At 42.4% G+C, this 121,896-nt stretch overlaps 5 protein-coding genes across 9 annotated transcripts in view; 3 read left to right on the top strand and 2 right to left on the bottom strand.

The window, feature by feature from the left end:
* The first annotated feature begins 4,851 nt into the window (after nucleotides 1–4,851).
* LOC311011464 (high affinity choline transporter 1-like) lies at nucleotides 4,852–27,073 on the top strand. The gene is made up of 9 exons (XM_084006410.1): nucleotides 4,852–5,152; nucleotides 15,434–15,642; nucleotides 15,792–15,905; nucleotides 17,232–17,387; nucleotides 21,700–21,848; nucleotides 23,196–23,339; nucleotides 23,479–23,632; nucleotides 24,073–24,290; nucleotides 25,178–27,073. Exons 2-9 carry the CDS (start codon nucleotides 15,459–15,461, stop codon nucleotides 25,718–25,720), a joined length of 1,662 nt encoding a protein of 553 aa, XP_083862536.1. The 5' UTR covers nucleotides 4,852–5,152; nucleotides 15,434–15,458; the 3' UTR covers nucleotides 25,721–27,073.
* A 5,876-nt stretch (nucleotides 27,074–32,949) lies between these two features.
* Nucleotides 32,950–36,595, bottom strand: exosc9 (exosome component 9). The gene is made up of 12 exons (XM_084005240.1): nucleotides 36,443–36,595; nucleotides 36,189–36,283; nucleotides 35,617–35,736; nucleotides 35,319–35,421; nucleotides 35,094–35,231; nucleotides 34,803–34,885; nucleotides 34,442–34,574; nucleotides 34,153–34,241; nucleotides 33,890–34,036; nucleotides 33,600–33,778; nucleotides 33,342–33,420; nucleotides 32,950–33,263 (listed from the first exon to the last, which is right to left on the bottom strand). The coding sequence occupies exons 1-12, from the start codon at nucleotides 36,506–36,508 to the stop codon at nucleotides 33,197–33,199; spliced, it is 1,299 nt and encodes a 432-aa protein (XP_083861366.1). The 5' UTR covers nucleotides 36,509–36,595; the 3' UTR covers nucleotides 32,950–33,196.
* A 712-nt stretch (nucleotides 36,596–37,307) lies between these two features.
* clgn (calmegin) lies at nucleotides 37,308–47,154 on the top strand. 2 transcript variants are annotated; one of them, XM_084005766.1, is made up of 15 exons: nucleotides 37,308–37,502; nucleotides 39,519–39,800; nucleotides 39,936–40,009; nucleotides 40,192–40,250; nucleotides 40,533–40,674; nucleotides 40,818–40,899; nucleotides 41,124–41,316; nucleotides 41,511–41,700; nucleotides 41,795–41,908; nucleotides 41,993–42,149; nucleotides 42,879–43,094; nucleotides 43,247–43,363; nucleotides 43,483–43,639; nucleotides 43,766–43,917; nucleotides 45,789–47,154. In XM_084005766.1, exons 2-15 carry the CDS (start codon nucleotides 39,519–39,521, stop codon nucleotides 45,861–45,863), a joined length of 2,010 nt encoding a protein of 669 aa, XP_083861892.1. In that variant the 5' UTR covers nucleotides 37,308–37,502; the 3' UTR covers nucleotides 45,864–47,154. The 2 variants fall into 2 exon arrangements, with proteins under 2 accessions (XP_083861892.1, XP_083861891.1); XM_084005765.1 differs by having other exon boundaries at nucleotides 37,309–37,502; nucleotides 43,760–43,917.
* Nucleotides 47,155–47,263: 109 nt separating this feature from the next.
* scoca (short coiled-coil protein a) lies at nucleotides 47,264–52,355 on the bottom strand. Of its 3 annotated transcripts, none has more exons than XM_084005768.1 (4): nucleotides 52,206–52,355; nucleotides 49,643–49,714; nucleotides 49,473–49,553; nucleotides 47,264–48,929 (listed from the first exon to the last, which is right to left on the bottom strand). In XM_084005768.1, the coding sequence occupies exons 1-4, from the start codon at nucleotides 52,297–52,299 to the stop codon at nucleotides 48,787–48,789; spliced, it is 390 nt and encodes a 129-aa protein (XP_083861894.1). In that variant the 5' UTR covers nucleotides 52,300–52,355; the 3' UTR covers nucleotides 47,264–48,786. The 3 variants fall into 3 exon arrangements, with proteins under 3 accessions (XP_083861894.1, XP_083861895.1, XP_083861896.1); XM_084005769.1 differs by lacking the exon at nucleotides 52,206–52,355 and adding an exon at nucleotides 50,983–51,068; XM_084005770.1 differs by lacking the exon at nucleotides 52,206–52,355 and adding an exon at nucleotides 50,987–51,009.
* Nucleotides 52,356–68,153: 15,798 nt separating this feature from the next.
* The window catches only part of maml3 (mastermind-like transcriptional coactivator 3), a 93,829-nt gene continuing 40,086 nt past the window's right edge, over nucleotides 68,154–121,896 (top strand). For both annotated transcript variants that reach the window (XM_084003267.1, XM_084003268.1), the window contains exons 1-3: nucleotides 68,154–69,414; nucleotides 114,510–115,232; nucleotides 116,135–117,076. In XM_084003267.1, coding sequence (XP_083859393.1) covers nucleotides 69,043–69,414; nucleotides 114,510–115,232; nucleotides 116,135–117,076 — 2,037 coding nt within the window. In that variant the 5' untranslated portion in view covers nucleotides 68,154–69,042. The remainder of the gene's footprint in view (nucleotides 69,415–114,509; nucleotides 115,233–116,134; nucleotides 117,077–121,896) is intronic.

Raw genomic sequence — 121,896 nt, 5'->3', positions numbered from 1 at the left:
AAGACATGGGTGAAAAAACGGGTGGAGTACAAGGGCCTGTAGAGTTACCACATAGAGAGATACTGTCGATTATCAAGCTGCTTCTCATATTTACTGTGACAAATGTGATTGTATAAGTGAGCCCTACATCATGGCCACCAAAAACGAAATAAATTCAAAATTGATCTCACTAGAAAAAAGTAGGTTGACGAGATCATCCGTGCTGCACTGAAAGCCACCTGATCTTTCACAGCTGACCTATTTTCAGTCATGTTATGACAAGACACATCACTATCCAACATTATTATATAACTATCTTGTTATATAAGGGTTTAAGTTGATTTCATGACTGATTAATGTTCAGGTACTTTTGTAAGATACGCCCAAAACCTGTTGTTCTAGTAACAGCGAAAACAAAAAATGTCACCTGATGTTGCAGCAGTTTTGGGCTGTGATAGCATTTGTTACGCAGATTTTGAGATACATGTAAAAATACATGAAAAAAAGGTATAGTTTGATGACGTTCTCTTTGCTGAACTGCAAGTCAACAGATAAAAAACAGCTAGTAGAAATGTCCTTCATAGGGATTTCAATTTATACTTTGAGTACATTTCCAAAGAAGTTTAATCAGTTTTTCTACTTTTACCAGTCTTTTTGAACACAAGTATCTGTACCTGTCTCAGTCTGACCATGTATTGCTCTGTAAGTGAGAGTGGGCATTTTGGAGTGGATCCTATATGCTGCAAGGAGCCAGTGAAGAGATTCGAGTATAGGGGTAATGTGAGACCGTCTGTTTGACCTAGACAGTAGTCTGGCAGCAGCATTCTAGGTCTTAAATTATTGAGAGCAGATAAGATAAGTGATGGAAACGGTGCATTACAGAAGTCAACACGAGACAAGATAAGGGCATGTACGAGCATCAGTTCAGCAGTTGATAATATACATATATGTTTACAAATTGTTTCTTATCTGGGGAAAAACTAGATCTTGACAGCTGCTTAAAATGGGTGCCAAACAACGAGGATTGAGCAAATAGTACTCAGCATGTTGGAGTGGCCAAATACTTTGCATTATCGTCAGGGCAACCTTTTCTGGCGCAATAACCAGAACCTATTGTGTTTAAAGTGTTCATCCTTGAAACCAACAGAGACACAGACTGTTGTTAAAGAGAGCTGAACTGGGGCAGGTTTATACAAGTATGATTCGATAAGTGCTAGTTGCATTTGTCATAACCTGCACATCTACGTTTCAATCAATTTTTGAATTCAAATTTAGTAATAAAAAGTCTGGTTCTTTTAAGTAACCCAGTTCACCTCTATGAGAGGATGATATGATGCAAGTCTGTATTGGCTATCAATGTGTGCATTGAGTGTGTCGGCTGCTGTTTTGCATTTGAAACTTTGGCTTGGTGTGTCTCAGCTCTGTGTCTTAATGGCTCTCTGGTAGGCTTTGTGCTACTAGTTTATTGCCATCACTTTCATTTCGTCTGAAAGAACGATTCCTGCACAGATCTAACATTAATACCAGATACAGATTTTTCAGACTGGCAAAGGCATGACCCCCCCTCTTGTTACTCTTTGCCTTCTTTGGTTGGACTGGCTAAGTAGGTAGGTTTTGGGTAACAATATCAAGGCCAACCAAAAAAAGATTACCCTGATACCCTGATAAAAGTAAATCGACTACGACGAATGGCTGTTTGTTTGATAAATAAGCTGTTGGACAAATGGCCGTTTGGCCCACTGGGACATGTTGGACTAATGTGGTTTCGGAATAATGGGCTGTCGGGACAGGATGGAGGATTAATTTACTGTGGACCATAAATGTACAAACCAGGTGGCAACCATCTGGTTCTGAAAAGTAAAGCCAATTGCCATCAGGTGACGACTCTTCTAGTTGCAAAAAGATGTCCACTTGCGTCGAAGTCTATGAGAAAATGCTGTCAGTTTCAAGTCTTCTTCAATACAGCACAATGTCCATTTAGTAAATTATGGTTCCATTTAGAGTAAAGTAGTGCGAGGTATGCTTAAGGTTGTGCAACTTTATGATTGACAGGTTGCTATCGCAAGATTACTTTTACACGTTGCTGTAAAGTTTACCTCAAATTTTGCAATCTATCTTCATGAACAGCTTCGCACCAGAAGCCAGATCGAGCCATTACACAATCACACACAAACCACAACCCATATGGAACTGATAATATCTGCATTCCTGGTGTTTATTTTCCCTCAAATGAAAATGTTACTGGTTACGCCTGTGTTTGCTTCTGAACACTTGGTGGTGTGTGAGTGCAAGAAGCCTTACAGATGAGCTCCCCAGGACAGGTGAAAGTGAGTGGGGTGATTGGTGATCAGGATGAGCACGCTGCTTTTGTGTAGCCAGCACATGCTGGAAGGTGTCCGTGTTGAGTTCACACATCCAACTAGTCTTGCACCAGGACCTGGTGAGTGATTTCAATGCAACTTTTACATGATGTTTCAGGTAGTATTTTAGGGTTATCCTAAAAGTTTTAGTAAGTTTTGCGATGTTTGGACAAACTTTCTGATTTTAACTTCCAGAGTGTGTTTCAAGTAGTGTTTTTTCTTGGGACATTTCCTGCAGGTTTGTGATGACTGGCCCAAGAGTTGTTGTTTATGGTGGAGTTATGTGCTGATCCATACCCATTGGAAGTTTATTGGCCATATTTTGAAAACTAGATAAGATATTAGACTTACTGGTCCAATTACTTCTTTTGGAAATCACATTATGTGTCAAATTTAACGTAAAAAAGACTCATGGTGTGAGAGTATAGCTGGGGGATTTAATGCGTTTTTGCTCTGGTTTTCCATTACTCATGATCAGATGGAGAAAAAACAGCAAAATGGTACATGCAGTGGTTCCAAATCTGACCAAAGGCAATGCCCTCATTTGCCAAATCACAAAAGTCTGACATTAATCAAACCTGTTGCTGTAATGCACTGCAGCCAGGAAGCAATTTGTTTTGTACAGAACAAGCTAAGACATGAAAAGAGAGAAGGGAACAAACATGCCAAGAGAGACTGGACTCTCTTTTGGCATGTGTGACCAGGCCGTAGCAACGGCCTAATTTAGCTAGTAACTTTGGACAAACATGCCCCTTTAATTTCACATGACCGTGGAACAACTACAACCCAGCTGAACCACACAGATTCAATTAACGATACAGTTGGCGATCACAAATGGCAGAGACAAAGAATGTCCCCCAAGAGTACAAGATTTATTTTCAATAAAATAATACAATATTTCAAATAAGCAGTAATTAAGCTAAAAGACAACACTTTATTTTAAACACATCAGTTATTAAAATACTACATGGTACGATAGCAATGAGGAAATGGCTAAATTAATCACATCAGTTAAGTTAATAAATAAGCGTCGGCCGTTGGCGGAGGGAAAGGTAATTGCTAGAGAAAGAGGGTTACAAACACACTGCAAACTGTGCAAAAATAACCACTCGCATGCAATTATGGGGCATTCAAGTGCAGGTGAGGGTCTAATCACCGCTGAATTCCCCACTCCTAGAACAGCCACTCGCGCCAGTTGCTCCCATGATCTCGTAAGAAAAAGAAAATATGATCGGTTCACGGAATCCATAAAATCACAAGCTACCATAACTTTAGGCAACACAACTCTTAGGAGAACTCTTTGCAACTCCACTATGTTTGGGCTGCAGTAACTCAGTGTCAGTAACACTGACATTTGGAGAAGAAACTTCAAAGGGTTATCTTTCAGGAATGCTCAGTTTTGTGCCTGAAGTCATAGGGGTTCAAAGACAGTAACCATTTTAGTTTGGGTATGTCGTTTTCAGCCTTTTCTTCAAAAATAGGACAGCCGTGGAACAGGTTAAGCTTGAATGATGAGTTGCCCAGAGAATGTTGTTCTCGTTAATATAGAAAGAATGCAAGAATTCACACGTGTCAGGTTTGTTGAATGTGGCATGGTTTCGTCTTTCCCCACTAGTCTGAAAATATGTGAGAACTGTCTGAAACTTTGAGAGTGTGCGACAAATAGCTGACGTCTGGCTTCAACTCGACCATAGGAACGTGCTTTTTACAGCAGTCTGTAAATCAAGGCTTTGATACAGTCATGTTCAAAATTAAATCATTTTATATTGGGAAGGAAGCTCCTGTGCAAACATGTGCACAAAACCTCCATTTTTCTGTCTATTTTTGAACAAACTCATGCCTATTTCTTCCCTGCAACTCCTGCTGCCGCTCACTTTCTCTTCAGTCCATCCCATGTGATTTACTAACTGCTCGATACACAAAACCATATGGACAGAACAAGCAAAGCTTTGTGGAAGTCCTGGGCAAAGCGGCGGTTGTGTGCGCCCACACTCGCATACTCCAATAAAACCGAAGAGGGAAAAAAACAGGGACAGCCTGAGATATTTTTTTCTCCGTGTATATGCGAGTGTGTGAGGGAACTTGTTAGTGAGTGTGAAACACGGCGGGTACGTGTGAGATAGACGGGTACAGAGATTAATTTCTCATTTTAGATAAAGCTTTGCTGAAGAGAGGAGCAGGTAGGGACATGAAAGGGAAAAAATAAATGAGAGATGCATGAGCAACAGAGAGGCATAGTTGAACAGAGAAAAGGGGGAGTTGAGCAGGAGCTGCTGGAGTTGCCAATGCCCCCCTGCATCCTCATGTGGACCAAAGCGAAGTAGGGGCTGGGTCTGCCCCCGCATTCTGAACACAGCTAATTGGCTGCACTCGGGAGCAGTCACCAATGAGGTCGCAGCAGTGGCAGCTTTCTCCGCTGTGTCTCGCCTGACACTCCCACCTCGTGATGTTTATAAGCAGGGGAAGGCTGATTGTTGATTCTAGAGAGTTCTGTCCTTCCTTGTTGACCCTGCTTCATGAGTTTTGAACATCAACTCTTGACTCCTCTCCCTCTTCACTCAAGAGAACTTTGTTAAAAGAAAACGGCTTTGAAATAGACTCTTTCTTAAGAGAAGAGGTTGATTTTTTTTTTTTTTTTTTGTGTTGCCCCCATCTCTTGGCAAACGTTTTCACTCCCCAACACTGTGGATGAGAGTGGCATCAATCTTGCTCCTCCTGGACTGAATTTATCACCCTGCCTGTTCTCTGTCCTGTGAGAACAGCCTCTGTTCCCTCTCCACATCATCACTAAGAGGCGTACTGTTAACCCCTAGGTATGTATCCAGTCATTGCATGTGTCTGCTCAGTTTGTTTTTTTTATTTTTTACTCTGTGTACATTTCCGCATTAGTGCATGCACAGTGTGCGTGCGTGTGTGTGTGTTTGTGTGTGATTCTCTGTTTGAGAAAGCAATTTAAGCTTGATCAAATTAGGACACGCTAAATGAGAGTGCATACCTCTCCTAGAAATAGCACTGAGTGGCACTGCTCCGGAGCCAAACAGGCTCTTCTCGTTTGTATTCTGTGAGCTGCCTATCTTTGTTTTCTGTATTCTCTCTATCTATGGTTTTGATAAGCTGTAATTTTCCACTGACTTGGTCTGAGAAGTAGCAGGGGTGGAGACAATAGTCAGACAGCACTGAGTACTACCACATTGACTTTCACTAATATCTTTTAATAACATTTAATGATCATGACTTGTTTTGTTGGGAAAAGAAATCATGTTTTAATTGAGACTTGTTGTCATCACCATGATTTTCCAGAGTGACTGCATAAAATAGAGTGAGCAGTTGTCATTCATTTTGTATGTCACTTTGGATGCAAAGTTGTTGTTTTTTTTTGTTTTTTTAGATGTCTTTTTTAAATTCTTACATGATATTTATTGTCATGTCATTGTTTCCTGGCAGTCCTCACCATGTGAAATAAAAACATGTTAATTTGACTTCCTCACTGTCACCACATATAAACTCCTCACCACTCCAATCATCACCGTCATTCTCAACCAGTCATCATCCCTTGGGCTGATTAATCATGCCTGATGAGTCCTCATTACATCGCCTCAAGTGAATTACCAATGCAAGCAGCACTAAAGACTAAAGAGATTAGTGTCCGTTTGTTTTGATATGCCCAACAGTACTTTTCAAAGTTCCCTTTGTTGCCCACCGAAGTTTGTTAGAAAGAAAGACGATAATCAGATCAACCACAAAGTACATTATGTACTCTGCCTGCGAACAAGAATGTGGGCAGTTTCTCAGTCCTTTTAAATGCATGTTACGTTTCCAGTTATTTGTCAACCCTGAAAGAGTGTGGTTATCGGCTGCTACTGTGTGTCTCTGATAATGTTATCTTCTTGTGAGTATGTGTGTGGCTTTGCCATCATGGTAAGTGTCTGTGCATGGAAAGATTTTTGTCACTATCATATCTTCACAGCCGTGCGAAAATGCAAAGTAGTAAAGGGGCCATTGGTCCCCCACTTTATGCCCTTAGGCATAAGATGGGGGCCCAATTGCCCTTTTTTCTATACCCCACCCCCCAGTTTAAGTGCTCTTGCCTGGAGTACTCTTTCTGGTATTTCACTTTCATCAGTTTCCAGTTAATGGGTGTCGGGCTATCGAGGGCAAAATCCACCGAAAACAACTCTATTGTCCATAAATATATAAAGTTCTCATGAAGTCCACAGTACGTATCTCCAGAATCACATTTTGCTGATGATGATTCATACACAGACTCACACAGTGAAAACAATAGACAGCATGGCAGCTGGTAGTGACAGGTATGTAAAAGACAATGATGGCAACATAAAGTACATTCTGTCCTCAACAGAGACTTTTGGCACTCGACCAGGACTGCAGATGAAAATTAGCTTCAAGCTAAATCCAGCATATTTACATAAAGCGATGTATTTGGACCAAGTGTTCATTAATATGCATTGTCCTCCCCAAATAAACAAATGCATAAATACATTACATAGGTAGGCTACACACGAGTTGGCGTCTCTGATGAGATGTGCCAACACTTGGTCCAGCGTTTGAAGACATCTTCCTATTTTTTTAAACAAAGGGGTGTAATTGAGATTGAAGAGCTCTGACAGGAGAGATATTGATGCCTAAATATTTTATTGCCAGTGTGAAAAGGGAGTGGTGGATCTTGGACTGTGTCTTCTTAAAAGTTTCCTGTCGTGACATGTAAGGGTTCTGTAAATATATTAACAAATCATCTGCATAAAGACTCATTTTATGTTGTGAATTTAATTTTGTTGTTTTCTGATGGAGTGTGAAGCTTTGTGAGGGGACCCCGTTGTGATTATTGCAGGGAAGTGAAGTGTACACTGTTCTTATCCAATTGATGAACGACTCTCCAAAACCAAACTTGCGTAGGGTGCTACAAAGAAATGTCCAATTTTATTTATCAAAAACTTTTACATCATCTGATGATACAATTATGGTTTGTTTTTGTAGTGATTTATTAATTCAATTTAAAAAGCTATAGAACTGGAAACCCATCTGGCCCAGGTGATTTTATTATTTTACATTTTATTCAGGGCTTTATTGAGTTCTTTAGAGGTAAGGGGTGCATCTTAAATGTTGTTCCATAGGTAGTGTCAGTAACGGTATTTGGTTTTTAGAAAGTTATGTATTTCTGACTGGTTGAAAGTTTCCATATTTGAGTAGTTTTTTTGTGTATGATAGTTTCCAGTTGGGCTTGAAGTTGGCTTAATTGCTTTTGTATTTTTTTCACTGGGGTTGTTGGTATATTGATTTGTTAGATGTTTGATCTTTTGCTCTTAGGAATTTTCCTTCCTTTCTTGTTCCTGTTTTTTTTCTTGTGCGATCAATATGATCACTCTCTTTTGATCAGTGAGTTAAAACCAGGATCTTCTAAAAGTGATTTGATGAAGCACTTTGGAGTTTATTGATAGGGAGACCGGAGCGTGATTGTTGATCATGATTGAATGAATTGTGTTTTCCATGGTATTTTGGGTGAGTGAGTTGCTTACAAATAAAAACAATTCTGGAGGAAGATTGATGGAGGAAGGAAAAAAAGGAATATTCTCTCAATGATGGGTTTTTCACTCTCCAACTATTGCTAAGCCCATAATCATCCATGTATTGCGTTATTTCAGTGGAGCGCAAGTTTTTTGAGCTACCATGGGTACTTGAGCTGTCAATTGTAGGGTTGATGACAGTATTGAAGTCTCCAGCTATTACAATATTTGTTAAGTTACACACTTCAGAGAAAAAGTTATGGAAGAAGGATGGATCATCATTATTGGGGCCATTAATGTTGGCGGGAGTAAATGTTGGTTAATGGATGCATTAATTATGATAAAACTTCTGTCTGGTTCAATAATAGATGTATTGTGAACAAAGTGAATGTTCTAATTTACTAAACAAGACTTTTAAATACTGGCTTTAAGAAGTAACAGTTGTTGTTCTGTATGGTGGCCCAGAGGCGTCAGGCCAAATACAAAAGCCACGACACAAATACAAAAGCCACATCCATCCTTCTTCCATAACTTTTTCTCCCAAGTGTGTAACTTAACAAATTGTAATAGCTGGAGACTCTTTGTTTACTGTTATATGTTGCTGAAAAAAATTATATAATACTCGTGATTATTGGACGTTCAGTCCCAATGTTGTGCCTTTAAGTTCCTATCCGTTGCTTTTGACCAGTAATTATTGGTGAAAGTTTTAGAATTTTGCAATGAAAGCTAGGTCCCATGCCTGATCCATTGATCTGGGCCTGGGAAGATAAGATTGTCATGCATGGAGCGGGTTTGTAGGTCCAGAATAGTTTCTTACATCAGTGTATTTTCTTTAGTGACAATATGCATTCGTTTGTCGAGTGTTTTGACAGAGATTTGTAATTCCTGGTTTGATTTTTGCAGTGTTATAATGCTGTTGTGGGCAAATTCCAGGCTATTGTGTATGTCCAGTTTTTTGTTAATGCTGTCTGGCAGACTAACTTCAATTTCCATGGATGTGTCGATCGTCAGTGTCATTACTTTTTGTGTTGGTAGTAGCAGATGGATTATAAATGTAATATGGTCCAAAATAGTATTTAAAGCTTAAAACTATACTTTGTTTGTTTTGGCTATTGATGTGCTTCTCAGCGATCAGGCCCCGAAGCAGAATACTTTGTTTCCCTCAGGAATTGTGCAGCTGCAATTGCTCCATAAGCGTTAGGAAGAAAGAGAGAGTCGTGTGCTCATAAATAAAGAGCCCGGCCTTATACAGCAACATGTATCCTTTTGGCATAGCTTTAAATGTGCAGATACTATATAGACACGTGAGTGAGAGTGACTTTAAACCTTAACTTTTTTTCACAGTCAACTTCTTAAAGCCAGTATTTAAAAGTCTTGTTAGTTCAGTGCCTTTTGAATGCCACAGGGCAGCAGAATTTAAATGTGCTATTGACGGTTGCTGCCGACTCTTCGTTGCTTTTGTATTTGTGTTGTGGCTTTTGTATTTGTGTTGCGGCTTTTGTATTTGGCCTGACACCTCAGGGCCACTGTACAGAACAACAACTGAGGCAATTGCAACGAAGAGTCGGCAGTAACGGTCAATAGCACATTTAAATTCTGCTGTCCTGTGGCATTCAAAAGGCACTGAACTAACGAGACTTTTAAATACTGGCTTTAAGAAGTAACAGTTGTTGTTCTGTATTGTGGCCCAGAAGCGTCAGGCCAAATACAAAAGTCGTAACACAAATACAAAAGCCGCAACACAAATACAAAAGCCACAACACAAATACAAAAGCCACATCCATCCTTCTTCCATAACTTTTTCTCCCAAGTGTGTAACTTAACAAATATTGTAATAGCTGGAGACTCTTTGTTTACTGTTATATGTTGCTGAAAAAAATTATATAATACTCGTGATTATTGGACGTTCAGTCCCAATGTTGTGCCTTTAAGTTCCTATCCGTTGCTTTTGACCAGTAATTATTGGTGAAAGTTTTAGAATTTTGCAATGAAAGCTAGGTCCCATGCCTGATCCATTGATCTGGGCCTGGGAAGATAAGATTGTCATGCATGGAGCGGGTTTGTAGGTCCAGAATAGTTTCTTACATCAGTGTATTTTCTTTAGTGACAATATGCATTCATTTGTCAAGTGTTTTGACAGACTTTTGTAATTCCTGGTTTGATTTTTGCAGTGTTATAATGCTGTTCCAGGCTATTGCGTATGTCCAGTTCAGTTTTTTGTTAATGCTGTCTGGCAGACTGACAATCGACATATCCATGGAAACTGAAGTTAGTGTCATTCCATTTTGTGTTGGTAGTAGCAGATGGATTATAAATGTAATATGGTCCAAAATAGGATTTTAAAACTACACTTTGTTTGTTTTGGCTATTGATGTGCTTCTCAGCGATCAGGCCCCGAAGCAGAATACTTTGTTTCCCTCAGGAATTGTGCAGCTGCAATTGCTCCATAAGCGTTAGGAAGAAAGAGAGAGTCGTGTGCTCATAAATACAGAGCCCGGCCTTATACAGCAACATGTATCATTTTGGCATAGCTTTAAATGTGCAGATACTATATAGACACTTGACTGAGAGTGACTTTAAACTTGACTTTTTTCACAGTCAACTTCTTAAAGCCAGTATTTAAAAGTCTTGTTAGTTCAGTGCCTTTTGAATGCCACAGGGCAGCAGAATTTAAATGTGCTGTTGACGGTTACTGCCGACTCTTCCTTGCAATTGCCTCAGTTGTTGTTCTGCTTGTTAAGCCACGCTAGACGAATTCCAAGGACCATTCTGAATCCAGGCTGGATCTGCTCCAGACAGCTAAACTCAGAACTGCTGTGGGATATTAGTCCAATTGTCCATATTGAGAGAGGGGATTTAACAAAGGAGAAGAAAGGAGGCAGTTGATACTTTTCTTTCATGAGCTCTCTGTTGGTCCTCTCACTTTCGCACTCCAGCCCCCCCCCCCCCCCCCCCCCCTCTCTCTCCCTCTCTCTGTGAAACACAAAATGCTTGTGTATCTGGAGCGAAGCAAGATCAGATTTCACTGTCGCTTCGCATCAACCTAAATCGTTGCAGCCCTATAGCATGTGTCCATGTGCACAAATGTATGAAAGGCTTATCCTGAAAGTTACCATTGATATTCAGTTCAGTGTTCCCCCACTAATAGCACATGATAACTCCCGTAAACACTCTCCACATTGCCAAATTGCAGGGGGTGGAGATGGTGAAGAGCGAGGCAGTTGGCACACAGTCAGGAGAGTCGCTCTGAATGGAAAAGTACTGAGAGGCAGGGAGATGAGGAAGTGTGTGTGTATGTGTGTGTGTGTGTGTGTGTGTGTGTGTCAGGGGGGGAGGTATTCATGAAGAGTAAGCTGGCCTGTGCCAAGACACACCTCTGCACCTGTATGAAAGAGAGAACCACATGGAATATTCCGACAGAGAGCACTCAGTCATAACTCATCACATACGTGCGTGTGTGTGCATGTGTGTGCGTGTATGTGCATGTGTGGTTCAGAAAAGTGTACACAGTTTGTATCTGTTCCATTCATGAGCGTTTAGTCATGCTCAGGCTGACGTGGAAGTGTTACGGAAAGATACCAGGTGCTGAGTAAACATAAATTGCAGAAGCAAAATTCACCAGAGGTTGGTTTGACACTGACTCATTAAAGTGGCAAAGCGGTGTTGAGTTTGGCGTTCTCCTCTGCCAGTCACACACATCACCTGGAGCGCTGCATGTAAGAGCGCTCCGAGCCATCCACAGTACACCTCATGGAGGTGTGGAAGATGTTTGTGGGTGACATGGTGGGCTGTGTTCATGGTATAATGTGCATCATTCCCATTCACAGAAACTCATACTTCTGTGTCGAATACTGACATGATATACGGTATGTAGTAAAAACAAAAGCACAATTTCATTTTTAGCTTGGTGGATATGAACATGGTACCAATTATATGGTGGAAAACCATCAGGCTGGCTAATAGGAGATCATTTGCTTGAACTTCACCACTTCTCGTGCAGTGAGAAAAGTCTGTTAAAAAGACACACATATCCTCACGGGGAAATCAGACCTTTTGCCATCGCATCATTCTAGGACACGAAAACCACATTGTAAATGCAAATGAATGACACAGACCTCTGGTATGGATCATAAAGAAATAACTATGATGTGACAGTGAAAGTCATGAGATGTCCTTATGGAGATCACATTGAAAGATGAGGGCAAGGATAGTGTGAGTTTACATTAGTGTATAGTGAGGGGGGGATATTTAATGGGACTTTTTTTTTTTCAACTCCAAAATAGGTCAATAGGCGTGTATATCCCTACAGAAGAGCTCCAGGCACTCTGCTCTGTGAAATATCTTGCATGCTGTTACAAACTGGAGAGGGGGCCCACTAAAATAGTCTGGATTGTGTCAATTCTTTCCTGAGGGGAAAGGCTGTTACGAAAGCATTCATTTAAATGTTCACAAAACAACATTTTACCTTATTAAAGAATCAATGACAATATATTATTATATTGACTTATAATGACTGCTTATTATTTGTAATCCACCTGTTGACATTGAGTCAGCAAGTTCAGTTCATCTGTCCATCTACACTTTTATCATAATGGTAAACCAGTACTAAACGGTAAATGGTCCTCATTTATATAGCACTTTTATCCAAAGCGCTTTACAGTAATGACTGACATTCACCCATCCACGCACACATTCACACACCGACGGCGGAGTCAACCACACAGGGCGACAGCCAGCTCAACAGGAGCAATTAGGGTGCGGTGTCTTGCTCAGGGACGCCAGACACTCGGCTAGGAGGAGCCCGGGATCGAACCGGTCTACCTCCTGAGCTAATACCCCTAGTACTGCAGAGAAATCTGCGTAAAGGACTTAACATGAAGTGACCGACTTCAGGTAATTTATAAATTATAGAAAAAACAGTGGTCCAAGTACACTCCCTTGTGGGACCCCGCAATTGATAGACCTTGAATGAGACATTGTCCCTTCAGTTTCAACCACCTGCTTCCTATTTTCCAGATAAGAGCTAAGTCAAGGAAAACCAATTGCTTTCAGTTTATTTCATAAAAAAAGCTTAATCAACTGTATCAAGTGTCTTCTGTAGCTTAACATTGCCAGACCACACAAATTTTCTCCTGATATAGTCAGTTAAATACAATAAACAGTGTCTGTGAAAAAGGAATCCAAAAAGTGAATTGTTTGTGAATCTATTTCTGAATGAACTATGATGTCTCCATGTCTGCTACATGTGTGAAGTAACTAAGTAACAAACAGAAATAGTTAAACACTTTGGGCTACTTAAGGGAAAGTTTCTCAGGAGAAACTCTCAGTAATTCATGGGGAAGAGACGCGGTGCCCTATATGATAACCTCTTCAAAAGGTTCCATTGTTTTACAAGATGACAGAAATACGAGCAGAGCCCAGGGACTACTGCCACCTCTGTGATTGCACAAGGCCCCATAAAAAAAGTTCCCTGGGATAGTTCATAACATTCATTGTTTTTCCAGAACCTAGAGGCTATTGTCGATTTGAGGGGTGGTAATCCCCAACAAGAGGGTAACTGGAAACTGGAGGCTACTGTCAAAAATAAACGTTTTTTGTTAATTACTACTTACTACTAGCCTGTCAAATCAACCCTAATTACGGACTATATTGGATGTATCCACAGTGTAAAATAACTTGAACTGTGTAGAAAATGTTTCTCAAAATGAAGACTGTGGTCCTGTAATGTGCTGCGGTAGTCCCACAGGGTGCCCTTCTTGGATCTTTAAACCAATATGACACCAGAAATATACACCATTGCTGAAATCTAACACAAAGACTCAGCTTGAACTCTGCAGTATGTAGATGTCGAAACTGCACAAAACACACACACACACACACACACACACACACACACACATAAGGAACCCAGAAAAACATATGAGCCACGTGAGTGAGGTTTTGAGGCTTTTTGTTGACTTTGGCACAGTCCCAACCAGCCGCTCTCTCCCTCACCCATTCCTTCCATGTCCTCCGATAAGACACACACACGCACACACATTTGCCTCCTAGTCCTACCCGTATTTTCACTCCATTGCTTTCACAAACATTTCCTTTTTTCCTCTCCCTATTCTCCCAAGTGGGTATGCATACATTCCTTTTCTCGAGTTTTTTATGATCCGTGCCAGAGCTTTGTACAGCAAATGTTTTTCTTCACGTTGGGTGGGGGCCATGTCTGCCATGTGTCTTTTACCATGAAAATAATGGCTGTGTTTATGAGTTTCTGTTTATAATAAAGAGAGTTTTCTAAGAAACTGCCTTACTGTGATATTTGACGTAGAAACCTTGTCTTGAGTCCTTCATTTTTTCTTCTCTGGACCAGATTAACACAGTTGGTGCAGTGTTGTCAACATAAGCCATGTCAATGTGCAGAGAAGTGCAAGTAGGTGCAAATCAGCAGTTAAAGATTAACGCTTTTTTTTATAGACGCAAAGGCTCTTCTCATCTTTTAATCCGTTTTTGAGATAACCATCTGTCCAGTGCACAGTTCCAGTAACCGCACACACACATAGACACACGTGTGTACACGCTAACGTGTTGTGTTCACTTCACAATGTTTGGGGTCGAAACGCGTGCTGACCAACCACTGAAGACGGGGGACAACATCTGTCCGCCATCTTTGTCAGTGCTGCCAAGTGTCATGGTGAGACCCCTTTTCGCCTCTCTGACCCTTTATTCTTCCATCCTTCACACCCTTGTATTCTTTATTTTTCTCCTCCCTCCACTCCGACCCTTCTCCTCACCCATCTCGCCCCATCTGCAAAGCAAGCAGGGTCAGGTCATCTGTGATACTGCTGCTCCTTCCTTTTTTTACATTTTTGTTTCGTTTCCACTGCAGTCTTTTCTTCATTCACTGCCTTTCTTTTTAAGAAGACATATAGAGTTCCTTTCCCACCTCATTCACCCTCCTCTGTGCATTGATTTGAATACAAGCTACTGTCTTCTATGCATTCATGTTCATGATTTGCGCTTAATAGCTTTTCTGCTCATGGTGAATGTACCATTTGTTTGTCAGAATCATAGATGACACTTCAATTTGTGCAAAACTTGCCTCCCCTGCCCCTCCCTGCCCTGCAGTCCTACAAATACTTTTTTACGCAAAAAGTAAATGGAATATATACTGTGATGTGATTTGTTTTTTTATTTTTTGTGCATTTTAAAGTCGAGCTGAACCTCTGTATTTCGAGAGTATCTGGCTTCCGTAAGGTGATTCATTTCTGAGGTCATGGTAAAAATGATTGAAGTTGGTTAGAACTAGCAGATGTAAGCACACATCATATTTTTTCCAGGGAGAATAAAACATCGGCTTTTTATAGAAATTACGAAAATAGTTTTTTGCATTTTTCCGGCATATATTGTTGTATAGGTTGAACAATATGACTGCCGGTGTGTAAGTGCTAAAAAGGCATTTTTCATATCAGCTCGACTTTAAGCTTTATATTATAGTGATTTAAGCATGCATTCTAAACAGTATTTGCATATTTATTTTGTCCAGCATTTAACCACTCAAGTCTTCATGCTGTCTCCCTACAGGAAACGAAGGCAGCAGTAATTCAGGATGGCTCTCAATGTGCCAGGTCTGGTGGTGATGGCGTTGTTCTACCTGCTGATCTTGGGCACAGGCATCTGGGCATCCATGCGTTCCAAGAGGGAGGAAAAGAAGTGTTCGGGAGATGGCATGGAAATAACGCTACTGGCCGGGCGCAACATTAACTTGCTAGTGGGCATCTTCACTCTTACTGGTAAAGCAGTCAGAGACAGTTCAATTTATACACTGACTGATTGTTTTCGGTCTTGCTGACAGGTTTCTGTTTCAGTCATTGGAATGTACAAGCTTGTGTGGTGTCTATGTCATTTCCTTTTTTTAATATGAGTGTCTGTGTCTTTGCAGCTACGTGGGTGGGTGGAGGCTTCATCCTCGGTATAGCTGAGGCAACATACAACCCAACGCTGGGCGCAGTGTGGGCTCTCATGCCTGTGCCTTATGTCCTGACCTTCTTCTTAGGTGAGTAACACCAGTTGACCAGCTTTGGACCCTGAATCATCAACACTGTCCCCACGTCCACTCGCCCCATGCCCCCTTCGCCTTGCCTTGCTTGCCCCACAAGCCAGTGACATTCAACACAGTTGAACAACAACACATTCTAGTTAGGATTTAACTAGAACCAGATGTTTCATGAGCGAAGGTGTAAGGAATGTTTAGGTTTAGGAGTAAGTTGAGAAGAGGCCCAGTTGTAAATGAAACTTGGCTATCTGATGAGGCCCAGAGACATAAATAAGTGTTGTCTCTCTTTGTGTGTGCGTTACACACTAGCTATAGGAAGTTAAGCATAAGGGAGTTAGTATCTTTTTGCCACTGAAATGGCTAAGCTACACATGACCTTGTAAGTACAAAATCTAGCATTAGGATGGAGTGTCTGGCAACCTCTCTCTTTCATTGGCGGAGAAGAGGATACATTTACTAAGGTGTCAGGATGAGCGAGAGGAAGGCCGATCAGGAAATAGAGCGCTTTAAAAGAGAGTCTTCTGGCAGGGAGAGTTGGGATTTCCTTAGATTCGAGGGAAGGAAAGGACTTCTCAGGTGGAAAAGGTGCAGAGGCTCTGTGAATTCGGTGAATGTGATCATTCTCATTCCACCTGCCTGACTCCCAAGATTCATTTATCACCAATCTATGCATCGCCATCTTTGGGGAGGCTGCCTAAGAAACCACAATATGTTGACAAAACACAACATTCAAATGAACTTGGATGTCCAGAGCTGAAACGCTGTTGACCAGTAAGGTAGCTGCCATGCCCCCAACTCCCATCTGACCGTATGCACTAATAAATGTGTCGCTCACGTTATAAATAGGACCATGAGAAATCAGTTCAGGATTGTAACTCGAGGCAACAGGTGCAAAGGGAGAGTTTACACAGAGACTTAGATTGCCCACTCCTGAATTCATCAAACTGCCTGACTCATTGGTCTGTAAACATTTAAACAGGATAGGATACCAGGAAATTGTCAGGTCTCTGGTTCATTGTCGCAATAGCCTGCATAGTGTGAGATTAATAGGAACCGGAAGCTCTAAAGTCGCTAAAGTCGGAAATATGACATTCCCCATTGTTGGCCAAGCTTTGGCCAGCTGTGTTGGCCAGCTGTAGGTGTTTATCGTGTTATCTGAAGGGACCACTTGTTGTTTTTATTGTTCACACACACTTGTTCTTTCACTCTTCCACTTTGTCCTTTCTCTTTGTCCTTGGGTTTTTAAATGATAGAAATATAGCCATGTTTGCCTTCATCACTTCAAGAGAGATTTTATTCTGCTTCTCCTTTCCCTTCCGGCTCTAGGTGGGTTTTTCTTTGCCAAGCCAATGCGAGAAAACAGGTATGTGACTATGATGGACCCCTTCCAACAGAAATATGGGAACGTTCTGAGCAGTGCACTGATCTTTCCCGCACTGGTGGCCGATGTCCTGTGGGTGGCACGCACACTTGTCAGCCTGGGTAAGTTACTTCACACTGTAAAACTGTCTGGCACTGTAACGTGTGTTCACACACACACTTAAGCAATCATGTTCTGGGTACACAATGTGCGCAAACATTAGACGAGTAGAAAAGCAGCTAGATGTTGATTGGTTGGTGCTTTTATTGTGTGTGGATGACTGCAAGTATAAAATATACTTTATAAAATCACTACCACAAACTACAGCTAAATTCACTGTCTCTAAAGATGTTTTCACTTCAATGGGCGAAACTGAACAGAGCAAAACGAAAATGCAGAATATTCCTCTACAAATGTTTGTGGTTCAGAAGTTGTTTTTACTAGGGGTCGACTGCTTATTGTTGCGTAAAATTTTCACTGTTTTGGTTATGTTATTGTAATAAGTGTAAATGCTTAACATTCATTGCACTGGTTTTCATCAACCATGACTGGACTGAATCATATGTTGCCTATTTTGTTTATTATTATGTGATACATGGCCTTTAATTCAAGGATTAATGTTCAGTTCTTCTTGGCTCCTTGGATTCATTAATCTATCAATTTTTAAATTCATCTGAGAAGAGAAGTATTTATTATTGATATTGTCCATTGTAACGGATAGGGTTTTTTCAGGTGTTTCTGTTATTTAAAAAAATAGTCCAAGGCCATTGTCTGGTTTTTGAACAGCATTTGTCCAATCATAGCTCAGCAAACATATTAGCACAGCTCGCCTGTCAAGCTTTGGATTTGCACACGCTCTAAATGTCAAATCCGGGTCTACAGGGCTGTAGGGACCAGATATACAGGATACTGTGTGCATAAAGAGTTAAGGGTGTGTTTCTTTTAAATTGCCTTGTCAAAGAGCAGAATTTAAAAAAACATTATTAAAAGATGTGTTTTCACTTAAGCTGCAATCATCAGCATGTCCATCTACTTACCATATCACCATATTAATACAGTAGTAATTGAATACATCTACTAATTACAGCTAACTCTTTGGACTTGCACTAGCAATGTTAACCAAGATAGCATTATATTTGGTTAGAGCGATCAGTTAGTTAGTAAATGCATTTTCTGATAATACAGAGAAGTCTGTAAGCTGAGCAAAAGGATACAAAGGACTAACAAGTTCTCAACTGCAGTGTGAACAATAATGCTTTTTATATCCATGTCTTCTACGTGGATCATCAGTAAATGAAGCTTCACGACACTGAAGCTTTTCCTCAGAGAAATAGAGCAAGTCAAGCTTCATCTGCCCAGCAAAATATATAATATAGCTTTATATAGGCCTTATAGAAATTATATTAAATGACAGCAAAATTACAGTGCAATCGTTAAAAAAAAGCATTGTAATGGGTGGTGGATGGTTTATCGATCCCGTCTTCTGTTAGGGTCTGACCCATCACCTAGTCCACATCACAAGCTTATCCCATCCCCTCTTCCTCCTACCGCCGCCATGTTGTAAAGCTCACCTGAGGTCTCTTTGTAGTGCTAAGTGGCGTTCAGTGTGAGTTTGTGTGGGTGTGATCATGGCCAGTTCCAGGTGTGCTTTCCATATTGAATAGAAGCAGTTGAGATTTTGTTCTTGTTCGCGTGTGTCTAATATAGGAAACCGTGTGCGGTGCTTTGTAGGAAGTGTGTTGTCGGAAGCACAAAATGTGTTTGTGTTTGTGGTATGGTTGCAAAAGTTAGTTTTGATGCTTTTGTGGAAGCATTCACTTTTAGCGTGCAAGCAATTGCAAAACACTGTATATTGCATAAGCGCCCTGTGAGGAAAGCTTGACAGGCGTAGCAACAGTGACTCAAGGGTACGCGGCTTAGACAATCATCAATTTACCCAATAAAAAAAACTTGGTGAAATAAATTAAAGACTTGTTGACCTCATGAGTACAATCAGGGTCTTTCTCTAAAAATTAACTGCACTGCATTTCAAATGAACTGCTATTATTTATATGGGTTTATTATTTGGTTGAGTGGAACATTATAAAAGTATCTAAATACCACTATGGTACCACTAAGTGGCATTATTGTGTTTGTTTGTTCCTCTTGTTTTTCTCTAATCTAAAAAAGTGTGCAAGTGCCCTGTAGTGACAGTGTGTGTGTGTGTGTGCGTGTGCGTGCGTGTGTGTGTATGTGTGTGTGTGTGTGTGTGTGTGTGCATAATGTTTTCTTCTGTGTGTTTTAATGCTGTTTTCTTTTCCAGTGTTATTTGAAAAACGGGGTTAAACACCGAGCAGCCTGTTGATTGTGAAAGGTGATCAATTATTCAAACCAGATTGTTGTCATTTGTCATTAGAGACCCTTTTTTTTTTAACCATTGTGCTACGGCTTTGACTTAAAGACAGAGGGTAAATGTTACATTCTGAATTATCATATCATATCTGTGTGTAAAAAGACTTAAAGATAAAGAGTGAAATCCACTGACAGTGTTCAAGTCACCAAGGTAGCACTGTACGCTGTGCTGACACTCCACAAAAGGACTGGTAGGGAGGCAGGAATGTTCCTGGGACGCTTTTGTCCAACCTATGAAACCAATAGTGAATCGGGGGACCCCTCACTCCTCAGTAAAACCTCCTGTCGTTGTTTCTGGGACAGTTCTGCTTTCATTGGCACACATACATGTAAACACTTGACACTCCAGAGAGTGCGCTGAGCATTTGACCCACGGGTACTTGTTGCTGGGCGACTGTTTGTTTACGTGTGAATGCGTAGTACAAACTTAGCCTCACGGTCTGAGCGAGTGTGTATGGGGTGGTTCCGTGCCAGAGGGGATTTCACTTGTAAAACACACTTCCTATGTTAATTTGCCGTGTGCGTGCAGTATCAACAGTACAAAGGCGTGGTCAAATTTCTGCTGGCATGAATCAGGGACAGAACAGAAATGCTGCAAAAGGGCATGTTTGGGGTTGTTGTGCACGTATGTGCATGCATAGGTTGCGTGAAAGCGGGACATGGATCTAAAAACAACACGGGGGGTGTTTAGGCAGCTCTTTTTCCTATTTCCATCCCTGTTACAGCCCATTGAGTCCCATGGGGCCCTACATCTCATTCCACCTTTTTGAATACTAAATTTAGCATGGAGGGGAACAGCACAGCTCAGCACAAGAAAGATCAGAGATAAAGTGCTCCACACATATCCAGGATCAGGTCCCCATGTAGTTGAGCGGGATTACAGTCGATTTCAGTCGTCCAATAGCATTTCAATTAACGCAAATGACAAAAATACATAGCAAAGCAAAAGTCCAACTTGTCATCAGGAAAAAGTGCACGAAAAATAAAAGTGCACTAAAGAAAAGTGCACGAAAAAAGAGTTTAAAGAGACGACAACAACAGCAAACGATTTTAGATGATATGATAAAGCAGCTGTGGGGGGGGGATATGTATACAAACAGATCCGATTTCCCAAATGACAAACACATGGTGGTGAAAGGACAAACTGAAAAACGGTGACGTATGCATTGTCAAGATGGTGCAAAGGCTGGGTGGTTTCGGGGGGTGAGGGGTCAGAGGGGGGTGGTGAGTGGCGATCGATGGTGCCGATTTGACACTTCTCTGTTTAAGGGCATTGTTGTGGTGTGGCTGCAGGCTGCGGCTGGGGAGACCCTGGCAATGTGGGAGAAGAGACGGTGAAGGTAGTGACGTTTTGCTTGCCTTGTTTGAGTAACAAGATGTCTTTTTTCTTTATTATTCACTTGTTTACATTTAATTATAGTTTTTTATTTTTTATTATTCTTTACACATTTGTTTCACTCCTCGAAGACACTTCTCTTTACCCTCTGCTTGATTTTGATTACTTAATTATCAGCAGAAGGGTGATAATTCATCCAAAGGGTGAAAAGGAATATTCCGGAGTCACAATCAATAGGCTGCTTCTGTTATGCGTTTCTGGACAGTTTTTTTTTTTTTTTATCATTTTTTTATCATTATCAATTTATGTTGGCTTGCTGCTTTATCTAATCTATGGGAGGCTTTTTAGCCATGATTAAATGTAACTTATATTTAATATTTTGCTTTTTGTTCATAGAAGTTTAATTTATTTGTCAATGTGATTTATTTTTGTGGAAAAACATGCATCATTCGTATAACAAGACAATGCCCAGCTTGTTAGTAAATCGTCAGTATAGTACATACGAGTGGATGCATGTATATGTGTGTGTCTGTGTGAGAGGGAAATACTATAAAGCAAAAGAGAGACTGAGAACCTAATGAAACACTCACCACAGTAAGCAGTTGCATGTATCTGTTGCCACCAGCATCTGTACTTTTAGAAAACTTGGAGTAAGACTTTTTATCCGACAGTCCTCCGATGCTCACCGCTGTGCTGTGTTGCTGCAGGTGGAACTATGAGTGTGATCCTGGACCTGTCCTACGTCTACTCCATCATCATCTCCTCAGTGGTGGCCATAATCTACACACTGCTGGGGGGGCTCTACTCTGTGGCCTACACAGACGTCATCCAGCTCATCCTCATCTTCGTCAGTCTGGTGCGTAACATCAACATTTTAAAAAAAGGACAAGAAATAGCTCTTATACAAAATTCCTAAACCTTCTCTGTAACTTACACAAATAACTAAATTAAGTCTTTATCTTATTAACTTTTGTGACTAGAAGCCTATATTCCTATTTGAATTCCAACCTTGGTAATCAAGAAATATTTGGGTTGTCCACGTTTAAGATAAGCCTTTATTAGTACCAAGGCGAGGACATTTTCAGGGTTACAGCAACAAAGGGGATAGTGCAATACCAAAAAACGTCAATTAAAAACAAAGCAAGATAGACCTTTAATAAATAACTATGGTAATAAAGGAAGACATAGCTGTACGGTTGGATTCACAATATTTCTCATAGGAAGTTTTGATACTGATATTGATAGTAGCTGTGCGGCCTTCTGGCAGAATTGTTGACAGCAGCTGGAAGGAGAACCTGCAGCAACTCTCCTTGTAGGCTGATTAATCTTACTATAACGACATACATGGTTTTGAAAGTTTGGTGAAGTAGGACTGCCCACAGACCTAGCAGTCAAGCTAACCACTATCACGGCAGCCAGCCAGGAACATGTTGTGCTGTTGTGACTAGTCAGTCACAACAGCTCTCTTAACGTCTTGCTTTGTCATGAAAACTGATTTTGTAGGTTCTTATAAGTGCTTGCAAAACCCTGCAGAACAGTTATACAGGGTAACAATATTCGGACGGACCTCAATTTTAGCGGCTTTCTACCTGGGAAACGTGTAAATTCAGGTTTGACCAGACAACACCCAACAACACCACGACCACCAAGTAAGGGACAATTTATGACTTGACATCGCCCATATGTTGCATGTAAATCACAGACTGGGGCTAGCCACAACCAAAGATAATTGAAAGAAGAGATGTCAGGTGTCATATCAATGGACTACAACACATAAACAATTAAAATCTGTTGTGGCATTGCTGGAATTCAACAAAAGACTTTCTGCTGGAAAAAAGGATCGTATTTCGTCTACCATCCGTTTTGAGCATGTATACACAAAACGTTTTGTCAGGCCGATACCATCCCTCTATTTCTAGCACTGTCTGCTGTAAGCCTCCGACATCACAGCTCCAGTTACCCTGACCATGTGTCATACCCCATCTTGGAGGGCCACATCCCAGCCTTTCTTCAATGGTCTTGGCCACAACAGGTAGCATTAGCATCAACTTCGGAGTTTTGGATCCTTGATGTGACATAAGGGTGCCGTCGGCTCTAGGGGCTTTAACCCCAACTCTCCTTTTCAGATTTCCAGTGATAGACTGAAAAATTCCCCAGTGAGCCCATAATCAGATTAGCTGTATCCTTGTGTTTGTGTATACAGTGGGTGTGTGTTCCTTTCCTGTTGACCAACCCTCACTCTCTGGACATCACACTAACGGCCTACAACCAGACCTTCCAGGCTCCCTGGGTCGGCACGGTGGAGCTTGATGAGGCCGGCAAGTGGTTTGATGACTTCATGCTGCTGGTGAGTCACTGGTATTGTTATTTCTTTAGGTGTGCAAACAGCCAAGCATCAACAGCACAGGCATGAGAGGACTTGTCCTTCTTGTCCTGCACTACTGTACAAACCTGTCATCAGGTCTCAACTGTGTGTTTTTTGCCAGGCTCTGGGTGGTTTGGCCTACCAGGCGTTCTACCAAAGAATTCTGTCCGCCTCATCTTACACCCAGGCTCAAGTGACCTGCTTCGCTTCTTCGGCCTTCTGCCTGGTTCTGGGTATCCCTTCTATTCTGGTGGGGGCCGTGGCCGCCTCCACAGGTACACACTCTTAACTTTGTTGTGTCAACTTTCCTTTTTTGAAGCTTCATGGTTAATTTATTGCCATTGTACACCACAGTGTTGCCTCCTGTCCAAGACCATGCACAGTCCCTGCCCTGTTTGCTCCTCTGTAAAAACAGTTACAGTTCTTATGTTTCCTCAAGAAACACAGCCTTTTTGTTTTGATATTTTTTAGCTATTTTGTTACTTGTGTGATGACAATATTAGGTTTTTTGTGATACTGATTTCCAGGAACTTAAAACTGTTCACTTCCTAAACAATCAGCTCCTTGTTTTTACTGAGCAGTAGTTTGTTGCAAGATTGTTGATTTCAAGTGTCAGGGTTCTTTGTAATCTGGTGTCGTTTGGCGCTAAAACCCCTTTTTCTTGCTTCAAACATTCCTTCGTTGGATCCAAACATTAATTTTTCATTCCTTCCAGACTGGAACTCAACTGACTATGGATTGCCGACCCCATATGAGCGTGACCAGGCAGGCTCCATCCTCCCCATCGCCTTGCAGTTCCTCACACCCCCCTACATCTCCATCGTTGGCATTGGAGCTGTAGCTGCTGCTGTCATGTCCTCCATGGACTCAGCTCTTCTGTCCTCCGCCTCGATGTTTTCCTCAAATATCTACAAGAACATAATCAGGAAGCAGGTGAGAATCTTGGAGAAAGTTATCGACGTTGTGCACGTCCATCGCTAAAATCTTAATATTATGCCTCATACTCTGATCCTATCATTGTCATGGACCGGACAACTAAAACCTAAAAATATCAATCATTCAATATGTTATAGGCTGCTCTATATTTGTTTCTTCCTCCGCTTTGTCCATTTGTATTAATGAGCTAGTATGCTAGTATCTTAATCTTTAATTTAACAAATTAAATCTAATTAGTATTCACTGGAATAGCCCTTTGATCAAATGCATTCACAACCCAGAGACTGTATCAATGAACTGTACTAGTAACACAAGCTGGAAACAGCAACAATGCAGCTATTGACTTTAAAATGCTGTACATTCTGGGCGTGTACTGTACACGCCCAGAATGTACAGCATTTTAAAGTCAATAGCTGCATTGTTGCTGTACTAATGTATGTACAGTATGCCCACTGTTTGACATTGAGGCTTGTATAAGATGTTTTCTTTCTTACAACAACGATGTCATTATGACATACCCATCGGAATGTCCTTGTACTGCTGTCATCTGTGTCTTCGTAAGGGGTTCTCTTGGCAAATGGACTTTTTATATAGCACTTTTTTACTGACACTGCGTGTCAGTATTCAGCCCATTCACTCACGCGCCCACACATATACACACACACACACACACACACACACTGATGGCAGAGTATGAGAAATGCCATACAAGGTGCCAAAATGCTCTTCAAGACCTAATTTAATGCTCAGTCACAGAGCAGTTGGGAAACATTTGGGATTCAGTATCTTGCCACGTTGACTTAGACTTCCAGACCAGATGATTACAATCACAAGGTGTAATGTACAACTCTCTCGCTGTCCTTCTCTGTCCTTCGCTCATTCAGGCGTCAGACCGTGAGATGCAGTGGGTGATCCGTATCTCAGTGGTGGTCGTGGGTCTGGCTGGCACCGCCCTCACTTTTCTGGACAGCAGCGTCTTGGTCTTTTGGCTTGTGGGTGTGGACATGTCCTACACCATCATGTTCCCTCAGCTGGTCTGCGTCCTCTTCTTCAAGGTGTCTAACGGCTACGGAGCCAGCGTGGGCTACCTGATTGGGATCATCATGAGGATCCTGAGCGGGGAGCCCCTCATTGGCCTCCCGCCTGCCATCCAGTTCCCCGGTTGCCGGCTGGACGACGAGGGAAAGCTAGTCCAGTACTTCCCCTTCCGCACTGCCATCATGGTCATCTCACTCATATCCATCCTGCTTTTCTCCTGGCTAGCATCCGTTATTTTCAACAAGGGTCTGCTGTCCGATAGGTGGGATGTTTTCAAGATCAAACGCAAGGAGAAGCCAACAGCCAGGGCGGCGGATGACAAGAGGACCAATGATGGAAACGAAGAAGTCCCCGCAGCCAAGCAGCTACTGGACACCACCAGCTGCTGAAGGGATTGACCATGAGAAGATGGGCTGGCTGGAGGCGGACATATTTGTTCGTCTGCTAAGCAGGAGGGGGAACAATGGCAAGGGCTCGACAGTGGTAGTATCACAGGGAATTTGTGGCAAAGATATTTACATTTGCAGAGAGTGATCTGAGCTCTCTGGCACGCGACTTCATCAGTTGCATCATTGTCTTCTACAGAGAATACAGTGAAATTAGGCGCCCTGGCTAGGTTATGTTAGCAAACCAGCCATGAGACCCAGCATGAAAAATCATCATACAACCACTGAAATGAAAGCACACAAAGTTTAACCATCAAGCCATTTAAATTAATTTCTATTTGGAATCAAAAAGATTTGACAGAACTGAAACATTCTGAATTATACACTTATACTTTTTAGCAAATTTGGACATTTTCGGCCTAAATTCACTTCACAAAGACAATCCAAATACACTCGCACAAGACCTTTATTTATTTTTTTGCATCTTGTTAGAGAAACTGCGTCACAAACAGGAATAAAGAAAGCCATCCTCTTCTCTCTGAATAATCATTGATCTGCTCGATCTGGGTATGGCCGGCACTGTGTTGTACTGTGCTGTGCTGTACTGCACGTAGCTCCTCTCTCATTGTGAACCCCTGTAAAGGATTTGCAGCATGTCCAGGATGTCTTTCATAACAGAACAAAGAAATAATATCCGAAGAATGCATGCTTATCTGCATTGTTCCTCGGTGCGTCAGTGAATTTATTTAATGTGATCTGATCTTTTCCTTTTCTCTAGTTCATCCGCTGCCTCAGGTTCGACTTAACAGGACCTGGCGATGATACTTCTCGGCTTGCTAGTTAATATAAGAAAAATTAACTTTAAGACCGCTTAGCTCTGCTTTATCAGACACGGATAGTGTTCTTCCATTTTTGTAAAAAAAAATAAAATAAAGCTAAAACAAAAGAACAACAAAATTGTATGTGTAAAGAGAGGATAAACTGTTTTTTGATCATCTAAAAATGTATTTAGATGCACATTTTAAGAGCAACATTTACCGTCAAATACTGCTCCGTAGACACCAGCAAGTTTGTTTGAGTCCGGTCGCAGTGCAATGATGGGTGGCTCGGCTTTGCACACAGTATGGAAAAATCACAACTGCAACCAAAAACTCTTGGAAGGATGCGACACAAACACTATTTAATATTATAAATTGTTTTGTTCGAATGTTTCATATGACCTGACATGACAAACAGTCGGGAGAAACAAAACTGAAAAGCTTGTTCTCCCATCATATTGTCCGCCCCGGTCTCCTCACCAGCAGTTTACTCCCATAACTAACCGAATGTAGCAGTTTCCTACAACTGCACTGAGAGACAACGCCAGACGTATCCCTCGATTTGCTCCTCCTCACTCATTCCTCATCCTCGATTTTCTTTCTCCATCCTTCCTTCAGTCCATGTGAGAGATGTGCCTTTAAGTTTGTCAGTGACTTTTTACTGTATCGATTTTGTTTTTTGTTTTTTTGTTTTTTTTGTTATATCCTGTATGCAGAGGTGTAGTTTACAAATATAATAGCCTGGGGTGGGGAAAGTGTTTGCAGCTAAAATCCCTTTTAACGATTTTAAGGATGTCATCAGAGAGCAGAACTTTCAATGAGTTTCTAATGTGTGTCTTTGTTTTACTGAGCCTAAATGCTTGTTGTGCAAACAGATTCCTGCTAATGAGTGATAGTCAGAAAGCCTTCCTTTACCATACTGTCACTCATGATATCGCTGGAATCTCTACGTTTTCGGGGTTATTAGCTGTATTGTAAAAGTAGTGTTTACTCTTATCACTGTTCATATACCTCATGGAGTGGTAATGTTGGCTTTAAGTATACATAATTTAACCTATGATTCTGACTTCTATCCAATGAAAACTTTATGAATGTAATTTTTCCAAAGACTGATTGCACAGAACAATCTGTTCTCAAAGCAGGATGCGTTCAGGCCACAATGCATCCATCTTTTTACGTGTGATTGTGATTTCTACCTGTATTATACTGTACAGTCTAATCATGATTTGTATATTTACACATTTTTTTTTATCTAAGCTGATCACTATGTATTGTGAGTTCTAGGAGAAAATTATAAGTCTATTTTAGCTCAAGTTAGCAATGTTAAAATGGGGAAAATAACTTCACCTTCAATTTAACAGAACATTAAATATAATATCATGGTCTTACGTTTAAATCATTGGGCGGCGGTTCATTTTGGTCAGTAGTGATTTTGAACGATGTTACATACGTCTGAGTGAAAATACTGGCCATTTAGAATGAACACTCCTGCCTGATAATGTCTCCACACAGGATTTGAATGAAGAAAAGTTGACCGTGGTCCTCAGAAAGCCATACACAATATAGTGAAGGATGACAATTCCTTAACTATGGAGTGTATGCATATTGTCATCTGTGCACTTTTGTCACTTTTTGATGAGGAATATTTTATTTTCCATGTGGTGTTAGTCAATTACCATCTACAACAGTAGTGAACAGTCAGTTTTATAATATATATAGGAGGTGGTATTTTATTTCCCCCTAGTATTTAGTATTATATTATCATATTATGCATGTTGATTTTAATTAACAGTGTTGTTTGTATATTGAACTTTTTTGAAGGCTGTTCTACTTTGTAATCGACGAATGGAAATTCCCATGGGGGTCATGTTTTGTTGGAATAAAGGCTGAAACCAAAATCACAGTTTCTTTGCTGTCTAAATCATCTTTGTGGTTCATGCAACACATGCGAAAGCTTCCAACAAATGTTTTCCGAAACCTTCCCAAGTTCAAAATATAAATTATTTTCCCAAGCATTCATACAGCTTTACTGGTTAGTGGTGGGCAAGCTGCTCCAATAATGCAGGCAGGAAAAGGAACACAGTAGCTGAAAAAGAAAAACCCCAAAAATGGTACAATAACTACATAATAGATAAATGCTTTGTATTTGGAGTTTGAGAAGCAATGGAAGGTCTTTCATTTGATCCTCCTCCCCAAAAAATGTTCTTTTTTCATTTCATAAATACTGTTGTTTGAACTTTAAATTTGTATTTGCTTATTTTGTGATGCTATACAAACGTTCTCCCAAACAATACAGGTCTGAATGAGGAAGTGGCCTCATTGTAATATCCTTTTCTTGAGAAACTGTATTTTGCTATGATCATAGTATTCATGGATCAACCAAGTTTATAAGAGACCATGCTCATCGTCATCAAAGTTTTGGGTAGTTGTAGTCTGAGATGCAGACTCGGTTTTAAACGGGACCATATTTGGAGCTTAGTCACTAATATTTAATCGCAGCAGTTGATTCTGCAGTCTCCTGTAATAACTGGGAGATCGGGTGCCTACTGAAATTTGTGTGAATATCAGCAATGTATTTAAAAATTGTATTAATGTATTTATTTATTTTCCAAGCTTATTCTAATCCCCAGGTTCTGGGGATGGAAATGTCAATGTTGGTCCATTGCTTTGGTCCAGACTAAAATACTAATAAATCATGGATGAATTCTGAAGGTGATATACAATGAATTTTGGTGATACTTTTCCTGTAGTGGGCGTAACGGGCATTTCTATTTGGTTAAAGTCCCAGTCGGCAATATTTCTTTGATCATATTCACTGAAGCCGAATTAATAGTCCGGTTTTAGAAAGAAAAAAAACGTGCCTCTACGTGCACCTAGAGCTTGTTGTTTGTTTTGCAAAAATCCACCGCGCCCGTATCATCCTGTCCACTCAGCGCAGTTCACAGTTCGTGCACACGCCACAAATCCCACCTCCCCCCTCACGCATGTTACAGTATCACAGGCGCACGCCACAAGCTAGGCATATGCTAAATGACGTTAGCAGTTGCTATCTACGAGTAAGTTAGCCAGCCTACCTCTGTGTAGCGTGTACTTCATGCCGTTTATCGATGAGAGAAGAAACGGGCACATTCACAGGAATCTGGTGCACGCGCACTGACATGCACTCGATGGGAGGGAGTGGAGGAGCTCGGGGGTAGAGGGGGAGGGGCGTGAGTGTTTCGAAATTTGACTTGATCTGCCAGACTTGCCGACTGCAAGCATGAAAAAAGCACCCCCCCCCCCCCCCCCCCTCTGTGCTCCTTAACCCCCCTCCGAGCTCGTATGTTCAACCCCACGCAGCCTCCCACCTCCCACTATGGGTTGCTGAATCTGTCTTTATTTTAGATCGACAACAGTCAGATGAAAAGATTTTCCAGAGCTTGAAACTCGCCGCGACGCGACAGCATTGAACGGCTTCTTTCATAGACAATAATTGGGAACATCAGACCGCATGACTACTATTGGCTAAATTTTGACAAATCTTTCAGATCGTACACTACAGCTTTAAGAATGGCAGCTGTAGGCTATAGTGCAAGCATTGAGAAAAGAGCAGTTTGGATAAGAGGTTTGCCACCATGCTCATGTTAAACAGCAACAGCCCCATCGTGTTTAAATAGAGCAGGAACTTCCAGTAAATCCATGTATCGTCCCTACCCAAACACAGAACAGCACTTTGACTGGCGGCCACCACCACCACAAACAGAACTATTAATATAGACTGCTTAAGTGCAAATTAGCTCATGTGACCAAGTTTCCTTTTAACACTTCTGATCCAACAGTTTGCCACTTGATGACATTTGAGCTCGGGGGGGGGAACAACTAACTGTTGAATGGCTTCAACATGCATCACTTAAATGAGACTCAGCCCTGTTCTCACTCTGTTTATGGTAGATGGCACTGATAGCTGGCTTGCCCAACACTGTTCACTGTAAACACTGTAAAAACCTGAAGGAAAAAGAGACCATGGTCCAGTTTTCAGACAAATAAAAGAAGTGAGCTAAAGTGAGGAATAAAATAGCCTCATTGGTTGAATGGTGAGATTTGTACTTACTTAACTTATTAAACAGAGGGTTCATGCAACTGGGCAACAACAAATACAGCTTGTGTGATGAATAAAATGTACTGTGATCCCTCGTCAAAACAAAAACACTTAAAGTGGCCAGAACTTCATTCTCCTATTTATAACCGGTGGATGCAATCAACGTACAATCATATTTCAAAACAGAGGATACTGTTGCTCTTAATTATAGCAGCACCAATGCTATTTGGTATATCATTGCAGTTTAGCTGAAAAACACATGTTACACCATATTCAAACATAATTTTAGGTAGAGTTTGAATAGAACTATTAATCATAAAAATAATGAACAGAACTTTTTTTGGAATTGTAACTTGTAATCCTGAAATTCTACACTTTTTTGAAATCCTCCCGAACCAGCCCCTGTTATTAGTCACAATACAACACAGGTCCTTCAGAATGACTGATCAGTACTCTATGCTCACGGAGATGCAGCAGCCCAAATCGAAATAATTTGCATTTTAATGTAAAGTAGCTTCTAACATATCTAAAGGCATGCATAACCCAGCCATCACTTCTCCCCAGTACAAATCTAGGTGCGTCATCTAGAGTCGCCCTCTTACAGCAGTTTAAATGATGCACTGTAATGGCTGTAATAGCGACACTGACTATGCATTGAGTGGTCAAACAATAATAGATGGAGTTTAGTCGTTTATAGTTAGTAAGCAGCCGTGGTTTTGTGTGTCGGACTGTTGATGGCAACGATGAGGGCTGGTGTGTAGTCTCCGTTTCGTCTAGTACTTTTCCACTGACTGAGCTACCAGGGTGTGTGTGTGTGTGTGTGTGTGTGCGTGCGCGCGCGTGTGTGTGTGCCTTTAAGTGCCTTGTTTGCTGGTGTGAAGAAAATACAGCTGCACTCAGCCAGGAGGAAAAGACAATAAAAAAAACAAAAACAAACCTTAATCCAGATCTCTCGGGAAGGAGAGGCATGCAGAGGAGGGATTTCACAATCACACAGCATGAGCACAAATTAGGCAATATGACATGGTAGTTAGGCATGTGTATTTGCTAAGAGGGGACAGCCCTGCCACCACAAGCAAAAGTGTGCTTGATATGGCTCCCAGAAAATCTGAAGTGAAAGCAGAGGCGTGGCTGAGCGAGGGTATATGTGGCTTCCTCACATATACCCTTATATTAGAGCTACTCTCACGTATTAAAACACGTAGACCAGCCACAGATCTGATTCATTCTAAACAAGCAGACACACCGGCCTAATAAGGGTCAAAGTGACAGGCACAGACTGACATGTTTTAGTTGGGGTGTGGGTTTGCAGCAGTCATGAAGTTTATTATCAGATCTGTCGAGGAACTTCACTTCCGTGACGAACAGGTTTAGCTTAGATGAGATCTAGATATGATATGCTCAGTATTTGTATCCCCATGTGTGCGTCACTACCCTACACAAACACACTGTCACACAAAGAGCTTGAAGGTTTCTTGAAAACCGCCCGGGCTTGTGTGCTTTTGTGTGTGTGCTCTTGTGTGCTTTTGTGTGTGAAATGACATTTAAAGGCCTTGACACACCAGGGCTGTTTTTTTCAATGGGATAAATTCTCAAATCAACTGTTGTTTTAGTAATGAATACGTGAACATTTTTTTTTCAGAATTAGGTTGATACTTCTGAACTTTCAACTCAGCTCAAATTCCCCTTAGTGTTGTTGCTTGCACAGACTTCCTGCGCTCCAGATTAAGCTCTTCTCCTCACACGGAGGGAAATTGCTCTCAGATTTCTCTTCTGCTCTTGGTTTTTTTGTGCACACTTCCCCAATAGAAAGCCATTAAAGACCATTAAAATGATTCTTGCCTTGTTGCAGGTAACTTAATCCCTGACGGGTAGTTACTATTTAAATGGATTCTTCTACTTCCACCCCATTGTTTAAATTGTACCATAAATTAGTTTCCAATTGTGTTCCTGTCAGATACAACCATCCATTCTGTTCAGCAACTTCCTGTTCAGAGCAGCAGCCTGGAGCTGATCACAGCCAACGTTGCGTAAAGGCATGCCGACACGCAGTCTGACAACCAGTCACACCTGCAGAAAAATTTTGAGTCAACAATTAACTTGCATGTCTTTGGGCCGTGGCGGAATTATTAAACAAGTCGGCCCTTTAAAAATAAAGAGCCACGATGTTGAGTGACAGAAGATGTTTATAAGAGGACGTGACTTTGTTCTGATATCATTATGTTTGTTTTTTTTGTGGTAACCTTCCTTTTGAATTCATGTCAATCAACATGGCATGTATTGCAATATTGCTCGTTCACTCCCTTAAAATGCCAACAGCATGACGGTTCAACAAGGTCAAACAATCAGATGTCCTTTTTATTGAATCCCATGGCCTTTGGTCCATCTGTGAAATTCTGTTAAAAAGAACTTTCGACACATTTGTAAGCGCAGTCTGTTTATAATCTGTACTGCATTTGATCCCAATTCTCAGCTTTAACGGGTGGGAATCATTTTAGCCAGGAGAGGGGTATTTGTTGGCATGGCTGTAGATATGCAGATCCTTGACTACAGGCAGTGAGTGAGCTCCAGTTGATTCCTCTTTCATTTTTTCTTTTGTCGTTTCTGGGATGTTGCTGGCCCCTTCTGGTGGGAACTGGTTCCTGCATTTCTGAGAGCAAGAAAAAGGACGTTAATTGAGGAACAACATGCGTCTGCTATGCATAGAAAGGACAACCGGCGGACCTACTTAGCAGCTTTGTCTGGTGTCTCTGCATGAAGTATGACCACTTCCTCCTCTTCACTGTCAGATATCTCAACTATGTCTCCTGTAAGTCAAAACAAATGTTTAAAATACAACGCAGGACATTTCTTTCTTTTTTTACCTAATGTTAGAAAAGGTTCAATACGTTTGGGCCCGACAGCTTGCCTGGTTATCATCTGATTCCGTCTTATTCACCGTCGCCAAGTTCCAGTCTCTCTCTTTACAACGAGACATTCAAATTACCTCCTCTGCTCTCCTTTTCATGCTGTTCCTCTTCCATCCTAAGTGTTCCCTCCTGTTCTTCACCGCTGTTGTCGTTTTCTTCTGCTTCCCCTTCATCATCTTCCTCTAGTCCCCAGGTGTTCTGCAGCCCCTGCCCTACAACACCCACACCTGGGACGGGCACCACCGGGGACGACACCCTAGTATGTAATGTTAAGTAGCCACAGTAGGTAAGTGACAGATAGAATTTTAAAAAAAAAGGTGAAGACACACTGTTTAAGATAATGTTGTTAAGGCTCAGTTAAGGATACGTCTGAGGTGTGGCCTCAGCGTTCTGGACGATGTCATTGGCTCTCTCCGTCACATCCGTCATCTCCACTGAGAGCTCGTCCATTTTCAGTGCTGTGATTCTCTCCTGCGGCATAGACTCTGCAAAACCACACCTGCCACCCGCCTTCCTGGAAAGTTAAACAATACAGAGTTCCTGTACGTCTTCTAATGGCGCCTGTTGAAATGCTGTTCGATACGTCCACTCCCACAGCTTCATACTGAAGCGTGGTTACGTAAAGCTCACCTTGCTTTCTTGTCATTCTCCAGGGCTTTGCTGAGGAGCTCTGTGATTTCTGACACTTTAACGCTGGCTATTTTACTGCATCGCATAACCTTCAACACACAAAACAAACGATTTGTCACGTGAATATTTGTTTCAGCTTCACCTGTGTTTATTTTTCTCTTTAGTGTCTTTCAAAGAGCATCTCTCCCAGTAAATATGGATGTTTGTGAAGCTCTCAAGTCAAGTAAGTGACATTATTTTTGAAGATTATTGATCTTTATGGCTCCAAAACTAAATAGACTCCATTTACCTGCTCTTTTAGCAACATGATGCCCCCGCTGGACTGGATGGAGCAGATTTCTCTGTGTTTGTTCATGGCTATCATCAGCAGGCCATCCATCACTCGCTCCTCCCGTTCACAGGGATCCACCAGCAAATAGGTTCTGCAGAGCGGATAGGAAGTACAGAAGTAGAACCTTTGGTATGAGGAGGAATAATGTAATGCACCTCGCTTACACGAACGCAGTCCAATGCAACAGCCCTGGATTAAGTTGGAACACAAGACACTACATCCTCCCTACGGGGGCGATCGCTCCTCAAATAAAAATCCTAAAATCTCATTACTTTGTAGAGAAAATGATTCAGTCTTGAATTCAAATGTGGTGCCTCACCCTTGTTGGAAGAAGGAGAAGCTGACACTGATGGGCATGTGGTAGATGCTCAGAGGAATAGGGTCTCTCTCCTCTGGACTGTACTGAGGGAGCACAGGAAAACACACAATTACAAACAACACAAAGTATCAAATACATTAAAACTGTTTCGACAGGATGTTTTGACCCGTGAGCATCATCAGAGAAATTCAAATGACAGAGAGCGTGTTGTTGTTTGGAACGTAAGGCTTTTCCCCTGTAGATTCGGAGAAAGCAGAGACGCCACCTGCTGCGTTCCTTTGCTCGACTCACCACCGTGACTTCATCTCCCTGGATGCCGACATCAGGACGTCTGAAGTGGCACAGCGCGGTGATGGCAGCAATGCTGGCGGCATCCATCAGGTTTCCGTCATGATTCAGTAAGTGAACATCCACTCTGATCTGCCACACCTGAACACAGGCACCCGCACAGACATCAGCACACTGGATAATACAGTTCTTATCTTTTCTTTTTTAACATGCACACGTGGGTTTCACCTTTTCTCCAGACACCACACACAGGGACTCGGTATCAATGCACTTGGAGTTCCTCAAGCATCTCTCCAGCTGTCTGTTTAGCTTCACTGACAACTCAGACTGTCTGGAGAGAAAGAAAAACCCTGCAGATTAGTTACAATCTCTGCACAACATTTGGACCAAATGAACCATGTCTCAGATACAGTCCTCGTCTAATACGTCCCTTATCTCCATTAAAAACAAATAATAATTACGCAACGCAAAATGTCAGATGTTTATTTTGAAAAGTACATAAAGATCTATTTTGCTCTTTTCTCACCTGCCTTGTTCAAATGCCGGCGAGGCCATCGGTGAGAGCTCAATGTTGAAGAACATGATTCCCTCGTTTGGACGACTCTCTTTAGGAGTCACCAGCTCACACGACACCTGGGCCATGACCCTGAAGAGTGCAGCACATTGAAATTCCACTATTACCAAAATTATGACTTCATGGTCTTAGTGAATGAAAAAAAAAATCATATGAATTGACATGCACTGCATGGGCAAGTGTTCTCTTTGACTTTGAACAATATTATTATTAAATATATCGCTCATCCCATCATCAAATTTGCATTATAGACTCTCATGATTTTGCTAAGATAGCAAATTTGTCATGGGAAATTCTGGGATACATGTTCATAGAATAATGCATGAAAGATCTTGAATTTCCAATTTGAAAGAATGGTGCAGGAATGCATGAAGATCTGAATATTTACAGAACATACAGTATATGAAAAAAAAAAAAGTTTTAGCTAACTTTTAAGGTAAATTAAGCAACATGTAGGGGAAGATTTATGAGGAAGTTAAACCATGTAGAAAATGCACTTGACGCTTATCTGCGCATAGTTTCACCTGGTTTTCCCCAGATCCACAAAGCAGCAACCATAATCGGTCCCAAATGTGATCTTCATCTTTCTGTAGTCGTAGGTCTGTCGTCCATCCAGGCGCTGCACGGAGAGGACATGGGGAAACTCAAACTTAGGACTTGGAACCAAACTAACTGAAGTCTTTCTATTTTAAATAACTGGAGACTGGCATAGTGAACTATCCTTTGGTAAAACATCTATTTTGGCATCAGTTTTCTAAGTCGCTGCAGACCAGCTCACCTTTTTCTCCTCGATCGCTTTGAGCAAGAAATCGCGCTCACAGTTAGACAGCGGTGTGTCCTTCATTCTGCGGGGTTTTCAGGGACTACAGTAAGATAACAACAATTTAAAACTGCCACTGACTTCACAAGCATGTGGCCACCATAGATATTTTCTGAACTCTACCCCGGAAGTGTATACGACATGTCAAAATAAAGGTGGAGGAAATAATTGGCTTTACTTTTTTTATATAATGATTGTGAAATTACTCTAACGTTATTCTACGTGTGCATGTGTATTACGAACCGGATCTTTTTTGGCAGTATATGCCCACGGAACAGTTTTAGTAAAATGTAAGCTTTTACTTTGAAATGCAGCTGCAGGGAGAATTTATGATGCCTTCAAGTGCTCCTGGTAAATATTGTCAGCGGGTACATTGTTACAACCTTTGCTTGAATTTGTAAATATAAATGCGTATCATTTGATGATTTTGTTGGAACACTAACATAATATATTCTGTTGCCAATGTACTTTTGGGTGAGTGAGTCTTGGAAGTTAATCATCAAACTGCCATTTTGTTCCGACCATCATGCATTATTTATTAAAAACTGCATTTCACGGAGGTTTTACAACTAAATCAAGCTTCATAATACGTGTAAGAATAACTCAGTTCATGTGAATCGTATCTCATGCGAAAGAATATCCATTTTGTAGCGAAATGACTCGGTATTTTCAACAGCTTCGGCATCGTTCTCGTCTCGGCTGATATTTGTTAAAACTATTAGCGGGTACATGAAGGCACCATTTACTCTCTCCATCTGCGCGATGTGCGCATGCGGAATGCCCCTTTGCAGGGAGTCGCTCGCGCTCAACCGCGCGCACCGTTATCCGGCCAAGCTGTCATCAACGTTCCATCTTCTGTAGGACGGCAACCGTGTTTTTCCCAAACCGTAGAAGGTCGGGCCTCCGTGATACTCTCAGCGGGCTAAAAACCCATGACATACTTCACCCGTTTTTTCTTCAAAGCGGGGGAAAAGCTTTTATAGAGACATTATCTCTGCGTTTAACAAGAAGGCGCAAGGTTTGTTTGTGTGCGCTCATTCATTTTCTCGACTGCTCTCTGTATCGACATCACTGCTAATTTAGCAAGCTAACCGTTGCTATCTAGTAATTTCAGCAGGCTAATAAGACATTTTCGGTCACCCTTTTCTTGAATTATTTTATTTTATGCCGTTTGTGTTTATAACGCCATGTTTAATCGGTGGACCCCTTTTGTAAGCCCGCTTGTTTACTAGCTAAGCTTGTGTTATGTTAACGTTTGTTGCTCATGATTGACGCGATGTCCAGTTAGCATAGCTAGCAGGCGGTTGGAGCAGGTGCTGCAGCCACAGCCATTCATCTATAAGAGTTTGGATATTGCAGTGATCGGAGGCAGCCATGTTAGCTCCGCAACCCTGTCCCGTGACCTTTTATGTGTAGTTCATATTATCTTTTCAGCAATAAGCTCTGTTTAATATTGATGACAATTAAACAAGTCCCCGCTGGCACTGTCCAACGTGAACCAGATGCTGGTAAGTTACCCAAGTAACGTTACACTTGGGCTATGACTGTTAAATAGGAGGACTGAAGTTTAATGGTACCACAGAACAGCTGGTTGATTCAATTAGAAATTTAAGATAGGGGTATGTCATATTTACGAGTACTTTTATTCATGAATGTGGAATGGTCTTCTATAGCTGTGTAAGATAACTGCTGCATGGCTCATCTTATAACTTTTTTGAAATCATGATCAATATTATGATTACCGTATATTGATGTCATATTGCTGCTCTACATACCAATATGGCTTGACTGTGGCTAGATAGTGGATATTGTTGCTGTATTATTGTACTTGCGTTTTGCTTTTTCTTGTTACAATGTAACAATGGCTTCCTTTTTTGTAAATTTAAACCACCATCCTTTTCATAATGGATGTGGGTTTGAGATGACTTGTCACAGACGGTGGAAACTGCTCAGAGACGCCTTGTTAGACTTAGGCCACAACTTGATTCATTCTCCAAAGGGAGACCTTACATATTACTGAAATTTACTGCAGGGAAGATGTTTTCAACATTTTCTAAGGGTTGCTGGTTGAGAACCACCTCATTTTTGTTGAATTCAAGAAGGCAGTTCATCAAATGTGACCACTTAATAACTGGATTCTCTGCAGCAAAACCAACAGCTCAAACAATATTTTTCATTAAATATTCTATTCCTACTTCTATTCTCGGACACTCTTATATTGTTATCAAGATAAGAAATCTCTTAATAGTGCTCCTGGTTCATCATCTCTCCCTTATGTTTATACTTTTGATCCTCCTGCACTCTCAACGACAGTATGGGAATTAAAGTTAATTAGAAATGAGGGGAAACGTGCTGCTGTGCTGTCTGCAGTGATGCCTTTCAATTACTGCTGCTCACAAGAAGCGTGAGCAGATGTGGTCGGATCAATAGGTCATTAAAGCTGTTCTTTGGTTTTACAGACCAAGAACATCTCAATTGCTCCAGTATTCAGTGGTGCCAAATGCACAAACGGATTCTAAACTGAAGCATTTACTGTTACAAATTAGGACTAGTATGTTTTTTTTGGTTATTTTCTTCTGGAAAGAGGACAAATTGTGAATCCAAAAAGGCTTATATGCTTTTTTTAGTAAAGTTAGAAGGAAGGAGTCTGTCTTTATGATTTATCTGATGGGCATTTTAGCAGACTAAGGTTTTGTGAGGAAAAATGTGAGATAAGGATGTAATCTGAGGACACAGGCCCTGCATCAAGCAGCACTGTGCACTAATGTGATCTCTCTTTTTTTTTCTCTCACCCTCCTGTCTCTCCAACCTTTTATGCACTTGTGATTTCTATTTATATCATTCATTCCCCCCTCCATACAAACACACGGTGTTGCTCTCCATAAATAACATCTCACACCTGCCCCATTCCCCTCTGTTATCCTCCCTAACCATACCCTCCACACTCTGCTCACACCATTCTCATCTCTGACATCCTTATCGTACACTCTCTTCACCCTCCTGTTTCACCACCTCCTCTGTCATCCCCATTCAGATGATGTCGGAAAGGGGTTGGATGTGGTGTGTGCTGCTCCTGTCCTCCCTGGCTGTGGCAGCTGTGGCATCCCAGGAGAAGCAGTTTGAGGTTGTTTCAGACATCGAAGAAGATATGGGATTGGACGAGGAAGAATTAAAGGTTCTGATGCCAGAGGAGGAGGACGAGGAGGGGGAGGAGGAGGAGGCAACTGTGATGGATGAAGACCATTCTGATGAGCCAGACGGCACAGCGAGTGGGAAGGCTGGCGAGGCTGGAATGGATGCAAATGTTTCCTTCCAGGTCAGGAATGGATCATAGGTTAATTTAAGGTCCTATGTGAAACTCAAGTATGTCAAAGATTTGCTGCTGTTGCAAAGCTTTGGATGAAGGTAACATGACTGTTGGATTAAGTTCTAATTTGTGTTGTTTCTCCAGGTAACATACAAGACTCCTGTTCCCACTGGAGATGTCTACTTTGCAGAGACATTCGATGACGGCTCACTGGAAAGGTATAGCCTGCCAATTAACCACAAAGAGCTGTTAAAAGTACAGCATAAATGTTTAATGCATGCTAGGACACATAAGCTGATGGTCTTGAGTGACCAGGATGAAGTTACACAATCAGTTGTTGTAGTGTGTTGGTGTGTTCACCTTTTCTTATATGAGAGTTTTGTGATGTTTATCTTCATAGTTGGCAGCTGTCAAAGACGGTGAAGGGGGATACGGAAGAAGACATCGCCAAATATGACGGTTTGTTGCTGTTTTTCCTCCCTCTTGCCTAATCCAGATGTGTGCATATGAGATCTTGTACAGAGGCACAACTTGCTGTTTTTATATTCACCTTGCACAGACTGGCTTTTCATTTGTATTATATAAATAAAGATATTTATTTGCTATTGATTATAATGACACTCTTCGAGACACTTAATCAATGCATTTTAAATTGTATTTAGACTACAATAAAGCTGTCTCAAGCAGGGGCCAGTGCACCATGACCAATGAAATAAATGTTGAATGTCTACTCGGCTGTAGGGAAGTGGTTTGTGGAGCAGCTGAAGGCGAACAAAGTTCCAGGAGACCAGGGTCTGGTGCTCAAGTCTCGGGCCAAACACCACGCCATCTCTGCAATGCTGAACAAACCCTTTGTCTTCCAGGATGAACCTCTGGTCATACAGTGAGTTCAAACACACACCATATGGACTTTTTCCATAAGCTACAGTGTTTAGTGGATGTAAAAGTGTTATTTGTATTTTACAGTTAACAAAACTGTGAATTCATGTGATCAAACGTGTTGTTTTGTTGTGTTCTGGTTTGCAGGTATGAGGTTAATTTCCAGGATGGTATTGACTGTGGTGGAGCATACATCAAACTGCTTTCAGACACTGGCGATCTCAATCTGGTGGGTTATACGTGTTGTCATTCTACCGTATTGGTATTTATTTGCAAGTTTTGATGTACGCAGGCTATTTGATGGGCATTTATATCCAAATCATCTCACTCCGGCGCAAGTCATTTAATTGTCTTTCGTGAGTGTTGGTGGAAACAGCATATGAAACCTTCAGAGTGTTTCTCATCTGTCTATTTACTCTTTACATTCAACTCTTGTTTCATGTGCATTTTTAGGAGCAATTCCATGACCGTACACCCTACACCCTCATGTTTGGACCAGACAAGTGTGGCGAGGACTACAAGCTGCACCTTATCTTCCGCCACCAGAATCCTCTCAACAAAGACTTGGAGGAGAAGCATGCCAAGAGGGCTGATGTTGACCTCAAAAAGTTCTACACTGACAAGAAGACTCACCTCTACACTTTAGGTAGAGAGACTATTAGGAAGGAGAATATATATATATATGCCTTGATATCTGACTGAAATGTGTCTTTTATATCTAATGCCTTACCTTTCACAACAGCTTCATTTTTACACGTAGCTGCATACATTTCAGTGCTTTTATAAACTGTACATTTCTCATATTGCTCATACATTCATTTGGCATTTTTCCTCCGTCAGTCCTGAACCCAGACAACAGCTACGAGATGTTCATAGACCAGTCCAGTGTGAGCCGTGGCAGCCTGCTGCATGACATGGTGCCTCCAGTCAACCCACCCAAAGAGATAGATGACTCAACTGACTCCAAGCCGGAGGACTGGGACGAGAGGGCAAAGATTCCTGACCCTGAGGCTACCAAGCCCGATGACTGGTGACTAGAACCTACATCCCAGTAGATTTAGTTGCAGATCACACACACGTGATGACCTGCTCTGTAATAACACACATGGCCGTCTGTGTCTCAGGGATGAAGATGCTCCAGCAAAGATTGAGGACCCTGATGCTTTGAAGCCAGAGGGCTGGCTGGATGATGAACCCGAGTTTGTCCCCGACCCTAATGCTGAGAAACCAGAAGACTGGTTAATAAACACATACACCGAACAAAGACCTTAACCAGCATGAGTGTTGTAACAGTAGGTTAATGACAGCTTTCCTCTGTGTAGGGACGAGGAGATGGATGGAGTGTGGGAAGCCCCACAGATTCCTAACCCAGCCTGTGAGACGGCCCCCGGTTGTGGGGAGTGGAAGCGTCCCAAGATCAACAACCCACAGTACAAGGGCAAGTGGAAAGCCCCTCTGGTGGACAATCCCAATTATCAGGTGACTAGAAGTAAACCAGGTTTTATCAGGCTGTTTGGGGCTTATTGATGTTAGGCTTATATTTACCGGAGGATAATAAATCGTCATTTTGCAACACAGGGTTTCACGCTGAAATACATTTTAAGATGTGTGCACAACAATCACCAAACTCATGTTGCTGGGTTAGCCTGTAATCTTATTTCTTCCATTTTGTATTCCTGCATCCAGACATTGGGCAGGAGTAGGCTGGGGAGTGGAATAGCCTTAGGGCCAAGCTGGGTTAGCTTAACTCCCATCTCAGCTCTCCTCTTGGGGAGGTCCACTCCACTTTCAGTGGCGTTTGGTCTGGTAGAACTGGCTGGATGGTCAGCCGTGGTTGGAGACCAACTGAGGGTCCCCTCCCCACAAATGAATCCAATCCCCACGCTTCCTTTTCCGATGTTGATGTGTATTCTTTCAAGGCTTAAGTGCTCCAGTAATAAAGATGAAAAGACAACAAATTAAGACTAAACTGTAGTGACATTCATGGGAGCTACTGACCACAACACCTACATGGGCCACCATTGCCATTTATGGTTCCAGACTTTTGGTTTGTAAAATAGGAATTAAGAGATGCACACTACCGCATTCTGCCAAGAAACAGTTTTCCGTAAGTTGCAACACCTCTAAACTGTTGGAAATGCTATGTATTTGTGTACCATTTGAACCTATCTGAACTGTTTTCCTCTACATTTCTTTTCACCTCCCAAGGGAGTCTGGAAGCCACGCAAGATTGATAACCCAGACTATTTTGAGGACCTGCAGCCATTCAGGATGACACCTTTCAAGGCTGTGGGCTTGGAGTTGTGGTCAATGACCTCAGATATCTACTTTGACAACTTCATCATCACCTCTCACAAGGAGGTGGCTGACCGCTGGGCCTCCGACAGTTGGGGGCTGAAGAAACTGGTGGCCAGCGCTAACGAGGTCAGTGTGATGTCTTGTAAGGGCAGCAATGTAGAGGAGCACCCTAGACATTTACATTGCTAATTTTATGCATGTAATGTACGCCAGAGCTGTCGGTTTATGTGAGGGAAAAGTTTACAATTTGCTCTTGCTATCTTTTCTTGTCCCAACAGCCGGGGGTCTTTGCTCAGCTGATGATGGCAGCAGAAGAACGACCGTGGCTCTGGGTGATCTACATACTGACAGTTGGCCTGCCTGTGGGACTGACTGTGCTCTTCTGCTGGCCCAAGGTACTGTGCACCTAATGAGTGATTTATTTATTTCATGTTTCTGATCCTCGGTTTATGCAGAAGCACACCAGCAAAACCCTCTAAACATAGTGTGATCCCATCGCCTGTATGTGTCACAGAAATCGGATGACGACTACGTGTACAAGAAGGTGGATCCTCCCCGGGCTGATGTTGTAGAAGAAGAAGAGGAGGAGGAGGAGGAGGAGGAAGAAGAAGAGGGTGCAGCAGATGAGGATGACAAAGCAGCTGAGGCTACAGAAGGAGCACCAGCTGCAGGTTAGAGGGTCAAACACAGGATATCACACACTCTTCTGTTGGTGCTTTGTTGATCAGAATATTGTTCTTTTGCTGCTAAACTGTTCTCGAGTCCTCACTGTCACTTCCCTCTATTAAAAGCAACAGAAGAGGCTGAGGTGGAGGAGGATGAAGCCGATGTGGGAGAAGACAATCTAGAAGGGGAAGATGATGAGGAGGAAGAAGAAGAAGAGGAGGAAGAGGAGGAGGAGGAGGAAGAAGAGGAGAGCAAAGCTCCTGGGAGAACATTAGAAGAGGAGGTTGGTGTCATTGCACGTTAATCTTATCTGCATAGCAGCATGAGCTGATCGTGTTTTGTCCTTTTTGGCCCAAAACTGAATTGGCAGCCACACTTGTTTTAACACACACACACACACACACACACACAAGCAAGCAGTTTTCTGAGTTCAGAGCTCGAACATCATGTTTTGGCATTTAACAACAAAGGTCACAGTCAGGCCCGGTGTCTACTGGTCTTTTTAAAGGACTGAAATGTTGCAATCAGGGTTGGTTGGATCACTACATAAAGCATGAATCCTCCGATACAAAGTTTTTGTGTCATTAGGATAGAGCCGAAAAAAAGGATCACAGACAGATCGCTCTGTGCTCCTATTGGTCAAAGTGATGTTTCCGGCTCTCGACTGCTATAAAAACAAAGCGACCAGGTGCCAGTTTATTAGCACGAACATGCAAGGACGAAATTTTGATTTCAGAGTTGGGGGGGACAAAAGTAATTTTAATAAAACTCTTTCAGTTCACTGTGTTTTCTAGTAGTTCTTCTAGTTTTCTATTGCTATGTTTAAGTTTATTGTTCCCTTTTTTGGTTTGACTGGTTGTAAATCATGTAGCAAAACATTATCACCCAATTCTAATCCAATAGTAATAATAACAACAACAATAATAATACATTTTATTGATCAGATTATTGCGAGCTTTGTAAATGATGAGGAGGATCTTGAAGTGGATATGCTGCTTTATTGGGAGCCAGTGAAGGTGTTGCAGGATGGGTGTAACGCATTTCTTTGAGTAACTTAGACTTTGACTTCTAAAGAAGTCTCAGGCTTCAGCTTGAGCGGCCGTTTTGGTTGCTGAGGTAGAAGTAAAACCGCGACCCGATCATCTCAACGGTGAATGCACGCTGGAAGAGAGTCACGTGGAAGCGCGAGAGGCCACAGGTGTTACACCAAATCCTATACTGTTGCATCCCTATCGACCAGTGGTAAAGAAAATGTATTCATAAGTAACCTATTATTGATGCATTCACCCCGTAAATAATAATGCATGGCTTGCCCCGCCGTGATAGCACATAAGTTCATCGGTATCCGTGCCAATATTGGTGATATTTTACCTGCTGGGAACCCCAAGTTATAATTCACAAGAATACATTATGTTTGAAAGGTTGCTAAAATGTCACTGTTTGGTGTATTGACATATCATACAAAGCACTCATGCACCCGTAAATGCCACACATTCTTTTATTCATATTCTGACACTCATGGTTCGCCTGTCTTTTGGGGCCATCAGGCATCACATTGAGCAGCATCATTCACCTCACTCACAAGACTAGGTCTCAACTCAGACACAGTGTCCTTGGCATAGTGAGAATTGTGGGTGGCCAGTGAGTGGCTATTTTTTTTTCACATTTCAGATATCACTTTTGGGACTGCACGGTGGTGTAGTGGGTAGCACTGTCGCCTCACAGCGAGAGGGTCTTGGGTTCGATTCCCGGGTAGGGTTCGGGTTCCTTCTGTGTGGAGTTTGCATGTTCTCCCTGTGTAAGCGTAGGTTCTCTCCGAGTTCTCTGGCTTCCTCCCACAGTCCAAAGACATGCAGGATGGGGATAGGTCCATTGATGACTCTAAATTGCCCGTAGGTGTGAATGGTTGTTTGTCATTCAGGATGACACCTTTCTAGGCTGTGGGCTTGGAGTTGTGGTCAATGAAGGCATTTAAATGCCTTTAATTTAATTACTTTAATTGGACTTGATAAAATGTCTATACATCCTGTAAATTGGGGCTAATTCTACACTTTAGTTAACATTCTGGCAATGTGGCAAAAAAAGTGTCACTCTTTTATGTCTCCTCCATACAATTAACCTTTTTCTTTCTTTCTATCCAATTGTGGCTTGCAGCCAAAGGAGGGAGGTGACGTCGCTGAAGAGAGCCACAAACAAGCTGTGCGAAAGAGGAGGGTACGAAAAGACTGAAGAGGTGAACCCCATGCCTGCTGTCTCCTTTCTCCCCCAATGCGGAGGAGGTGTGAGGGCCGTTTCTGCTGCTGCTCCACCCTCTCTGAGTGGGGCAGCATGTATTTCCTCCGAACCACCTGGTAGCCTGCAGTCACCCCGGCTGCCCCATCCCTCAGCTACACCCATCACAGAGCCGCACTCTCCCCAACCACACCCTGCATCCCTAGTCGTCGTCGCCCCCCGCCTGCTCATTGAAAGTTTAGGTGATTCCCTTGGAGATTCTGTGCATTTTAGATGTTTTCCTTCCTCCATCCTGAGCTTCCACGCTTTCTTCCATCCTTCTCTAAGTCATTGCTGTCAAAAATGTCTCCCAGCCTAAGAAGGCCAGCCTCTTCCACCACAGTTCCTGTTGCTCCCGTCTCTGCTGTCAGTCTTCTCTCTGAATATACACCACCTTAGATCTACCAGTATGTCTCCTCTGAGAATGATGGCAGCAGTCTGTCTGCGCTGCTGTCAGCTCCAGTTGTTCAAACCATTTACAGCATATCACAGGGGCCACGTCTCAGAAGTTAGACTTTATTCTTGTGTCTTTTGTTTTAAAGAACATGTTCGAGGACACAGTTTGACAAACTTCCTTGTTTGAAATTGTTTCAAGAACAAGGCAGGAGGAGAGCATGCCAGGCTGATGTTACTGCAGTGTCGGGACATTTCAGCTGACAAGTCGCCTCAGCTTAGGTTTAAAAGTTTACCTCCTTTAAGATTGATATTCTGTTTAGATTTTAGGATGGTTTGTAAGGAGCATCAATCACTTTTGTGTTTTTTAACTAAGTTATAGCAATTTAAGGATTGAGGATTAGTACAGATGACCCTAGTTATTGAGTTTCTTTAAGTTGTTTTTAATGCTATAAGGATAAAGATTTATTAATGCAGTGTTTTTGAGTGACTGGAGGCAGTTTTCTTAAAGACGATAAGGCAATGTTGTGCTTATTCTGAACCTGGGTGTATTTGACATGCTTTACCTGATCAAAACACTAAATGCCTCGGCCATCAGTATCAAGAGTAGTGGGTTTCTGCAGTAAACAGCTGGGAAAACATGTCTCATTCAGTCAGTACACCGCAGTATCTAGACCAGATGGAGTCCAGATCATAGATTATTGCCTGGCAAAATAATTGTTGCTTATTTATTTGTTTTATATAATTGTCTCAAGCTTTTGTAGTTCATGTTCTTGCCAGATTCTGGCAGATATCCCTGTTTACATTTGTTTGCCAATTGTACATTGCTCTTGAAAATAAAACTATTTAATACAAAGAAACTGATCAAATGAGCTACATTTTTGGGCAATTTAGATTGAATTTCTCTTGCTCTCCTGAAGATAATGTAGGGTTGCGTAGCTGACAAAAGACCCAGAGAAAGTGAGTGAGGTTGGGTTTTTATTAAAACAACAAATGGTTAAAAAGCAAAGGTGCAGGGTGTCCACACAAGACAGTCAGTTGGTACCAGGATGTGTGTAATGGCATACTCAACATGCCAGACAGAAATTAAATACTGTACAATTGTTAAAAAATATTAAAATAACCTCAATAAATTACAGCATATACAGTTTAAAGCATCCCATAATTAATAAGCCAGTCATCCCCTTTCAAACAGCACCACAGTTACTTGATGTTTAATTTAGACTAATCTGGATACTACGGTTTAAAGGGGATACTATTTTGTTCATATTACATTACTTTCCATCTCCTTCCACCCTCATTGTCTGTCTTGTTTGTATCCTTATGAAGCAGCAGAAGACACACCTTCCACTCTGCTGGACACTCAGCACATGTTACAGTCAAACCCCTCCTCTAGCAGGTGGTGTGTTCCAGCCCCGGCTAAATAGATCAATAGCACTCAAGTCCTGTTTACTGCTTGCAGTTAAAGGAGAAAGCCTCCCTTTCTTCCTGTCTCACCTCCTCATCCTTGTGTCATCTGGCCCATTTAGTCCCCCCCCCCCCCCCCCCCCCAAACAGGATATGGACACTAAATATAAAAACGCAGGGTTTGTCACCCATTCATGACATGATCAACTGAAAGGTTTACAAATACTTTTAAATACAGAACGTTACTCGTTATTTGAAAATGGAATTAATTGCAATAAAAACAATCATTGATTTTAATCAAGATCTACACTTGGACTTAACATAAAAAAAAATTCTCTGTAGCTTTTACAGTCTGTAAATTAGTGATTATTGATTTAATGACAGTTCATTATATATACACTACACTTTCAAACTAAAAGAAGTCACACATGCATTTTTACATTCTCAGTAATACTGTTCAGTTTGCCAGCTTTTAAATGGAGGAATACGGTCATGCTTTATTTGAGGATGACATCCAAGACCTCCCAAAAAAACTCAGATCCAGCTGACGTAGAAAATTCTCAAAAAAGAAATGATCAAATAAACCAGAAATTAAATTAGCTTCATGGTCAAACAGTATTTGTAATTGTTTTTTTTCCCACCCACTTACAGGTCAGTCTGAGACAGGAACACTATCGGAAAGCCACAGAAAATCTGTAATGTCCTTAAACACAGAACTAAGCAGGTAAAGCAGGGACAAGGATTGTTTTACAGATACTACTTTGACAGAGAGCTTTAAGAAGCAACTCAACATACAAATGACCCTTAACCAATTCAAATACATAGCCTGGTTCTGTTTTTGTCTTGGTGATTAAAGGGTGATATCTGCCTGGCTAACATTAAATTGATCTATTTCTTGGTCAGCGGGACATGCAACAAAGTCAGTTAAGTTTTTGATTGTTAAATTGTTACGTTTTGACTCAGGTAAATTACAGAAAATGCCCAGAACTGCAGAGAAAACAAACCCCTCACCATGTCTCAATGGTGGGTATCCTCTCCCAGGGTTTTTTTTTTTTTTTTTTTTTTTCCCCCGGAGGGTACCTCACTTTCGTTTGCTTTTGGTGTCGGTGGTCTGAAAGACGCTGGAGGCAGACATGAGATTCTCGATGTACTGACCGAGGACCTGGTTCTCAGACTTCAACTTCAGGTTCTCCTCCTTGACTGCATCGACACGCGCCGACAGGTCTGGAACAGATATAATGTCCATGGTCTAACTCAGTTCCAGTATTTAGTGGATAACCAGTATTTTTAAAGATAAGCTTAACATGACAGTATTGCAGGTGGTATTATATTATCGTTGCTCAACTGGCAAATTAAGTCTTCCTGCATTTTATAAAGGAACAGAAATATCTAAAATCATAAATAGTCCCAAAGCATTGGAGAATGTTTTCAAGTTCCCATCCATTGGACAATACCGTGAGTAAGTGTGCATAGTGGTAGTGAGTGTGGTATAGAGATGGAGGGAGTGCAGGAGAGGCAGAGTGAGTGCATTAGCAGGACTTCATCAAGGCAGCAGAAAGGCTGGGTTGAGTAACAACAGAGAGAAAAGAGCAGCAGCAAAGGGAGAAGAGTCTGTGTTTTAAAACTGTGCACATAAAAGAGCATGAAAGACATTATGCTTTGTGGTGAGGAGAGAGAGCAAAAGAGTGATTGGGGTTGTGTTTGATGTGGTTTGTATTAGAAAGGAAGACCACATCGATAAAGCTGTGCATGTGATGTGTGTGTTACCTTCCAGCGTGTGCTGAAGTTCCAAAACTTGATTTATTAACCTCGTCTTCTCCTCCATCTCCACCTGATTCTCCATGTCTCCTGCAACCGACACCGACGCTGATTTACATGCACTCGAGCACATGGTCAGACATAACATGTTTCACAAAGATATGTGTAAGTAGACTCACCATCTATATCGCAGTTCATGGCGAAAAGCTCGTTCTCCTGTTTAGTATACAGGGCTGCAGATCCACTGTTCACTGTAAAAGAACAAGAACACTGATCTCCATAAAGCAGTCGTACTACTGTTGATAGGATGTTGTAATATAGTCACAGTGGTAAGAGGAACCAAGTGTGCGCACATCCAGGTAAAGATACTCAGGTACAAGACAAAAAATTTTGGATTTCATGGGAATGAGGAGTTGGATGAAGTGGTCAGTAAAGGTCAAATAAAAATAATCTGGAATAAAGGAGGTAAATGAAGGTATCTTTAAAAAAATAATAATAATAAACCCTTGTTTGGGAGTGCAGGGTCTGGCGGATGAAATAGGGAAGAGGAGCGTGTTTTAACAACATTAAGGAATGATGATACTGGTCTTAACCGACCCCTCCATGTTGTTGGAAAGCACAATAATTGTAAGTGTGGATTATATTTGACAATATATTGTCAAAAATTGTGTTTAAGAAAACGAATTTGTTCAACAATTGTTCAATTTGATTCCTTTTATTTGTTTAATTATTTTTGTTTTGTTGGTGGATTACAGAGGGTAGAAGAAGAAGAACTGCTGCTGAGGGTGATGATGGTAACGTTCGCTGGGCTCACACCGCACCCAGGACCGGATGTGAAATGACGTGGTGATGCTGTCCGCTGTTGACCCGCTGTCACCGACATGCCGGCAGCTTGGGTTGCTTTCCAACACTCTTATAAACGCATTAATGCGACATAGACGCGTCATCGTTCATGTCAATCGGCAAATGCTGGTCCTTCATTAGCTTAGCTGGACACACACACACACACACACACACACAGATTGAGACCTCCGTAGCGGAGCCAGAAAACGGGTGGGCATCTTAACCTCCAAACTACGTTGTCACATCTAGTATAACACCGCGGGTTGGTCATTGTGGAGGCTGTAGGTGGGCAAAAACAGCCGGACGTGTCCGATAATGGACGCGTCTAGTTTAACTAGCTAAGTTGTTTAGCTAAGCTAACTAACGTTACCAGTACGGCTAACGGCACCAACGGAGGATGCTACTTCACCGCCACACGCGAAGTTAGTGTCTCACCAGAAGCAACACAAACATTAAACGGTCTAGTTGGTCCGATATTGAGAAGCTGACCAATACATTTCAGGAAGTGCCATCGGACATCGGCCGGAGTGATGCTCACGGAGCCGTTAACGACTACAAGCTAGCTGCTGCTAGCTGCAGCGTTTAGCTAGAAACAGAAATGCTACCTGTGATTTAGCTACCGCAAACATGTTACGCTAAACAACCCACGTTCGCACACGTCGGCGTTAAAACTCACCTACAGCAAGAAATGAGTTCTCTGTTTAGCGGGGTGACCCTGTAAACAGACTAGATAGGATCGGTGGTGATGATGACGAGGTGGAGGAGGAGGGTGGTAGTGACGTCACTGTGAATGCGCGACCACACCGACGGATGGGGAGGTCTTGCTTTCCATCTGTCTGTATGAATGGAGCTGTTTACAGCACTATAACTATAATAAATATATATATTTAGGCTAATGTAACAGTTGTACAGGAGGACTGGAATCATTAGCTCAGGAATCATTAGCTCAGGAACTAACTCAACATTGACACTTTTACAGCAGTAAGGCTGTCAATCTCAAGTTAGTTCACCTTAACTAAGATAAGCTTGTGGTCATACCAGCACATGTAAGGCTGTAGAGGCAAAATGAGTGTGAGTCTATGAAACTGATCAAGATTAGGATGTTTTAATGTTTACAAATTCACTTTTAGTTTGTTAGAGGAATATTGTTTTCTTCTTTTCAAAGTTACGTAGTCTCGCTTTAAACTGATCAATATTTTTTTTACATATGAGGTGAACACGATATGAGTGTGAAAGGAGTCGCTTGTAATGAACTACTGAACTACTGAATTCAAATCAGCAAGGGCAGCACTGAAGTTGAGCACGTGGAAGAATGTGTGCAAAAGAGTGTAAAGTATTTTGCACCAAGTTTAATCAAATTTACTTTAAGAAAAATGACTCTGCCTATTAGATATGCAGTGATTACCAAAAAGAAAGGCTTGCCGTTTGGGGGGAGCCACACCTCAGCACAACACAACAACAACCACTCTGGTTTTACAAGCTGGCCACATTCGTTCAGTCACATGCTTTTCACAACTGTCTTAACTACCTGTCATGTGCTTTGTCATTCACAACAATACATTAATAGCAAACTGACACGTTTGACTAAATGCACATATATTTTTGACAGTTTAGACAAGAGAAGAGTGCTCTGTATTTACAGCATATCTTCGATAAAGTAATGGTGTCTGTGGCAATTTCTTCAGAGAAAACATATTACATAGAATTGCACATTTCAAACAATTTAAGAAGAAGAAATGTAGAAAGAACTATCTCATCTAACATGTTAAAGAGTTTGCATCATGGTTTGGTTTCTCAGCTGCAGATAATCAGGAGCTGTACTGTTGTTTGTTTTGTGCTTGTAAAATGAAAAACGAAAAAAAAAAACGACAATTGCTGAAGAGTCCCTTGAGGCTTTACCTGTGTCATCTGCCAGAGAGATGTCAATGAACGTCCCGTCATCCTCCTCCTCCTGGGCTTCAATGCCGTGAGTGTCCTTTTCTTCCTCCAGCATGGTTTCCTCTTTGCTTTTAACTCACACACTCATTCATTAGGTGTCGGAGCTTTCTCTCTCTGTTTAAACTCGGCTCTCGTCTCTTCTCACTCACTCTTCCTGTCTTTAGGCCCTGCCTCCACACACCTGCCGCCTGAATCATTCACATCGTCACGCTTATCTGCCCTACCTGACTGGTGGTTCAGGTTACTGGGTTGGCTCGGGAGTGGGTCGCCATGGTGACCGCTGGACAAAAACATGGAGGCAGGGAAGCTATCAGGGGTGAAAGTTTAAGTCCCAGCATGTTCACGTGAAAGGGGACCATAAAGACCACACACACACACACACACACACACACACACACACACACACACACACACACACACACACACACACACACACAGATGTGGTCACACATTAACCAGAAAAGTAAGAGTGTGTGCTGTTAAAGAGAGCATGTCAATACAATCAGATGTTCTAGCTTTTGTGTCTGCTGTTCTTCTCCCATCGCTAATCTGCTGTGCTGTAACACGCATGGCAGTATAAATGAGCTATTTGCTATGATCATTTGTGAATTTTCACCTCATTAGATGAGGCCTCACACATGCGTTGACCTAAAATGACAGGAGGGGACATGAACAGGAGACCAGTTTCATCAGATGTGTGGGAGCAGCCTGCACTCTGCTGGTTAATGTTGAACACTGCAGATCAGTGACAAGGAACAGACGGTCCTTCATGCTCCATCTTAGAGCAGCCTGCAGCCACAGTGTAGTTTACACACGGCAATAAGGAAGACCTAAGGCTTTCATGGTCTTGAGCTTTATGTTCATGTTAAACTGTTATACGAATATTTTATAGGATTTTAGACAAACAAAAAATGTAGTAATCCCATGACCAATCTTAGAGGCATTTAGATCAGATATATCCACTACATTATGCAGAATGTGTTGGCAAAAATACGAACAAAAAAAAATCCCATAGTTGTACCATAAGAGCTAAAATAGGTCCTGCAACACAATGTAAAAGTTCAGTCAAGCTCCACTTATTAGCTTTTTTCCAGAGCTTGAAAGGTCTGGGAACAACTATTAAGTAGATCACGAGTTGAGTTGGTCTAATTACAAAAACTCACGACAGCATTATTTCTACAATTATTTGTGGAAAGAGAGGATTTTAATGGTTTGACTTTTGCTGCCTTCTAACCATTTTATCAAAAGGCCATTTACTTAATAGTAGTGATGAATGGTGATGCCAGAACATTTCTTGCTAATAATAGTGTGAAAGACTGAAAATACAATGTTATATAACATAACAACGCAAAAAAAGAGAAGGACACTCAAGCAGGCAAGTTGTTGAAATTGTTACATTTATTGGAACTAACCATTTATTGGAACCACACCTTCATTCTGTAGCCTGGCCGGCTCTCCCTGAGCCCTGCTGCTGATCACAGATCAGCTTTATCACTCAGGCAGTATAAAAAATGACACTGCCAAGTAAACTTGGCCTGGTGACACGAAAGCTACGCTTCCTCCCAAAACACTGGATTACACTCGAAGGCGAATAGCGAACAAAGGTTGAAGGTTTGCAGGCTGGTGGAGGATGATGTTTCACCGTTTAGACGCTTTGAGTGAAAGAGATGTGTGTATTTAGTACTGTAGTGTGTGTTTGTGTGTAATGGTTAGAGTGTTAGGTTAGTGCGACACTCTGAGCCCCGGAGACAGTTTGCCCCCGACACAGTCCACTGAAATACACACCACAGCTTGCTTCTGATGACCTGGTGTGTGTGACCTTTATTCTGACCCCTACGTGTATTTGTCTGCGTGTGTGTCTGTGTGTGTGTGTGTGTGTGTGTGTGTGTGTGTGTGTGTGTGTGTGTGTGTGTGTGTGTGTGTGTGTGTGTGTGTATTTGGATATTGAATTCTCTTCAATTCTGTTTGCTGTCGAAATCTGCAACATAGCAACAAGTGTGTTGGTTCATTTCTTTGTGTGTGTGTAGTTAATTATTGTTAAGCAGCGACATCCAAGAACCAGAACAAGATCTATAGTAGGATTAGCTGCATGAGAGAGAGAGAGAGAGAGAGAGAGAGAGAGAGAGAGAGAGAGAGAGAGAGAGAGAGAGAGAGAGAGAGAGAGAGAAGGTTTATATTGGTGTTACTGTTCTCTCTCCCCTGTGATAGTCCACAGACCAGATGCCTACTTTGGCTTGGCACCAACACTCTGCCAGTGTTATGCTAGGCATGGGGCACACACACACACACACACACACACACACACACACACACACACACACACACACACGCACACAGGGAGAAGAGGCTGTAAAAAGAGCACTCTTCCATCTGTCCATCTCCCAGCTAAACTGGTACTGAGCACATCAGCATGTTTGTATCTCCCTACAGTGTCCCCTCAGTGTGTGTGTGTGTGTGTGTGTGTGTGTGTGTGTGTGTGTGTGTGTGCACGCACGCCCATTGCAGTGTAGAAGCTAAATTCAGCCTTGTTGAAAAACAATAGTTTCATTGAGGTTTCTACAATCCAGTGATCGTGTATTTTATATATCCCACCCATACACGCACTCACATGCACTTTGTGTAAATTTAAACCACTAGTTGATGATGATGAAACCATAAACCTTGGTTACATTATTATTGTTTTATTTATGTGTTTTTTTAATGTTTGTTTCAAGTTAGTTTTTGTAGACTGGAGTAAAATGGACTGCATTAACTTTTGATGACAAAAGGCCAAAATCGATGGGACTAATACGTTTTTTTTTTTTTTTGGCAGTTTGATAAAATGAAGCTCAACATCTTAAGATGTGCGATCAAACAAAGACTCAAGCTGAGGCCCAAACCCAAACTGTTTTTTTTTTTTTAAAGTTGTCAAAAATCAAACAAATTTAGTATGCACAATGGCATCTTTGAATATGCAGATTTTTCATCCAGATTCTCTCAGTGTGATGCACTCCATGCAAAACCTTGGAGTAGTATGTAGAGTGTGGTAGGAGTGAAAAGTACGTTTCCCTCAAGGGTCCGTAAAGAATGGTTAATGAATGTCTTTGTTCGTCTACTGATTCAATTAGTAATGTTTTGAAACATCTTTTCTGTCACTGCTAAAGACGGTAGAAAGAGGAGTAGAACAGACACACAACGTAGCTCTGTGTGAAACTTTAGATCTGTGTTTTGAAGTGAATTTAAAGTTCTGCTTATTCTGGTGAGATGCACATAAGCAACATGGTTGGAAAGGCAATAATAAGGTTGATTTTGATATTTTTAATTGTAAAGTTAAGATGGATGAAGAGGTATAGATGTTTGGACTCCCATTGTGAGTGGAACAAGAAAATCATACATTTTTTTATATTCCTCCATTCATTTACTTGTGTTTGTGAAACAGTTGTTACCCTCTTTAATAGGATGGATAACGATGTGACTGTCAGTATTTTCATTCCTTTCTGTTCTGTTTCTTATTAGGAGTGAAGAGGGAAGCAAAGGAGTAATAACACTTTTCTCTGTCAGTCAGAGGAAACTTTAACTTGTCAAGCTGGGAATGTCTTATTGAGTATAGGATGAAAAGACACGGGAGAATCTGAAAAAATAAAAAGTAAAGTGGCACAAGCACACTCAATAACACTATATATCATAGACTATTGAGCACACCTCTATAGAGAGAGTGATGCTTAATATGTGTGTGTGTGTGTGTGTGTGTGTGTGTGTGTGTGTGTGTGTGTGTGTGTGTGTGTGTGTGTGTGTGTGTGTGTGTGTGTGTGTGTGTGTGTGTGTGTGTGTGTTGCATTGTAGCTTTATCCATTGACTAATTGAATTGATCTAAAATATTCAGCAGCTTGCAGGCAAACAAGGCATTTGAATGAGGATCAAGTTTGACTCATCCTCTCTCTCTCTCTCTCTCTCTCTCTCTCTCTCTCTCTCTCTCCTATCTATCTATCTATCTATCTATCTATCTATCTATCTATCTATCTATCTATCTATCTATCTATCCATCTATCCTTCCATCCATCCATCCTTCCATCCATCCTTCCATCCATCCATCCATCCTGTTCCAGTAGAGTCCACTCCGGTTCTTACAGGCAGCCATTGAAGGCTTCAGTGTTAGTTTATGATCTTCCCCTACATGTTTCCCCCCCTTAACCTCCCCTCCCTCCCCTTCTCCCTCACTCTATTCTTCCTACCTCAATCTCATCCCACTCACACATATTCTGCGGGGGGAGCACACACACACACACACACACACACACACACACACCCCTGCTAGAATACTTGAGCGAGTGAGTAGAGTAGTCGCCTGCACTCTTAACTGCCATTTCTTTTGACTCTGCCAGAAACCACAGGAGAGAACAGAGCTGTAGATTCACCAGCAGTAGAGACTGCAGGCATCGGCCTCACCTGCTCCACTACTAACACACTGACACGCCATCGTGTTAATGAAACAGCAAACTTAAAGTTGTATTGTTACATGGGATAAAAAAAAATAAAAAATAGGACATAGACATCATTTTAACTTATCTTAACACTGCTGCAGAGGCTTTATTCACTGGTCTACCAGTCATGGGTATACACACCATCTATGATCATATCCCTTGTATTTAACAATATCTTTCAACCACAGATGTTATCTTTTTGAGACTGCTCCCTTGTAATAATACTCGTTTGTTCACCAATGCACCTGCAACATGTTTATGTTATTTTGAAATGCCATATGTGAAATTGTCGGTTGCCAGTGTTTGTAAGTGGTATTGCATTGCATCAAGAGTTAATTAAAGGGCTCCAGCTATTTAGTATAGCACTTCCATGGAGTTGGGAGACTTGCAAAGGACAGAAGGAAAAACTGTGTAAATGCATGCTACAGCAGCCAGAATATTCAGACTTTCAGCCAACTTCTGACTATTTCATCTTTCACGATGATTGCAAAAGCTGCAGGAAAAAAATGTCCTCCGACAAAATGCAAGTGACAGCCAGGTGGGAGCCAATCACGGTCCTTTTTAATGCACGCAAAGTTGTTTACCACTCCACACCACCAGAGAAATCGCTTCCAGCGCAGTCGATCAGTCTATCAGTCAGCCATTGTTGTATTAAAAACAGTTTTAACACTGCAGCAAGGTAAACATTTCAAAATAAAGAGGGGAAAAAGTCCACAAACATAGCTTCTGTGACCTCAGGAAACAAAGTGTGGCCGGAGACTGGCTTCTACTTTATATCTGTATGAGTGAACGCAGAGTAAGATGTGAGAGAATAAACATTTTCTGTATACGCACACGGCACAAAACTTTAGGTTTTATTGTAACTAAGAGTGTAGTGAGACACATACAATACAGCACACACTCTTTTGGTCTAAACCTATTTTTAATAAAACTTTGGCTCATTGACCTCCCTCAGAAACCAGTGGGTGAACTTAATAAGATGCATTTGATGAGCTAAAAAACATGTCTATCACATTTCTAAAAGTAATTGAAACAGGGGCTTTTTAAAAGGACAGAGGTTTACAAAACACACGAGACAACAGAAGCATTTAGAGCCCCGTGTATGTCAGGGGCCGGTGGATTAATCCACCCACCACCATTAGCTGCATGGTGTCGACTGACTTCAAATAACAGTTTAGCTCCTGGCATGTCTGAGCCAATACGGCTCTGTCTATAATCCTATGTAGAAGTACCTTGTCTTTTATGCAAATGCACATGCACACCTATAATCTGCACAGAAAGACACTCCAAGAGAATCCTTAAACAAGTGACATTTCCTTCGTCTCTACAAACAAACAAATCCAACCACAGAGAATTTTTCAGATGCTCATACAACCTAAGTCATACTGAACAACGCTATCCAAATTATTTTCACCAAGGCTTTAAACCTTAATTTATTGATATGTTTGTCCACTTGGGGGCAATGAAAACAAGCTGTGAATGCAACATTGATATCATCACTTTTTAGCTTGATATGGTGAACTTGTGAGCAAACACAGACCAACATAGGCATTCATGTGTAGCGTTAAAACTAACGTACGTTCAATTATCATTGTCTTTTAGCTCTTTGTTTGGTCTCCATCAAGGAACTATCTGACACTTTAGCTGCTAAATGCTTCACTCTGCTCACTAGCTAGTTGCACACTTTGTCAAACTGCTGCAGGCATTGTGTGCACTGTAGTCTTTCCCGCTGTACACACCTGACCGCTGCAGCTGATAAACAAGCTGATGAGAGCCGTGAGAATGACGCTCCACAGATCTGGAGTGAACTGCTGAGCAGGGTGATCCCTTCGGAAAGCTATTTGATCCATTGATATTATAAATTAAATAGATATAAAAAATATTTAAATGTTTTTACCGGGCTAAAGGAATTACCTGCCTTTGCTGCATGCTAGCAACACTCCCATTAAAGTCAATGGCACAAAGATCTCCTCTTGGTGACGACCTTCCTTTACATTTTGCAGAACACCAGTTAGTTTGGTATTGTGTTGTTAAATATGAGCTACCACACTATGAATAATTTTCTTTCAACAAAAAATCTTGATAAATGATTAATTTCGGCTTCAGAGTTACGGAGTTGTGTCCTCCTTGTTTTTCTGTTTTTGCATCGACAAAACAGTCATATTTATTGTTCTTTTTGCCTTGCGTCACCATGACATGGCAAGAAAAGGCCAAATAACATTAATTAAGGGATATGATTCAGTGTGTGTGTGTGTGTGTGTGTGTGTGTGTGTGTGTGTGTGTGTGTCTGAGTTATTGACATCAGCCAGTTGTGGTTCTCATGCAGCTGAGCTGTTTGGACAAGGAGCGTCTCGATGGTGTCATGAAGTCAGAAATGTGCTCATGAAGTCATGAACACATGTTATGATCTAAGTTTAGAAGTGTGTCACATCATGTGTGTCAGTGTGTAACCTGTGTGTGTGTGTGTGTGTTAAATCTAAGTTGCTGTGATGCTGACATGAATGATTGTGTTAAAACAGGCTTGGTATGATCAAAGAATGGTCATTTCATTTTATCATCCAATTGTGATGGTGTGCTCCGCCTGTGTGTTGGACTTGTGCAGCAGGTTGTTCTCATTCATTGTTCCTAGGTATGTTTATGGTAAGTAAAACCCATGTAATCATGAGCCAGGAAGTCAGGCTACGTGGTATAAAGAGCGACAAAGTCGGAGGAGGTCGGGGTGGATTGAGGGATCAAACTAACACAGGACTGTCACCCAGAAGACAGCTGTCTGTGTCCCGTGTGTCTCCAAAAGTCAACATAGACTCGTTGAGCCTCACTTTTGTTTCATATCTTAAGAACTGAACTAATGCTATCTACGGAAGTTACGTAACTAACACAACTCATAGTTATTTTACGTGACAAACGCACAAAGGATACGTTGCATACAGTGTATGTACTCGGGCAGGTGTGATAGATCTGTGAGTGTCTATAGTGTGTGTGTGTGAGTGTGTGTGTGTGTGTGTGTGTGTGTGTGTGTGTGTGTGTGTGTGTGTGTGTGTGTGTGTGTGTGTGTGTGTGTGTGTGTGTGTGTGTGTGTGGCGTCACAGTATTGTTTATGGCAGCCATGTTAACCCAATGGTTTGTACAGGTCCATCAGTATATCAGTCTTATATGCAGATTCTGCCTGATGTTTATAACTGTGTGCGTGTGTTTGTATGCAGGTGTGTGTGTGTGTTTGTGTTTGTATACAGACTTAACATGTGTTAGTCATAATTTTGTGTGTATGTGTGCGTGCCTCTGTGTGTGTCCCAGTAGTGTGTGCACGGCACTTAAGAAATTAACATATTTTGAAAGGAAAGAAGATGTCGTTCCTTAATGAGAGAGGGCGTATGCATCTCATTATGGCGTCATTAGCATAATTACCCAGCATCCTTTGTGATCATCGACACGCACATGTGTGTACACGTGTGTGTCTGTTTGTGTGTGTGTGTGTGTGTGTGTGTGTGTGTGTGTGGTTATATTGTTTACAGTAGAGTCCACCCCTATTAGCTCTCTTACTTTTCTCACACTCATGTTTTCTCGTTGCCCTCTTTTTCTGTACAATAACTAACAGTAACAGTAACAAAAACAATCTTATTATATATCTAACCCTTATTTCTAAAAGGAAACTTTTTCAGAGGCTTCAAACTGTCCTTCTAATCTTTTCTGTTTTGCCTCTTTTCTCTTCTGAAACAGCTAATCAGCCAGAAAACCATACGATTCTCCTGTCAGGTGCCGTCACCAGCTCTCATCTTCCAGCCAGAGGTTTCAGACCGTCGCGGCACTGTGCACTGGGAGTAAACACTGTGGTAATGTGTGCATATGTGTGGGTAACAATAGCATTTATGTATGAAAAGCAGCAGTTATTGCAGCACAGAGTCTAATGCCAGGTCACGGATGCACTGTGGAGCGTCTATGCACGCACGTGGTCATTAAATGTCCATTGACTCAGCATATGTTCTAATGAGACATTTTCTTAGATGAGTTATTTTTTTTAAAGGGCTTGTCAAGTGAATCTCATACAATTGTAGCAGGATTTATTTCTGAGGGATACAGTTGTCTTTCTCCTCAAAATCTTTTTTGCTCCAATTCCCATGAGATCATGTGTAACATGAGGCGAGACACCAAACTTAAAATTAGACCTGCTCGCTCGCCATAATGGCACATACAGACAAAGAATAGTCGAGTCTGGGGGATGGATTGTACGTTTCATCTTCAATTTCGACAGCTACCTCGCTCTTGAGGTCAAAGTCAGAGTCACGAGCAAAGTTATTCCAGTGTCAGTGCAAAATTCATATGGTTGTATGATTTATGTTCGTCAAATCATTCATTATCACATTAGAATAAGACATTATGGCAAATGTGTAAGTTTAATATCATGTTTAACGACACTATATTTGTGCTCATAGAAAAAGACTAATAAAGGAGTAACATGCTCTTCCCTCCATGTTGAGTTGTGTGGCAGATTTTTTTCTATTTCTGAGCTGCCTTTTATTACTGGATAGTTACCTCAGAACCAACATGCCAGGCAAGGCACTAAGGTTACACATAGGTCAATAATACTGTCATCTCAAAAGTCAAGTCATTTTCGCACAATGACTAAGTTGGCTCTCTAGCTTGCCAAGTGCACTATTTCCTGTTATGCAAACGTTTCAATCAGCCATAATGCTCAAATGTTCATACTGAGACTTTCTCATATCATTATCAATCACATCAAGGGTTCCAGCATTTGTCGCTGTAACCGTTCAGCAGTATCAATATCCTCGTTCTGTGTAAAAGATGTATTCTGAAGTGAAACTCAAGTCAACACATTTGCTGCCGCAACTCCAGGCTAAACAGGATGTATTCAGGCACGGTATTGAGTGTAGGTCACATGTGTTTTGGCACAAAAAGCAGAATAAAATAGACTCGAAGGGTGGAAATACGCTCCGGGGTGTGATTACATTATATAGCCATTAATTGGCCTGTGTAGCTGTATTGATTAAAATAGAAGCGTATCTGTTCATGCTACATGAGGCTACAACAGTTAGACAAATTAAGTGAATGTCTTCTAAATTTGCAGTCTGCGGAGCACAAACTTCCCTCTTTGTGTTATACCCCTGTGGCTGCTCAGCGAGGAAACGGTGTCTGTGCAAACATGAGGGAATTTCATACTAAAAAAGACTGTGACTCTTGGAGGATAACAACTTAATTTGGGTCTCTCAGACTGCTGAGGCCTCAGAGTAGCTTCTGCTTTTCAATGGATCCACGGTAGCGACGTGGCTTTAGGGATGGTGATGTTGGTCGGTTGATCAGCCACTTTGGTCCGGACGGAAATATCCTGAGGAACATCGGGTGGATTTCCTTCGTCGTGAAGGGTCGAAAATCTGACTCTCGGGTTCAGACACACAGTTAAGCTTTCTTGTCTTAGCATGGGACATCTTGGAACGGGGTGGGAAAAAACATCAGCAAACAAGCAACTCCCTGCACTCCCTTACTATACCATCAGTGTGCCCTTGAGCAAGGTTGTCTCTCACATCCTTCTGTCCTCCTTCCTCTATATCACCTCCCTCCTCCGTCCTTCCATTCAATCCTGTGCCCTCCCTGTGGCTCATCAATATATCAACCACCCTGATTCTCTCTTTATCTCACTCTCGAAGGCAGTGCAGTGTACATTAAATATTTAGAGACAGGCGGTCTAGTGCAACAGCCCAGCAACCTCTCCTCTGAGAGAGAGAGAGAGAGAGAGAGAGAGAGAGAGAGAGGCAGGCAGAATACACAGGGTCCTTTCTCCCTCTCTCTTTCTCCCTGCCACTCCAGGGAGGGGAGTCTCCGGAAGAGCCCGAAGGGTGGGAGAGCCCCAATCCCCCTCCCCTCGGGTATCACTAAGCGTGTGTCGGGGGGTCATCACAGGGTGAACAGCGAAGTCTGAATGTCAAAACACTGTGAAAGTCGATGCAGCGAGCACAGAGGAAACAGCAAAAGGACACATAGGGGGGAAAAAAGAAGAGTATAGGAGATACGTGGTGTCAGTGTGGGAGGAAATCCTCATATAAGTTTAAACACAATATCTTGTTCCCTTTTGCGGATCTTTGTGTATTTGTCTGAATGCGTTTCGTTTGCTTCGTGATGTCACAAAAGAAGCGACAAACAGCCAAACAGATACACGCACACATTCTTGTTTGCCCTGTTAATTTTTTTAAACACTCAACACTTTGTTCAGGCGCTCGGTTCTCAACCCTGAGCGTGTTCGTGTGTGTGTGTGTGCCTTTTGTGTAAACTCATTCTTTGCCTCCCACACTTGAAGTCGTGAGCAGACAAACCGGCATGACAGTGAGAAGAGAAAAGGAATATGTCTCTCCCTTGTTTTCAAGAGAGAACAACAAATGATCTTTTGTGCTTTTGTTTAAGCGCACAACGCCAAGGCAGATCCATTGAAAACAGCCTTAATAATTACTTCAGCCTCTCGAAAAACAAGCCATTTCTTTAACAGGAATATGCCTACTAAGTGTTAAAAGCCGTTGGCAGCACTATTATACGTTTGCATGTTGTAGCACAAGCATTCTATCCTCATACATCAGTGAGAGAGCTCAGGCTGGAGCTTTTTCTCCTGGTGGGGAGCCCGTATTTTAACTTAACCATGGCTGTTTCAGAGTCACTACACTTGAACGCTCCTCCGCTCCAAAACTCTGCAAACATTAACTACCACCCTCTCTCATATTGTCAGCGCTGACGATCGAAATGGATGGAAAATCAGCTTAGAAAAAGGAAAATATGCCAGCATTAAGGCAGCATGAGGAGAAGAATCTCAGAAGACGGAGTAAAAACAGGTGAAAGCACGTAATTAAGTGCTGTGCGTGCGTGTGTGTGTGTTCGTGTGTGTTTGTGTAAAACAACATTCCATTCATTCTTGAAGCGCGAAGCCGTCCAGGCTGGGCAGAAGCACTAGAGCGCCATTAACAGCCACACACACACATATGCACACAGAAAAACCACACAGCTGAGTCTCTCTTATCAAACTGTGCTTGTAGAACTAGCTAGACGATGTGATGCAAAGTAGTAGTCATGCTTTGTGGGAGTAGAAGAGGAAGTTTCAGTGATAAGTCAGACCAAGGTTGACTGGGAACCAAATGAATCTGCAAGCTCATGTTTTATTTGCTCTGGCAGATGCGTCTGGTCCCCCCCTCTGCTTTGGACAGAGTTCCGGCAAATTGAGATCCGACGGGCCAATCGTAACCGTGGTGGCGTCACATGTTTCGTTGCTCTTGGCTGTAGGTCCAGAGGGATTTTTGGTCCACGTCCGTTGAAAAAACGCCCCGGAAATGAAAAGAGAGGGTCCAGACTAACTTCTGGTCTGGCAATGACTAAGACCAAAACCAAGACAGACCATGCCCAAATATTTGCGAATCATGTTTGTGGCCCTTGTCCAACCCAGCTCTGTCATTTTGATTTCATTCCCAATACCTATTGCCATGATAGTACGTGGCAATCAAATCCCATTGGTTGATAAGGTTGGAAACTACTTAAGAAAACGTGGCATTTGCTGCAGGAAAAGCATAGCCATGGCATCTCTTTTTGCCTAAAGCTGATTTTATCAAATGCAGAAATCAGAATAATGCAACAATGGTGAACCAATAAAAAATACAGAAAAGCTGCAATGTTCATTTTTAGCCAAGCTTGAGATGTGGTCGTAGGGATTGTAATGTTGGGCTGTTGGCTGGATGGTTGGTACGTCTGTTTGGTCCAGACTGAGATTTATCCACGATTGGGACTTTTGGATGGATTGCTATGCATTTAGATACAGACATTCATGGTCCTCCATGACTTTTCCCCTTTCCCAATACGTGGTTTACAACCAAATACAAACGAATCACATTCCCATGAGCCTCAGCTGTGGGCTACTGTCACTGCAAGCATGTTAGCATGCTGGGATTAGCATTGAGCTCAAATCTTTGTTGAAAACTTTAAAATCTGTATATTCATTAACTCTCTAAGTTGTTCATAGAACAAGATGAAACTAATACTGCTGCTTTGTTGTGCTTTCTGGTGTTTTATTACACTGATTTGCACTTCTTTTTTGTGGTATTTTCTTTTTAAAGAGAAGTAAGTACCACTGTGTATCATTTTTAAGATGTAAAGGATAAAGCGGATTGTATGTTTTTACTCAAAAAGACCCACGGAGTGATGACTTTTTTTTTTTTTTTTTAATCACACAGCTAATGCTATCAGCTAGCTTACTAGTAACCAAATGAATGATAACAGGCGGATCATTTTAACATTATCACTGTTTTTAGCTTATTAATACAAATGCTCTGAATCTGGTCCTCCGGGATTCAGAGCTGTGGAACTCATCCAGCTGGTCTGCAAAGCTAACATTAGCTTCAGCTGCTACACCAGGGAAGGCAAAGCAAGGCAAGGTTATTTATAGAGCACATTTCTGCAACAAGGCAAATCAAAGTGCTTTACATAAAACGTCAAAGCCAAAGGACAAAGTTCAAATGAAACACATTATAAAAGGAAAATGAAATACAATTAAGAAATGATCGGTCGTAAGCCAGAAATCAAAGCTTTTAGCTACGTTGTCAAGGGTAACATACCAGTAGCTTGTCAGTATGAACGCAAGTGGACAACTACGGAGCTGCAATCATTTGCACGGTTACCATGCCGATTTATTTGACATTTCATCAACATTATCTGGGTCTGGAGGAAATGTCTACGTAGATGTGTCCTAGTAGCTCAGTGGGCTGCAGTGTGTTTGTTACTGAAACAAGAATCAACTGTTTAATTTAAATTCCACAGTCACTGGCTGAAATTGATAAGGTGCTCCCTCAGTCAAGGGGTCATTCACTTCTAACGAGTAGCGCTCTATATAAGCACATAAAAGAATTACTTGCGAGAGTTATTTGAGCCAATATTTCGCCCAGGGCCAGTGGAGACGTCTCCTTGCTCAACCTCGAACAACAACAAGTGAACCAAAGCCTTTTCTCCGTCTATAAGGCAAAGAGAAAGCCAAGATGTTCCAAGAAAATCCTCACGGCTTCAGGTCTGGCAGATGGGGGATGATGAAACAGTCAGAAAGAGTGTAGCAATAATCATTTGCTTTTGCCACTGTTATTCTTCCCTTGCCATTGTCATGTCTTGATGGAATGTGATATCCTTGTTTTTGTATTTTGGTGATGCATGCTTTTTGCTGGGAAAAGTTGACAAAGTTTTCTTTACAATTTTTTTTCCTCCATTCAACTGCTCCTCATAACTTCATAATTGTTCTTCTGTTAGCTGATGCTGCTGTGCCATTCCTGCGCTCCAAGAGATTTCCCCTTGACCAGAACAAATGTAAAGGTTTCCCCCACATACTGATTACTAGAAGAGGAGTACAGTTCGGTTTCACCTGACTGTCCACCACGAAATGTCCGTAACTTGATGGTTTTCGGTGAGACAAGTTGTGGTATGTTGTTGTGAATTTAAAAGTGTGAGTGGAAATCATGTTTATTTATGTTGGGAAAAGTTGCTGTATCAATAAAATAATATATCCATAATAATTAGTCTTCCACAGTCTTTTTGTGGTTGCACAATGGTGAACAGTGTGATGCTCATGCAACATTTCTTTATAGACTTTTTTACTTCTTGTGACTGTATTTACACTTCAAAAATCATATACATGCTTTTCATTGGTGAACAAAATGTGTAAGTATGATAAACTTGTGCCACAGAGCTTATTTCCTACAATAATACAAAAAAATAATCCAATGGAAAAATCCCATTGGCTTTTTGTGGAGGGAACCAGGGCGATGCTGACTTCCGTGGTTGGCCTACAAAAACACGTCATCCCTGCAGCTCTCTACATTTCATCGGTTTCTCTGACCTTCTAATAAATACCCGGGTAGGTTAACATTGGAGTTAGTTTAAAGCCTTTTTTGAAAAATGTCTTTGAATACACAGCATTTGACGATCATGCAATCTGACTGTAGAAGTTCTGAAATACTACAAAAGGGAGAACGTTGTACACTTTGGGAAAGTGAAGCTAGGAACTATCCAGGCTATCCTACACACACATTTGTGCTAGACATTTTCATCACCTGTGCTCATACACGCCTCATTGATAATACTTTTAATATTGCAACTGTGCAAGTGTGTGGATGTGAGCGTGCAGGTCCATGTCTCTTTGGTTTACAGTGTCTGTGTGTGTGTGTGTGTGTGTGTGTGTGTGTGTGTGTGTGTGTGTGTGTGTGTGTGTGTGTGTGTGTGTGTGTGTGATGGGGAATGATTGTGTGTGTGTGTGTTGGTGGGATGGTTAGAAAGAAACAAGGGAGCACATATGGCTTGAACAGTCTGGGATGAAACTCACAACTCCCACATGACATGGTAGATAAAATATAAACGGGAGAGAGAGAGAGAGAGAGAGAGAGAGAGAGAGAGAGAGAGAGAGAGAGAGAGAGAGAGAGAGAATGCCCTGTACTGTGACATACAACACTGAAATAAACCACATACGTCTGTGAGGATGACATTCCCAACGTTGTTCGTTTGTGTGCGTGTGAATGTGTGCGTGTGAATATGTGCGATCCATCTCTGGAGTTGACTTGGTGACTGGGAAGAGGAGTCACCTTGCAATGTGTGTGTGTGTGTGTCAGTGATTCACGACATGACTTTATATTACAACATTTCCATTCTCAAATATTAGAATTGAGAGGAAGATGTGAATCACGTGGTTGTCAGAAAGAATAACCAAGACTTAATGGCTCTTATCTGAAATAGAAAAATGTCTTTTTTTTTTCTTGTGCTTCGTTGTGGCAGGAGTATTTTTAAAATATCATTAAAGCATATTGGCTCTTCTATTGGGGTCTTTAAATGGAAACGTGTCTTTGTCAGTCATGCTTGATAGAAAATTCACTTAAATTCCCCAAAGTGTAAAGAGTTTCTGTTCTAATTGGTGTCTATTTATCTGTTCACCATTATATATTAAGCTACAATTAGCTGAACCATTACTGATAATTTGATTGATTCATTCAACTGTGTTAAAAACAAAAAGTAAAGTTGTAGGTTTTCTGTGATGAATAGGTATAACCGAGGGATATAAACTGTTTGGTTTAAGCTGTAGGAAAGCTATAACCCTCAGCTTCCCTTTCATGTGTTACTAACCTCCTATATTCAGTGAGTATAGGCCTATTATTCACTGAGTCATAGACTACACTGATAATGAAACTATGCCATACACCCAAACAATGCATTACATGAGCAGGCCAACAGCCATCAGTTCCTACTTAAAATGGATTTCGTCATATAAATGTGTTTAAAAAAGTCTGACATCCTCTGTCACTCTTTTGTTATTTCACAATTCAGGGATTATGATCCGTATTGTAGGTGGGAGCAGTTCGGTCCTCTCCGCCACACACGCATGAATCCACTCCGGGTTTTCCTAGTTTCCGTCAGCGGGCTTCCTCACAGCCTCTAGCTGGTTTTTACTCAACTCCTGTCCTGATATCACTCCGCTGGCATGGTGGAGAAGCGGACCTGATTATTGTGATGGTGGCAGGCTGCAGCCAGTGACTACAGACTTCCGCCACCGCTTCCAATATCCGCGTTTTGCGCCGTCTGGGCGACTCTAGTTGCCTCACAACCGGACTACCGAGGGCGCTTGTACTGGTCCCCCCTACCCCCCCACTAACTCAACAACATCTTCACCGGGATTTCTTTCAAACCAAAACCATATGAGATGCAAGTTCACTGGGAAACTCCGGAGCCCGTTCGGTTCAGGCAGCAAAACTTTTTCTCTAAGGACAACACCGTAAATCGGCGAGTGGACTGTTGCTGCAGCCTCCGCCGCTGCTGCTCCACCGCGGGACGGTTTGTGTGTATATGACCGTAGAGAGTCTGCTAACGTTCATTCCTTCACCGTATTGTTGTGTTTTTTTTTGTTGTTGTTGTCGGCGGCGTGGCAGCGGGTTTATTGTTTAATTCTGTTCGGGGCTTGCCCTCGTCTCACCCAGGCTGGGTTTTATTTGTGATTTTGGGAGCCGTCTGTTTGGAAAACAGCGCCGAAGAGGGACGAAGAAAACGGCCACTCGCGAGCGTATGACTACTCGGCTCCAAGCCCTTTAAACCCCCCGGTTGTTGCTCGCTTCGGCGGCCGTTGTCGGTAGCACCTTTCCCCGTCCCCGCTGCCCGGCTGCTCGGGACCCTCCGCCGGGGGGAGGACAGAGAGGGAGAGAGGACACTAGGTGGTGGAGGTGGCCGGGAGGAGGTGGCCGGAGGTGGAGGTGGAGGAGGAGGTGGCGGTGGTGGCGGTGAGCTTGACGGGGAGAGGAAAAGTTCTTCCAAAATAGCCGCCACTCGGCCTAGCGATGGGGGACTTCGCCTCCCCCGCTGCCGGACCCAACGGCAGTATCTGCATCAACAACAGCATGAACCCGGGCGCCGGGAGCGTGGTGGCCGCCGGTACGGGGGGCATACCTAAGCACAGCACGGTGGTGGAGAGGCTGAGGCAGCGGATAGAGGGCTGCCGGAGACACCACGTCAACTGCGAGAACAGGTACCAGCAGGCGCACGCCGAGCAGCTGGAGATAGAGCGGAGGGAGACGGTCAGCCTGTACCAGCGGAGTCTGGAGCAGAGGGCCAAGAAGTCGGCCGGCGGCAGCAGCAAGCAGCCCCAGAGCAAGCAGCCCGACCCGGACTCTGCCTCGTCCACGGAACAGAGGAATAACACGCTCATAGCGGTAAGGACGAGCTCTCAATCACGACCAAGGCGCCCCACTGTAACACCCCAACACTATCTTACACAAACACGCTTCTCTGTCTTTCATTTCCTTTCTCTGTCAACCCCAACAACATCTTCATGACACCCTGCAAGCGTGTTCACCACTGCAAAACTTGTTGAAAACACGTTCACTGAGCGCTGGCAATTGCGTTGGAAACTCACACATCACTTTTTTTTTTGTTCAAGCCACAGTGCCAACTATCGCCTTTGTTTACAAAGAAATCCAGTCCTCGCTGAAAAAAAGGGGTTTACTCGGGTTGCACGATTTGGAAATGACAAACCTGACAGTGTGATAATTGCAAGATCAGTGGTGCTTTATGCTCAAAGGGAGGCTGAACGTTTGTAAAGCACTGCTAATTGTTAAGAGTTCAGATGTTTTTCCACCTCCAAACCTTCTAACTTCTCGGAGGGTTTTTTTCTCTCTCTCTATCGTTGTTGCATGAAAACAACTTCTCCTTTCTTGTTCTTTCCTATCGGGTGCACATTGTTGCTGCAAGACAGGCAGCATTGTACGTTGCAACATTGCTTCCTCGCACTCAGCAGTAGCACTTTATGCTCCAGCCTGTTCTGTAACCTTTGTAACATACTCTCACAGCTAGTCCCACACAGTGTTGCAAACACCCAATCACAGCCACCTCCTCACCGAAAGCATCCTGCCGTCAAACTTTTAGAAAATACTTGAGAATGTTGCCACATAGTTACCGAACAATGTGAGAAACTTTGTGAGATTCATTCATAATTGACTGTGGATTTTCACCATGGTGATCACATGACACATTTCACAAGGAGGCTCTTCTTTCTAAAACACCAAAACTTTTATAGGAATGCTCCAGTAATTTCCTATTGATAGGGGGCAGTGCTGACATGGCGGTCACATGAGGATCTTTGTTGGGAGTCTTTTTTTGTTATTGACAGATGCAGATCAGAACTTTATATAATTGGATTGTGTAATTTACAAAGAGAATATCCTAATATCCCCGAGATGGAGACAGACACCGGCAAACAGTGTAGTGCCCCCCAATCACACCGCATCTCTCGTGGGCAAGCTCCAGTTTCCTTTTTAGAAAAGCCCAAAGGATACATTCTAGGGATGTCAACATCATTGTCTCTTTTGTTGCTCCAATGAGTCCCAGTTCCTCCCCCTTTTTTTGAAATGCAAAATCAGAACATCTTTAATGTCGGTTGTCATTTAGGATCCACGCAAGCCTGACCAGCTAGCGCTTCAGAGAGCAGCAGTGATTGTAATAGTGCAGGACCTCCCAGCGGCCCTTGTGGACGTTAAACCGAACCACGCATTAGATGGCTGGCAAAAAACGCTCAGAGAACGGAGGGATTACTACTTAAAGACACAGTGGCATCCCTCTGCTCCTCTCACAGTCACTAATGGTGACACCTCGCATGCAAACACACAGCATTCGTTAGCCGACTTACAGAGAGAGAGAGCTCGGTGTTCGTACCCTTTTAATACGACATCGTAAGTTCTTGTTTAGGCATGACTTGTAAAGCAGATGAAAGGAAACGAGTGAAAAGTCTGCCATCCCTCTCCCGTTTTTTCCCTCTGAGGAACGGAGCTGCAGCTAGATGGCTGTATGTAGTCGCTACAGAAGCAGGCATTCTAGGAAAAAACCAAGCGTGCTGTTAATGTAGCTGCACACATCACATGCACGATGCACCCCACAATCTGTAAGGTGCACCCTTTTTGAAAAATACACTGTGTTGAGAAGGTGTGTTTAAAGGCAGTTTCACCTGCGCCTACAAGATTGTGCAAATGTGCTCACATGTCATGCTTTAGTTGTATATGAAGACTTTCACAACCGTGGGCTGAAATTACACAAATCACTCTTTGGTTGTGAAGTGTGTGTGTGTGCTGCTGTTCTTGTTTGGTTTGCAGTCTCAATATGGAAATTGTCAGTTTTGAAGAATGTCAGCGATGTCTATAATGTACTTAAAAGGTAAATAGATGAAAATCAATGTGTTTCTAGGGATAAAAGCAGCGACACAGTGTTCGACAGCAACAGTGGTTATTCAGATGTAAGATTATAGTTATACATAGTAAATAATAGACATGTAATTCCACGGTCCACACGCCGTCTTGGTGTGATATTCTTGAGCATTTGGTATTGTCACATGCATCCCACTGCGCTTTGGTCTAATGGTTCTCAGACACACCCACATCGTGGCGGGGGCAAGCCTATAATTATGGAAAGCGTGTGTTTGTGTTTATAGGCTAACTATTATTGAGAAAGGAAAAGAAGACACTGGGAGCTTGTTCTGGCTTTCCCACCATTTCCTTGACGTCATTCAAGCAGTATAGAAGCAAACAAAACATTCGAACCAGTAGCTACAGAAAAAGGGCTCCAGACTATGTGTGGTATTCCCAGTATAACCATATGAAGCCTGATTGTACGCTTGTACACAGTCATTGCTGATATTCACTTTCACAAGCTGGACCCTTCCAAACTTGTAATTCTGTGATAATGAGAGGGTTGCTTGCGAAACAACAGGCCACCTTTGGTTACGGTCAGTGGACCCCGTATCACAACATTGGCACCTGGATAGTCAGTGATTCCTTTACATATTAGGAACTTCTGCACTGCTGTTTATACTCTGGATTAGTTGCATAAATGCCGTAAGTTATGGTGATGGGCATGATGGGTGATATAATGGTTTAGAAGCAAACAGACGGTGTCCTACTTGCAGACACATTGTAAAAGCCAATAATTATAGTTCCTTGGGGGTTACTGAAGGCGTGTTGATAGCTTTGTCCACTGCAAGTGCAAACACACAAACCTCAGACTTATAAAGTGGTCTGCAGCTGTGGCTTCCACATCAACACAAGAGTCACATTCAGCTAACCGATAACGGTACATACACCTGAATGGGAACATGTCATAAAACTCACGATTTCAGGGCTTGTGCACATATATCTGGGCATCTGTACCAACCCACAAATAATAAAACCTGTCAGTTTTTTGTGTGAGCTGCATAGATCAGAAAACATGTCATTCAACAAGCCACTCAGATTTGACTCCCCATCCCATGTCATATGCAGGCTCATTAGAATATACCACCCCTGATCTGACTATCTCTTGAGAATCGCCTTTGTAAAGTTGTGCCATGTTTTTCGCAAAAGCAAACTGGGGTTTTTGGGGACGGGGGCTTGAAGAGAGAGATGTTAAAATGTGAGCATTGGACCTGAAAATAAGCATGATATGTCCCCTTTAAGGACCAAATAGGGCATATATGCACATGTCTGTTTAACTCCATCGGGTGTCTGCGTAAACGGGCATGTTTATGCCTGTGCACTTGGCATGTACATGCTGCAATACATCCACCTTTTGTTGCAGTGGTGTTATCAATAGGTGAAATCTGACGCTGAATTGCAGAGCAAAAACCAACGAATGATTGCATTATGGTGTTAAATGCAAGGTCATTTTATGCACCGATATCTCTGTTTGGCCGCATTTGAGTAGGGGACGTGAAATCGTCCTACGCTTAAAGTTTAACTGGTTGCTTTCTTTCTGCAGAGGAGAGAGCAGTACAACAGCTCAGATGGAGTTTCAATCACGACTCTTGTGGTTCGTGGTCCAGTCTCAAATGGTCTGGACCACTCAATCATTGGAACACCAGAAACAAAAGGAGAAATCATTCTTAATAACCTTGTTGACTGTTGCATGAGAGGTCAAAGTAAATGAGCATTCAGGCCTGGGAAGAGATTTCAGCGTGTTCTTCTTGTAATTTTTTGTCCTTTATCTGATTGATAAATGCCAGTACAAAATTATGAGTCTTAAAATGAAACCTGCAAGTTGATACTGAGCGAGTGACACCAAAATCTGACATTTGTTGACGTATTCTATCCCGTCAAACATCGCTGTGGTTGTATTCATTATCTTAGCGTGATGTGACATTGTCTACTTTTGGCTAGTTATCTAAGGGCAGAGACGAACTACAGTACATGTTCACCGTTAGTTGTAGTCATGTTTTACTGGGCTTTTTGTAAGCAGGCTTTTTTATGTTGACTGTTGGGAAGATCAATCTCGTGACCCTTCAGTTACCAGCACGTGTCAGTGGACCAACGGGCCACGATGTTGTGTAAAAAAAAAAAAAGACAGAATTCTGACCTGTACTTTCTGACAAAACATCCAGTCAGATCTGATTACCTAATCGCTAACAAGTTTACAGCTGTGAGGCCGAGGTGCACAGTGAGGGGCTTGTTAGTTTCACTAAAACACAGTAGCTCAGGACAGTATGTCTACAGCTCTGCTCGCTCCTTGGCGTCCACCTCGCAGAGGAATTTACACACACACACACACACACACACACACACACACACACACACACACACACACACACACACACACACACACACACACACACACTGTTGTGTCCTGCTCAACTCTTGGCAGCAGAGGCCGGAGTGTGGGCGGCTGAGTTTTCATGAATCCGAGGCCTACCCTCTCTCTCCCTTCCTCTCCTCCCTCCCTCCCTTCCTCTCCTCCCTCTGTTCACTACTTCTCCAGTTTCAGCGTTACAGTGTTAATATAGTGTAGATGGGTATTGGTGGCCATAGCATTAATATCAGCTGGGACTGTTTCCCGTGTGCTATATTTAAACCACTGAGCTGGCACGGAGCTGACACTCACTCAGTACGTACGAGCGCACGCAGAGAGTGACGTCGTCATACACCCATGACATCACAGACATGCCGTTTTTGACTCATTGCACGCCACTGACTCTGTCTTTTAAACTCTTCACATATGTGTTTTTTTTTCTGCTCCCATGTACAGTTTATACATTTTTTGTCACTTTTTTTAATTGTAAAGCTTCTTCTACCTCTGGACTCTCAGTCCCTACACACATGCCACAAACTCTGGATGTTTTGGATTTGGGGCATCTGTGACCACATTCGCTTCCACACCAGCTCGTTCACATGTTCTACATGAACACACACACATTTGGCACGAACAATTGAATAAGCAAGGGAGCGCTATTCCCTGTTTAGGCTGTTGACCCAACAACAAACTGCTGTCCAAACAGTTTTAGGCAAAAATCGAAAATGTCAGGAAAGTTTGTGAAAGTATGAATTAAAAATGTTATAATGGTAAATGTATTAATTTAGAAAATACATGCAGTCATCTGATGTCCCCTATACTTGAGTTTATGTGATTTCTTTGAGAGTTAACTTTGTCTTTTCAACCAAATAATACATAACACGCACAACAAAGTTTAATAAGACACTTTTTTGGTAAAACAGTGTTGTTGATACAGACGCCGGCTCAGAGCGGGACAGTGCAGCCTGCGAGTGGTTCATGGCCTGCTTTAATATTCTGTTCAACTTAATCTTTTGACTCCATCCTTCTAGTTAGTGCTAGCTTAATCCTGGGAGCTGCTATTTATGTTTTAACTGCTGCAAAGTTAAAACCGTCCTCTGGTAGGATCCCATTCCTGTCCTCTAACAGAGCCCTGCACACACATCATATATAAAAGTAAACTATACGTTTTTTTTAAAACTTATTTTTCATGAATGCATAGACCAAACAATTCATTGAATTATTATTATTATTTTTTTGAATGAAACATGAACAGACATGCTATTAAAGTGTTGCGACCCAGATATCTACTGAACAGGAGATTTTTGAGTTGAATAATAAACCGTACATTCCTTTGGAGAAACTATGAAACAAAGGCACTATTCGGTTATGATGTTTGGCATTTCGGTTGTGAAGTGTCTTTTCATTTATCAGCTGACATGTACTGATGTATCTGCAGTAACTTAATATTGGCCATTATAACAGCCTGGCCAATGTAGCTCTGGAAGAGATTACAATACAAAGCTGCTGGTTCACTAAGAGACGTAAAGTGCCTTATAAATGTTACATCCAATCGACCCCTGTAAGGACTCCTCCAGTGTCTTCAGTGCTGTTGTCAGTGGTGGTTTAGTGCTGGTGCTGTCCTTTTGTTTGGATTTTGTTGGGCTGCTAGCTTGCTTTACATACAATAGTTAGCATAGCATTCAAGAAGCACCTGAACGGCATTATTGATACTGGAACAATGGGAAACCCGCCTCTGTTCCTTTCAACCGCATGTCCTCACACATACACGCAAACCGTCAAATATAGATGAGGCTGTTATCGGAGACGCCTAGCTCCTGTGATCCACCACAAGTTGTAAGAGAGAGCGTACATGCTCATATGTGCATTGCATTCCTCATACATGTGAGAGTAGAGTGAATTAATTTGCATGCAGATATTTGAGCGGATGCGCGATGGCAAATATTTCTGCTTCTACAGTCATGACTTAATGTTCATCATCTAACTTGTAGCATATGAAATGTTTATTTCATCCGTACACACCACCATGTGTGGAATCAAAAACAGCCCCAGCTAAATGCCTCTTCATTTTGGCTTTTTTAGGAGACTATTCTACAACCAAGCAGCCATTCTTAACTAATGACCTTGGTAACAGAGTCCTGAAGTTGACCACCCACTGTTGTGTATATAAAAATTCTTCTTTTTTTACACTACTTTCTAGTAGGATAAATGTAGGGTAGAAAAAGAATGTTATGTGTGGATGCGTGCATAGACACTCAGCACAGTGTGTAACATAAAGTCTGGAACAGTTGTGCTTGGCTGGAACATGTGTGTCTACAGCAAAAGTGTGACCAGCGTATGTGTGTATTGTATCAGGCGGCAACATCTGGTTCTGAAGAGTGAAGCCAATGCGGAAGTGCTCCTCTTGTTGGAAAAAGTAGTCCGATTGCATGGAACTTCATGAGAAGATGACCCTAATTTTTGCTTGATTTAAACATGAGTTTAATCCTCTCAATCAAAAGTTTCAAGTCTTGGTCCCATTTAGAGTAAAGTAGGCAGGGTATGCGGTCCAAATAGGGTCACCTCCGTTCACTGGTTGCAAAATGCCGAACTCGAGACCTCATAACCGTAGTCCACCAACCACTTCTTATAGTCTATGGTTTGTATTTAAGCATGTTTGCTCAAAGTTGCAGTCAAGTGGTAACAAGCAACCCTAGCGCATACTTCTTTGCTATTAAAAGGTGTCAGAAAAAAATAGTTAATTATCATGAACCTTTGTGGAAAGTTATAGCATGCCCCAAGGAAGAACCCTTTACATTTTGGAGTGTGTCTGAATCACAGCGTGGATACAAGCACTATTTTTCACTAATGGAAACGGCCTTGGCGGAGGTCTGCGCTCTGCAAGTGACCTTTTTAGTAACCAAACATAGGCGTTGGATATAAAGTATTTAGTGTCCTTGCCTGTCAGTTTTTGAGCCAACATAAACAAGGTCCTGGTTTAATCATAAAAATCATACAACCTTTTGAGGACACCATATTGTAATTGCGTCCTTCCCTTACAAATGACATTTTTAGCTAATTACTTAAAGCTACTTTATTTAGCTACAGTTTGGTATAGTCTATTGGTTCCCAACCTTATTTTGACTATATACTATATACTATATACTTTATTGAATAGTTCTACCTCTTTAGGCATCTGACTGTTATGTAAACCACATTAGCAATGTCTCTTTGACAAGATGTGTTCGTTTGTGTTCTGTGTCACAAGCCAAAAACACTCTGGATCACTGATTTTAATCTGTGGCTCATCAGTTAGAGCATGTTGACCTTTTATCATGAGGTTGGGGGTTCAATCCATGGCTTGTACTGTCTTGTAAGTGTCTTTGAGCGCGACACTGAACCCCAAGTTCCTGCTTTGCAGTAGCCCACTAAATGTTAACAATTCAAATAGTTTACATTTTACAATGCAATAATCTTATTTTGTATGTTTTATGTAGAATCCTACATAATCCATTTTCCTATTCCCCTCTGAAATGTGTGGATTTGAAGTGTAATCTGCTAAGTATAGAAATATAGATTTTCTTTTGTGATCTATTTGAACAAAAAAACTGAAAAAAGAGCACTTATTCAGGGGTGACTACTGAGAAAATATCTCAGGACCGTTTTCAGCCCAGCAATGACGCGATGACCTTCTGGTTTTGTCCTTTTAAACTCAGTCCTTTAAACCGTCACCTACAAAAAAGATTTTCTTGAACTCAATCAATAGCCCCTTTTAGACAGAAAGACGATTCCGGCGTAATGGCGGAAAGGCGAGTCAAAATGTGCCGCGAACCGCGAAACGCCACAGCGGTGTCTGCGTTTAGATAGCACCCAGACGTTGCGGAACGAGTGAGATGTCCCACTGCGCAGCCGCAGTTTAGCTCGCTGCATCAAAACAACTATGAAAGGTGAACATTTGCTCGTCTCGCATATTTTAGCAAGTGAAGTTGCATCGCATCATGAACATGTCGATGCGTATAACGGCGGCCTCGTACGAGCAACTACCGGCGTTTTATCTTTTTCGGATCTACGATTTGAGCTCATTAAATCCGCCGGCGGCGTGTTGCCCTGGTACCTACATCCATTTGACCTTTTGTGTTTCCTCTTTTCTAACTTTCCCTTCCCACTTTCCTTTGGATCATTCACATCCCACCTGTGCTTTGCCGTCTCTTTCCCCTCTCCATCCCTCCCTACATCGCTTTGCCCCTTGTCTCCAGTGATCCCTGGTTCAGTCTCAGCTAGCAGGCTTAGCACTCTAAAGCTCTCTCAGCGCAGGTCGGTGGCGGGGAGAAATCCAGCGCTAAGAGGGAATTACTTTACCACACGGACTCCAGCAACACACACTGGCACATATACACAGGCTGCGACTTTATACCCACAGATCTGTGCACATACCCACATTTTCAAGTAACAGGTCTGAACTTTACCTGATGATTCTTTTTTTTTTTGGGTGAAATGTCCAGACTGCTATCATCTGCCTCTTCCCTCCTTTTGTTAAATGACATTTGTTGTTCTTTCTAGGGCTGATCAGAACCCCCGCACCTTCCTATTGAGCCAGTGTCATGAATTTTTTATGACTGTGTGTGTGTGTGTGTGTGTGTGTGTGTGTGTGTGTGTGTGTGTGTGTGTGTGTGTGTGTGTGTGTGTGTGTGTGTGTGTGTTGTGTGTGTGTGTGTGAGTGTGAGTGTGAGGCCCTCAGCTGCATCAATAGCCATTAGTGCAGCAGCCAGGGTAATTGTGCCACAGTGGCTGCAGTGCAGGAGTAGAAAGGGGGGGAAAAAAACACATTATCTGATAATACTGCAGAGGGCAATACGGAGGAAAAGATGGAGGGAGGACACAGTGGGGCAGAGCAGGACAGTGTGAGGGAGGATATTAACCGTGTGGTCAGACAGTTATGGTTGACATAGTTGCTATGCCACTGTCTCCTAACTGATTTATGCCGGCTGCTTTCAGACTGGAAGACTTATGCTACTGCAGCAGTGGGACCTAGAAATATGACACTGATTGTTTGATTACTTATTATTAAAAGAAGAAGAAGAAGAAGAGAGATCTGGGGTGGATGTTGTCGGTGTCTTCTGATTTATTTTTCCTCACACAGGCCTAAAGGAATGTGGCGATCATTAACTTGCCATTTTGGAAATACTGATGTTGAGGGTGTTTCTTAATTATTGGCCTCAAGACAAAAAAAAGTAGTTAACTCCGTCAACTTATTTTGACTTTGACTTACTTTTGGAGTGGACCTTGAATTAAATGAATAGTTTAGATTTTTTGTTGTTGTTGTTTTAGGTGCTCACTCATACCAATAGTAGTCAGCATTCCAGTTTCAAGAGGAATGAGAACAAGAGAACCGTCAAAGGAGTTAAGCAATGTGGACGGTTGCAAAACACATTTTAACCACGTAAAAAGACAGAAGTTGTAGTGGGGAGAAAAGGTGAAATCTGTGAAATTGAAACCATAACAGACACTCTAACTGAAACTGGATCATACAGTATATGGATTGTGTCTGTGGTAAGCAGCTAGTGCTGCTGCTCTGCTAAACGAATTACACAAATGTATAAAGGAAAATAGAACAAATGGAGATGTAAAATCTCCGTACAGATGTACAGCTTCCGCGTGGTTGCCGTCTTCTTTTCTCTTTGGGCGCCGTCTCCCTGTTCCATCCAGTTGTGCATGTTTTGGTTTGTGAAGAGCTGAGCTGTGTTTGGTTGAGCTGAATACTCTGTCAGCAGCCTGGCTGCATATCACTTCCTGAATGGTTCCTAAAATAGCAGCAACAGCGATCACAACCAAGGAAACATGCCAGCTGCTCTTTTCAAAACCACACTGACTTTCTGCCCTCTCTCTTTAGGCTTGTGTTATAAGGTTTTTACTAATACTAGTATTAAATACTTAAAGCAACATGTTATTGGACACTTTATATGTTTGCATTTTTGGTTTAATTGACCCAGATCTACTATTATTCTTAAGACTTGAAAATATATGTATGTATATGACACTTAGCTTAGCTTAGCTTCGCATAAAGACTGGAAGCAGCTAGCCTGTCCAAAGTGGAAACATCTTTGCGCCTCTAAATTCTAAATCTCCCACTGCAAAAAGGAAATGAAATGTTAGTTGGTGAGCTGTAGAGGTGCTGATAGGTTCATTTTATTACGTTTGTTTCCAGTCTTAATGCCAAGTTAACTTAACTTAACTGGCTGCTGGCAGTAGCTTCATATTTACATTTAAGAACACGAGAACGGTATCTATTTAAGAGAAGCTCATGGGAAAGCATGTTCATCCAAGTTATTGCTTTCATTTAACATCCACCACAATGTGTCTCTTCTTTTTTCTTTCATTTAATTTATTAATACTTTTAAATTATCTACATAATTTGTCGTGACGGCATTGGAGAGAATGTAAACAGAGCACTGGCTGTTGCGTCGCTGCGTTCCTGCTAGAAATAGTGACCATGCTGGACTGTAGTGGAGATGCCTATGACATTGTGTGGTTTGATAATAATAACGTATATGATACTTGTGATAGATTGTAGTCGTGTTTCATATTGGTTTGAACCAATTAAGAATCGTTATGTCACTGAGAACATTTATTCTGTCTCCGCGTCTCCTAGTCTGTCTGTTATCACTTTGTGTCCTGACTTCACTCCGCTTCTTGTTCTTCTGTCTTGACACTAAGTGCCATTTTCCCTTCACCTTTCAGTCTCACTTTTTCATCCCCTCTCCTCCGCTCAGCCTTTCTCCCTGCCAGCCTTTGCATATCACAATATCCTCTCAACCCCTGCATTCTGTATCACTCGTTTTCCTTTCCCGTCTCTGTCTGCCTCCCCTTCTCCTCCTGCAAAGACTGTGGACTCTAAGGAGACAAGATCGGCAGACCTTTACCATGCTCTCTGCTGTCACAAACGTCTCCCTTCATCACACAGAGCACAGGAACTCACAAGAGGAGTGCGGAGTAGCAAAAATAGCCAATAAAAACTACATTTCCCTAAAGAATTTGAGCAGATTTAGGTCAGATACAGTATGAGGCTTGCCAAGTGCGCTTTGTGGAGTTAGCAGCTTAAAGCTCGGCTGAACCCCTCCTAGTGATAATGCCCTAAAAGTCGAAGTTGTAACAGTTTGAAAATGCGGCACTTCCACCGAGGCAGGTAAGAGCAGCGATTACGCTCCTTTCAAGCTCTGTAATTGTCACTTTTCCCTGTTCATGAAAATGGCAAGCGCGGGATTCTTGTTTTATTTTTGGCTTGTTGACGGTTAAGGAGCCGTTGAGTTTTTTAATGGATACTTAATGACTGCTGCACAAAACATAACAAAGAGAGCCCCTTGAGGATCCTAACTGTCAGCCAACGGAGGTCTCTGGAGAGACGGAAAAGTCCTAATCTTACTTATGCACATACACTAAATATTTTGGAACATTAACAGTGTGTTTTCCTCACCATTTCATTTCCAGTTCATTACACCCGTGTGCCAGCCAAGGGGGTTTGAGAAAAACAATATGGTCTTTGCAAATGTAAGCTGCTTTCAGCATGCAGACAGACACAGACAAAGAGATATTCTTTCACTTCAAATGTCTCAAGCTGTGCTGGAATCAGTCTCTGGGAATGGACCCTGTGGGTTTAGGTGAGAGGCCTGTTCAACCCCATATCGGAGACTAAATGCTACATTTCTGTAGTTTCAGACACAGCAATGACAACGAGTCACATGTAATCACAGCTGATGAAGAGCAGGATTGGATTTGTGTGCCGAGTGTCTTAAAGTAACTAATAGCATCTTATTCCTTGTCTTTGTCTGCAGCAGGTCAATATTTTCACCCATCCAGTGAAATCCACAATGACCAGATGGACTGGCAAAGCATTTTGTGCAACACTTGGTTTATAAGCAAATACATGCTAAACTAATGACATTCCCATCAGCCTCAGCTGCACAATGCATTTAGTGCTAAATACCGGTTTTGATGAATAACCTCTCAAAATGACCATTTTTAAGGCACGGAAAAAATTGGGAAAAATAAATAACCCAGAAAGTTTTGGAAAAAGTCATGGAAATATGCTTCACAAATACCTGAAATAAGAGTATATGTGGTTCAGTTATGATCGACAAAAAGTCTGTATTGATTAGACAATACCTTAATATTCGGGGGCAGATCGGTTACGTTTTTTGGCTTGGGCAACATCAGACTTGGACCTTTTTATGCTAATTATTCATTTATTATTTTCAACAGCCGTTTCAGGGATTGTATGGTCATCAAGCTCAACAACGGGCAGACTAGTGCCGACTGGGCAATATGCACTTTAAAAAAACGAGTTGACAGATTCTCACCGATCGCCGATGACCTGGTATTCAGGGGCTTTTATTCTTGTTTCATCCAACAGGTTCCCAATATATTTCCCGAAATGTGCCCAGACGTTCTGTAACAATAAGTCTCTTCTGCTTTGACTACTTTGAACCCGAGTGTTCAAGCAACCAGTCACTGATCTGGAGCCTTTTCCTTCTGCAGCACTGGTTATTGGACTTGAATACCCGAGGACCAAAATGATCTGGTTGAATTTTGTACTGGTAGAAAAATGGTATCAAGCCTCTGGCGTGTAATAAGGAGGAATTTAAGTGGAGAGGCAAGGTTAGTTTTTTTGTGTGATCATGTTTATTTGTGAATCTCTTGTCATGGAAAAAACACAAGGAAAAGGCAGATGTTCTGGAAATTAAATGTGACTCTGAGCAGAGGCCAGGTAAAGGAAACAGATTTGGGAATCCGGCAAAGAAATGGCAAAGGGCCTGAGTTGGTACAGCTGCACGTACACATGAGCTTCACATTAGCACCCCCCCCCCCCCTTTCTCTCCCTTTGTCTCTCTCTCGCTCCTTCTTTGTCTGTCTGTCTCTCTGTCTCTCTCCCCCTCTCTTTGTCTGTCTGACTGTCTCTCTCTCTCTCTCTCTCTCTTTGTCTGTCTGTCTGTCTCTCTTTCTCCCCCCCCCCCTGCTCCCGAGTGGCTGTTTTTGTGGATTGTTCTCCCGCCGTTGTCATAGCGACTGTGATGCAGACCGCCCGAACAGGCTGCCTGTCTGCTTGGATATGTCAAGTGTGTGTGTGTGTGTGTGTCTGTGTGTGTGTGTGTGTGTGTGTGTGTGTGTGTGTGTGATAAAACGCCAGAGTGCTCTCGGCTTAGAGAGGAAGTGTTTGGAGAATTATGTAATGTCCTCTTTTAAGGGGGGAAAAAGTTGGGAAGAAGAAAAAGAAGAAGAAGAAGAAAAAAAACTCCAATCTGTCCATATGAATGTTTCTCTGTCTGCATATTTCTCAGTATAGCAGGGGAGCGTAGTGTTTATGAATGCCATGCCGTTTGAGGAATGGTTATTTTAGTATGTCTAGGTAGTTCAGTAGAGATATTTTGTCTTTACAGATTCTTTTTGTAAGTACATTTTTTTTAAACACATGCTGTCAGGCCGTGGCGGGTTGTCATGTGGCTCTTTCCTGTGTGTAAAGTTTCCACTGAAGCTGTGGGCTCTATGCCAGTAGCCACCCTGTATAGTTGAGGGGGGCGGCGGGTATGGAGAGGGAGGAGACAGGGGCAGAAAGGAGGAGGAGAACAGTCGGATGGGAGGAGGAGGCAAAAGAGGGAGAGGGTAGTATGGACTGTATGGGGGAGAGAGAGAGAGGGAGGGAGGGAGGTTGGGCTTGGTGCCAAGTGGGAAGTGTGTGAATCCTTGTGACGCTGCCATTCTCCCACAGAGAGCCCTCTTATTGGACAACATAAGAGGGGCTATAAATAGGCCCCTAATCTGCGAAAGAGTGCTAAAAATAGAGAGACAGAGACAGACAGAGAGAGAGAAGTGGCATCAAGATAGGTAGTGATGAACAGTTTGTTGTAGATGGCTGTAAAGTTGGAAAGAAAGTTTTGAAAAGTCTTGCAAATTGTCAGGGGGGCCAAATAAGAAGGAATAATCAAGGACTGGACTTTGAGGGATCGGACCAGTAGTTTTGCAACTTTTAACCTTTTCAAAATAAGTGGGCTAGCTTGCAGCAGTCATATATTTGGCTTCATATCAGTTACAATTAACGCTGTTGTTAATCCATCACGTGATATTTTAGTTTCCTTTTATTTTTAAAGTTATGTTATTGCCATCTGATAATGCAGCTACAAGGAGAGACGGTGCGTTCAAGGAAGCTCCGATATCTGATTGACAGTCAGCTGCTGAAAATGCATCCTAATCCTCCGAGGTTTAACAATTTAATACATTTTATTATTAATATTAATATTCAGTGTGACCTAGTTTTACAGAAAAGGTAACTGCTAACAATAATTAGATTGGGTAACCAATAGGTCAAATTTACGTCTAAATGACAGCCACTCAGTTTTAATATGTTATAAGTTTTAGTGTTTCTCTACAACATTCGATATACAGTACATGACTAAATGAGCCACAATCCTGTATATGTTTGTGTCATGTCTCCTCATCGCTCTGTGTACATCATGATGCGTCTGTTGCCATAGCACTTATTGATAGTGCTCGGGGCAACATAAGCAAAGAACCCCTACAACTGTCATCACATTTTCTTTTTGAGTCAGACAAACTAAACCTTTAATACAAAACAACCAAAAACTGTGTTCATGTTAAAGCCTCATGTCGCTCTAAGAATCCGAAAGAAACTATGTTTTCAGCTGCCGTATATTTCTCTTGAAAGTTTTGTTGAGCTTTAGTTTTCTGAACAGACTTGTACCAGAGTCTGTTGACAAGTAACATACCATATGGCTCGTGTATTGTTATATTACCTCCATTCGTGCCTTTGCGCCGCTGTAGTCAACAAGCTTTAATTTATGTTTTGTGTGCGTGAAGCTTGAAAGCTCAAATTGAATTTAACCATTGCAGAGCTGTGTACTTCTTACTGGGCTGAATTGCCACGGTGACTTGTTTGAGATCAGAGATCAATTTGTACACAAGCACCGCCTGCTGACCAATCACAGCTCGCTGCACGGATTATGAGATAATATTAGACAAATAAGAAGAAGTTAACGTCATAAGCCAGACTTAAAGAAACAGTGTAAACTGCCAAATACAGAAAGGACAGCTTGCTTTAAAACTGTGTAGATGTGTAAATCAAAAGACTTATAATATAATTAGTAGATCTGACTATAATTAGCTGTGTGTGTATTATAGGAAGTGAATGTGTTGCTTGGATGTATTCTTATGGTTTGAATGACAATATTTTAGCCTTATTCTTTCATCTGCAGCCCTGGTAATGTAAATCCGTATTCTCTCATCAAATCTTATTATTTTGAATTGTGTGTTTTTTCATGTTATTTGCTCCAAGTTTGTTTCACACTGCCGGGGTTGCAACTGTAACTATGATTTGCCCTACATGCAATATTTTTCCCAAAGGGAATGAAGAAAGTACCTTCTATTCTATGAGAATACATATAAGCAACACCTTAATTCAATAGAATGCACAAATGTAATTATTGTCAGATAGATCCTGCTTTAGATATTATAAGCCTATTATTCAATGAATAGGCTTTCACACAGTAAGTGATTTATTTCCAGCTGTCCTTCCTGCATTTGTCAGTTTAAACTGTGTAGCTTTTATCCTGGATGATGTGTTTAACTTCTTTGCCATTTGTCTTATATTATAGTTCGTAAATTATACTGCTGTGCTGACAGTAGACCTGTCCATATTTGTGACAGCGCCCCTTTCATGTGAATGTGTGACGGCCAGATTGATAAACCTTGGGATGACTTGATGAGTTGATAGCCACCGTTGTAGTGGGATTGCAGTTGTTAGGGTTAGTTCAACCAGATAACCTTAAGATACCCTGGGTATGTTGAACTGGCTTCGTAGTACAGGCCCCAGGTGTTACCTGAAATTGTGTCCTCACTGGCGTACCATCATCGTCCTCCGTGTTTGTTTTTGCTTTATTTCCATGTGTGTGTGTGTGTGTGTGTGCGCCCGCTGCTCATAAATAAAGGAGGTGTGTGTGATTTGCTGTGAAATATCTGTATCTGTAATCATCTCTCCTCTTAATGCACTCGGCTCCACCTACTTCTTCTCTCATCCTGTCTTTTCTCCTGGCTGAACATTTTTTTTCCCCACACCGCATTGACCGAATTTTGTACCTTGTACGTGCACGTCAAGTGAAGTCTTTAAGAAGTCGGTGTGAAGTTGCTCCATGATCTTCGACTCCCAAGATAAACTTTTTCATGTCTTCTAATCTCCTCTCTTCCAACCTCCCCTTCTCCCCACTCATTCATAGCTTTCTCAAGTCTCTAATTATGTCGGTGAGTTGGGAGGGTGGGAGTGCATATATGTGTGTGTGTGTGTGTACTCTACAGTTGCCCACATGTTTTAAGCCTGTAATTAGTGCTCTTAAAGATGACAAAAAATCCAGGGAAAATGGTGAAAAGAGTAGAGCGAGGCATGTGAATGAACGTGTGCCCTGGGCCACAGAGAGAAGTGAAAAGGAGTTGGGGAGTAATCTTTCTCTTCTTTGCTCTCAGAGCTTTGGGAGAAAGGTCATGGAAATGTTGCAGCAGAGAAAAAAAAGGGTAATAATTTGTGATGAATTAGTACATGTCTATGTGTTGGTCAGGACTTAAAAGGGAATGGCTGGCTGGTTACAGAGAGTATAATGAATCTATATTTAAGTGTGTGTGTGTGTGTGTGTGTGTGTGTGTGTGTGTGTGTGTGTGTGTGTGTGTGTGTGTGTGTGTGTGTGTGTGTGTGTGTGTGTGTGTGTGTGTGTGTGTGTGTGTGTGTGTGTGTGTGTGTGTGTGTGTGTGTATAGAAAGTGACTCATCATTTGTATTTGTGCACATACAGTAACCCAACACTCTACCCAGCAAAGGACAGGAGCAACACTTATTCCCTCTACCTCACCTCCCTGCCTTTTTATCATTGCTTATGAATGTTAATGTCTTGTTTTTGGCTCTTTTTTTTGTATCTCTCTTTTTTCCCCTCTTAATTTGTATCTGCTTCTTTCCCCTTTTACTTGCTTTGTGAATTATTGTGGGCTTTCATTCATACCGCTAACATGTCTTTTCATACATTCTTGACATTTTCTTTCGCTTCTCTCTGTTACAACGGTGTCATGTGCTCTAAACACCAAGAGGATCATGTGTGTTTCAGTGAAACCACTTCGTCACTTCCTCCTGTGCTCCAGGTCATGCAAGGTCGCTCCTGCCTCCATTGTGGCTCCAATACTGTGTTCAGCTGCAATGAGTGTGAGGTTGCAGCCTGCAGCCTGCAGCCGACTGCACTCTTTAGGCAACGGCTTGTTTGTGAAGTCAGCGACCTTGAGGTTTTTCTTCTTCGATTTTCTCTTATTCGAATCATTTTGCTTTTTATAAGCAGGTGGATGTAATTACTCTCAAGCAAGGTTTTTATTTAATACATCACCATTCACCACATGTATGCACATTCATTTGATTTGTGCACAGAAAACAAAACAAGAACAGAAAAAGGGTTAAAAAATATAGGAATGCTTTGAACTATAAGAGAAATGAGTAAAATGAGCACACATTGTCTTTGACGACTCTTCATTGTCCAACATGGATATGTTGTAGTGGATCTCAGGTTGTAGCAGTGTCAACTAGGCATGAGAAAATGTAATCAAAATATGTTTAAAACTTTTTGATAAAAGCACTTAAACATACCGGTATCACTTTACATTTTGGTCATTAATAAATAAATAACTTTATTGTGTCACTGATAACGCTCTTTGGTGAAAAACAACATAATAATCAAAATAGGATGATCATAAATCATGAGGATTTAAATGTTTTAATTTTATTTTGTAATATTCAATTTCATGAGCTACAATAAAGGGTTGAATGATACTCGGCCCTAATCAGAGAAGAGCAGGTTGATGAGTTTGGTACAAACGTCACAAAGTGGTAATGGCAAGACGAGATCACCCATCCTGCTTTTTATTCAGTCACTGAACCCGTAGAGGTGATTTGTGCATCTTTCCCTCTCTTTCTGGTCTCCCTTCTCTTCCTTCCACTCTCTATCTTGTTCTGTGTCTCACCCTCGCCGCTTCCCCTCTCCGACTGTCATTCCACATTTATGACCGGCCAGTGATGTGTACCCAAGACAGATGGGGCACGGCAAGATGGCCACTGTTGCCCTGGCAACAGGATGGAGAGCTGGAGAGAGTGAAAGATTGTTTTTTTTTTTTTTCTTTTTGGTTGAATGTTCAGGTTCTTGGGGTGATACAGAGAATATGTGAAGAGGGCAGCAGGGATACACAAAAAAGACTGTCAGTAGTTCAGTTTCTCTGCAGCTTCTCTCTGGACACCAGCACTAAAAGCTCAAACTAGTGCCGATGATCAATATCTTCCTGTCCAGGAGACATCTCACTGTTTAGTCTGTTTGTACATTAGAGGTTTGACACAGACCCTGAGCTTTAACGCCGTGTGTGTGCGTGTGCGTGTGTGTGAGCACGGTTTGTGGTCTTTTGCTGTCTGTCTTGATGCGGTGCTGGATTAGTGGGGTTACATAATGCGCTCTGAGCTTCGAGCAGCATACGTTAAGAGGATTACCACAAGTCTGCTAAAGACACTAGTCTGCAGACACACTTGTGCACACAAACACACAGCGCCACTCAAATTCAGTCCATCTGCATGTACACACACGTGTGTTGTACACAACATTAAGTCATTTCTTTGGGTGCACACAGACTAACTGGACAGATACGAATGATGACAAACACAGAGAGAGAGAGAGAGAGAATACCTCTGACTGGTGTTATGTTACAGTGGTCTTCCTATCTCGCTCATCTGTTCTTCAGAGGGCAAGCAACTTGGGATTTTATCCACCCGCCGCAACGACTGGTGGTTTTTCAGAAATCGCTCAAACTAAAAAACACAATTTTGTCATCCACATGGGAGGGAGGAGATGGTTTACGGTGAAAGCGGAACAGTAAAATAATGGTTGGTTACCCAAAAATGAAGAGCACAAACGAACCAGCCCCACTTAAAGCAGACTAGCATGTGGCTAGTGCTACATGTAAATGTGGGGTTTTCATTACAAACACACGTGGTGGTGTTGTTCCTCCTAAATGCATTTCCTCTCCTAACCCTATAACGTAATGAATCCATTTATGATAACGACACAAACTCTTCCTCTTCTCCTCAAACTTTCTGATGCATTTCAATTGTGTTATTGTTCACATAACTGTGTGTATATATAAAAAAAAAAAAAAGGCAAATGCCAAATTATTCCAAGAAACATAGATGAGAGGATCTGAAACCAGACTGAGAGCTCTACAGCACCACTAGTGGTCAAATTTGAACAAGGACATGTCTGTATTGTCTCCCTCTCTTCGTCTAATCGTCCTCACCTTCACACACACACACACACACACACACACACACACACACACACACACACACACACACAAACTTGTATTGTTTCAGGTCTCTTATATTTCTTTTGTATGCTAATACGATGAGATATTGTACTTCTTTGCACACATTGACATTTGTGCATGCTCACACATTTATATGCACACAGGTGTGCTGTACTTTAGTCTCACCATTGCTGTGGATGTTGTCACCATGGCTACCAGACCTCTGAACTTGTTTAATTGGAGTCATCCTTCTCCCCTCATCCCCCGGTCTTTGGGGAACAGGTTGAGGTCTTGTAAGAAGGCTGTGTGTGTGTGTGTGTGTGTGTGTGTGTGTGTGTGTGTGTGTGTGTGTGTGTGTGTGTGTGTGTGTGTGTGTGTGTGTGTGTGTGTGTGTGTGTGTGTGTGTGTGTGTGTGTGTGTGTGTGTGTGTGTGTGTGTGTGTGTGTAGTCTTGTTGTGAGTGGACATGTGGCACCCACTTCCCTATTACTGAGCCATCATTGCAGCTACAAAACATTTTTTTTAATAAAAAAAAAAGACATAAAAGGTTTACAGTTGCATATTTGCTTTCTTGTCAAGACTTAAATGGAAAGTTTGAGTATTTTTTGCAGTGTAAAGATAAAAGAAATGCAAGCAGCTTAGCTTTCATTTTAATGGTCACATTCATACATGAACATTGCATTTATCCCACCCTTAGCATTAGGAGCAGGGAGGGGACTAACTTCAGTATGTCGCTCAAGGACGCTTCGACATGAACAGTAGGAGCCAGAGATTGAACTGCCAACCTTGTGGTTAAAGGAAGTCTCACTCTATGCACTGAGCCGCATCCGCCTGTCGATAATCACACTTAACTTGAAAAGAAAGCGTCCCGGGGTATTTCCCAAACCGATCTCAAGAAAATAGTGATGAAGCATTGCACATTCTACAGCTGATATGAGCTGTTATGTATGTTTATTTCTCCACACCAGCAGTGATGTTATGAATGGGGAACTGAAAGTGAGGTTGTCACAAACTGCTTGTGTGTACGCGAAGGTTTGCTGTACAGCTTTTGTCCTTTTGTTGAGCTGAAAATCTACTTGTTGAATGGACTCCAGTTCGTGGATGGGAATTTGTCCAGCCATCGCGTGTCAGTAATGGGTGAGAGGTTAGTAGGAGTGCACGAACCTCACTAATAGCAGCTCACACGGAGCTTGTGCATGTGTGTGTGGTTGGGGGGGGTTAAAAGGAGGTAGCTTGGGGGTGGGACAGAGATTTGCTCAGCGGCTCAGGCGTTTTATTGATGTGTAAAAAGGGACCCTGAAGGAAGGAAGTAACGACGGACCAAACCCTCCCCCAACTCCCTGCGTGTACACACACATACGCTCCCTCCGTTTCTTGCAGTAATTGACCCGTCTTTCTCTACTTTCCTTCATCCCCTCAATTAGACCGTCTTTACCCACTGCCACGCATGCAGGCTCACACGCACAGACGCAACGATTGGCCACGTTTTGACACATCAGATGTGAACAAGAGAGTCATCATGTGAGTGGAAAGAGAGGGAGGGCGAGTACAGAGGAATGAGGAGAGATGACTTGAGGAGGAGAGGTGTGTTTAGGGAGGGAGCAGTGACATTCATTCATTGTTTGTGTCTTCACTACGTTCACACCTTGTCACATATTATGCATATCTCACCAGGACGGAGACTCTGATCGACTAAAGTTGACGATTTCAGAACAAAACCCTTAAAATTGAGTTTGAAACGGTCTCAATTTAATACGGTTGTCTCTATTTGACCTGAATAAGCAAAGCAGACCATCAGAGGGAATATTGGCTAGTTCTATATAGTTGGTCTTAATTCCTGCAATGATGCTACCGGGTCTGATTCTCTACACAAAAACAAAATATTCTTGTACTAACTGAAATAGCTGGAAAATTGTGCATTGCTGCCACCATCTGCTTAGCAGCTTGGTTCAGTGATGATCACTAGTAACAAAATATGACCAATGACACCTTCTGCTGTCCAAAACGCACCCATATACAAACATACATATATAGGCTTCAGCTAATCGCTTTTTCTTTCAGTGCAGTCACTTATCAACAAACCCACAAGACTCGCGTGTTATTGTATTCTTGATTGCTTCATCTCTCCCAGCTGAACTGTAGAGGTGTACTGTAAAATAGTTCTTGGTGAGCGTAACCTCGGAGACAGCTGCAGCTCTCTATGGGCACCTGCAGGCCCGGCTGTCGGATCAAAGCTTCCAGTCACCTCACCTTGGCTCAAGGAACACGGTTTTCCTCTGTAATGGGGTAACATTTCAGGCACACTCACTTTTGAAATAATCTCCAAAAAAAGTGGTTTAGTTTTTTTTTTTTTTTTTTTTTACAATAGGGTTGGACCATCAGCCCAAAAACTGGCAGCAACCAGTTCGTGCAGGTTTTTCATTTTGTGGGTTTGTGCAGTGCGGCAACATACTGAATCATCTTAGCCATATCTGATGAGACCAGATGCCAACATCAGAGAACAGAATCACCTTTATGATTACTTTATCACAAGTATGTGTGCTCCTACAAGAGACCGCGGGTAGAAACTATGAGCAAGAGTTTGCCACAAACACTATGAAAAAAAAATGGTACCATTAGTTGGTTTTCTGTGACAGTCAGTTTAGCACAAAGTAAGCGCTGTGAGTAAAGCGGAAAGAATCAGGGGATTTTAGAAGATCTTTTGAAGAAAGACAACACCCAATTATTATACAAATATAACTGCGTATTCTATCTAGAAACAGCATGAAAAGAAAAAGAAAGAAAAACAGTGTCATTATGTTTAGAGCCATTGGGAACATGCTTAGTAGGATTGCTTCAGCCCTTTGGGTTAAATGTTTCCTGTAGAGGTTGAAACCGTGGCACCGCCTACAGGCAGGAACCATCACCTCTGTGATTGGGTGGCCTAATGATTAACAAATGCAATTGAGCTCGATTTTGAGATGCCAGACAATCCCATGTAATACCTGACTTCCATTGATTAATGGCAGGATGTTGCTGTTCTGAACTCGTCTAAAGAAAATAGGCTTTAGATTTCTTCTTCTACTTTAATTTGTTTTGTTGACAGAACTCATGAATCGTTCCTCTCTGGGTTTCCATTACTTCTCATACTGTCGGTCTTGTGGGCTGTGTGTCTGTAAAAGTCTGAGGTATGCTTTTCTCTCACACTCACATCTGCTCTTGGTTGCTTGTGTCGTGGATTTATTTCAGTGACTTTAAATGTGACAAAACCTTCCTCTCCCCCCCGTTCAGGGTTTCGTGTTGTCTTTTTATTTCTTGGCTGCTTGACTGTAGGATTCGGGCTTCTGGTGGTGAGAAGACAAAAAAAATCAAACGGAGGGTGGGTTGGAGGGTTGAACTTTTTGTAGCAGGTAACATTTGGCTCTTGGAGAACTTTTGCTGCACCGTCTCTCTCTTGAGTACATGTCCTCTCTCGGGTTCTCTCTCTCGCTCGTTGATCCTTTGCTTTCCTTGTCTTTAATTTCCTTGAGTTGATACTCTTTTCCCAAATTACCTACAAGCTTCTCTCTCAATCTCTGCTGTTCTCGGCTTTAGTATCTCTCTCTCTCTCTCTCTCTCTCTCTCTGTTCCTGTCTCTCTCTCTCACTATCTCTCTCTGTCTCTCTCTCACTCTGCGCCCAGTCAGCCACAGGAATGTATCTCGAGGAACGCCTGGCGAGACGAACTGGATCAAACGAGTTCAGAGCAGCGCTGGAGCCCGGCTGTCTGTGGCTCCCTCCCAGCTTCCATCTCTTCACCCGCTCTCTCCTTGTCTTCCTCTACGCTCCCCCTCCCATTCCTCTGTCTCTCGCTCCATGTTTTCTCTCTATCCCCCCCCCCCCCCCCCTTCCTTCATGTATTCCTCTATCCTCCTTGCTTTCCTGCTAACCCTTTCGCTGCTCTTTTTTCTCCTCTTTGCTCTCTCTTTTTTCCCTCTCCCCTATCCCTCAATTTGCTTCTCCCTTTCTCTCGTCTTTCTCCTCTATTTCTCTGGCACGAAAGAGAGACAAAGAGATCTTTTGAATGCCTTCGCGTGTAGGAGGTGGACCTCAAGGGAGGGGATCGTGTGGATGTTTGCCGTGTGTGTGTGTGTGTGTGTCGCTCGTGTTTGTGTGCACATATTAGAGCCCTTTAGCCCAAAGCTTTAGTTATAAGAGAGGGGAATGCAATTTGATACAAAGAGACACACACACACCTTCTTAACATCAGACAGCAAGCCGCGTTGCACTCTCCACCCTGTCTGTCAGTCACTCAGGCAGCACTCCTAATTGGCTCATAATGCCCTTGTTACCATAGTGGGACCTTTTTGCCCCACCCCCCACTTCTGTCTGCCTGTTTGTTACTCTTCAATATAGGCCGTCAAGCATGGGGGTGGGTTAATATCTGTGTATTTGTGTGCATTCATGGGGGTTAAGGGGTGTGTGCAGAATCGGGTCTCCCCCAGGGGCACTTGCACAGGGATGCACTCCCTTCTTTGTCTGGGGGACAGTAGAGAGCATGTTCGTAGACATCTATGCAATCATGGTTTGGATGCCTGTGTGCTTAAGCGTGTGTGTGTTTGTGTATGTGTGTGTGTTTGTGTGTGCATGCATGTGGGCACACAGATAATTAGTGTCTCATTTGTGCATTAGACTGTTGACTCCTCACAGGTTCCAAGGTCAAAGATCCTCCTGTCTTGACTTTACTCCAGCTGGTTATTTATCGGAGAATAGCTTATTTGTTAGCTAGATGCTAGCTGATCTATGGAATTCTAATTGTTGTTGCTTAAGTGTCATTTAAAGTGGTTACTGAAACCTTATATAAGAGAGTGACAAGAACATTTAATAACAAACAATGTGACATTTTTTGTTATTCCAACTGCAAAAATAATGTTAAATGATAAGTTGATTGATTTGTAGGTTAAGCAATTCAAAAACAAATCTACACATTAATTGACAATGAAAGTAAATGTTAACTGCAGCCCTACTTTTCCTTGGTGTCACCAATAAAGAGAGAGAAAGTTTTTTTCTACTAACAAGTATTGTCTTCGTACACAGCCTGATATAGCATATTCATCGACGTCGACTACTGTCCAAAAACATTATTTGCTGGGTGACATGTTCCTTTTTACTATGAACACATCCGCTGTAATTTATTCTGAGTAAATCTGACCTTACGTTTCCCAGAAATACTCACGAGAGCAGAGCAGAAAATAGTTCCCCCAAAAAGCACGATTTACTACTGTTTGAGTGACAATCTCTAAAAAGTACAAGGTCCTGCAAGAATTTTCTGATTCTACTTTACATATAAAACTAAATATTAGTTTTGGGTTTGCAGCAGGAATTAATGGGCTTGTGACGTTGGGAATATATAGAGATGCACTAAAGCATTGTTGGGTTTGGACTCTCCAGTCTTTGGTCTTTTCTTATAACTGACCTACTTTAACCGAAATGGTGACAACAATTAAGGAGACTAACCAGAGAGTGTTTTATAACCACAAGCTACCACTTTCACATTACATATTTGATACTTCGTTAATATTGAAATATTGATGAGTGCATCTTTAACAATATATTTGTAATAATAAAGGTCTTCTGGAAATGGTCGAGAGTTTGCAGGATCTCCTTTATCAGTTACCTCATGAAAAGTTAACGCAGCAAGTTAACAATCCTCAGCCATTATCCCTCTGATTAACAAGAGCAGAAGTTGTGGTTTGAAATAACTAGCAAATTACTTCCCTTTTAGATTATTTTTTGCCATTTTTGCTTGGGTGGTAGATACAGCTGAAGATAGCCAGGAAGGGCAGCTAAGGACCATATTCAAAACCAGGCTGCTACAATAAGGATCCAGCCATAGTTTATGGGACTACAAGGAGAACTACCTGGACACCGTGCTGCACCCTCCAGTTCTGAAAAGTAAAGCCAAATCAGAATTGCCTTAAAGTTGCATTCTCTCTACTGATCATCAGGGGGCGACTCCTCTGGTTGAATTGCATGAAAGTCGATGACAAAACAACCCTTCTTCTCAGTTAGCATTGTAAACATGAGTTTGGTCTCAATCGCTAGTTTCAAGTCTTCTTCAATATAGCAGGATGTTCATTGAGTAACACATGGGCCCATTAAGAGTAAAACAAACAATGAAGCAAAACCGTAGTCTTCAATCCAGTGGGTGAAGTCACGATGACCCCTAAAAACTTCTAATTTGTGCTGAAATGACTATAGTAACTAGTTATACCTTATATAGTGTGGCATTGGTTTTCTGTAGTAACGTGTTCAACTTTTGAGAGTTATACCTGAGCTAAAGCTTGGTCATTAGCACAGTTACAGAGCTTAGTAACACTAACTCATGCTGAACCAATCAAAGCAATAGTAAACCTGGTTTTCCCTTCGTAGTGAAAGCTGTATCTATAAACTAGGAATTACCATCTCTTTGTCTCTGTCTCTCTCCGTTTTCCTCTCTCTCTCTCTCCATCTCTCCATCTCTCTCTCTCTAATTGTCCAGTGCCCCTTTAAACCGCATGCCGTTTGAAATAAGGAAGTGGGCTGCTATCTTCTCATTGGCTGCCTAAGTCGTTTGTGGGCGGGCTACAGTCATTGCGACTGAGCAGGGGATAAAAGCCAAGGCGGCTTCTGAAACGAGGCAGGCTGTGCATTTCCAGATGATCTTCCAACGGCAGACACACACACACACACACAAAACACACAGTTCAACAGAGATGATTGAGATGTGTCTGTGAAGAGATTAATTAAATGTAGAATAGAGATGGAGGCGGGGGCAGAATGCTAACTCGGATGGAGAGCGATAGTTATGACGGCGGAGAAAACGAGGTAAAAATGATGAGAGATGAGGACAAGATAGAAGAGATGAACATTGACGATGTGGGGAGCGCGGGGTGGAAATTAGACTAAAAAGGGTGAGGTGGAGGACAGGCGGTGCTAGAGGAAAGCAAAAAAAAAAGAAATTGTGAAAATGAGTGAGGTAGGAGGAAAAGATGTGCATGTCACAGCCGGAATGAATGAGAGGGAGGACGGAGAGCGAAGGGAGGAGAGGAAAGGCACATGTGACAGGGAGAGAAGGATAGATGAGGGGGGAGGAGAGGTGGGAGGGGAGGAGAAGAGCGGCGTATGTCACCTCGAGAACCATAAGAGGCGTTCATGACACGTCTCCCAGGGTATCGACATGACGCGCTCCTCCTAATGGGACCTAAAATAATTAATAACTTCCTCTGACGCTTCTCTTTTTCTTCCTCCTTATTTCTCTTTCTCTCCGTCACTCACACACACTCTTTCTCTCTTAACATACAGCGAACCATTCATACACTACACACACACACACACACACACACACACACACACACAGTGAGTAAACGGCGAGTAAAGAGCGAACTGGTTGTCTGGCATTCTGTCGTTTCCTGTAGATATAAATGTCCTAAATTCACACCACACACACACACACACACACACACACACAGACGAGCACACATGCTATAATATGACCCATGTAATCATGTAGCACTAACAAAACCCCTCTTCTGAAAAACACACACGCGCACACACACACGTACTGTAGTGAGATGGAGAGACGGATACAGAGAGGGAGTCCTGTTCTAATGTTCACTCACATGAATAAGTGATGGTGTTAAGAAGCGACAGTCTGGGTGGGAGGGCGCTCGGACGGGTGGGGGTTAAGGGTGTGTGTGTGTGTGTGTGCGTGCATGCAGACACGTACGCGCTTATTTTATTTTTTTTATTTTTTTTGCATGAGCGGTTCCTCGGGACCCCAGAACCAGCGCTCTGGAACAAAGCCTAATGCTGGTATTCCTCGGTGTTGGTGGTGTGTGTGTGTGTGTGTGTGTGTGTGTGTGTGTGTGCGTGTTCATTGTGTTTCATGGCATGTGTGCGACAGGCGGATGTTTATGGCCTGGGGGTATGAGGGGATAGAGAGCGAGTAGGAGGAGAAAAAGGCAGAATTACAGATAGGAAGGGAGGGGAGGACCAGTGAGGAGAACAGGGTGAAAAAGAGAGAGGGAGAGGCGAGTGTATGTAGTCATTGAGATGTTGAAAGCAAGCCGCAGGCAGTCTGTGTGCTCTCTCTCTTTATCCCCCCTCACTCCCCTCCACCCCTCTCTTTCTCTCTCTCTCACTCCTCTTTGTGAGCCTGGAGAGCAGATAAAAGCCGTCCTAGTCTTGAGGACAATAATGGCCATCACAGCTTTGCTGCAGTCAGCGTCGCCTACCTGCCTCCTCTTGTCTTTGTAGCATGAGAATGTGTCTCCGGTGCCGGCTTTATGTTAGCACCCCCCCCCCGACACAAAGCCGGTGACCGTCTGTATAGATTCTGTAGCACTTCAATCCGAGCTCAGTCTTGTGTCGCACCAAACCCTTCCACTCCTTTATACTCGCCACATGAGCGTATATATATGTCTCACCCGTGCAGCTGCAACGTTGCAGGCGACTGTATCTCCGTACAGTAGCACTTTTCTTTGTTCACACCACCTGTAAATCTCCCGTACGGAAAGACATTTCATCCGACATGTCTGTTCACCCTTTACACTAATGTTCTCGACGGATGAGGCTTTTTCAAATATTCACCATGGGGGGCAGCACAGCAGGGAAATAGCAGCAAGCTGGAAAAATAAGTGTACCACAGAAGAAGAGCATTGTGAATTTTCATGTATGCTGTTCAAATGCCTAACGCTGTCTTGTGTCTAACTCAAGATACATGTGGTGGAGTTGTATGACATTTCAGTAGAGAAACAGATAAATCCTGCAGTATGAAGTCTATCTTGGGTCGGATACAAGAGTAAAACTCCATTTTGTGTCTTTTGCCAAAAAAAAAAAGAAGAAAACATGGAGCGTGTATTAATGCTCTAAGAAGCTGCTGGCATGTTTCTCTGAGTACCCTGTTTGTGAGGATGGGTCTAATCGCTGGTGTTTGAGACAGACTGTGCTTCATTGGATGGAAATGCTTTAGGTGATAAAGTTAGTTTGTGGTATTTCAAGACGATGTTGGCACAAGCATTAGGCAGAATGTATATCACAAAATTAAGGTTTTCTGACCACTATACTATGGAGCAATGTTTTGTATATATTTTTTTATTGCATGCATGTGCATGACAGTCACAATTATGTCCAAAGAAATACAGTAGTTTAAAAACAAAGGAAAGTTAGAAGAATCCTGCAAGCTGTAGGTAAATGTAAACGATGCAAATTTAGAATATTAAAATAAATAAGTTACGCAATGGTTTTATGAGGAAGGAAATGCATTAAATACCTTTGCACAGCCTCACAATGGAAACTCACAATGGATTTTGGAAATAAACACTCGGTGTAAATATAACTTTTGTGTGTTTACATTCCGTCTCATTTGCCACGCCACCGTCTCATTGCGTCACTTTTTGACAATATTTTATTATTCATATTTTGAAATAATACAATTTGGTGTAGTGCTGCCTCCTCTTAGCTCGATAAGTTGACTAAAAACTCTTTAGTCCATTATTTGTTCTTTATGCTTTTGTCCAAGAAACTAACTATAAGCATATCTGTGGTAAAGGCAAGATTAAGGGAGTGTTTTTTAACCAACTAACCCTGGTATGCCTTCCTTTGGAAGTGGGTTGTCCATTCCTTTCTAGGACTGCCATATGATTGTTCAGGGAATGTTTCAGTCACTCATCCCTTATACTAACCTTTCTGTGTTTACCTTGGAATACCTCGGAGTTTGTTCTCACTACATCTATGCTCACGATATATAGATATGTTATGGCCTTCCTTTCATCCTGCGGGCATTAAAGCCCTTTTTTTTTTTATATGTGCGATGTGTGTGTGTGTGTATTTATGATGTGTGTGGTTTTTGATTTTTAGTGTCTTGAGTGTGCACATGATGTGAAAGTCTGCACTAAACTGTGTAACCCACAGCATAATATTTGTGTGTGTGTGTGTGTGTGTCTGTGTTTGTAGCAACATTAGCAGATGTGTTTGGCTGGAAGTCATTTATATGGTAATGATGTCATTTACCTCTGAAATGCATCTTCCTCAACACTGCCAAATAGGGCTTATCCGCACTGGCAAAGGTGTGTGTGTGTGTGTGTGTGTCTGTGTGTGTCTGTGTGTGTCTGTGTGTGTCTGTGTGTGTCTGTGTGTCTGTGTGTGTGTGTGTGTGTGTGTGTGTGTGTGTGTGTGTGTGTGTGAATATGGATTTTCTTTTGTAAGGATAGTGTGGCGGTGTAACACCTGTATCCTGTAATGTATCAAGATTAATTTTATCTGCCTGTGTGTGTTGGTGTGTGCATGAAGGCATATGGGTGACGTGTGTGTGTGTGTGTGCGCGTGTGTGTGTGTGCGCGTGTGTGTGTGTGTGTGTGTGTAGCATAGCGGTGAGGTTACCTTATATTGATAGGAATGTGAAATTGCCATGTTTCGGGGACATGCAGAAGTTTTTGGTCCAGAGTGAGTCAAACCCCCGCAGCTATATAGCCTCACCTCCCTTTTGTTGAAGGGCAGCAGCGTACACACATGCAGGGCCAAAACACACACACACACACACACACACACGCCACATACATCACTTATTTATGTCTTTGATCTAAACAGGCAACATGCAATCCCAGATCCTCCTTTAATATCTTCATCATTCAACCACAAAGCTCACAGATGACATCACCTTTCTCAGATATGGCAGCTGCCACAGATCCCTGTTTTGTAGACACATACTGTACACAGGCACACTGTGGAGAAAATGTGTGTGTGAACCCTCATTTTTATGATGGACAGACGGCCGCAATTGATCCTCACTGCAGATTTGACCCAATGAGCCCTAGAGCAGCACTCACCCTCATTAGAACACCGGCACGCCTCCGCTCGCCCTCGTAACGTGTTCTTACACGTGTGTTTGTGTCGTACGTGTGTTCAGGCTGCCAGCCGCACGCTGGTATCCACAGGCCTGGGATAACCACACAGAGCTTGTCGCTTTGGCGATAACTATCATTAACACTCTGATTAAAGGTCTGAACATCTTAAAATAACACATACACTCCGGGGCCGTGGATCAATACTTGCATGCTGGGGTAATGATGGGGCTGCCTGCTCCGCACAGATGAGAGTGATGATGCATGCAACACGGGACGGGATAGATGGAGGGGGATGTAGTGAGAGAAACAGAGAGGTGAGTTTAGATACTGAAAAAGAGAGAAGACTGGGATTTTACAGGGAGAGTAGAAGTCTGCTAGGTTGCAATGACAATGGCCACACACATATGAACACAGCTAACGCAGAAACAAACACCAGTAGTTGTTGTTCATCTTCAAATGAAGATCACTCTGCCATGAGATGGGATCAACAGGATGAAAGAAGGAGAGGCAGAGATGGATAGCGAGGTGTATTGTAAAGGTCTTTACAGATTACTCTTTCTATCTTCTGGCTCCCCTCATGATTTCCAGAGCCAGAGTGGTGAACAAACGCACTCGGATACCTGTCAGGCAACGACACAGAGATCCGCTCCCAGTTTACACCAGCAGATCAACTAGTTAGGTCCTTTACTGACTAAAAGGAGGTGTTGGAAATATGTCTTAATGCAAAATATGGAGCATACGCACTGGTGTTTTCTATGGTTTTGGTGATTGGCTATACATTTACACTGTGTCCCAAAATTTCACCAGGCTTTGGAGCAAATTTTCATCGTAGCCAAACCGTGATTACAATTGCCAGGTCCGTCGTGTGTCTTTTCCCATACAAAGTATAAATGCGCTTGAGGCCAGCACATCTGTTGTGAGGGGTGAGAGTCAGTCTGAGCCAGAGGTCTTGTCAGGAGGGGCTCGCCATAGTGCCACTTCCATCAGAACCTTCCGAAGGCAATTAAGAGAGAGGAAAAGGGAAAAAATGTGAGCCCAGGATATCTGAAAGGAAGGAGACGGCAGAAATAATTTGTTTATTCATTTATACAGATTTGGAAAATGACATGTAGGGGAGCTTTAGTCATCGATTTTTTTATGACACAACTGTCATTGCATCCTGTCACTGCATCCCAAAGTAAATGAGTTTGAGCGAACACCCTTTTTATGAATGCATTCCAGTTGCCACCAGCTCCCTGAAGTCGCTAATAATTTCTCTGTGGCTGCGTGTGGATATTAGCGCTGATATTGGGGAATTGGACTGCTTCTGAAATGAGGCACATTTGCATAATAAGGCACAGATTTTGTGCTAAATATCTGCATATTACCTCATTAAATATGTGCAGATATCACAGGAGCACAGAGACGCTATATGCTTGTCAGTGTGGTTATGGGTGCGCTTCACCCCTTGCGGGTGCTTTGGGAATTACACATTTTCTTTTCTTTTCTTTTTGTTTTCTTTGTGCAGGTTTAGCAGTGGCAGAAGCTACAGTCCCAAGAAAACAATGTATGAATGAGGGAGTGATTTTAAACATGACTACTTGTGGGGCTAGTTGACAAGCTGCTGTAAGGTAGAAAGCTAACTGGCTACATGCTAGCACAGGCCAGCAACGATAACCTGCTAGCTGGCTTGTTAACTGCCAGTTAGAAAGCTGGCTTGCTCAATCACTAACCTGTTATGAGTTAACAAGTATAAACGCAGATACATTAACCAAGTTGATACCATTGACTCTTTTCTCACTCCTGAGGCTATGGTGCTCTCTGTAATGGAGCAATTTATACTTCAGCACCAATAAAATGTGTGCAGCAGAGTTTCCCATTCTGGAGGTTCTCTATTCTCTCAAATAGCAACAGTCAATACTGTTTTGTTGTATTTGTGTGTCGAAAACGACAACAAGAAGTTTTGCAAAAATGTCTAGCGAGAGCTCTGTGTGGATTTGCCTTGTCTGAACGAAAAGTATCCACTGTTCCACATCAGTTCAATTGCATTTAATACACAAAACATAAGGTGTCCCTCTGAAATTTCATTCCAAAATCTCATCTAATCAGGCTCTGATAAAAGAGGAAGTTAACCCAGTAAATATGTGAAATCAGCGGTATGGGTGCACCAAGGGTGTGTAGTGGCTGTATGATGCATTAACCTGTAAGAAAATGTTGATGTTCTTCTGCTCTAACTATGTTATTTCTCACAAACAAAACACAACCTGTCTCCCTGAAATGCAATGCAAACTCTCAGGCAGTGCGTCAGTACTTCAAATGTACCTACGTCAATGTAACTATCTATGTGTGTTAGCTCAGTATCAAATACACACACAGGGACACAAACACACCATCTGACAGGTATACTACCTTTATCAAATGCCATCCCAGTTTAAAGGACATACATTATCTGTGTGTGTGTGTGTGTGTGTGTGTGTGTGTATGTGTATGTGTATGTGTATGTGTATGTGTATGTGTGTGTGTGTGTGTGTGTGTGTGTGTGTGTGCGTGCGCCTACTTGGATCTTGCATTTGTTTCCTGAATGTACGCATACTAGGTTGGACTTTGTTCTCTGCATCTAGTTGATCTGTGTGTTTAAGCTGTGTAAACACATACACACATTTGTGCGCACACGCACACACACAAATCAAAGAATTGCAGAGTGGCGAGGCAACAGCAGTCTACCTCTGCATGACCTAATTATGCACAGAAAATTAGAGAGAGGAGCGAGTGAAGGCAGCCAGGAAGAGAGAGCTGGAATCACATTATTTTCTTCTTATTATTATTGACAACATCCTGCTGCTGTCTGGTAAAATGATTTATCATGGCTGAAATGATAATACTAGCGGATCAACTGATTGGTCAATCCACAGGAAATGTTTAAAACATCTTTAACAGAGGGAGAAGTGGAGGAGCCCTTCAGCCTGGATATAAAACGAGAGGAATAAGGGGAAAGGGTGTCGTGACTCGAGTTGGTGGGATGTGCTCTCGTGTGGCCATCGATCTGCACGACTAAGGACATCTGGAGCACAGAGCGCGCACACACACACCAGCTCAATGGGTTCATTCCTCCCAGAAAGGATCGCACACACTTCCCCATTCAGCATGTCTTCTGGTCAACACACATTTAACACACACTCATTGACACTGACGCGTGTGTGCAGCCAGTGAGATTATGGCGTTGCTGCCAAGTAGCCATCAGGGCCCCCTCCACTCACCGCCACAGTGATCTGTTACCATGGCAGCATCTCTCCCTCACTGTAGCGCTCGCTCTCTTCCCCCTCAGCTCAGAGGCAACAGTGTAGAAAGGGAAAACTGGTGAAAAAGACGGCGGGGGGGGGGGGGCTTGTCGTTCCTGCTACTGAGCATCCATAAACCTGTGTGTGTGTGTGTGTGTGTGTGTGTGTGTGTGTGTGTGTGTGTGTGTGTGTGTGTGTGTGTGTGTGTGTGTGTGTGTGTGTGTGTGTGTGTGTGTGTGTGGTAGCAGTCTGCCCTCACGACAGAGGCAGCAGCCGACTGGGTTTCGACGCAGCCAATCGTACGTTGGCGTTGGGTGGCACATTGCCCAACAAAGCCAATCACAGAAGCCCCTCTGGAACACACTCGGATAGAGTCGTTGACTCACAAACGTACAATACTAATATTACACACAAACAGACTTTGTTCTGTTGGCTGCAGATGCTATCCTCCACAAGTACGGTGATTCCACCTGTCTCTGGCATAATTTGTAATTCTTTCTCTGGTGCACTTTCACTCAGTCTTCTCTCTCTCTCTCTCTCTCTCTCTCTCTCTCTCTCTCTCTCTCTCTCTCTCTCTCTCTCTCTCCTGCCTCGCTCTGTGTTTGATGTTGCCCATGTTGAGTTTAGCTTGGCCTTTCTTGCTTTCTCTTTTGTTGTGGTGTCCAGGGAGGACAGGTGTTGGACACAATCTGTCCCTATCTCTAACTCTTATATACACACACACACTTGCACAGGAAGCCTCACATACACAACCACACAGCTGTCAGACCCCTCCTGGTGACCATCTGGCCTTGAAGCCAGCACCCCCCCTCCCTTCTCTGTTGCTTTTCATCTCTTGTACTATTATTTTTCCATATCTACAGTCAAGACTGAAAACCTCTTTTCTTTTGATTGGTCTCAGCTGCATTGTAACATTTTACGATGTATATGTATGTCATTGCTTTCCTCTGATATTGACACTATAATAGTTATACCTGACTGGCTAACTAATCGTTTTCTTTTTTCGAGCAGAAGTATGATTCCTTTGCCTAGCGTTAAATACTATTCAGACTATTTTCATATGTCGCCCTCCCAGTCACTAATAGCATTTGGATGTGTTTCTGTAAAACCATCTGATCACCTGCTGAATATTCCCAAATACCATTCATTGTTTGCAATGAAAATAGCAGCAGGTATTTTCAAATACAATTAATGCGCCTTTGACAAATTAACAAAGGTATGCCTAAAAATCCTTTAGGGATATTTTTCCCTGTTTCCTCAATTTGAAATGTCCTCGTCGATGCTAAATCCAAAGTTAGCTTAGATCCTGGTACAAATGATCGGAAGATGTAGTTTATTGGAAAATGTACTTTGACTACAGTTGTTCACTAAACTCATTGATTTGATAACATCAACAGTAATTAATTTCACAGAAATTGCAATTGCACGCTAGCATAAATAGATCCTCTGAATAAGGATGCATTCACACTGTACATGTCCATTGACGGATCTCATTGACTTTGAATGGGCTTTGACAAAATGAATTAATCGTGCCTTCCCTCGTCCTTCAACGGACATGTACAGTGTGAATGCGTCCTTAGTCGCTGAATCCATGTATGCACTGTTAGCTTTTTAATATTTTCAAATATGTGATCTGACTGGAGCCAACCTCTTTACAAAATGTGCCCATATTTCGTGCTATAGCCAGATAAAAGTATCAAACCACATGTTAAAATGCATCAGAATACAGGAAATGACATCTAGTTTGTTAAATATGTTCTGGACCCCCAGACCCCCCAGTTAAATTGGCCCACCCACATTTCTTTTTGTTCTGACGCCCATGATTTAATCCCATGTCACAATATGAATTTAAATGTACGTACATTTGTAATGCACATGTGATTACGTTCATAATTAGCTGTAGGTATGTTGTGCAATGTCACCAAATATTTCAGTTACTTGATATTCATATGTAATGTCTTCTCCATAATGAATGCAAACAAGGGAAAAGGTTAAAGCAATCCAAATTAGGTCACAAAAACCTGCAAATTGAGCATAATTATTGCTGAATATACATTGTGAAATATGATTGTGAATCTTGCCGTCACCAAACAGTAGACTCTCATCTGCTGTAACAAGGACACAATCCTTCACTGGCTTCCCACAAATGAACAATGCCATTTGTTTTACCAAATAATTCCAACTTGAGGTCTACTTGTTATCCATTTCTATTTGTTTGGACACAATGGCACCTCAGGAAGACCAGGGAAACCTCCCATTATTGTGATTTGGGAGTGTTCATGCAGTATTCCAGTATGTCAGGCTTGAAGTCACACCTTTTGTACAGTCTAAATTTACTGCTCCGTCTCACATAAAGGAGTAGCAATTGAACTCAGCAACCAGAGGAGCCGTCTTATTTTTTTTTTCTTTATTTTTTTTTTACATCTTCTGTCAATTGATGGAATTACCTTGTATCACTTAGCTTCACACAATCTATGTGAATGAACTGTGTTCGAGTGGAGCTGAAATGGTGACACATTTAATTCGGCTTTGAAAAGAGCACAAAGCCAGTGCAATCAAAAGCATTCTATGATCTTTTTTTTTTTTTTTTAGCCCTATACATTTCTCAAAGCCCTACCCAATACTCTCACACTCATCTTAACGGGAATGTGCTTAGAGGAAACAAAATGATATTAATGACAAATAATTCCCTCTTTCTTTGGAAATGTCACCACGCAGACTGTTTCAACGAGTCATTCAGTGTGATTTAATCTCGTTCTGTGTTGTGATGTCTGGAGGGACACACTTTGAAACCCAGTCATACTACCAACAAACCAGGAAGACCACTGGAGAGGCTTCAATCACACAGATGACACGTGCTGATAGGTCAACATTTGTTGCCGTTTGCCGTCACATGTCTACAATCATCTCTTGACATTTGTTTTAAATCTTCAGTCTCGTTGGCCAACAGAACTCTCCGATGTCACCGTCGGATGCAGAAATGTCCCACCCATCTGTACTTTAGCACGGTTTAGTTTTGTCTTTCTCTTCCCCCTGTTTCTCCTTCTTCCTTTCTGGTGTGAAGTTATAGTGTAGCTGCTGGCAGAGCCCATGCTATTGAGTAAGAGAGGGAGGGGGAGGAAGAAGGGATGGGGTAGGAGGGGGAGAAAGAGGGAGAGAGTGATAGAGAGAAAGAGAGGGGGTGGATCTGTTGATTTACTAAAGACTCAAACACGACCAGTCTCCCCTCCCACACACCCACTCACACTTCCCTCTCCTCATCTCTCTCTCTCTCTCTCTCTCTCTCTCCCCCCTCCCCCTCCTGGCGTGATGGTACAGCTCCAGAAACAGGAAGGAGCCGCAACTCTATAAATAGAGGAGCTGCTCAGCCAGGAACCACACACAAACACACACACACACACACACACACACACACACACACACACACACAAGCAGACATACACACAGTTTCCCCTCTCTCGTCCCCTCACTATCTCTCTCTCTCTCTTTATGTTGCTTCTCTGCTCGCCCTCTTTCTTACATACACTTTATCTTGAGAACATAAACACACGCGTACACACATGCAGAGATGTATAGACTCAACACACACACACACACACACACACACACACACACACACACACACACACACACACACACACACAGACACACACACAGAGAGACCTTGTCTTGGAAGATAATTAGTTGTGCATTTAATGCTAATGATTTGTAGATGTGTCTGTTAATACACACTGCTGCTTCCTCTACTGCCTTTTTCTTTTTCTCTCTCTGCCTCCCTCACACACACACACACACACACACACACACACACACACGCACACACACACTCCCTCACTCTGTCATTGAGTAGGGGGGTTGGAGATGAATGGGGGTAGATGGGGAAGAAAAAAGTGATGGTTTTCCGTGGCCACTAGGTTTTTATGTCAGGTCAGCAGGTTTTGAAACTGCTGATGACACATGTACATGTGCACACTCACACTCTTCCTTTCATAGTGTGTGTACACACACACACACACACACACACACACATAATACATATGAGAAAGAGCTGTAATTTACTCAACCATAATAGTGTTTACTCTGTGTGTGTGTGTGTGTGTGTGTGTGTGTGTGTGTGTGTGTGTGTGTGTGTGTGTGTGTGTGTGTGTGTGTGTGTGTGTGTGTGTGTGTGTGTGTGTGTGTGTGTGTGTGTGTGTGTCACTTACATTGTTTGGGACAGGACAGTGCATTGTTTTTGCCTTAAGAAAACAGAGCAGTATTTTCCAACTCAGAGCCACGGGATAAGAATGCTAGTATGTTGTTGAATATAGTTTTTATTTTGACTGAAAGATAAAGAAGCAAAAGTAAACATTTAAGACATTATTGTTTAGAAGTTGTATGTGTGTGTATGCAAATCATGGGTGTATTAGGCCCTTACAGGAGGCAGACTGGCAGGCGCTTTCTCTCTCTCTCTCTCTCTCTCTCTCTCTCTCACACACGCACACACACACACACACGCACGCACACACACACCAACCATTCTCTGGGATGGTGGCCAAATAGTTCTTTTGTTTGTACCTTCCTCTTGTCACTTGGTGCTTTCTGTCCTTCACTCCCATAGACTCTTTGTTTTTGTGTTCTGTCTATCGCCCAATGTTCAGGCATGTGGTCATGAAAACTAAACACTGTGTGTGCGTGTGTACGTGTGTTTTGAAAGGTTAGCTTTCATAAATAAAACATTACAATCTTACAATAATCAAAATAATATAAATGTGCTAAGCTGTAGTAAGAAGCCCTCAACCAAAACTGACTCACCTCATTGCTTTGATATGAGAAGAAACCAAAGGCACAGGCTAACTGGCTCCAGCTACATATATACCATGCAGACATGAGAATGGTGTTAATCTCCTCACTCTGTGTAAGAAAGCAAATTTACAATTACTTTAACCTCACCAGCGCGGCCCAGAACTTGTTGGTCCTTTTGGATTCGGAGCAGTTGTACAACCTTTGCGTGAGGGTCATTCACAGAAAGGCTTTTCTGGTGAGTTTCAGTGACTTGCTCAAGGACACTTCAGGAGGACGGGTGCTTGCCGATGCGCGCTTGAACCAGTGCCCTTGAGATGAAGGACAGACTCTTTGACACTTTTGCCTGTTTTCCTTCCTGACTTCCTCCCAGTTCTGTTAGCTGAAAGGACTTGAGTTGTATTGAAAAAGAAAATTAATAAAAAAAAAAAAAATATTCATTAAATCAAACTGACGAGTTGGAGAGATTTTGAAATTCGCTGTAAGCTGAGATCAAATACTTTTTTTTTTCACTTCACCTCCGGTCACATAGAAAAAGCTTAAAGCGATTGTGAGATATCGTAATAAACACTGGCTCCTCATTGGCAACTGCTCCTGTTTCTTTTTAAAGATAAGCCAGACAAGCCATACAGTGTCACACTTTTACTATAGAGAAAATGAGGTTCATGTAATATGCATGTGAATGAAACCATTGGTGCATTTTATTTTTGGTGCATTTTGGGCAATTAGCTCAGTGTTGTGCAGCGGTGACGCTTAAATGGCCTCGAGTTAAACTGATTTGATCGACCCATTTGTTTCAAACAACCTTTTGAATGACGGCTTACCTGATTGGCCACCACATAGTTTCTCCAAAAAGTTCATTCTTTTTCCAGGAGGCCAACCTCTTATGGCCTTCCCTACGGTCCTCGCTGCTGCAGATCAAGCGTTCGACCTGCATTCAAATGAATAGCAGCGCTGGTGTTTTCGCCTGATTATGAATGCAGCCTCACACGTCTCCTTGACATTATGTCTGGTGAAATAATCTCTCAAAACAAATAAATTCAAATACGTTTTCCAAATAAGTTTCCGATAAATCTCAACAGTTTTTTTTCTGCAAACCTGCAGTCATTTCCTGAACACACCCTTCTGCTATGTTCACGCTACAAGTGACCAAAGCGTCATAACGGTCAAGTGTGACCTGCCACATTGTCGGCGAGTCGCCGTCAAAGTGTTGCTCCAGCGCTTGTTGACGTGGTTATTTCATTTAATATTACTGGGAATTTTTATTTTAGATGGAATAAAACAGGGTGAAACAAAAACATATGACTGAAACTTCACTGCCTTATTGGAGTGCTGGAAAAAGTTGAGAGTAAACTCAACTTTGTTGCTGTGTCCCTCGTAGTGCGAACGAACCATGTGTCAGTTGGTAAGGACTTACTTGTTAGAGAGCCTACAACTAAACTGCAGCATTTACTGACAGCTTATGGTTTAAAATGATACAGGCGGATACATGCCAGAGCTTTTTTGCCGTAACGTCCACCCATCAACACCACTCACACACACGTCCACCCTCAGTGGCGCACACACTTACTTATTAAAGACCTGTGTGATTTAATTGACTCATTTCACAGTCTAGTGGGCCAGCCCATGAAAAAGCACACACACACACACACACACACACACACACACACACACAAAGTAAGGTACACACAAGACTGTAGCAGGGGAACGTAATAGAATTTGGATGATAATGATTAATACATTAATAATAATGTTTTTATTCACTCCGCATTATTCATCTTTGCAAAAACAAATGCATGTCGTGATTTGTTTACAAATGTAGATAATAATGAATTCCCATAGCTTCTGTTTTGGGAATGAAATTGGAATCGCAGATACTGATAATAACCGGTGGCCACTATTGTCTGATAGGTTCATTTAAATGAGCGGATGGCGCCCTTAATAGGTTTAGCTGTTAGAGCAAAAAAAGTGATGTTTCCTCAGTTGTGATGCTGAGATCAGGATCTACCTGGACTTTGCTGGTAAAATCTAGTAAATGTTTTTTTGGTTTGTTTGTTTTTGATGGACCAATCAGGAGAGGGAGAGAGGGAGGGAGAGAGAGAGAGAACAAGCGCGTGTCACAAAAAAGACATTTGTGTGTGTATATATATATATATAAATATATATATAGCATGTATATTGGTGACCTGTTTGGGTTTTGGTTAACAAATTAGTCTTGCACAGTGGTCATCATCGTGTAGCCACTCAGTGTGTTTGCGTGAGTCATGATAATCAGGACTGTCCCCTGCAGTGTAGAGAAGAGAAAAGGGTGAGCAGATAATGTGAGGGTGAGTAAAGCAGGGGTGAGGGTGAACGGAGGGACAGAGGCTGGCGAGAAGAAGGGCTGCGGTGTTACTTTGGATTAGTCTTAACAACCTTCTGTGATGAATATAATGACGAGGGCAGAATCGTTCAAGTGTAATTTAGACAGTTGGTAACATTACAATAAATCCCTGTATTGTGGAACTGTCTGCACATAGACGTGTTCTTTAAATGTTGAGACTTTGGTGTGAATTTGATATGATTCTCAACCTTTAAAGAGAGGGAGTAAGTGAGCAAGAGGAGAGGAGGAGGAGGAGGAGGGAGGAGGAGGAGGATGCAGCGCACAAAGCACCAGAGCAGCAGGTTGCTATAACAACAGCACCTTAGTGGTTCCATCTCTGTCTCTCTCCTCTCCCTCCCTCTCCCTCTCTGATCACCCTCTCATCGTTTGCTCCCTGCTGTCATTTGGCGTGCTATGCCTTTCCATCAAGCCACCTATCTCCTCTTCCTCCCTCCCCTACCTACCTCTCCTCTCTTTCACCGTCTCTCCTCCTCTTCATGTTCTGGTTGCTCCTCCACTCAAAGGAAAAAGACCATCTGCCTGACAAATGAATCCCTTATTCCTCCCTGTGTGTGTGTGTGTGTGTGTGCGCGTGTGTGTGTGTGTGCATCTCTCTCTTACCTTTGTCTCTCTGTATCTTTGTCACTCTCTCTCTCTCTTCCTCTGTGTCTGTTGTGGGAGCCGGCAGAGGAGCAGTCAGCAGGTGTTTATGTCAAAGAATACAGAGAGGAGGGGAAACGAGTAGCGCTGTCTCCCTTTTTCTGTCTCCTGTCTTTGCTCTTTTACATCCTCTCGTCCTTCTTTTTTCTTTTTTTTGCTCCGATGATCTTTTCCCTGCGCTCTCGCTAAGCACTCCAGCTTGATTAAACTACTTCAAAATTCTTTGTCTCTGACTCTCTATGTCTTCCCTCTCCTTCTCTCGCACATGCACACTCGATTCAAGTATTTCATTGCCATGACTGTTAAGTGAATAGACACATTGTCAGTTCTGTTTGCGGTGCGCCGCAGTTCTATTACCATTACTATTCAGAGGTGTAATTACTGCAGGTTGCTAATTGTGCCAAAGGAAACAAATAATTAATTCACTGCAGTCGATATGAAGTATATGCTTCTGGCTCACAGTTTTGTCATTTATCCTGCTACGTTCCCAAAGCTATGGCATGCTGACTCATTTAGTACTGAGCAGACGGAACCACAGTCCGTCTTTCTCTTTATGTGCATGCATTTTTCAAAAAACGTTCTCTCTCCGTAGTCAGGATTTTATCAAGAACCTGGTAATGATTTTTGATGGATGGGTGTATATGTATATATATGGGTGTGTGTGTGTGTGTGTGTGTGTGTGTGTGTGTGTGTGTGTGTGTGTGTGTGTGTGTGTGTGTGTGTGTGTGTGTGTGTGTGTGTGTGTGTGTGTGTGTGTGTGTGTGCGTGCGTGTGCGCATGCGTGGGAGGTTGCTGTAGTTCACACCACCTGGATAATTATGGGAGTTTTTATAGGTGGGCTTTGAAACCAGAGTCTGTTATTATCAACATGAGTCACTGGCATTTAGGGAAAGCCTGCAACACACACACACACACACACACACTTGCAAAAACACCATCCTTACACACACACACACCAAACCAAACCTGCATACAGGAGACTGAATTATTTAAACCCATTGATTGCAGGACCACACACAGTTGATGAAGCTGTCGTGACAGTGGAGATGGGTGTTTTTCTGTGCTTTTCTCAGTTGTTCCCCTAATGGCTACACCAGCAGTTCAAGGGACACACACACACACAATGTCATTTTGGCTGTCAATACTAATAGTGTTTATCATGCCATAAATATAATTAGGCTGGGTGTCAGTCATAGACCAGAGGGGAAAGCCAACCTGAGCCCCACCCCACACATATACGCACACCAGTAAACCAAGAAAGTCAAAAATGGCTGATTTGTGTGCAACGTGTTGTGGTGTGTGTGTGTTTTTGTGATGAAGTCTGCTTGTGTATGTGTGTGTGTCTACGCATGCGTGCGCGTGTGCATGCATCTACCAGCTTGAGTGAGTCCACCTCAGGGTCAGAATACAATCTGAATATATTTTGTCTGTTGTTCCATCTGAATAACAAAGAGCTATGTGTGCATTTACAGGCATACATGTACCAGTGGTGCTTCCTGTGTGTGTGTGTGTGTGTGTGTGTGTGTGTGTGTGTGTGTGTGTGTCTTTGACATATGACGGCTCAGAGCATGTATTTTACAAAATATTTTACTGCTCCTGAGCTCATTGCAAACCAGTCAATGTGCAACCAGTCAATGTGCATTTTGTATACATTTGTGTGTAAACTGATACCAAAAGGAGGTTTCACAACATTCATTTAATTGTACATTTTCTTTACAGTATTTTTCTTAAATTATCCCAGATTTTTAGCTTTTGCAATATTGAATAATTGAGTTTTATTTCACTTGCTTTAGAAAGTCAGCAGTTTTAAATAAATATTTAAAGATTAAACAATGTTTCAGTGACAAACAATATGACCTGTTATTGAGCAGCCTACTTGCTATTATCTTCCTTTTAAATAATCTCTAGACTTTATCTGGGATACAGATAGAACAAAATATGATGTCATCCTGGAACCACCACATCCATTCTTTGTACAGTTAAGTTATTAAAGACAAGCCTGTCCTATTGCTCTCAACACAAAGATCATCAGCTTTTTGAATGCATCCTAAACATCGGCTTGGATTTGGGTCGGAGTACCCGGGGAACCCTTCACGAATGAGGTCCCTGCTTCCCATCCATCATTTTAATAGCGTCTACTATTTCTCTGCCAACTTCATTAGGTTTTGAAATTAACAGGAGTTAAGAGTAAAATTGAGATCGAGAGTTTATTAAATTTTTGTGGAAATTGCACAGAAACCTCCATTTTATGCACTTTCCCCAGGTGGCAACCTCCAGGTCTGAGACGTGAAACCAAGTGCCTTAAACACCTTAATCAACATTAGTTTATGAGATTCACTAGTTTCAAGTCTTCTCCAATACAGCATGATGTTCATTTAAAAATGATGGTCCCATTTAGAGTCAAATGGATGATAAAGCAGGGTATGCTTAAGGCTCCAGTCTGGGAGTTGTCCATGTTTTTGTCTTAGAATTTGTTGAGTTCCTGAAAGTTAATTGTCACATTTTGGTTGCCTAAAATATCTTATTTAGCATTCAATTGTACTTGTACCCTTTTCATGTCACTTCTGTTTGTGAAAAAGACAAGATGGCGTCACAGTGACTATTTCCACATCTTATACACAGTCTTTGCCTTTTCTCCCTTTGTCACCACAGTGTAGTCGTTGCAAATTCTCATTGTTTGTTTTGTTTTATTTTATGAATGCCTTCATAATGCTGCTGCTGTTGTTCATAACTCCTTTGGAGGGGTTGTAGAGTGACAAAGTCTCCCAAAAATAATGCCCAAACCAACCTAACACATATTCCCAATGCTATGCTTCATATTTTTAGCCAGGCATTGGTAAAAATGGCATTACTGTATTGAACAATAAGCCCTGAATTATCACTTGAAAAGAATGATTAGCTAACCATAAAGCTAGCCCTCTGCTGACAGTTATGTATCCTTTTTCTAGACCTTGTTTTTATGTCAGCACTGCAGTTGGCATGGTCTTGCTCCTTTTCCTGTTTTTTTGCCCTTTGTCTAACGTGTCTCTTGCTATGTCTGAGTTTCTGTTTGCTGGCCCTCTATAACCCCTCTCCTCTTCAACGAGTCTTCATTGCCAGCCACCATTTGTTAGCACTGTGTCACTATCTCCTCTGTACCATGACTGAGACCTGTATGTTTGGACAGTACTATGTGTGCCCTACAGCAAGTATAAGAATGGGGTGTGGATTTAGTGGTTGATGCTAATGGTGGGTAGAATATTATAGTTGGAAAACGCTGTTCTTTCAATCTTTCCTTTCCTTCTTAAAAGAAACCTCCAGTCCAGCCTGTTCATTGCTCATGGAGACAGCTGTGAATCTTCTCATTGCTTTGCCTCATGTTTTACTAAAAACAATGTACACATGCCTGCTCTGTGAAACTGGTGTGATCATTATTTCATCCAGATTGAATCAGCCCTAATCTATATTCTTTTTCCTCATTGTTACAGCTCCAGGAGACTGTAAAGAGGAAACTGGACAGTGCACGGTCGCCGCTCAACGGAGAACAGAACGGCATCTGTGATGGCGGCAGCTACTCGCCGACTACCAAACGGGTACGGAAGGAGGGCTCGAGTGGTTTGGACTCACTAACGGGTCTCCCTAACATCAACAACAACAACGTGCCACCCATCTCTCCACTGCATCACCAAATGGACATCAAGCCCATACTCGGCGGGCCCAACACTTCCACCGGAAACAACACTACAAACGGCAATGGCAACCACGTAGGCCAGGCTTCAGACGAGCTGGGGAAGAACGGTGGCAGCCATCTTCCCGACATGAAGCTGAACGGCTCGCTTGACCTGGAGGACAGCTTCGGCCTCCTCAAAGACCTGAAACAGGAGCCTCTGGACGACGGAGGCGGGATGGAGTCCTCTGATCCCCAGTCTCTGTCAAATCAGAACAAACTGTTCTCCGACATCAACCTCAACGACCAAGAGTGGCAGGAGCTGATCGACGAGCTGGCCAACACTGTGCCAGAGGACGATATGCACGACCTTTTTAACGAGGACTTTGAGGACAAGAAAGAGGCAGAGTTTGGCAGGCCGGCAAATAATCAGACACCAGGCCCACAAGAAGTAGCTGGGAACACGGCGGCACCGCCAGCAGCCCTGCCTCCTCCGCCTCAGCCTCCACAGGGAGGCCCACAGGTTCCCATGGGCTCTCCACAGGTTAGTAGTTAAAGGATCAACATCACGTCCAATAACACCCATCTATGGCTCAAGTCTTGACCAGCTGAGGTGATTCAGTCACATAGTGGTATTCGTCTGATGTTTTTCCTCTAAAGGCAGAATAACAATACATTTGTAGTTGGAGTTTGAAGGGCCGTTTTTCTTTCAGTTTTTACGCACGCAATAGATGGACATGTCAAAACAGCAACAAGTCATAAACATGTTTAATCTCCACGCACAGTGCAAATTACAGTTTGTAGTTCATTCCTGATGCACCTTTTTGAACTACTTTCTTCAAAAATCAGGTCATTTGGACTGGTTTTAAATAAGAACTGATTCTTGATTCCAATTTATAGTGTTGTATTCACACGTGTGTCCTTCTGTTTGCTCTTTTTTCATTACTAATAGCGTGAATAAAGAGAAAGTGATGTGCAGAACAAGAAAGAAACATGACATGCTTCAAAAGTGTGTTGGGGTTATGATATATATATGACGTTTTTTAAGCTGTGAGGCGTTTTGGTTGCTTCCAGCAAGACTAAAAATGTATCTCAAGTTCTAAAACTTTTTTTTTCATGGACATTGCAATGGGCTTAGGGATATTATTTCTTAAATGAGGAAGTGCCATGATTTTTTCATTTGAAATGGCAACTCAACCTTTTATGCGGTATCTCTGTATGGTGATCGCAAAGGCTTTAGTATATATTTGCATTGGCAAGATGTTACCAAACCTGTTGGCTTTAGAGGTGTTGTTTGGCATATTTTTTAACTTTAGAGGCAGCCAGGCAAGCTATTCCCAGTCTTTTTTCTAAACTAAGCTACGTGTCCCCGGGGTTGATTTGAAATCATTTAAGAGTTAATATTACATGAGACTCATGGAAATATTTTGTCTTTGAACTCCTCAGGTTCGACCATCTTCGTCAGGCCCTCAGTTTGCCACCACTGCCAATGGAACGCCTCCTCAGCAACCTTTGCAGCAGTCTCCAGCCGTTGCCATGGCATCAGGTTCCCCATTGCACAACTGTGTGGCTCGCTCCCCTCAGACCCCAACCCAGGCTCAGACACAAGCAGTCTCTAGGCCTGGGAATGGATACCTGATGAACCCAGGCCCAGGGGTCAGTCAGGCAGGCACAGGACCTGGAGCAGCCGGGGTGGCCCCTGGAGGTCAGCCTGTAGGACCAGTGACACCTGAACTTTCTCCAGCAGAGCAGCTAAAAGCAATGGCTCAGCAACGTGCTAAACTGCTGCAGCAGAAGCAGCAGCAGCAGCAGCAGCAAGCAGCTAACTGGTCCCCTGCAGGCGCTCCAACCAGTCCCTATAACTCTGGTCCCTTTAACCAAGACAAACCCAACAGCCCCATGATGTACCCACCACAAGCCTTTAACACACCACAGGGCCCTCTAGTGGCTGGGATGACTCCCAACAATGGGCCCAAAGCCCCCATGAACAACTACCTCCCTCACAACCACATGGGCATGATGGGCCAGCAACAGCCAAACAGCATCAGCCAGAGCACCCTGTCCAAACAACAGCAGCAGCAACAGACGGCAGCCATGTTGTCCTATAACAACACCAAGCCGCTGAGTCACTTCAGCGGCAGCGGGGTTGATCACTTAGGCCAGAGGATGACTCCTCCCATGGGAGGGAACAACCAGGTGAAAAACCCCATGATGCCTCCCTACATGGGCGGTGGTGGAGGCGGCCAAGGCGCGGGCCCAGGGCAGACCCAGGGGCCAATCCCGGGACAGACAGCCCACCTGAGTGAGGAGCAGAAGAGGATGTTGCTGATGAAGCAGAAAGTGTTGAACCAAAACATGCCCTACAACGCCATGCAGCCTCATGGACAGGTAAGGGAACCGTTTCTCTCCATTTCTCGTTTTGGCAGAGTTGTTATATTTGTACACTTCTAGCGTTGTTGCTTTCGCGTTGGTCCTAAGGTGTCCTTTTACCGTTTGTCACTTGAGCTCTGATTCCAGAATCATTCTGCGGACGAAAACAGAACGCAGCTACTCCGGAAATAATTCTCATGTTAATGCGTGGTAGTATCATGGATGACCTTGGAAGAACGAAACGCCCAACAGTTTTCTGCTTGTTGTCCTGGCTGTATTGGACGCTGGCCGTCCAATATACAGATAACCTTGAGACTTTTACATGCAGAATGCCAATGGCAAGGAAATATACAAGATATGACGAGCTTATTAAACAGTTGACTATGACAGATTATGGAAAATGGATTGCTGTTTTACAAAACCTTTAGGAGGTGCAGCCAGAGAAGGTAAAATGGCGGTAGTTTCCCCAGCAACAAGCCAGGGCTGGGAATAGGCATAGGAAAATGGCCTGTCGACAGTGTATTGATGCCTCTGCAACACTAGCAGCACTGATAGCCTCCCCCCCTCTCCTCCTCAACCCAGACACACAAGCACATGCACTCACACACCACGCCAAACACCAAAGCTAAACGGCTCCTTAGCTCATATCCTCAATCTGTCACAGCTGACTGATGGCTGAGATTGGACCACTAAGCCAAGCTAGCTGCTGTCATTATCGAAAGCCCACCTCGGGCAGTTTGTTTCCTGAGCCCGGCGACAGCCACAGCCCACTGAGAATGCCCCGGTGGTTCAGTCAGGTGTCAGGTGTCCTTAATAATCCACAGGATGGAGGACGTTAAGGAAGTGTGGGTGGACTATACCTTTACAAATAAACAACCACGCGAGTGAAACCTCACACTGGTGTTGTTCTTCTCATTATCTCAGGGCCATTGTGTTATCATCAATAGAAAGTGTCTGTGCTGGTGTGCGTGCATGCTTGTTGATGATTCACTTGACAATGTTGTCTCCTTCTCCCTTTATCCCTCCGTCTTCCTCACTCTCCCTCCCTTGTGTTCGTGATATGGCTACAGTCAGTCAGTCACCTCTCCTCCTCCTCCTCCTCCTCCCTATTGGTGATCGCAGCGTCTCCTGTCCTGCTCCTCCTCCTTCCTCCCCCTCTCCTCCCTCTCTTTCTCCCCCTGCCAGAGACACTCAGCACCAATAAAGGAGCAGATTTATTAATATGGGGCCTTTGTGGCTGCTGCCTTAAGGGCTGTGTGTTTGTGTGCGCAAGACAGTGAGTGTCAATCTGTGCACATATATGTTTTTGTGTGTTTGGTAGATTTGGGTGGGGGGGGCTGGAAGGGGGAGGTGGAGAGATTTATTTGAGTGAGCAGAGGAGAATAGGAGAACGGGAAGAGAGGGGAGAGGGATGTGCAAGAAAGAAAAATAACGACTTAAAGGAGAAAGGCAAATGCAGAAAGAGAGATTTATTGGAGAGTGAGGATGGAGCATATTAAAAAGAAAGTCAAGGGCCTGGAAAGAGAATAAAGACGCAGAAGGGAGAGTCTGAAATGCAAAATATTCACACATTGTAGTGACATTTTTGGATTTTGCATTTACAAGATGTGGACAACAAGAGGTACCAGTTAAAAGGGAAATGCAATGATTTAACACATCAATATCAGTTCAATAGTAGAGATTAACACGCGCGTGTCCCCACCACTTGACGTGTCGAACATGTCGTCAGTCCTTTCTTCTGAAGAAGACGTAAAGCTTTCAATTTATCACAACTGCAACAATCTTAAAAACACTTGTTGTAATTCATTCCCATGCATCATGCTAGTAATCACAGTGACCTGCTTGTCTCCCTAGCAAAGTCCTGCTTATAACAGAGCATTGACTACCATATGTTTAAATTTGATCTTGTAAAATGTAGTTTTTGGCAAGACATTTAAATGAATACAGCTGTTTGAAGAAGATCTTGTCACAGCAAGGTTCAAGGTTAATTTATTGTCATTGTACAACGGCACAATTAAATGCAGTTTTAGCAATATACAATAGATATTAGAGAGAGAGTTATGACCTGTTTCATGTCTTAACACTAGCTCTGAAGCCTATAATACAGTATTTAATTAAAAATACCAAAAGAAATGTCCCTGTTTTTGTGGAAATAACCATGTCGTCAGGATTTTCTTGGCTTGGCGAACACAAATCTCTTACTGCATTACAAATTACGATATGAAAAGTGTAGGATTCAGTCCTTTTGGAGCTTGACCCACGCTTCGTAGTAGAAGTCAAGACATTTCAACTTATGTTATGTTACATTATTATTGGCGATATATGTTTAAATCTGTCTCTCATTAGTCTCCCGACTTTATTTGGTTTGCAATACACAATCTCTGTATTGCTCTTCTAATGGGACATTTTTTAACATTGAAGTTCCGTAATCACAAGCACTGTATCAGGGGTGGGTATTATTAAACTGAATGCAATTGGCAATATTTGTTAGCCTGAAACGAGGTCTTGGCAATCAGCTGCTTTATATTAGAGTTTGCAGACCATCTGTGCCCAAATTGTAGGCGCAATGGATAAAAAGCTGCAAAATTCTTCAGTATGTCATAGTGAGAAATCTTGAAAATAATGACAAAATATGTCAAATGAAATAAACAAGGAGGTGCTACAGTTAAAGCTGAAATGAAGAGTAATCAGTGCACCATTGGAGTTGTTTATGTGCTCTGTCACAACAGCTAGCATAGCGATCTTGTGACAGTGTCCTTTCTGCTTTAGCAAACCAAATAGTTTCTCTGTATCAGAGAATATGTTGGTGTTTCTTTAAAAGACCAAACCAGTCTTATTTTGACTTCTGGCCATTAAAAGACATTTCTCCTGTCTTCAACACATTTTGTGCAGTGTCAGCAGTCTACTTTAGTAGAGGTCAGCATACCTGTTTTAACCACCGTTCACTGCCATTCATGTTGAAACAGTGTATAAAAACACTCTACCAGACTGTTAAGTGGATGGGTTTAGGTAACACAACCTTTTGAAAGTCACCACATGGTTTATTTTATCTAAAACGACTGAATTACTCTAATAAAAGCCATTAAAATTCAAGCATTGATATCAAATCACGTCTGTGTGCCAAGCTAGAAGCAGGTTCTGGGTGCACTTATTGTTGATGTCCTGCTGCTTCCAGTTTACATAAGTGGCCCAGCTGGAGCGAGCCAGTAATATCAAGTTCTAGAGACCTCTATGACAAATACACTCGGCACAGGGATCACAGTCTCCCTTGGCTGCATTCCATTGGTCAAATCAGTTCTCTGGCTGCCTTGAATTGGACTTTGTAACCAGGAAGCTGTGAGATAAACAAGCTTATATGAGATACCGCTCAACGTTGGTTTACGATCAATTTATAGACGAAGATACTGGACAGGGAACAACTTCACAACATGTCCCAGTATGAATATGAGGAAGACGTACTGGGAGAACTGTAGAGCTGTGTCGGAACGAACCTGAAATTCACACACAAGCCAGAGGTGTAACTTTTTAGCCAATCGTTGACCCTCCTTTATACTTTGTTCCCACCCTCTGAGCTGTCACTCACAACAGAGCCAATACAGTCTCATGTCATTACGCCTGGGAAAATAGTTTCTTTCAAGAACTGAATTTCAGACTGGAATTTGAGCAAAAGGGGGGCGTTTAAAGGACGAGGTGACTTTTATCTAACCTTTAACCAACTTGTTCAGGTACATTCTGTAACATTTATTGAAAAATCGAGCAATTTTGGTTAACACTGTCGAGGATTATGTAAGCTAGGTGATCGATGTTGTTCAAGGACAATGATATTTAGCAACGCTGGAATTCCTCTAACTCTAAATGCGTCTTAGATTCTCAGTTCATGGACAGAGTCTTGGTTGTATTATTCAGGTAAGCCAATGTCATTCTGTCCAGCTCAGCTGGATGAGTCAACTTGTGTGTGCAATTGTTTTTAAATGTGAGACACCCTTGGTAATGTTGGCATTCGTCGGACTGAAGTGATGCTAGCTGCGTTTGGATTCCGAATTCGTCGTCATCGGCGTGCGTGCACATTAACCTTTTGGCTGTTTTGCGTGTGTCGTCTCACAGGTGGTGCTGAAACATGTCTCTCTGCTCCGTCCTCTCTGCCTCTCTCTGTTTCTGTGTGTGTAGGCTAATCCTGTTAGCAGCTGCTCGGGGAAACTTCAGCCTCGCTCCTCAAAAGCTCGTTAGTCAAGCTTTAATTGTTGCTCCCTCGCTTTGCATATCGCCATGACGCTAATTTATGCCCGTTGTCGCGGTTACCGTCGCCACGGTGGTGGATGTCCCAGTGGAAGCAGCAAGTGGGGGGAGCCGAGGCGCGTGCGTGAGAGTCTGTGGAGGATGTTTGTGTGATGGATGATGTGGTCGCCTCACTGCTCTGTGTGCGTCTGTGTGTGTGTGTGTGTGTGTGTGTGTGTGTGTGTGTGTGTGTGTGTGTAACAGAATGATTGTGAGACGGATGTGGCTTGTTGCACAAGCGGGTGTGCAGCTGTGTGAAGCCAGCAGCGCGGGGGCGGGGTCTCTGGGGTTATCTGAGTGATGATTGGGTGAGAATGGATTGACAGATGTTGGGCTCAGGGGAGGGCTTCTGGTGTCACCCTGATAAATTGCAGCGAGACGTTCCGACTGTATATATGTGGAGGAGAACATGTGTGTTGAAGTGAACACGTGTGTGCGTGTGTGTGCGTGTGTGCGCGTGTGTGTGTGGGAGATCACAGTGTCGCACGACTACAGTGCACGACGGAGCCATCACCGGTGCTAATTGCCCTGTGAGTCACGACACAAGCCCCTTCATATGAGCA

Source organism: Eutrigla gurnardus (assembly GCF_963514095.1).
Source record: "Eutrigla gurnardus genome assembly, chromosome: 3".
NCBI lineage: Eukaryota > Metazoa > Chordata > Actinopteri > Perciformes > Triglidae > Eutrigla > Eutrigla gurnardus.
The sequence above is the reverse complement of the archived record's forward strand: the minus strand, read 5'-3'. Positions and strand labels throughout refer to the sequence as shown.

What these genes read in the sequence shown, in the direction of transcription:
- exosc9 (XM_084005240.1), bottom strand. Translation starts at nt 36,508, where the DNA reads ATGAAGGACACACCGCTGTCTAACTGTGAGCGCGATTTCTTGCTCAAA. An exon ending in AGGGAGATGAAGTCACGGTG is followed by an intron (nt 34,886 to 35,093) that starts GTGAGTCGAGCA and finishes GTGCTCCCTCAG; the next exon opens with TACAGTCCAGAGGAGAGAGA. An exon ending in TGAAAAGGAGAGCAGAGGAG is followed by an intron (nt 33,421 to 33,599) that starts GTAATTTGAATG and finishes TTTGACTTACAG; the next exon opens with GAGACATAGTTGAGATATCT.
- LOC311011464 (XM_084006410.1), top strand. Translation starts at nt 15,459, where the DNA reads ATGGCTCTCAATGTGCCAGGTCTGGTGGTGATGGCGTTGTTCTACCTG. An exon ending in TTGATGACTTCATGCTGCTG is followed by an intron (nt 23,340 to 23,478) that starts GTGAGTCACTGG and finishes GTTTTTTGCCAG; the next exon opens with GCTCTGGGTGGTTTGGCCTA. An exon ending in GGCCGTGGCCGCCTCCACAG is followed by an intron (nt 23,633 to 24,072) that starts GTACACACTCTT and finishes CATTCCTTCCAG; the next exon opens with ACTGGAACTCAACTGACTAT.
- clgn (XM_084005765.1), top strand. Translation starts at nt 39,519, where the DNA reads ATGATGTCGGAAAGGGGTTGGATGTGGTGTGTGCTGCTCCTGTCCTCC. An exon ending in ATGCAAATGTTTCCTTCCAG is followed by an intron (nt 39,801 to 39,935) that starts GTCAGGAATGGA and finishes TTGTTTCTCCAG; the next exon opens with GTAACATACAAGACTCCTGT. An exon ending in TGCTCTTCTGCTGGCCCAAG is followed by an intron (nt 43,364 to 43,482) that starts GTACTGTGCACC and finishes TATGTGTCACAG; the next exon opens with AAATCGGATGACGACTACGT.
- scoca (XM_084005768.1), bottom strand. Translation starts at nt 52,299, where the DNA reads ATGCTGGAGGAAGAAAAGGACACTCACGGCATTGAAGCCCAGGAGGAG. An exon ending in CTCTCTGGCAGATGACACAG is followed by an intron (nt 49,715 to 52,205) that starts GTAAAGCCTCAA and finishes GTTCTTTTACAG; the next exon opens with TGAACAGTGGATCTGCAGCC. An exon ending in ACTTCAGCACACGCTGGAAG is followed by an intron (nt 48,930 to 49,472) that starts GTAACACACACA and finishes TATCTGTTCCAG; the next exon opens with ACCTGTCGGCGCGTGTCGAT.